This window comes from Ranitomeya imitator, chromosome 4 (assembly GCF_032444005.1).
Source record: "Ranitomeya imitator isolate aRanImi1 chromosome 4, aRanImi1.pri, whole genome shotgun sequence".
Taxonomy (NCBI): domain Eukaryota; kingdom Metazoa; phylum Chordata; class Amphibia; order Anura; family Dendrobatidae; genus Ranitomeya; species Ranitomeya imitator.
In genome coordinates, this window is record NC_091285.1 from 651,019,295 (window position 1) to 651,163,473 (window position 144,179).

At 45.9% G+C, this 144,179-nt stretch overlaps 1 protein-coding gene across 2 annotated transcripts; it reads right to left on the bottom strand.

Annotated features, from left to right (window-relative positions):
- Positions 1 to 5,730: 5,730 nt before the first annotated feature.
- On the bottom strand, positions 5,731 to 64,554 carry PPP2R2A (protein phosphatase 2 regulatory subunit Balpha). Of its 2 annotated transcripts, none has more exons than XM_069767018.1 (10): positions 64,212 to 64,554; positions 46,771 to 46,845; positions 42,665 to 42,756; positions 37,125 to 37,287; positions 36,314 to 36,426; positions 34,383 to 34,560; positions 33,586 to 33,750; positions 10,876 to 11,045; positions 6,953 to 7,044; positions 5,731 to 6,875 (listed from the first exon to the last, which is right to left on the bottom strand). In XM_069767018.1, exons 1-10 carry the CDS (start codon positions 64,216 to 64,218, stop codon positions 6,596 to 6,598), a joined length of 1,335 nt encoding a protein of 444 aa, XP_069623119.1. In that variant the 5' UTR covers positions 64,219 to 64,554; the 3' UTR covers positions 5,731 to 6,595. The 2 variants fall into 2 exon arrangements, with proteins under 2 accessions (XP_069623119.1, XP_069623118.1); XM_069767017.1 differs by lacking the exon at positions 64,212 to 64,554 and adding an exon at positions 48,486 to 48,626.
- Positions 64,555 to 144,179: the final 79,625 nt, after the last annotated feature.

The following is a 144,179-nucleotide window of genomic DNA, read 5'->3' on the forward strand; positions in this document are numbered from 1 at the left end:
AATTTCTCCTGTTACCCTTGGGAAAATACAAAACTGGGGGCTAAAAAATAATTTTTGTGGGAAAAAAAAGATTTTGTATTTTCACGGCTCTGCGTTATAAACTGTAGTGAAATATTTGGGGGCTCAAAGTTCTCAAAACACTTCTAGATAAGTTCCTTGGGGGGTCTAGTTTCCAATATGGGGTCACTTGTGGGGGGTTTCTACTGTTTAGGTACATTAGGGGCTCTGCAAACGCAATGTGACGCCTGCAGACCAATCCATCTAAGTCTGCATTCCAAATGGCGCTACTTCCCTCCCGAGTTCTGCCATGCGCCCAAACAGTGGTTCCCCCCCCACATATCGGGTATCAGCGTACTCAGGACAAATTGTACAACAATATTTAGGGTCCAATTTCTCCTGTTACCCTTGGAAAAATATAAAACTGGGGGCTAAAAAATAATTTTTGTGGGAAAAAATTTTTGTTTTATTTTTACGGCTCTGCATTATAAACTTCTGTGAAGCACTTGTTGGGTCAAAGTGCTCACCACACATCTAGATAAGTTCCTTAGGGGGTCTACTTTCCAAAATGGTGTCACTTGTGGGGGGTTTCAATGTTTAGGCACATCAGTGGCTCTCCAAACGCAACATGGCGTCCCATCTCAATTCCTGTCAATTTTGCATTGAAGTCAAATGGCGCTCCTTCCCTTCCGAGCTCTGTCATGCACCCAAACAGTGGTTTACCCCCACATATGGGGTATCGGCGTACTCAGGACAAATTGTACAACTTTTGGGGTCTATTTTCTCCTGTTACCCTTGGTAAAATAAAACAAATTGGAGCTGAAGTAAATTTTTTGTGAAAAAAAGTTAAATGTTCATTTTTATTTAAACATTCCAAAAATTCCTGTGAAACACCTGAAGGGTTAATAAACTTCTTGAATGTGGTTTTGAGCACCTTGAGGGGGGCAGTTTTTAGAATGGTGTCACACTTGGGTATTTTCTATCATATAGACCCCTAAAAATGACTTCAAATGAGATGTGGTCCCTAAAAAAATGGTGTTGGAAAAATGAGAAATTGCTGGTCAACTTTTAACCCTTATAACTCCCTAACAAAAAAAAATTTGGTTCCAAAATTGTGCTGATGTAAAGTAGACATGTGGGAAATGTTGAATACATGCCAGAACCGATACCATAACATGACCATATTAATGGGAAATACTCCTGAAAGAGCAATATAGTAATCATACGAAAAAAACAAGGAGCCAAGAAAATCCCAAGTATAATTACCGTATATACTCGAGTATAAGCCGAGATTTTCAGCCCAAATTTTTGGGCTGAAAGTGCCCCTCTCGGCTTATACTCGAGTCAAGGTGGGTGGCAGGGTCGGCGGGTGAGGGGGAGAGGGCGCTGAGGCATACTTACCTGCTTCCTGGCGCTCCCCCTGCCGTCCCACGGTCTTCGGTGCTGCAGCTCTTCCCCTCTTCAGCGGTCACGTGGGACCGCTCATTAGAGAAATGAATAGGCGGCTCCACCTCCCATAGGGGTGGAGCCGCGTATTCATTTCTCTAATCAGCGGTAACGGTGACCGCTGATAGAGGAAGAGGCTGCGGCACCGAAGACAGCTGTGACAGGCAGAGGGAACCGGACGCCAGGACCAGGTAAGTATGTCATATTTACCTGTCCGCGTTCCAGCCACCAGGCGCCGCTCTGTCTTCGCGTCTCTCCGCTCTGACTGTTCAGGTCAGAGGGCGCGATGATGCATATAGTGTGCGCGGCGCCCTCTGCCTGATCAGTCAGTGTGCAGAGACGCCGGGACCGGACGCTGGGAGCTGCAAGCAAGAGAGGTGAGTATGTGTTTTTTTTTTTATTGCAGCAGCAGCAGCGGCGGCGGCAGCACAGATTTATGTGGAGCTCTATGGGGAAATATGAACGGTGCAGAGCACTATATGGGGCAGAGCTATGGGACAATATGCACAGTGCAGAGCACAGTATGGGGCACAGATATGGGGCAATATGAACAGTGCAGAGCACTATATGGGGCACAGCTATGGGACAATATGAACAGTGCAGAGCACTATATGGCACAGATTCATGTGGAGCTCTATGGGGCAGTATGAACGGTGCAGAGCACTATATGGCACAGCTATGGGACAATATGAACAGTGCAGAGCACTATATGGCACAGCTATGGGGCAATAATGAACAGTGCAGAGCACTATATGGGGCAGAGCTATGGGACAATATGAACGGTGCAGAGCACAGTATGGGGCACAGATATGGGGCAATATTAACAGTGCAGAGCACTATATGGCACAGCTATGGGGCAATAATGAACAGTGCAGAGCACTATATGGCACAGCTATGGGGCAAGAATGATCTATTTTTATTTTTGAAATTCACCGGTAATTGCTGCATTTCCACCCTAGGCTTATACTCGAGTCAATAAGTTTTCCCAGTTTTTTGTGGCAAAATTAGGGGGGTCGGCTTATACTCGATTATATACGGTACCTATACAAATATGTAACATATACCATGAGAAATCTTCATAAAAAATTACAAAATTTTATTGAAACATTAACACAGAAACATATACAAAAAATAAACATATAATAAATTAGGACAGGTGAGTAATGCGACAATGCATACAGGCAGTGCCAAAACTGTCTATAATTGAAAGGGTTCCCAAATATATAGCCACAATAATACATGTGCCTAGACCACAGTATCATAATTATAAGTAACCCAATGAGACCCATATACATCAGTGGGTGAGCCGCAGATATATAACACCAGACTCCATATGTGGAATATATACAAGACCCATAATGAAGATAGGGTATATGCAAAGTCACCGGAGGAGAGAGGCTGCCCCCTGAGGAAGCAGCGAAACGCGTGTTGGGGTATCGGAGCAGTGCGCCATTTCTGTCATAATGGGTGAGACCTTACTTTCTCCAGCCTCTCTCCTCCGGTGACTTTTTGCATATACCCTATCTTCATTATGGGTCTTGTATATATTCCACATATGGAGTCTGGTGTTATATATCTGCGGCTCACCCACTGATGTATATGGGTCTCATTGGGTTACTTATAATTATGATACTGTGGTCTAGGCACATGTATTATTGTGGCTATGTATTTGGGAACCCTTTCAATTATAGACAGTTTTGGCACTGCCTGTATGCATTGTCGCATTACTCACCTGTCCTAATTTATTATATGTTTATTTTTTGTATATGTTTCTGTGTTAACGTTTCAATAAAATTTTGTAATTTTTTTATGAAGATTTCTCATGGTATATGTTACATATTTGTATAGGTAATTATACTTGGGATTTTCTTGGCTCCTTGTTTTTTTCGTATGATTACTATGTGGGAAATGTTACTTAGTAAGTATTTTGTGTCACATAGCTCTGTGATTTAATTGCATAAAAATTCAAAGTTGGAAAATTGCCAAATTTCCCTTTTTTTTCACAAATAAACGCAGGTAATATCAAAGAAATTTTACCACTATCATGAAGTACAATATGTTACGAGAAAATTGTCAGAATCACTGGGATCCGTTGAAGCGTTCCAGAGTTATAACCTCATAAAGGGACAGTGGCTAGACTTGTAAAAATTGGCCCGGTCATTAACGTGCAAACCACCCTTGGGTGTAAAGGGGTTAAACTGTGCCTCAAAAGTAGTATTCCCCCATATATGAGGCAAATTGTATGGTGCAATTTCTCCTGTTACCCTTATGAAAATGCTAAATTTAGGGATAAAAAACCTTTTGGTGGGGAAAATGTGATTTAATTTTTTTATTTTCATGGCTCAACGTTATAAACTTCTGAGAAGCACCTGAGGGTTTAAAACGTTCACCATACATCTAGATAAGGTCCCTGAGGGGTCGGGTTTCCAAAATGATGTCACTTGTGAGGGATTTTTACTGTTTCGGCACATCAGGGGCTCTCCATACGTGACAAGATCGATAATTGTTCAATCAAATTTTGTATTCAAAAGTCAAACGGCGCTCCTTCCTTTCCGAGCTCTGCCGTGCGCCCAAACAGTGGGTTTTCCCCCCACATATGGGGTAATGACATGCACAACAAATTTTGGGGTCCATTTTTCCCCGTTACCCTTGTGGAAATAAATTTAAAAAAAATTGGGCTCTAAACTATTTTTTTGTGAAAAAAAAAGTTCAATGTTCATTTTTTTTTTCCCACATTCCAAAAATTCCTTGAAGCACCTGAGGGGTTAATAAAGTTCTTGAATGTGGTTTTGAGCACCTTGAGGGGTGTTTTGTCACTTTTGTGTATTTTAAATCATATAAACCCCTCAAAGTCACTTCAAAATGTGAGGTGGTCCGTAAAATAATGTTTTTGTAGGAAAAATTAGAAATCGCTAGTCAACTTTTAACCTTTATAATTTCGTAACAAAAAAAAGAAAAAGAAAATTTTGTTTGAAAAACTGTGCTGATGTAAAGTAGACATGTGGGAAATGTTATTTATTAAAGGGAACTTGTCACCCCGTTTTTTCGATATGAGATAAAAATATGGTTTAATAGGGCCTGAGCTCTGCTTTACATCAGTACCTTTCATATCCCCCGATTGCCCACCTTTGATACCTTAGTAATCTCTCAGTTTTCGTATGTCAATCACCCCGCTCCGGTCCGATGGGCGGGGCAAAATCGCCTATTCTCCCCATCTCCTGCCTTGCTCTACGAATCTTCTTTCTTGCATTGGTGTTGTTTTCTGCTCCTGCGCATTCACGTGGCCTCTCGCGCGTGCGCATTATGTTTTGCCCAACAGTGGGCAAAGCACACAACTCATTATTGCGAATGCGCCAGCATTTTCCGTGACGTTCTGTGCCCCGGAAGTCTTTCTATGCAAAGTGTGTCAAAAGCCGGCGCATGCGCAATAATGATTTCATGCTTTGCCCACAGTTGGTCAAAGCATACTGCGCAGGCGCTAGATGCAAATTCATTGCGCACGCGCAGAAACTGAACGGGATCTGTGCTGTTCACAGATCGCGTTACGTCAAACACGCCGATTAGTCCACGCCCATCGGAACAGACCGGGGTGATTGACATACGAAAACTGAGAGATCACTAAGGTATTTTCTCAGCAAAGGTGGGGAATTAGGGGGATATGAAAGGTACTGATGGCGAGTTTTTGCTGTAGCCTGGTGAATTGAATGTCGTCATGAGGACATCAGGTCACTATGGCAACCATCGGACCCTCACGAAGTTGTGGGGTCGCCAATCAGAAGGCAGAGAGCCCCTTCCCTATCCCTGACTTCTAAATGCAAAGATCGATCACAGTATACATCTAGTATCAATCATGTGCGCACAAAATTGCCAGGACGTATCTATAGTCCAAGGCTGGGAACTCCTTCCCCCTTCCATGATGGATGGATACATCGAAGTTCATTAAAGGGTTAAGGACAAGGAGTCTTGGAAGGGATTATATGGCCTCCACATAGCCCTGATCTCAATATCATCCTGTCTATCTGAGATTACATGAAAGATTTGCACAAGTGACATCCATGGAAGATCTGTGGTTAGTTCTCCAAGATGCTTGGAACAATCTCCTGCTAAATTCCATCAAAGACTTTGTGCAAGTGACCAGTGGGACTAGAAGAACTGAGCAGTATTGAAGGTAACGCGGCTATAAAAATATATATTAAAGGGGTGTTCCCAGTCATCACTTATGAGTCTAGGTGATGACTGGGATCACCCCTTTAAGTCATAGGGTATATATAATAATTACGACACACATCCTTTTCATTAACTTTTATTCAGTAGTTTTTTTATCCTTAGTTTTTTTGGCTTTTTTTAATTATTATTTTTTTTTTTTTCATTTAAGTCCTTTTGTTTTATTTCCCCCTTTCTCAAATCGACAGACAAGGCAAGAAGTGATTACAGTCAGGTCGTCATTAAAAATGAGTGACCAAGACAACTTCTCGGTCATAACCTTGTCCCCCTCCCCCCCCATCATGCCTCCACCCCTGCCGCACTCAGCCAGATTTCCCTGCGTGCTTTCCCAGCCGTTGGATTTATGCCAGCGCAGGGCGCGACGAGCAGGAAATGGGACCATTCAGTACGGAAGAATGAGCTTTCTAGGATTGCAAGAAAGATATAAAAAAGAATGGGGGTGGGGGGTGAGTGGGTGGATATTAAAAAATAAAAAAGGGACGCAAAAAAATATGGAGTGAACGAGGGAAAAAAAAAAACAGATTAAAGCCACCCTGACCAGTCTTGATCCTACGGAGAGGACCGTACAGAGCGCAGCCTGGGACTGCCATTGACATCTCAAAATAAAAAATAAAAAATTATAGACAAAATGAAAATCTACACATCAGGCAAGATGGTTAAAAAGAAAAAAAATAATAATACAGTAGTTGCCCACAGGGCGAGAAGACAGCAGGAGTAGGGATCGCCCTGAGCAGCCATAAAAAAAAAAAAAAATAAAAAAAAGAATCGATGGCACCTTAAACACTGGAAAAGTCAGACGGGGTGGGACTGGCAAGAGTTCCCGCACAGTCAGAAGTTTTCTTCAGTTTTGGAACGGGGTACGAATTCTAGTCTCGACTATTGGAACTAATTGGGACTAAAAGGACTGTCCTGTATGGAAAGGCCAGTACTAATTGACCCTGTCCTGGAATATATACAGGTTATTGGTGGTGGCCACAGCAATGATGTTCTCTTTCGGGTGCCAGGCCGTGTGCAGGATCTTCTTGTTGAAGTCCAGACTGTCCACCGTGATCTCGTCTTTCTTCCGTTTGCCGCTGGCACACACTTTCCGTGGTTTCAGCACCATGCGTGGCTTGCTGTTCTCCCGTGAGGCCTCAAGGGTGATGTCACGTTTGGTGTTGCGGTCAAACATTCGGAAAAAGTTATTGTAGGAGCCAGTCATGACGACGCTAAAAGGGAAGAGCGGCACGGGTTAATGTCACGGTCTGTGTGACGGACAGAATTACCGACTCGACTCGTTACTTACTTGTCAGGTCCGTTCCAACAGCACTCAAACTTGTCGAAGATACAGTCGTTCTCATATAAGGAGCAGAGCTTACTCCTGAGGTATTCATGTACCTGTGCAAGGGAAGCAGAATGGGGCATAGATCAGGCACTATGAACCAGGCAGGCGGTGTCGTGTCGGACCCCCACCAACATCATGTGTCTTATCCGGACTTATTAAGCCTCTGTAAACCACCAGCATGTTTTTATGCAGATGGAGCTTAGTTCTTCAAACAGGCACAAGTTAAAATCATCCATTTTGCTAATCGGTAGTAAAGGGACGTATTAATTTCACAGAAGATGAGTATCTGCAGCATGAGACAGTAGAGATCATCATATAAGTCTCTGTGGCTAATGGGACACATGCCCATGGGAAAGTACAGATAATCATACAAGTCCCTGTGCCCAACAAGACAAACGTCCATGGGACAGTAGAGATCGTCATATAAGTCCTTGTGGTCAATGAGACACGTGCCTATGACATTGTAGAGAAAGTCATACAAGTCCTTGTGGTCAATGGGACACATGTCCATGGGAAAGTACAGATAATCATACAAGTCCCTGTGCCCAACAGGACAAACGTCCATGGGACAGTAGAGATCGTCATATTTTAATCCTTGTGGTAAATGGGACACTTGCCTATCGCATTGTAGAGAAAGTCATACAAGTCCTTGTGGTCAATGGGACACATGTCCATGGGAAAGTACAGATAATCATACAAGTCCCTGTGCCCAACAGGACAAACGTCCATGGGACAGTAGAGATCGTCATATTTTAATCCTTGTGGTAAATGGGACACTTGCCTATGGCATTGTACAGAAAGTCATACAAGTCCTTGTGCCTAATGGGACAGTAGAGATCGTCATAGAAGACCCTGAACCTAATGGGACACATGCTCATGGGACAGTAGAGATAGTCATATTTTAATCCTTGTGGTAAATGGGACACTTGCCTATGGCATTGTATAGAAAGTCATACAAGTCCTTGTGCCTAATGGGACAGTAGAGATCGTCATAGAAGACCCTGAACCTAATGGGACACATGCTCATGGGACAGTAGAGATAGTCATATTTTAATCCTTGTGGTAAATGGGACACTTGCCTATGGCATTGTATAGAAAGTCATACAAGTCCTTGTGCCTAATGGGACAGTAGAGATCGTCATAGAAGACCCTGAACCTAATGGGACACATGCTCATGGGACAGTAGAGATAGTCATATTTTAATCCTTGTGGTAAATGGGACACTTGCCTATGGCATTGTATAGAAAGTCATACAAGTCCTTGTGCCTAATGGGACAGTAGAGATCGTCATAGAAGACCCTGAACCTAATGGGACACATGCTCATGGGACAGTAGAGATAGTCATATTTTAATCCTTGTGGTAAATGGGACACTTGCCTATGGCATTGTATAGAAAGTCATACAAGTCCTTGTGCCTAATGGGACAGTAGAGATCGTCATAGAAGACCCTGAACCTAATGGGACACATGCTCATGGGACAGTAGAGATAGTCATATTTTAATCCTTGTGGTAAATGGGACACTTGCCTATGGCATTGTATAGAAAGTCATACAAGTCCTTGTGCCTAATGAGACAGTAGAGATCATCATATAAGTCCCTGTGCCTAATGGGACACATGCTCATGGGACAGTAGAGATAGTCATAGAAGTCACTGTACCTAATGGGACACATGCTCATGGGACAGTTAAATAGGAAGTCCATTAACCTATCAGTATTCTCTTGGAGTGGGGAAGGAACGTCCAATTGGATGCAGATACCGGTAATATCCTTGCTTGGATCTGATGCACAATCCCAGAGCTGGACTGACTTAGCACTGATCTCAAGTTCTGCCTGGTCAGTAATGGCCTCAAACAGCAGCAGGTCGCAGGTTAAGGCACTGCTACCGATAACTGGGCATTACTAAAAGTATTACGTGTTCCTCCACTTGTAAGTATTGGGACTGTGAAAAATAATACAGCGAGGTTCACACGGGGCTTGTGCAAGTTGCCTGCATTATAAATGTGGAGTGTCTCCAGACATATACTTTAACATCCCCACAGACCCCCAGATGTGGAGCATGTGAATTCTACTGGCCTCCTGTCTCGCTGCTGTGTGCCCGCAAACCCTTAATTTGTCTAGGGGGAGCGCAGTAGACTGCAGTCCCCATGAGGTATACATACAATGGGTCCCTATGGTCTCCCTAATATTGCTGATGGAGCCTCCAGCACAATGGAGCCTGAAGAAGGACAGCTGCAGTTTTGCAATGTAAGAGGTTCTGAAACAAAATCCACAACCACATTTCTGCAGTGAATCTGTTCCCTGTGGAAAATCCCTTCAGAATTACTCTTCAGAAGAAAAAAAAAAACTCAAAAACCATTTCTGCTACAGGTTTTCACCTCATCTAGTGGACACTGACTTGTCATTCCATGTTGTTATCATTGCACTCCTGATGAAGCCGGGACTAAGGGGTGAAACGCACAGCGATCGCTGGCCCATGTACATGCAGGAGCAGTATCATCACTAGAGTTTTATCTATATGTGTCTTCACCAGGAGTTAGAAGACTATCACTCTGATACCAAGTTCTTTATACTCCCTAGATCTGCTCACACCGCTTTCTGGCTGGGAAGCTATATTAATAATTATATATTTTGGCATTTATTTCATTATATAAGGTGAATCATTATCTTGGGAATGTGCTTCCCTTCTGATATATTCATTTTGGCATCCTGTAATTGGTACTTATCCAGTCTATGCCGCACGTTGCACTTTATTTTGCCTGTGCGTTTACTGCATGTGTGGGACTGTCCCTTCCAATATAAGTGCCCCATAGACCATCATCTATTCTGTTCCCTGCACCATGTATTATACCCTAAATCAGTGTTCCCCAAGACCGGTCCTCAAGAGCCACCAACAGGTCATGTTTTCAGGATTTCCTTAGTATTGCACAGGTGATGGAATTTTGCCTGTGCAGGTGATGCAATTGTCACCTGTGCAATACTAAGGACATCCTGAAAACATGACCTCTTGGTGGCTCTTGAGGACCGGACTTGGGGAACACTGCCCTAAATCACAGCCTTTACCACCTCTACCCCCCTTCAATTTTTTGACTTGTAGACATATGATTTATTGTTTCATCTAACGGTAGGGCTTACTAGGGGAGCTCAGGGCCAGCAGACACACGAGCAGGGGGGCGCCATCTCTCCTTGTATTTCGGATGCCAACCTCCGCAAGTAGGAAGGTATTCAGCAGGCTCTAGTTTAGGAGATCGTGCACCGAGCCTTGCAATGAGCCTTTTGTATGAATGTTTCCTGCACTGTGCTAAGCAAACATGCATCTAAATTTACTCAAGAGTTTTTACACTGCCATTACTATCATGTAATGACCGCTGTTCCTTAGCTGGCTAATGTCTCAGCTTTAGGGTCAATGTCATTGTGCAGCCTTTTGGCCTGTCCACATTCCCCATATACATTTTTTCCTCGACATAGGAGGTGTTGCTTAAGAGGGGCATCTACGTCAAATCGGTCCGTTTGATCATCACTGGAGACTGTCGAAATGTGAGTGGTAGCGCCATCATCTGCGTGTATAATTTATATATATATCATCTATCTATCTATCGATATATATAGATATATATATATATATATATATATACACATACATACACACACTTAGCACCAGTCAGCGCTATATCCTTCTGACACTCAGTCCCTGCCTTCTGCCCCCCTTTTCTACTGCTTTGCACATATGCACTTTTTTTCACCCTCATGGGGATTTTATTAGGTATTTTTTCATTGAAAGTTAAATTTACAGGGTTTTTCTTGGTGAACCAAGTTGACACCCTATTTTCATCTGCTTTGTTAGCCTTTCATTTTAGGAAGAAATGTCTCCTCCGATTCCCAGTCACCTGATATGTTTCCACAGGACGGTTCTCCATGTTCAGGTCCCAGATTTTGACAGACAAGTAGTCCCTGGTCATCATGTATCGCCCATTGTGGCTGAACTTCACATCCGAAATGGAAGAGATGATCTCGGAGAAGAAGGACCGATTGCTGGGATCTTCTGGCTCCTCAAACACTGGAAATAAAGGAAGGTAGGTTTAACCCCGTAACCACTAGATTGGCAGCAGCCATCTTGCTCCTCCTAGGACGTCCACCCTGTCGCTGGTTAAGTAACTGCAGGCTCAAGTCCCTTGATTAAGGGCGTAGTGTAACGCCAGAATCGCGTAAGGTTTTAGCCTCATGGTGGATCCTGTTCTTAAATTAATTTGATTTAATGGATACTCTCAAAATGATCTATGACTAATTAGCGAGGAGAGACCGTGTAAGCTAAAACATTTATGTAGTCTAAAACTGGATAAATCATACAAACCAAAGTGATAAAGTTCAAGTGCTAAAAGGTTACTAGTGCTCAATAATAAATGGTGTGATCTCATCACTGTTGTTCTAATTCTCTGCAGGTCGCAGGGGCCCAGAAGAGGACTGTATAAAAAGGGGGTTGTTTCCAATATTCCCTGTCGTGCCCCTGCCCTTACAAGGACAGTCCCCAACTAAAGCTATTAAGATGTACCCACCGGATCATGTCAAACCTCCCTACGCGTTTCCTCCCCCTTTTGGAGGATTCATCAGGGGAGTAATAATATGTGTGGGGAACCAAGCGTTCCTGCATTGGCAGGTAACTGGCATGTCAGGTCCAGCTAGTTTAACCCCTTCCTGACATACGCAGTACTAGTACAGCGCTGCTATTTCCGGTCACCGCGCTGCATCGCCCTCACCGGGTGAGGATGGCTGCTATTTCTCATAGCAGACCATCCTGGCACGTAACCACGTGGGGCTGATCCGCCCCCCTTCCCACCCCCCATCCCTGTTCCAGTACCCCTCCTCCCTCCAATTGATTTTTTTGCGCTTTTTTGTCCTGTGCGCGGCGTCCCGCGCAGAGCATTCGTGCTCTTCCTGTGTCCGCGGCGCTTTGATCAGTATCGCTGCTGATCAGAGACTGCGCCACGGGAATTTCTTTTTTTTTAGCTAGTTAGTGTAGCGGACTTCGCAGTCCAAGCAACATCCAAGTTTTTTTTAGAAAAAAAAAAATATTAGTAGTTAGTACAGCGTAGTTTTAGACATAACGTAGCGCAGCCGGCATCACATCTTTAGTGACGACCAATCTTGTTTTAGAAAAAAAAAAAAAAGTACAGAGTAGTTTTATAGGCAGGGAGGTAGCTTTTTTTTTTCTTGCATCAAAAATGCATTAGGGGAGCGTACGTCACATTGTTGGCGACATCCGTTTTTCTTTTGTAATAAAGAATTTGCGTCGGATAAATTTATAGGGAGGGCATTAGTGTAGTGAACGTCTATTTTTTTTATATACAAACTTTTTTTTTTTTAAAATATGATTTTTCTTTACATTTTTTCTTCTACATTTTACCTCTCTACTTCTTTTTTCTCTGTTTTGTTATAATAAAGAGTACCCTATACACAAGCCCCACATATTACGTGTAAAAGCACCACTTACATACACATCCCCGGGGTTTGGGAATAAAAAAAATGGCCCATTCGTCAACAAGGCGCTATTCACCAGAGGAGGCTTACGCCATCCTTGCATCCGACATGGATTCAGCCAGTGAGGAAGATCCCACATTCCTCATTATCCTCCTCCTCATCTGGTGAGGAAGGACCCCCAACAAGGCACCCTAGGACCCAGGCAACTCCTGCAGCAATCGATCCTGTATGGATTGCACCCCCCCCCCGAAAATTTTCAGCCCGTTATTCCAGATTTCAGCAGCAGCTCAGGAATCCAGTTTGACACCGGTGGCCTCACTGAAATTGACTTCTTCAAATTCTTTTTCAGTGATGAAATAATAAACATTAAGGTGGCCCAGCCGATCCTGTATGCCCAGCAATTTTTCACCCAAAATCCCATGACATCATATGCCAGATGGACCCCTGTAAAGCAGAGATGATGACATTTTGAGGAATTGTGCTGCATATGGGCATAATAAAAAAACAGAGATTCGTCAGTACTGGAATGCTGACATTCTCTACAGTACACTGGAATTCTGCATGGCCGTGAAAAGGACACGATTTGAAGGGATCCAAAGATTTTTGTATTATAGTGATAATGCGCAGTGTCCTCCCCGACACGATCCTAACTTTGATCGCTTATATAAAATTTGGTCAGTTGTTGAACACTTCAGCAGAAAATTTGCTGAGGCGTACATACGCCAGAGGGACATCGCTATTGATGAATCTCTCGTTCACTTCAAAGGGAGGCTAAAATTCTGACAACACCTGCCCAGTAAGAGGTCCAGGTACGGAATAAAGCTGTACAAACTGTGCGAGAGTACCTCAGGGTACACCCACAGATTTAGGGTCTACGAGGGGAAGGACACCCAGATTAACCCCCCTGAATGCCCCCCGTCCTGGGGGTGAGTGGGAAAATTGTGTGGGAATTGCTGCACTCACTGCTGGATAAGGGTTATCACCTCTACATTGATAACTTTTACACCAGCGTCCCACTCGTCAAGGCCCTTTCTGCCAGAGGTACAGCTGCATGTGACACCGTGCGAAAAAAAAAAAAATCAGCGAGGCCTCCCTAAGCCGCTAATTGGGCAAATGCTGAGAAAAGGGGAAAGCAGAGCGCAATGCAGCGACAACATGCTGGTGGTCAAGTATAAGGACAAAAGGGATGTCCTTATCCTGACTACCACACCGTGACAACAGCACCCTTGTCACTGTTCGTGGGACCACAACACAAGTCCCAAAGCCAGATTGTATCTTGGATTACAATCGGTACATGGGGGGTGTAAATCTCTCAGATCAGGTCCTCCAACCATACAGTGCCATGCGAAAAGCCAAAGTATGGTGCAAAAAATTGGCCGTGCACATTGTACAGATGGCACTGTACAATGCTTTTGTGCTGTTCCGATCTGCAGGCAATACGGGGACCTTCCTTCAGTTTCAGGAGGAAGTCATCAAGGCCCTAATGTTTGGCACTCGGGGAGGTGAGGGCCCCAATACTTCTGAATCTGACAGTGCCTGTATTGACCCAGGTCAACACTTCCCAGGACAGGTTCCCCAAGCAGCGAGGACAGGACGATCACAAAAACGGTGCAGAGTATGCTCCAAGAGGGGAATCCGAAAGGACACAACTTACCATTGTGAAACCTGCCCTGAGAAACCTGGCCTTTGCATTAAGGATTGCTTCAAAGCGTAACACACATCCACAAATTAATACAATTAGTTTATACCCTTTTGACACAACACATCTATAATCTGATGTACCCCGCACATCTTACACATACCGCCACATTATAAAACCAAAAGCATTATAGCTATTACTATAAAACTATGCCTGTAGATACATTCCTTCAGAGGTCTAGTTTCCAAAATGGGGTCAATTTCCACTGTTTAGGCACATCAGGAGCTCTGCAAACGCAACATGATGTCTGCAGACCATTCCATCAAAGTCTGCAATCCAAAAAGTCACTCCTTCCATTCTGAGCCCTGCCGTGCGCACAAACAGTGGTTTTCCCGCACATATGGGTATCGGCGTACTAAGGAGAAAATGTGCAACAACTTTAGTGGTCTATTTTCTCCCGTTACCTTTGTGAAAATAAAAAAAATTGGGGCTAAATGATCATTTTTGTGGAAAAAAAAAATGTGATTTTTTTTTCACGGCTCTACGTTATAAACTTCTGTGAAGCACCTGGGGCTGCAAAGTTTGTTAAAGGGTCTAGTTTCCAAAATGGGGTAACTTGTGGGGGTTTTCCAATGTTTAGACACATCAGGAGCTCTTCAAACGCGACATGGCGTCCACTCTCAATTCCAGCTAATTTTTCATTCAAAAAGTCAAAAGGTGCTCCTTCCCTTCCGAGCCCTGCTGTGCGTCCAAACAGTGGTTTTCCCCCACATATGGGATATGGGCATATTCAAAAGAAATTGCTCAACAATTTTAGTGGACCATTTTCTCCTTTTACACTTGTGAAAATAAAAATAGGGATTTTTGTGTACTCACCGTAAAATCTTTTTCTCCGAGCCATTCATTGGGGGACACAGACCGTGGGTGTATGCTGCTGCCAATAGGAGGCTGACACTAAGTGATACAAAAAAAGTTAGCTCCTCCCCTGCAGTAAACACCCTCCTGCTGGCTCTCAGCTAACCAGTTCGGTGCAAAAGCAGTAGGAGATCAATAACAATATATGAGCGTATAGCATGTCATATTCTAAAAAACAAGCATAAGCTAATAACAGGGTGGGAGCTGTGTCCCCCAATGAATGGCTCGGAGAAAAGGATTTTACGGTGAGTACACAAAAATCCCTATTTCTCCTTCGCCTCATTGGGGGACACAGACCGTGGGACGTCCCAAAGCAGTCCCTGGGTGGGGACAACAATACATCAGGCCCTGTGTAACCGCTACTTACAAGTGCGCCACCGCGGCCTGCAGAGTCCGCCTGCCCAGACTCACATCTGTGGAAGTGTGGGAATTATAGTGCTTCAAGAATGCATGCAGACTGGACGAATCCGCAAGCTTGCAGGCGTGCCTTGCTGACGCCTGGTGCCTAGAACCCTTGATAGACAGGGAGATAGGCTGACATCTAGCACGGAAGGACTCCTGGATGGTGAAAAGAATTCACCATGTTATCATGGTCGATGAAACAGCTAAACCCTTCCTGAAAATGTCAGGAAGCCTTTCTCTACCATCAGGAAGCCCAAATAAAACGTCCAACCTTCAGAAGGACGCCGTCCTCAAGACGTACCTACTCAGAGCACTCACTTCGTCCAGAATATGGGGGATCTTATTCCATTTTGTGGACTGGAGCCAAAAGAGATGAGGGAAGAACTATGCCCTCATAACAGTGGTAATACAGTACCACCTTGGTAACAAGGGATGGAGATGGCCTGAGGACAACCTTGCCTCGAAGGTAATAAGGGAAAAAAGTCTGAAAGAGCAGAGAAGCTAGCTCCGAAGACTCGTCAGAGTGAGAATATCGCAGAGGAGAACAGGACGACTTTCCCTGATAGTAAAGTCTGCCCGAATGAAAAAGGAGCCTACTGTAAGGCTCCTAGGAATAATAAGGTCCCAATGATCTAACGGTATGCGATAGGGAAGAACTACGTGTGAAAACTCCCTGTGTGAAAGTCCCTACTTGCAGTTGTGCTGCGATAAGGCGAGAAGATACTAGCTCCGCAAACAAAAAACGGACGTGGTCAGTACGGATCTCTGAGGATCACTGGGGCCCCTTTCTGCTTCCGAAAGGCTTTCGGAAGCAGTGGAAGGGGAGTTCTGGAAACTGGTACCACGGCAGAACCAGAGCATGGAGAGCGATGGCTCTTGGATCTCGAGGCCGAACCACGAACTCGAGTACATTGGCCTTCAGTCTGGATGTCATCCCACCTACAACTGGAGAGCTCCAGTAAGGACAGATCTGATGGAAGACATCAGGGTGAAGTTCCCACTGACTTGAGGCGGAACCCTGACGGCTGAATTTGTTTGCCGTTCAGAGTTCTACTTCTGGGATATATACTGCCGAGATCACCGAATAATAGACTTCGGCACATCAGAGAAAGTGTGGTACCTGGGTCATGGCGCCTGACCGTGGGTACCTGCTAGATGACTGACGTAAGGCACCGCCGTGGCATTATCCAATTGAATTCGGATAGGGAGACCCGCCAGAAGGCAGTGGACCTGCTGTAAGACTACCATTCGGATCTCCAGAACAATGATGGGGAGAAGAAGACTGGCATTGGTAGTTACTAATAACCATTGAACCGGGAGAAAGGCCCTGGATGAAGAAGGAGCTCAGAGACTATTGTCTGAAAGTCTGTTTGACTTGCTGAAAACGAGCGGAGCGAAGGAAACCGCTTCCATTGTCGTTACCATTTTTCCTCAGAACTCTCTTAGCAAATCGAATGAAATGAGGGGTTGAGCAATCAAGTCCTCAGAACTCTCCTTGCGCGAGCTCCCTGTTGAAGGGCCATGACCTTGTCTCGAGGAAGAATTACCATCCTTCTAGAAGTGTGCAGGATCATCCTCAAAAAGGATATCTGTTGAGCTGGAAATGAGGAGAACTTGTCTAAGTGTAGCTGCCAGCCCAGGAGAGAAGGTATCGCAAGAGATCTAGACGACTCAGCGTAGTCCTGGAAGGGCGGCTAGACAGACCAAACAGGGCAGGACGAGCACGCCTCGAGTGCAAGAGAAACATGACATCCGCCATGACCCGAGCGAACACTCTGGGTGCGGAAGCAAGGCCGAAGGACAAGGTTGTGACTTGAAAATGCTGTTGACGAATGGAAAGGCGAAGGAATTTTTGCAGAGGGCAAGCAACCCGAATGTCGATGGATGCCGGAAACTGCACCTTTTTCTGTTGAAGTAATGGCTGAGCGGAGGAACTCCATCCAAAGAAGGAGGACCATGTCAAAGGTTGTTAGAAGTTTGAGGTCCAGGGTCGATCTTACTCTTCGTTCCCCTGTTTGGAACCAAGATCCCTTAGATCTAGACTGTGCTGGACAATCCTTATACAATCCTTTGTCAGTCTCCCGCTCAAAGGATTTGATTGGCCAGTTGTTGCTGGTGTGAATCAAGGTAGTTAAGGTCTCCCAGCCAGGAGACCATTGCTCTAGCAATCCATGCGGCCGCTAGGGAGGATAGAGCGCTGGACCCGAAGCCGCAAGACGGAACGAACCAGATTTGCTATCTGACAGTCCGTGGTATTTTTAATTGATGACCCATCAGGTAGGGATACTGGTAGGTATACCACAGGAGATTCTACCCGGTTAATCTGCCCCATGGCAGAATGTGCGGCTGCATCCAGCAGGTCATAGTCTCTTGCCATCTCCTCTTTTAACGGTGCAGAGATAAAAATTAGGAACCCTCGATCCATCAACCTCTTAACAGGGAAGTGGAGAGGAATTGTCCGCCTTCTTGCATCATCCACTAAATAGAGGTGATGCAGAGGGGGGAGCTCGTACGCCAAAAAGGGTGCCTCTATATGTTCCACAGAGTACAGGTCTCCAGGTGGACAGGACAGGTTGTCTGGCGTTAGGCCTGGATGCAGAAGAGGAAACATGGAGACGACACTCCGTGTGCTCGTCTGTTGATGGTGTGGGAAGATCGGTGCCCTTTAAAGGACCCGTCGCCCTTAAAAACATGGCATCCCACGTAGAGGCTTCTGTCCAGTGAATCGCTTATCCGAATTGAATGGCAAATGCTCTCGAGGGAGTTTAGTCTCTGAAGCTCTGGCAAGCTCAGGCAATATCCAATCCATGTTCAGAGCCTTGTTGTCATCAAATCATTGGTGAGGGAGCAGGAAACGAAAAACTTCCGTTTTCTAGATGCCTGTATGTTTCTAGACGCCTGCACGTTTCTAGAATACTTGCGGCCCCTGCTAGCCGACGGCTCCCATGTAGGATAGGGACCATGTATATTGGTCCTGCGAGCACTCCAAACACAGAGGGTACACAGAGGGATTCAATCTCTTGGTCAGAGAACCATGGATTGGTCAGTGAAGAAGTCCACTGAGGGGAACTAGAGGATAAAGCTGGGGTCGGCGGCGGAGGGCTCCTCGGACTGATCAAGCGCCTTTAAGACCAGGGAATACTGGTCATGCACCTTTAAGACCAGGAAATACTGGTCATACGCCTTTAAGAACAGAATACTGGTCATGCGCCTTTAAGACCAGGGAAAACTGGTCATGCGCCTTTAAGATCGGGGAATACTGGCCATGTGCCTTTAAGACCGGGGAATACTGGTCATGCGCCTTTAAGACCAGAGAATACTGGTCATGCACCTTTAAGACCAGGGAATACTGGTCATGCGCCTTTAAGACCAGGGAATACTGGTCATGCGCCTTTAAGACCAGAGAATACTGGTCATGCACCTTTAAGACTGGGAATACTGGCCATATGCCTTTAAAGAAGTTGTCCACTACTATAAATTTTTTTTTTTTTTACATAAATCTTGCTATTATGTGCCACTGAAAACATCTACTGTGTTTATTTTAGCAATATTAGCTGTTATCATGCTGTAGCAGCACATCTTCAGTGCTGGATTCAGCTCTCATGAGGTTAATCGACAACTTCCTTATTGTGCCCTAATACTATAAGTTCCATGATGCTTTGCACTGCCACTAAGCCCGAACCTAGCACACCCACTCCAAAAACACACCCAAACCCCTCCCTCCTCTCTCTTCAAAAAGATTTGTGGTGTCATTTCTGTCCAACTCCTCTTTTACATTTGTCCAACCCACACTCCATTACACACAGATAGATAGATAGATATTGGATAGATAGATATTAGATAGATAGATAAATAGATAGATAGATATTAGATAGATAGATAGATAGATAGGTAGATAGGTAGATAGATATTAGATAGATAGATAGATATTAGATAGATAGATAGATAGATATTAGATAGATAGATAGATAGATAGATAGATAGATAGATAGATGATAGATAGGTAGATAGATAGATAGATAGGTAGATAGATATTAGATAGATAGATATTAGATAGATAGATGATAGATAGATAGATAGATAGATAGATAGATAGATAGATAGGTAGATAGATATTAGGTAGATAGATATTAGATAGATAGATATTAGATAGATAGATAGATAGATATTAGATAGATAGATATTAGATAGATAGATAGATAGATAGATAGATAGATAGATAGATAGGTAGATAGATAGATAGATATTAGATAGATAGATATTAGATAGATAGATAGATAGATATTAGATAGATAGATAGATAGATATTAGATAGATAGATAGATATTAGATAGATAGATAGATAGGTAGATAGGTAGATAGATATTAGATAGATAGATAGATATTAGATAGATAGATAGATAGATAGATAGATATTAGATAGATAGATAGATAGATGATAGATAGGTAGATAGATAGATAGATAGATAGGTAGATAGATATTAGATAGATAGATATTAGATAGATAGATGATAGATAGATAGATAGATAATAGATAGATAGATATTAGATAGATAGATGATAGATAGATAGATAGGTAGATAGATATTAGATAGATAGATAGATAGATATGGGATAGATAGATAGAATTAGATAGATAGATAGAATTAGATAGATATGGGATAGATAGATACATACAGATATATCTATTTCCATAGATATGTCCATATCCATGTTTCTAAACCCCTTCACCCTTGGAGCTTTTTTCGTTTATCGCTCTCCTTCTTTCCAGAGCCATAATGTTTCCGTCAATATGGCCATGTGGGGCTTATCTTTTGTGGGACAAGTTCTACTTTTGAACGATATCATTGGTTTTACCATGTCGTGTAACAGAAAATGTGAAAAAAATTCAAAGTATGATGAAATTGCAAAAAAAGTGCAATCCCACACTTGTTTTTTGCTTGGCTTTTTTGCTAGGTTCACTAAATGCTAAGACTGTGTGCACACGTTGCGGATTTGATTGCAGATCTGCAGCGTTTTTTGCCGCACAGAATTGCACCAAATCCGCAGTGTAGTGCACAACAACCAACGTAAGTCTATGGGAGCCGCAGACTTGTTGTGCACATGCTGCGGAAAAGGCCGCACCGAAACGCAGCTTTTTTTTTTCTCCGCAGCATGTCACTTCTTTTGTGCCGAACTGCAGCGTTTCTGCACCCTTAGGCCAGGATCGCACACAGCGAGATACGGCCGAGTCTCGCAGGTTAAAACCAAGCTCTGGCACCGGCACTCTGGAGCGCAGCGTGCGGCCGCACAGCAATACATGGAGCCGCACGCTCCGCCTCGGAGTACCGGTGCCAGAGCTTGTATTTAACCTGCGAGACTCGGCCGTATCTCGCTGTAGTGTGACTCCGGCCTTAGACTTTCATTGAGATGTAACAAATATCTGCAGTTTTGCTGTGGATGTGGGCCCGAGAAACGCTGCAGTTCAGGAGGAGGGAAGTGTGTGGGCGGTGACCAGGGCCGAACTGGCCATCGGGCACTTCTGGCAAATGCTAGAAGGGCCGGTGCCAGTAGTGGGCCGCTGCACTCTTTCCCCCTCCTTCCACCAGTGCCGCCGCCGAATTCAACTATACCGGCGTCTATGACGCCGGTATAGTTCAATGCAATGATGGAGGAGAGAGCGTCCGCTGACGCTCCCTCTCCCATCATTCCCCGCTCTGCCTCTAACACTGCGGGTGCGAGATGACGTCATTTCATCGCACACCTGCTGTGTCCCGGGCAGACTGCAGCCGCCGAGACAGGAGCAGCGCGGGCAAGAGGAAAGGTGAGGAGAGTGTGGAGCCATTATCGGGGGGATGAGATGTGGGTTGTGCTGTATATACCACTGTGTGGGTTGTGCTGTATATACCACTGTGTGGGCTGTGCTGTGTATATACCACTGTGTGGGCTGTGCTGTGTATATACCACTGTGTGGGCTGTGCTGTGTATATACCACTGTGTGGGTTGTGCTGTGTATGTACCACTGTGTGGGCTGTGCTGTGTATATACCACTGTGTGGGCTGTGCTGTGTATATACCACTGTGTGGGCTGTGCTGTGTATGTACCACTGTGTGGGCTGTGCTGTGTATATACCACTGTGTGGGCTGTGCTGTGTATATACCACTGTGTGGGCTGTGCTGTGTATATACCACTGTGTGGGCTGTGCTGTGTATATACCACTGTGTGGGCTGTGCTGTGTATATACCACTGTGTGGGCTGTGCTGTGTATATACCACTGTGTGGGCTGTGCTGTGTATGTACCACTGTGTGGGCTGTGCTGTGTATATACCACTGTGTGGGCTGTGTATATACCACTGTGTGGGCTGTGTATATACCACTGTGTGGGCTGTGCTGTGTATATACCACTGTGTGGGCTGTGCTGTGTATATACCACTGTGTGGGCTGTGCTGTGTATGTACCACTGTGTGGGCTGTGCTGTGTATATACCACTGTGTGGGCTGTGTATATACCACTGTGTGGGTTGTGCTGTGTATGTACCACTGTGTGGGCTGTGCTGTGTATATACCACTGTGTGGGCTGTGCTGTGTATATACCACTGTGTGGGCTGTGCTGTGTATACTACTCCGCGGGCTGTGCTGTATATACTACTACGCGTGTTGTGCTGTATATACTACGACCCGGGCTGTGCTGTATACTACTACGCGGGCTGTGCTATATACTATGCAAGTTGTGCTATATTATATGCGGGCTTTGATATATACTATGGGAGGTATATTATATTCTATGGGGGAGGCCGTGTTATATACTATGTGGCTGTGTTATATACTATTGCGGGAGTATATTCTATTCTATGGGGGAGGCTGTCTTATATACTATGGGGGGTATATTATATTCTATGGGGGAGGCTGTCTGATATACTATGGGGGGCTGCATTATATTCTATGGGGGCTACATTATACTCTGGGGTGGCTGCATTATACTCAGCAAATTCAGATGTAAGGCTACTGTCACACTTGCGTCGGTACGGGGCCGTCGCAAACCTTCGGCCAGACGTACCGACGGACGTTATGCTAACTTTAGCACAACGTGGGCAGCGGATGCAGTTTTACAACGCATCCGCTGCCCATTGTGATGAGCGTGGAGGAGGGGGTGGAGTTCCAGCCACGCATGCACGGTCGGAAATGGCAGACACGTCGCACAAAAAAAGTTACATTGAACTTTTTTTTGTGCGTTGTGTCCGCCAAAACACGACGGATACGTTGCTAATACAAGTCTATGGGTACAAAACGCATCCTGCGAGCACATTTGCAGGATCCGTTTTTTTTCGCCGAATCTTTTTTTTTCTGCCGTATCCGTTTTTTACCACCTGATCGTTTTTTTCCGCCAGATCCGTTTTTTTTTTTTCATAGAGTTGTATTAGCGCCGGAGTGCGTCTGATGGCCACACGTTTCATCAGTTTTTTGCTAGATCAGTCGCTGTGCATTTTTTCAACATACCGAAAAACCGTTCCTCTGTATGTGTTTTCCGTCCGGTGGAAACAGCTTTTTTGACGGATCCTGCAAAAACGGATTAAACGTGTGGCCACCAGGCGCAATCCAGCGCGAATACAACTCTATGAGGAAAAAACAGATCTGGCGGGAAAAAAAAACATCCGGTGGAATAAAATGGATCCGGCGGAAAAAAACGGATCCGGTTGAAAAAAAAACGGATCTGGCGGAAAAAACGATCCGGTGCAAATAAACGGATCCTGAAAATGTGCTCGCAGGATTCGTTTTACCCATATACTTGTATTAGCGACGGATCGTGACGGATGGCCAGACATCGCCTCCGTCGTGCTACGGATCCGTCGTGTTTTGGCGGACCGTCGGCACAAAAAAACGTTCAATTGAAATTTTTTTTGGCCGGCTCGCCTGCCATTTTCTACCACGCATTTGCGGCAGAAACTCCGCCCCCTCCTCCCCGCACTTCAGAATGGGCAGCGGATGCGTTGAAAAACTGCATCCGCTGTCCACGTCGTGCACAAATTTCACAACGTGCGTCGGTACGTCGGCCCGACGCATAGCGATGGACCCGTACCGACGCAAGAGTGAAAGAGGCCTTAATGAGCGATGAATTTAAAAAGAAAAAAAAGCGGAAAAAAAACGGCGTGGGCTCCCGCGCAATTTTCTGCGCCAGAGGGGGAAAGCTGACGGCCGGGGCCAATATCTGTAGCCTGCTATGAATATCAGCCCGCAGCTGTCTGCGTAGCCTTTACTGGCTATTAAAAGAGAGGGACCCCCCCCAAAAAAAATGACGTGGGGTCCCCCTATATTTTATAGCCAGAAAGGCTACGCAGACAGCTGCAGGCTGATATTCATAGCCTAGAGAGGGGCCATGGATATTGCCCCCCCCCCCCCCGGCTACAAATACCAGTCCGCAGCCGCCCCAGAAATGGCGCATCTGTAAGATGCGCCAATTCCGGCACTTAGCCCCGCTCTTCCCACTCCCGAGTAGCGGTGGGATATGGGGTAATAAGGGGTTAATGTCACCTTGCTATTGTAAGGTGACATTAAGCCGGGTTAATAACGGAGAGGCGTCAATAAGACGCCTATCCATTATTAATCCAATAGTAAGAAAGGGTTAATAAAACACACACATTTGGAAAAAAGTATTTTAATATTCTTCATTTAACCCCTTCATGACCGGGGGATTTTTCGTTTTTCCGTGTTCGTTTTTCGCTCCCCTCCTTTCCAGAGCCATAACTTTTTTATTTTTCTGTCAATTTGGCCATGTGAGGGCTTATTTTTTGCGGGACTAGTTGTACTTTTGAACGACATCATTGGTTTTAGCATGTCGTGTACTAGAAAACGGGAAAAAAATTCCAAGTGCGGTGAAATTGCAAAAAAAAGTGCAATCCCACATTGGTTTTTTGTTTGGCTTTTTTGCTAGGTTCACTAAATGCTAAAACTGACCTGCCATTATGATTCTCCAGGTCATTACGAGTTCATAGACACCTAACATGACTAGGTTATTTTTTATCTAAGTGGTGAAAAAAAATTGCAAACTTTGCTAAAAAAAAAAAAAAAAAAAAAAAAAAAAATTGCGCCATTTTCCGATACTCGTAGCGTCTCCATTTTTCATCATCTGGGGTCGGTTGAGGGCTTATTTTTTGCGTGCCGTGATGACGTTTTTAATGATAGCATTTCGGTGCAGATACGTTCTTTTGATCGCCCATTATTGCATTTTAATGCAATGTCGCGGCGACCAAAAAAACGTAATTCTGGCGTTTCGAATTTTTTTCCCGCTACGCTGTTTAGCGATCAGGTTAATACTTTTTTTTAATTGATAGATCGGGCGATTCTGAGCGCGGCGATACCAAATATGCGTAGATTTGATATTTTTTTTATTGATTTATTTTGATTGGGGCGAAAGGGGGGTGATTTAAACTTTTATGTTTTTTTTATTTTTTTCACATTTTTTTAAACTTTTTTTTTTAACTTTTGCCATGCTTCAATAGCCTCCATGAGAGGCTAGAAGCAGGCATAGCACGATCGGCTCTGCTACATAGCAGCGATCTGCTGATCGCTGCTATGTAGCAGAATTGCACGTGTGCTGTGAGCGCCGACCACAGGGTGGCGCTCACAGCGACGGGCAATCAGTAACCATAGAGGTCTCAAGGACCTCTATGGTTACCATTCACAAGCATCGCCGACCCCCGATCATGTGACGGGGGTCGGCGATGACGTCATTTCCGGCCGCCCGGCCGGAAGCGGTAGTTAAATGCCGCTGTCTGCGTTTGACAGCGGCATTTAACTAGTTAATAGGTGCGGGCAGATCGCGATTCTGCCCGCGCCTATTACGGGCACATGTCAGCTGTTCAAAACAGCTGACATGTCCCGACTTTGGTGCGGGCTCACCGCGGAGCCCTGCATCAAAGCAGGGGAGCCGGCATCGGACGGTATAGTACGTCCGATGCCGGTAAGGGGTTAACCATACTTACCATACTTCAGCGCCTGCAAAAAAAAGTAAAATAATAAACCGTATACTACCTGTCCGCCTTAGTCCAATTAATAACGAGTGTCCCATGACGATCTCCCCTATAGAACAGTGACATCGGGTCATGACACTGCTCTATAGGACCCTCAGTGACACACTGACAGGAGACAATGGCTCCTGCAGTGCATCACTGAGGTTACTCTAGTTCACTGGTCTCACTTTATGGCAATTGCTGCATGGGAAAATGTCTCACCCAGCAATGCCAATAGTGAGACTAGGGACTATTTTCTCACAGGGGCGTAGGAATACCTTGTGAGGAATACATGATGGAAGGATACCTTCCATCATTGTGTTCCTGGAGTCCCTGGAGAGTGGTCGCATCAACTGATGCTCCTGCTCTCCACGGGAGATCGTCGTGGGACACTCGTTTTAATTGGATTTCTGCGGACAGGGAGTAAATTGTTTGTTTATTATTTTAATATTTTTTACAGGTGACAATGGCTTCGGGGAACAAAGTGACAAGTGATGGTGAGTATGTACTCTATGTTATATGTACTGTATGTCTGTAGTATATATGTACTGTATGTCGCATGTCGTCGCATGGTGCATGTCGTCGCATGGTGCATGTCGTCACATGGTGCATGTCGCATGTCATCGCATGGTGCATGTCGTCGCATGGTGCATGTCTTATGGTGTCGCATGCAGCATGTCGCCGCATGGTGCATGTCACATGGTGCATGTCGTCGCATGGTGCATGTTGCATGTCGTCGCATGGTGCATGTCACATGGTGCATGTCGTCGCATGGTTCATGTCGTCGCATGTAGCATGGTGCATGCAGCATGTCGCCGCGTGGTGCATGTCGTCGCATGGTGCATGCATGTCGTCGCATGGTGCGTGCATGTCGTCGCATGGTGCGTGCATGTCGTCGCATGGTGCATGCAGCATGTCGCCGCGTGGTGCATGTTACATGGTGCATGTCGTCGCATGGTGTGTGTTGCATGTCGTCGCATGGTGCATGTCACATGGTGCATGTCGTCGCATGGTTCATGTCGTCGCATGTAGCATGGTGCATGCAGCATGTCGCCGCGTGGTGCATGTCGTCGCATGGTGCATGCATGTCGTCGCATGGTGCGTGCATGTCGTCGCATGGTGCGTGCATGTCGTCGCATGGTGCATGCAGCATGTCGCCGCGTGGTGCATGTTACATGGTGCATGTCGTCGCATGGTGTGTGTTGTATGTATGTATGTATGTATGTACTGTGTATGTTTTTTTTTTTTTTTACATTCAACACATTAGCCGGATGATGGGACTACTACTGTCCCATCATTGGCTAATGTGTCACTTACTGTCAGTGTAGCAGGCAGAGCCCGATGGGACTTGTAGTCCCATCGGACGATGCCTGCACACACACACACACACATTCCGGCGGGCAGACCCCTGCACACGCCGGCGGGCAGGCACCCGCACACGCCGGCGGGCAGAGCCCCGCACACGCCGGCGGGCAGAGCCCCGCACACGCCGGCGGGCAGACACCGGCGCCGGTCCACAAAAACACCGGCGCCGGCGGGCAGATCCCCGGCGACCGCAGGCAGCACAGCCCCGCCCGCACATCATGATCCCAGCAGCAGTAAGCACACACAGCCCCGCCCGCCCGCCCCCAGCACAGCCCTGCACGCAGCCCCCAGCCCCGCCCACAGCCCAGTCACTCTTGCTGAGTGACTGCTGACTGTGGGGGCTGGTCACGCCTGCTGCTGACGTCACGTCAATTTCTAGAGTCTGTAAATTGACGTGACGTCGGCGGAAATGAGCGGCTGCTGTAGTCTGGGGGTCACGTGACCCGAACTCAGCAGGCAGAATAGCGCCGCTCACAGGCAAAAACGGAAATGCAAGGTAATTGCCCAATTCATTAGGGGCCCCGGGGCGATACATTGGGGGGTTAATTGAAAGTAGTGGACAACCCCTTTAAGACCAGGGAATACTGATGTAGAGTCGATGTGCCCCTTTAATGCAAAAATACTGTCACCCCAGTGTGAGCTGGCCGGGTGGACCAAGATGGCCACCGGGAGCTGCAGAGTTGATAAAATCTCGCAGAGAGCGAGAAGCGCCAATTTGGGGGGCGGAGCCACAGACACGATGATGTAAAGGCCTAAGCCGGGGCCTAAATTTCTGTAGCTGGCGGACGTCGCCAGTGGGTCGTTCCAGGCAAGACTTCCAGGATGCGGCCTACAAATCGGCCGAAGCCGGGGACTAAATTTTTGCAGCCATCCAGAGCGTTACCTCAGAGAGGTGGGCCACAGGGAAGTGGCTGAGGCTGCCTGTCAGCATGTGGATATCCCACTGAAGATGGATCCACTCACCATCGGTGCGCGTCCCGGCATGGAGCCGCCGCGGATGTGGGTTTCAGCGCTGTTCTGTGCAGCGTGGACGGTGCAGGGATAAGCCTCAATCCATCATCCGTTTGTTAGGGAGGTGGAGAGGAACCGTCCGCCTCCTTGTGCCATCCGCTTTCACAGTGGTGGGACAGTGGCTGCTCGGACGCCATAGAGAGGGGCCTCTGTACAGCCACGGAGTTCAGTCCGGGTGGACAGGGCCAGTTGTCCGGCATTAGGCCTGGCTCCAGGAGAGGGTACATGGAGGCGACACTCCATGTGGTCGCCTGCTGCTGGTGTGGGGAGATCGGGACCATGAAGGAACCGTCGCCCCTGAAGTGAGCTCAGGCATGGCTTCCCACGTCGCAGGAGAGGGTACGGGGAGGTGACACTCGCCGTGCTCGCCTGTTGATGGTTCGGGGGAGATCAGAACCTTGAAAGGAACCGTCGCCCCTGAAGTGAGCTCAGGCATGGCTTCCCACGTCGCAGGAGAGGGTACGGGGAGGTGACACTCGCCGTGCTCGCCTGTTGATGGTTCGGGGGAGATCGGAACCTTGAAAGGAACCGTCGCCCCCTTCACTCCGTTAATTAAAAAATAAAAATTTACAGAAAAGTAAACAATAAAATAAAAACGTTGGGGTCTGAAACAGACCCATGTGCCTCCTACAGACACTAAGCAAGAACTGGTTAGCTGAGAGCCAGCAGGAGGGTGTATACTGCAGGGGAGGAGCCGAGAGCCAGCAGGAGGGTGTATACTGCAGGGGAGGAGCTGAGAGCCAGCAGGAGGGTGTATACTGCAGGGGAGGAGCCGAGAGCCAGCAGGAGGGTATATACTGCAGGGGAGGAGCTGAGAGCCAGCAGGAGGGTGTATACTGCAGGGGAGGAGCTGAGAGCCAGCAGGAGGGTGTATACTGCAGGGGAGGAGCTGAGAGCCAGCAGGAGGGTGTATACTGCAGGGGAGGAGCTGAGAGCCAGCAGGAGGGTGTATACTGCAGGGGAGGAGCTGAGAGCCAGCAGGAGGGTGTATACTGCAGGGGAGGAGCCGAGAGCCAGCAGGAGGGTGTATACTGCAGGGGAGGAGCCGAGAGCCAGCAGGAGGGTGTATACTGCAGGGGAGGAGCCGAGAGCCAGCAGGAGGGTGTATACTGCAGGGGAGGAGCCGAGAGCCAGCAGGAGGGAGTATACTGCAGGGGAGGAGCTGAGAGCCAGCAGGAGGGTGTATACTGCAGGGGAGGAGCTGAGAGCCAGCAGGAGGGTGTATACTGCAGGGGAGGAGCTGAGAGCCAGCAGGAGGGTGTATACTGCAGGGGAGGAGCTGAGAGCCAGCAGGAGGGTGTATACTGCAGGGGAGGAGCCGAGAGCCAGCAGGAGGGTGTATACTGCAGGAGAGGAGCCGAGAGCCAGCAGGAGGGTGTATACTGCAGGGGAGGAGCCGAGAGCCAGCAGGAGGGTGTATACTGCAGGGGAGGAGCCGAGAGCCAGCAGGAGGGTGTATACTGCAGGGGAGGAGCCGAGAGCCAGCAGGAGGGTGTATACTGCAGGGGAGGAGCCGAGAGCCAGCAGGAGGGAGTATACTGCAGGGGAGGAGCCGAGAGCCAGCAGGAGGGTGTATACTGCAGGGGAGGAGCTGAGAGCCAGCAGGAGGGTGTACACTGCAGGGGAGGAGCTGAGAGCCAGCAGGAGGGTGTATACTGCAGGGGAGGAGCTGAGAGCCAGCAGGAGGGTATATACTGCAGGGGAGGAGCTGAGAGCCGGCAGGAGGGTGTACACTGCAGGGGAGGAGCTGAGAGCCAGCAGGAGGGTGTATACTGCAGGGGAGGAGCCGAGAGCCAGCAGGAGGGTGTATACTGCAGGGGAGGAGCTGAGAGCCGGCAGGAGGGTGTACACTGCAGGGGAGGAGCTGAGAGCCAGCAGGAGGGTGTATACTGCAGGGGAGGAGCCGAGAGCCAGCAGGAGGGTGTATACTGCAGGGGAGGAGCCGAGAGCCAGCAGGAGGATGTATACTGCAGGGGAGGAGCCGAGAGCCAGCAGGAGGGTGTATACTGCAGGGGAGGAGCCGAGAGCCAGCAGGAGGGTGTATACTGCAGGGGAGGAGCCGAGAGCCAGCAGGAGGGTGTACACTGCAGGGGAGGAGCCGAGAGCCAGCAGGAGGGTGTATACTGCAGGGGAGGAGCTGAGAGCCGGCAGGAGGGTGTACACTGCAGGGGAGGAGCCGAGAGCCGGCAGGAGGGTGTACACTGCAGGGGAGGAGCCGAGAGCCAGCAGGAGGGTGTATACTGCAGGGGAGGAGCTGAGAGCCAGCAGGAGGTGTATACTGCAGGGGAGGAGCTGAGAGCCAGCAGGAGGGTGTATACTGCAGGGGAGGAGACGAGAGCCAGCAGGAGGTGTATACTGCAGGGGAGGAGCTGAGAGCCAGCAGGAGGTGTATACTGCAGGGGAGGAGCTGAGAGCCAGCAGGAGGTGTATACTGCAGGGGAGGAGCTGAGAGCCAGCAGGAGGTGTATACTGCAGGGGAGGAGCTGAGAGCCAGCAGGAGGGTGTATACTGCAGGGGAGGAGACGAGAGCCAGCAGGAGGTGTATACTGCAGGGGAGGAGCTGAGAGCCAGCAGGAGGTGTATACTGCAGGGGAGGAGCTGAGAGCCAGCAGGAGGTGTATACTGCAGGGGAGGAGCTGAGAGCCAGCAGGAGGTGTATACTGCAGGGGAGGAGCTGAGAGCCAGCAGGAGGGTGTATACTGCAGGGGAGGAGACGAGAGCCAGCAGGAGGTGTATACTGCAGGGGAGGAGCTGAGAGCCAGCAGGAGGTGTATACTGCAGGGGAGGAGCTGAGAGCCAGCAGGAGGTGTATACTGCAGGGGAGGAGCTGAGAGCCAGCAGGAGGGTGTATACTACAGGGGAGGAGCCGAGAGCCGGCAGGAGGCTGTATACTGCAGGGGAGGAGCTAACTTTTTTTGTATTACTTAGTGTCAGCCTCCTATTGGCAGCAGCATACACCCACGGTCTGTGTCCCCCAATGAGGCGAAGGAGAAATATCGTTGCTAAAAGATCATTTTTGTGGAAAAAATGTGATTTTTTTTTTTCAGGGCTCTACATTATAAGCTTCTGTGAAGCACTTGGGGGTTCAAAGTGCTCACCACACAGCAACATAAGTTCATTAACCCCTTACCGGCATCGGACGTACTATACCGTCCGATACCGGCTCCCCTGCTTTGATGCAGGGCTCCGCGGTGAGCCCGCACCAAAGCCGGGACATGTCAGATGTTTTGAACAGCTGACATGTGCCCGTAATAGGCGCGGGCAGAATCGCGATCTGCCCGCACCTATTAACTAGTTAAATGCCGCTGTCAAACGCAGACAGCGGCATTTAACTACCGCTTCCGGCCGGGCGGCCGGAAATGACGTCATCGTCGACCCCCGTCACATGATCGGGGGTCGGCGATGCTTGTGAATGGTAACCATAGAGGTCCTTGAGACCTCTATGGTTACTGATTGCCCGTCGCTGTGAGCGCCACCCTGTGGTCGGCGCTCACAGCACACGTGCAATTCTGCTACATAGCAGCGATCAGCAGATCGCTGCTATGTAGCAGAGCCGATCGTGCTATGCCAGCTTCTAGCCTCTCATGGAGGCTATTGAAGCATGGCAAAAGTTAAAAAAAAAAGTTTAAAAAAATGTGAAAAAAATAAAAAAAACATAAAAGTTTAAATCACCCCCCTTTCGCCCCAATCAAAATAAATCAAAAAAAATATCAAATCTACGCATATTTGGTATCGCCGCGCTCAGAATCGCCCGATCTATCAATTAAAAAAAAGTATTAACCTGATCGCTAAACAGCGTAGCGGGAAAAAAATTTGAAACGCCAGAATTACGTTTTTTTGGTCGCCGCGACATTGCATTAAAATGCAATAACGGGCGATCAAAAGAACGTATCTGCACCGAAATGCTATCATTAAAAACGTCATCACGGCACGCAAAAAATAAGCCCTCAACCGACCCCAGATGATGAAAAATGGAGACGCTACGAGTATCGGAAAATGGCGCAATTTTTTTTTTTTTTTAGCAAAGTTTGGAATTTTTTTTCACCACTTAGATAAAAAATAACCTAGTCATGTTTGGTGTCTATGAACTCGTAATGACCTGGAGAATCATAATGGCAGGTCAGTTTTAGCATTTAGTGAACCTAGCAAAAAAGTCAAACAAAAAACCAGTGTGAGATTGCACTTTTTTTGCAATTTCACCGCACTTGGAATTTTTTTCCCGTTTTCTAGTACACGACATGCTAAAACCAATGATGTCGTTCAAAAGTACAACTCGTCCCGCAAAAAATAAGCCCTCACATGGCCAAATTGAAAGAAAAATAAAAAAGTTATGGCTCTGGAAAGGAGGGGAGCGAAAAACGAACACGGAAAAACGAAAAATCCCCCGGTCATGAAGGGGTTAAAGGGTCTAGTTTCCAAAATGGGGTCACACGTGGGGGGTTTCCATTGTTTAGGCACATCAGGGGCTATTCAAATGCAACATGGCGTCCGCTCTCAATTCCAGTCAATTTTGCATTCAAAATGTTAAAAAGCGCTCCTACCCTTCCGAGCCCTGTTGTGAGTCCAGTGGTTTTCGCCCGCCCACATATGGGGTACCTGCGTACTCAGGAGAAATTGCTCAACAGCTTTAGTGGATCATTTTCTCCTTTTACCCTTGTGAAAATAAACTAATTGTTGCCAAATGATCATTTTTGTGACTAAAAAGTTAAATGTTAATTTTTTCCTTCCACATTGCTTCAACTCCTGTGAAGCACCTGAAGGGTTAATAAACTTCTTGAATGTGGTTTTGAGTACCTTGAGGGGTGCAGTTTTTGGAATGGTGTCACTTTTGGGTATTCATATAGACCCCTCAAAGTGACTTCAAGTGTGAGGTGGTCCCTAAAAAAAAAAAAACCGGTTTCGTAAATTTTATTGAAAAAATGAAAAATCGCAGGTCAACTTTTTACCCTTATAACTTCCTGACAAAAAAAATATTTTGGTTCCAAAAATGCGCTGATGTATAGTACACATGTGGAAAATGCTACTAATTTGTGTCACATAACTCTCTGGTTTAACAGAATAAAAATTCAAAATTTGAAAATTGCGAAATTTTCACCAAATTTTCATTTTTTCCCCACAAATAAACGCAAGTTATATCGAAGAAATTTTACCACTAACATGAAGCCCAATATGTCATGAGGAAAAAAAAAATCTCAGAATCACTAGGATCCGTTGAAGCGTTTCAGAGTTATAACCTCATGAAGTGACAGTGGTCAGAATTGAAAAAAATGGCCAGGTCAGGAAGTTGAAAACAGGCTTCGGGGTGAAGTTAGAACCTGTCCTTTTGAAGCCTGGTACATGAGCACTGGTAACCTTTTAGCACTTGCACTTTATCACTTTGGTTTGTATGATTTATCTAGTTTTAGACTACATATTAAAAAGTTATGTTTTAGCTTAGGCTACGTTCACATTTGCGGTGCGTCGGGCGCAACCGCGGCGACGCATGCGCCCCTATATTTAACATTGGGGGCGCATGGACATGCGTTGTGTTGCGTTTTGTGACGCATGCGTTTTTTGGGCGCAAACGTCAGGGCGCAGGGGACGCTGCTTGTTGCATTTTTTTGTGCTATAAAAATGAATGCATGCGTCACAAAACGCAGCGTCTTGCATGCGTTGCGTCGCCGACGCAGCACACAACAACGCAAATGTGAACGTAGCCTTACACAGTCTCTCCTCGCTAATTGGTTATGAATTAATTTCTAATAAAAAGGATTACATTTATGGATGGAAGTGCCGGAAAATCATTTATTCTTCGGTTCAACTTACACTTGGAGTGGCGGTCGCACAGCGCCGACTCGCGCATGTCACACAGACGGATGGTGCCTTTGCTGCTGCTGTACACAAAAGTGTTGCAGTGATGCGGGTGGAACTCTGCTGCCGTGATCACTTCTGTCAGCTCTTCCATGTTGGCAGGTTTAATATCTACGATATCTGAAGCAGGGAGTGAAGGTAACTTGCTTCACAGAAAACCCGACATGCACAAAGTGAAGCTCCCGGAGCCATAGATGTCACCACCAATATGTGAGGAGAGATATAACCTCAAGCCAAAGCTAGAGACCACCGCACAAGTTCGAGGAATACACGGGCTGCCGGTCAGAAATACAGACGCACGGGATCCCCTCAAAAGCTGCCCATACACCACAGACAATGGGGAGCCGAATCACAGTGCCCCTTTACACGTCATCCTAGGGTCTCAATGTGGAGGGAGAAGAACGGAAATTCTGGTGGCAGCTCATCTCTCACAGGAGCAAAATGAACATCCCGGCTCTTCCCTCCCAGACATTTACTGTCAGGGAATAGTTGGGAGTCCCAATGAAATTGGTGCTTTGGTGGGGTCAAATAGTTTTAATCCAACGCACATAGTCAGAGGAAAAGCTAGAAGTCTGGAGCGGCATCTGGTACCAAGGGAGCAGAACACTCGCCAACGAGCCATGTGTACGGGCACCGAGAGCCAGAACCCACAACAACATAGGAGGACAGGCCTGAAAGATGGACATTTCGTTCTACCAGTAACAACCCCTCCAATTCTCCTTCCCATTTGTTTATTTTTTTAAAAAGGATACTGAAGCTCCTGTCTGTGATCTCCAAGTGCCAAAGATTGACTCGCAGGTCGTCTGCCGAGAGGTACGTCTCATAGTCGCTGTTCACAGAGATGGAATTGATGTGATACGTGTGGGCGTTGGCGAATATCCTACGAGGACTAGCTTCAACCATCAGGTCCATGGGGCGGAATACTGGCACCTGGGGGGGGGGGGGGGGAGGAACAAATCACAAAACGTAAGACTCAAAACATGGCCTCATAGGAGCCGCGCCCAAGAGATGTACAATACAGACAAAGTTTGGACACACCTTCTCATTTAAAGATTTTTCTGCATTTTCATGACTATGAAAATTGTACATTCACACTGAAGGCATCAAAACTATGAATTAACACATGTGGAATTATATACTTAACAAAAAAGTGTGAAACAACTGAAATTATGTCTTATATTCTAGGTTCTTCAAAGTAGCCACCTTTTGCTTTGATGACTGCTTTGCACACTCTTGGCATTCTCTTGATGAGCTTCAAGAGGTACTGTAGTCACCGGGAATGGTCTTCCAACATTCTTGAAGGAGTTCCCAGAGATGCTTAGCACTTGTTGGCCCTTTTGCCTTCACTCTGCGGTCCAGCTCACCCCAAACCATCTCGATTGGGTTCAGGTCTGGTGACTGTGGAGGCCAGGTCATCTGGCGTAGCACCCCATCACTCTCCTTCTTGGTCAAATAGCCCTTACACAGCCTGGAGGTGTGTTTGGGGTCATTGTCCTGTTGAAAAATAAATGATGGCCCAACTAAACGCAAATCGGATGGAATAGCATGCCGCTGCAAGATGCTGTGGTAGCCATGCTGGTTCAGTATGCCTTCAATTTTGAATAAATCCCCAACAGTGTCACCAGCAAAGCACCATCACACCTCCTCCTCCATGCTTCACGGTGGGAACCAGGCATGTAGAGACCATCCGTTCACCTTTTCTGCGTCGCACAAAGACACGGTGGTTGGAACCAAAGATCTAAAATTTGGACTCATCAGACCAAAGTACAGATTTCCACTGGTCTAATGTCCATTCCTCGTGTTCTTTAGCCCAAACAAGTCTCTTCTGCTTGTTGCCTGTCCTTAGTAGTGGTTTAACAGGTATTTTACCATGAAGGCCTGCTGCACAAAGTCTCCTCTTAACAGTTGTTGTAGAGGTGTGTCTGCTGCTAGAACTCTGTGTGGCATTGACCTGGTCTCTAATCTGAGCTGCTGTTAACCTGTGATTTCTGAGGCTGGTGACTCGGATAAACTTATCCTCAGAAGCAGAGGTGACTTTTGGTCTTCCTTTCCTGGGGAGGTCCTCATGTGAGCCAGTTTCCTTGTAGCGCTTGATGGTTTTTGCCACTGCACTTTGGGACAGTTTCAAAGTTTGCCCAATTTTTCGGACCGACTGACCTTCATTTCTTAAAGTAATAATGGACACTCGTTTTTCTTTACTTCGCTGCTTTTTTCTTGCCATAATAGAAATTCTAACAGTCTATTCAATAGGACTATCAGCTGTGTATCCACCAGACTTCTGCTCAACACGACTGATGGTCCCAACCCCATTTATAAGGCAAGAAATCCCACTTATTAAACTGACAGGGCACACCTGTGAAGTGAAAACCATTTCCGGTGACTACCGCTTGAAGCTCATCAAGAGAATGCCAAGAGTGTGCAAAGCAGTCATCAAAGCAAAAGGTGGCTACTTTGAAGCACCTAGAATATAAGACATAATTTCAGTTGTTCCACACTTTTTTGTTAAGTATATAATTCCATATGTGTTAATTCATAGTTTTGATGCCTTCAGTGTGAATGTACAATTTTCATAGTCATGAAAATACAGAAAAATCTTTAAATGAGAAGGTGTGTCCAAACTTTTGGTCTGTACTGTACATGTGACACCCGGAAGAAAACCGACCCAGAGGCGGGAAGCCTTTACCCTGAGAGTGGTCACAGTGGTCGGATCCCTGTACCTCCCATTCTCTTCTTTCAGGTTGTAACCTTCTGGTCTCTTGTCACGTTCACTGATTTTCCACAGTTTGATAGTTTTATCTGTGGGTGGAGGGGAAAAAAAAGGAGTGTAAAGGATATAAAGAGTAGATTCATCGCTTGCATTTTTTAAGCCATTTTAATTTTTTGAGTTGTATCTGACCGTGCATTTTTGTGCCAAATTTTTCAAGATGGCTCACGTGATTCATAAATTTTGTGCAAAAAAAAAAAAAAAATCAAAAACGCCCTTTACATTTGTTACTTTTTACTGCAAACAGCTGCGTATTGTGCTTAAAATGCCACAAAATTTGAGCAAAAAAAATTTCAGCCAGAAATAAAAATGACTCCGGGGTGGGAAGAAGTCAAAGTAATTTGCTAAAAACACTAGCAACTTTTTTTATTTTTTTTTTTAAGTCACAATTGATGAATTGACCGAAAACATCTGAAAACCCCAAACCCAACACACAGTGCCAAACAATAAGGGGGAAAAAAAAAAAAAAAACACAAAACATGCAAAATAAGACTTTAAAAATGGTGCAAATTAAAAGAGTAATAAGACATTAAAAAAAAAAAAAAAAAATAAAAACAGGAGGCAAAAATCACCAAAAACTAGATTAAAAAAAGGACACAAATAGAATAATGAATCAGGTCCTAGATGTGTTGCGGCTTTACAGAAAAAAAATGCTTAAAAGGGGTTGTCCTCCGTATCACATACATCCGGCGGAAGTATGGAAATTGCCAATATTCGCACGCTTATTCACCGTTTGTAGACAACAGGAACTGTGCGGCATTCTTCTGTGGGAGCCATCGGATCTTGTTGATCTTCTCTTCGATTTCTAAACTCTTCAAGTAGTCGAATTCAGGCTCATGGCTCTGGAAAGTGCTATAGACACTGTATTCCCCTCTGTGGTAAGGGCTTTTACTCTGCAGAGAACAGCACATGGGAACAGTGGGATTACACGTCTGCACTGTCTGCACGCACCACCAGATGGCAGCAGGGGACGGTGTCACGGTATGGCGGTACGCATTCAGACGCGCACAGCTCAGCAGTGCAGTAAAGACGTCGGCCGATCAGGTTACTCCATTCTCCGCAGTCCTCCAGGAAGAGCCAAACACTGGACCTTTCTGCAGCGCCTTGTCACCACCTGCAAATGAGCAGGGAAAGGACCGGCCAAGGGTCTGCTGAGCAGAACCCAATATCTGCATGTAGCTCCAAGACAAGTCCAGCAACATCTTTACATGAGCAATCCACCTCCTCCCTTACTGAGCAATCAGGGTTTTAATGGATATGCAAATGAGGCTGAAGGGCTATAGTAGATCTGAAGCCTCCGTCACTCCAGCTCTATTCCCACGGTCCAGCATCACCTCCTCTTGCTTGACTGACAGCCTCTGTGCTGTGTGACTTCAGGCAACGGAGACGTCAGTAAAGCAGGAAGAAGCGGCGCTGGGTGGGGAATAGAGCTGGAGTGACAAGAGGCTTCAGATCTACCATAGCTCTTCAGACTCATTTACATATCAATTCAAACACCAATTTCTCAGTAACAGAGAAAGGGACTGACCATGTAAAGGTATTGTGGGACTGGTCTTTGAAAGAGCGACACAAGCATATAGATTTGGTAGTGGGGGCAGGTGGGTGAAATCCTGCTTACAGATTCCCTTTACGTTCACATCAGGAGAACCGTGGCTGGTCCTTACATTGCGATTAGCACTTGGAGCGTGAATGTTGGGACATGAGATGATGGATTTAGGCAACACTGACAGACCGAGGAGGATGCCATAATTATGGCCTGCCAGAAGAAATCACAAATTCCCGATGATGTGGGGAGTGTTGGTGGTCAGGCAGAGTTAACGCCCCTCAAACTCTTTAGCTGGTGTGGACACCATCGCTGAGAAGGCAACTACGGACCTCATGGCGTGGTCACTATGGTAGAGAAAGCAACTACGGACCTCATGGCATGGCCACTATCGTTGAGAAGGCAACTACGGACCTCATGGCATGGTCATTATGGTAGAGAAGGCAACTACGGACCTCATGGCATGGTCACTATGGTAGAGAAGGCAACTACGGACCTCATGGCGTGGTCACTCTGGTAGAGAAGGCAACTACGGACCTCATTGCGTTGCCACTATCGTTGAGAAGGCAACTATCTTATTCCTTCACCATGTTTACCTATGCCCTTACAGTGTTTGCTCCACTAATCCTCTCTCTCCTTCGCTATCACAAACCCCTGCACTCTCTAACCTAATAATCATCTCCCCTTCACGCTTACCTCCCCACCTGTCCTCCTCTGCTGACCTGCTCCTCAACCTCAAATCTGTCCTAAGAAAACATAAAACAAGTCGGCTACTTTCTTTCTCCCACCTGCTCTCCCTTTCTCTGCTTCTCTTCACTGCTGGAGACATATCTACCGACCCGGGACCCCCACAGCTCACAACTCCCACTACTACCCTCTCCTATCGCTCCCTATCTAATATGAACTACCGCAATCTTTCCAACATAAAACTCGTGCCCCTGACGCCCACCCCCCTGCTCCCTCTCTCTGGAGCACTCTGGAATGCCCGCTCAATCTGCAATAAGCTTCACGTGATTCACGACCTTTTTCTCTCTCGCAATCTTGCCTTCCTTGGCCTCACAGAAATATGGCTAACACCCTCTGACACCGCCTCCCCTGCTGCGCTGTGTTACGGAGGCCTCCATTTCAACCACACCCCTCGACCCGGCAACAAACATGGTGGAGGAGTGGGTCTTCTCGTTTCTCCTAACTGCACCTTTTACCCAATCCCACCTCTACCCTCCCCTCTTCTGAAGTCCATTCTGTTTGCATCTACTCTCCCTCCAACCTCCAAGTGGCCATCATATACCGACCTGCAGGCCCGGCCACTGCCGTTATTGACCAATTCTCTACCTGGCTTCTTCACTTTCTCTCTGCTGACATTCCCACCATCATCATGGGTGACTTCAACATCCCCATCGATACTTTTCAGTCAACAGCCTCCAAACTTCTGTCCCTTACCTCATCCTTTGGACTTACTCAGTGGTGCTCCGCAGCCACCCACATAGACGGACATACATTAGACCTGGTCTTCACCTGTCTCTGCTCTCTAACTTCACCACCTCCCCTCTCCCTCTATCCGACCACCATCTGCTCACCTTCTCATCTCTGTCCTCCCCACCGGTTATCCATGTCCAGCAAAATGGGCACCCCCACAGAAACCTTGCACACCTAGACACCCACACACTCTTTGACTCCATCCTACCCCTGGCATCCATATCCTTACTCCACGACACAGACAGTACCACTGCTTTCTACAATGCCACTCTCGCATCAGCTATTGACACAGTTGCCCCTCTCGTCTATGGCAGAGTGCGACGTATCAATAGACAACCCTGGCACAATAACACCACTAAAAAGCTCCGGCAAGTGTCCAGGGTTGCGGAGCGGCGTTGGAAGAAAACACACCTGCAAGACGACTTCATTGCATTCAAACAGGCAACACTCGCTTTTAAATCTGCTCTCACCTCTGCTAAACAGGCCTACTTTACAACCCTCGTATCTTCCCTATCCTACAACCCCAAACAGTTATTCAAAGCCTTTAACTCCCTCCTCCACCCCCACTGCCCCCTCCAACCTCCCTCATCTCTGCTGAGGACTTTGCCACACACTTTAAAAATAAGATCGACCAGACAAGGCAAGTCTTCATTGTTCAACCACCACAACCCCTTTGTATACCAGACCAATGCCCAAACCCCATAACCTCCCTATCCAACATCACTGAAGGGGTGCTTAATTGTCTCCTCTCCAAATCGCACCTCACCACCTGTGCGCTCGACCCCATCCCACCTCCTCCCCAACCTCACTACCACACTTATCCCATCCCTAACCCACCTCTTCAACCTATCACTATCTTCTGGCACCTTCCCTTCTGCTTTCAAACATGCCACAATCACGCCTATCCTTAAAAAGCCAACCCTCGATCCAACTGCTATGTCCAGCTATCGCCCAATATCACTGCTTGTATTTCCTTCCAAACTCCTGGAGCAGCAGGTCCACTCTGAACTTTCCTCCCACTTCTCATCTAACTTTCTCTTTGACCATCTACAATCTGGTTTCCGCCCCCATCACTCAACTGAGACAGCCCTGACCAAAATCACCAACGACCTACTTACCGCGAAAGCTAATGGACAATACTCTGTACTCCTCCTTCTAGACCTGTCCTCTGCTTTCAACACAGTTGACCACTGCCTCTTACTACAGATCCTCTCCTCCTTTGGCATCAAAGACCTTGCCCTATCCTGGATTTCCTCGGACCTTTCCAACTGCACATTCAGCGTCTCCCACTTCCACACTACCTGCTCATCCCACCCTCTCTCTGTTGGAGTCCCCCAAGGCTCTGTTCTAGGACCCCTACTCTTCTCAATATATACACTTGGCTTGGGACAACTCATAAAGTCCCATGGGTTCCAGTACCAACTCTATGCTGATGACACTCAGATCTACCTCTCTGGCCCAGACGTCACCGCTCTGCTGTCCAGAATCCCAGAGTGCCTATCAGCCATATCCTCCTTCTTCTCCTCTCGCTTCCTCAAACTCAATGTGGACAAATCTGAACTCATCATCTTTCCTCCATCCCATAGATCTTCCTTACCTGACCTATCTATCGCAATCAATGACATCATGCTTTCCCCTGTCAGGAAGTCCGCTGCCTCGGAGTAACCCTTGACTCTGCCCTGTCCTTCAAACCGCACATCCAAGCTCTTTCCAGCTCCTGTCGCCTCCAGCTCAAAAATATCTCCAGAATCCGTCCTTTCCTCAATCGTCAATCTACTAAAATGCTTGTGAATGCCCTCATCATCTCCCGCCTTGACTACTGCAACATCCTTTTCTGCGGCCTCCCTGCTAACACCCTTGCATCTCTCCAGTCCATTCTTAACTCTGCTGCCCGACTAATTCATCTCTCTCCTCCCTACTCCTCTGCTTCCCCCCTCTGCAAATCTCTTCACTGGCTTCCATTCCCTCAGTGTATCCAGTTCAAATTACTAATACGGACCTACAAAGCCATCCACAACCTGTCTCCTCCATATATCTCTGAACTAATCTCCCGATATCTTCCCTCACGTGATCTCTGGTCCTCCCAAGACCTCCTTCTCTCCTCCACACTTATTCGCTCCTCACCCAACCGCCTCCAAGACTTCTCCCGAACATCCCCCATCCTCTGGAATTCTTTGCCCCAACACGTCCGACTATCAACCACATTCGGATCCTTCAGACGGAACCTGAAAACCCATCTCTTCCGGAAAGCCTACAGCTTGCACTGACCCCGCTGCCTCCTCACCACTACCGGAGCTACCGCCTCACCAACACCGGAGCTCCTGCAACCCTCAACCTATTGTCTCCTTCCCCACCATCCTGTAGAATGTAAGCCCGCAAGGGCAGGGTCCTCACCCCTCTGTATCAGTCTGTAATTGTTCGTTTGCTTACTGTACGTGATATCTGTAAGGCTACTTCCACACTAGCATCGTTCTCGGCCCGTCGCAGTGCGTCGGGCCGACGTACCGACGCTAGCAGTGAATGCGCCGCACAACGGGGGCAGCGGATGTATTTTGCCAGCGCATCCGCTGCTCCATTGTGAGGTGCGGGGACGTGGGGGCGGAGTTCCGGCTGCGCATGCACGGTCGGAAAAGGCGGACCGTCGGAAGCAAAAAACGTTACATGTAACATTTTTTGCTGCCGGCAGTCTGCCACAACACGGCGCAACCGTCGCACGACGGTTGCGACGTGTGTCAATGATTCGCTAATGTTAGTCTATGGGGAAAAAACGCATCCTGCAGACAACTTTGCAGGATGCGTTTTTTCCCCTAAACGACGCATTGCGACGTATTGAAAACGACGCTAGTGTGAAAGTAGCCTAACTTGTATGTAACCCCTTCTCATGTACAGCACCATGGAATCAATGGTGCTATATAAATAAATAATAATAACTATGGACCTCATTGCAGCCTTCTGCTTCTGTTTGCATCCGTTGTATAATGGATCCAAAAGCATTGGTGTGAAGAGAGCCTACACCCCGGAAAAGCAATCCTGGAAAGAGCAAGCGGATGCCTTTTTCAAATCCCAAAAGAACGCAGCATGTTCTATTAAGACGTGAAAACACAGCGCTGTCGGGAAGGTTTAACAACGATAACTGGAGAAACCATTTGATGAAAAGTGTTAATATTACTGCAAAATGCTGTGTGTGTGGATGAAGCCTATGGCTGGAAAAAGCAGCTGAGCCGAGAGTGCGAGCGTCCGATAATACTGACCTCCTGCTGGAAGATGACCACGCGTCCTCCTTTATCTCCAGTGGCTAATAATTCTCCAGAATGATTGAATTCTACCGTAGATATGATATCGGCTGTAAGGACAGAAGGAGACGCAGGTTATGGACATTCTCAGTGTACAAGATACAGGAGAGAGTGGAGGGAACTCAAGTCTGAGGAACGATGGAGGATCTTACTGGCCATGTGCTCCGTGGTAGCCATCTTACCAATCATGTCACCAGTAGAGTCCCATATACCTGGGACTCCTGAAAGTCCTTCAGGACGGCCATCACTAGGGCCAGCCTCATCATTGCCCATATTTGCAGTGATGTTGTCCTAGATACGTGCTGAAGGACCACTGGTCTTGTACCACTCTGCCCACCATGAGTCAGGATATTTACACCCACAGATGTATACCTAAAGGTCAGGAGAGTTCAGTAGTGAGGTCACTTCTCGTGGTGTCCTTACCGGCCATGTGTCCTCCCAGCATTGCTCTCTAGCGAGTACAGAGAACGCTTGTGAATCTTGTCTCAGGCATGAGTGACAAGGAGAACTACATATTCCAGCAACAGCAGTTGTACAATTCTGATTGGGGAACAGCCCCTTTACCCTTTCACCCGGTGATATGTCAGAAGCAGTAGTTCAGGAGTGACATGAAAGGACCCCCAGGGTGGTGGCCTATTCTGTGTGCCTGCAGATTGCGGAGTTGACAGGGTGCAATAAGCTCGCTGTAAGGATCCCACGCCATCCCAACACGTGCCTGAGCTAGAAATGTGTGCAATCCTTACAGTGTGAACACTGTCATGACAATCTGCTGTCACAACGTGGCTGGAAAACTCCCTGCGTCATGTGTCTAATCACTGTGGGGGTCTGCTAAAGTGAACGGGGTCCAGTGTTGTGTCACCAAAGCAGCAGTCGCTCCAATCATTGTCTTTGGGATGGCTCCATTCAAAATGTGGGACAAAGAACCCCTGTTTTTATGGGCAGAGGACCCCCGTACTCAGACACTTCTCCCCTATCCTGGAAGTAACAGTGGCAGAACACCTTTAATCCCGCACCCGCGTGGCATCAGGTCAGTAGTGGCAGACACTCATGGGCAATGATAGTTAATGCCTTTGGTCCTTCTATACAGTCCTTCTATGCACACGTCACCAGTGCAGGTTGTGCCTGCTGACAAAGTACAATCATAGCAGCAATGTGTTCTCTAGGTCGTGCATATCACATTAACCACCCACTGAAGACCCCCAAGTACATGTATAAAAATGAATATAGCACAGGTTTGACCACCCGGTGAAATATCGCTCACCACGGCAGCTGGGAAATTAAATCTGACAACTGACTTTTGCTCCCTGCAATTGGCAGTCGGCACTTGTATCCAGCGAGGTACGGAACAGGGTTCACATATACAGGGGGACAAAATGCTGGAACAGCTCCACTCATAGGTCATGTCTGGTATTACAGCATGGGGCCATGAATAAGACTAGACTTCACTGTAGTAGGGCAACGCACGTCTGAATCTACTAGTTGGATATGGTGTGAATGGAGACGTCCGCCATGTGTGCAGCCATACTGTGTATGGCTACGATAGTGGTTTACATTCATGTTCCCACCATGGTCGGCAGCACGTGGCCTGTGCACAGGAGGGAATACAAATGATAATCATGCTAAGAAGATGCCACCAAACAGAGGGGTCCTGCAGGATGATGGGAAGAAGCCATCATTTGTTCAGTGAAAGAATCCAGATGACAATGTTAGATTGCAGAGGTGTTACACGGTCTAACACCAGGACCCCCACCTCCAGGGACCGCCCTGACCACATATCTAAGGCCTCAGACCCAGAGCAGCTGCAAAAATACCCCCCCAGGCGTCCTGCATTGCACACCCCCGGACTAAGCCGCAGCTGCCGAGTTCGGACATGACTGGGAGAACTGGTCTAGGAGTTTACATCTGGGTGGAGAAAGCAAAGTGATCCTGCAAAGCGCCAAAGTAATCACCTACTAAGACGGAAAAACCCACAAGTCAGGTGAGCAGCGCGCACAAACCCTTTATTGTCAGGCCGTACATGGGAACTGGCTACAAGAGAATTTCCACTTCCCGGGAGCTGCTAAAAACCACCGTAGCATGGCGGCACCATCACCGCACCTACACCTGCCCCTCCCGACAGCCGGACCCAGTAATGTATGCCCCATGAAGGGTCCCCCTCAGAGCCATTATAGCGGCACAGTCTGCAGGAAACATACAGCTGGCCACCTCCACCTCCTCCGTCAGTCCCACAGTCAGTCAAGGGAAGCCGCAGTGCACATGGCAGACAGGGGACCCCAGGGCTGGTTATCATTGGTGGTGTCAGTGGCTGTGCCCCCAACAAACTAGCAGCTCTTCCCAAATAGTCCTTTGGTTGAAAAAGACGAAGGGGAGCAGAGCCCGACACTGGCGATAGCATGGTCACACCACCCGCTACTTTTATCCCCTGGCTGGCAGTGCACATGGCAGCGGAGGGGCTTCCGATACGGGCGACAGCGTGACCAGTACTTCATGTATCCAACATGGCGACTACTCATCTTGTATCTTATATATCTCGTCACATATCCATGTGGACTCACGATTTACTCTCTCCTCCTTATCAAATCCGCAGAGAGCAGTATATCAATATAATAGTGGGACCTCTAGATACAACATACCACAAATTCAACATGGCCAAGACCATCCTAACACCTTGAGAAAGGGGGCACAGGGCATTTCCCAATCTCTACAGACCCAGTAATGTCAGCCCACAGGTTCCATCATACGATCACAGGAAGAGGACTCTATAGGAAAGCTCCAGCGTCTGACGAGAGATCAGCCGGCGTTACCTGTAGTCATGGACCCCTCTGATTGTACCACACTACAGTAATTCGCCGCCCTTAGGCCAGGTCCCATCAGGCATATGACGGGTGCATCGGTGTGCCATGTTACAGGAGCAAGCCATGGCCCGAACACAGGTCCAATCAAGCATATAACGGGTGCATCTGGGTGCCCATGTTACAGGAGCAAGCACTGGCCAGAACACAGGTCCTAGGACCCAAAAGGAGGGCTCCACAGAGCACTATCAAGCTTCAGTTCCTAAATCCACAGTCAGGCCAGGACTTGTATCCATCATTGCTCCTCTGAGGGGCATTTACAGGCTGCTGTGGATAGTCAGGTTACCCAGCACTTTCTATATGCCCCATTACAGTGTGTGATATAATATAGCGGGGGGCTAAGCTCACAACTCCTCGTAAGGCCAAGCACACACGGTCCAGATCACAATTCTGGGCCTGGCCAGTGGGTCTCCTGACCTGAACTATCTACTCCATGACATTATATGAGGCAGGTGTCTCATATGTCTCATCACCAGTCCAAGTGGATGTCACAAGTCTTGAAATCCTTCAGTATGTGTCCCAGGAGATCAGCCGCGTCTCCTCTCATTGTCCTGTATTTGGCTATTACCAGGATGGGGTGGGTGGCCTCAGTCTGGTGAGGTTTAGAAATACCCCTTATTAAGTAAAGTGGTCACAGAGGTCCCTAATGTTCCTCTAAAGGAGAAGACTTTCCAGCAAGTCAGGTCCAAACTTCAGAGTTCTGGTTCCAATAAGCCTCTGCGGTGCTCCGAACTGTAAAGAGTGAGATGTCGCGCTCCGCACTAACCCGGCGCTGACGCACCACCATTAGTGCGGTCACTGCTTAGTAAAGGACGTGCGGCACTATGTCAGTGCGGAGAGCGGGATCTCGTAAGGACGGCCACAGGGGGATCCTGCAATCCACAGCTCCGAACTTTGGGCACGAGGTTTGCTAGGAAGTTTGTTTTAAAGGAGAACGTTAGGGACCTTTTTCATAAATGATATTTAGAAAAAAAATCACTAAACTGAGGCTGCCCCACAATCATGTCCAAATTGATAAACATATGGTATACAGGCATTACAGACCCTAAAACCTGAAAGAGAGGTACATGGATCACTGGGTCAACCTCCATAGTGCCCTTAATATCGGTGTCCGTGGGAATAACCATAGCACAGTCAAGTGTCATAAACAGGACTATATAAATGATCACTTTAGTCAGTGACCAATGAAGATGAAGTATAAGATGCCGTTACCTTCTGAGACGTCCTCTTCCACCGCTCCCTTCACCTGAGAAAAACACCATTGAATATCATTGCCTCCGCCAGCTCCTGGAGGAAAGAAGGAAACAGGCAATTAGGATAGTCGTAGATATCCAACTACAGTCTCCTGGCTGTGGACATCTGTTCACACACAAAGCAGAATTAGCTCTACTTCCTTCTGGTATATTGGATATGAAGTTAAGGAGCCCAGTGCGTTCCCACCGGTGGGTCCACATTGGGGCAACCACAAAAATCCCACCTCCCATATTCAGCCGAACATGTCCTGACCAAAGTATTAACCCACCATCATTAACATAGGTCTCTACAGCAGAGCATCAGGCACAGAGGACAAGGGATATTTTTCAGACAACGGACCTCAGTCCCTGAATCTCTATTGTGTGGTGGCCATTCAGCGGCAGATGTCTCATGGTCTGGTCAAGGTGGTGAGTGGGGGAGAACCAAGACCTTGTCCACCTAACTCCACCCTCCTTAAAAAAAAAAAAAAAAGGAGATGCTCTTCTGGCCAACCTGATTAACCATCTCAGGGTGGTAGTTGTCTATTTTTCTTGTCTATGAAGGCTACGTTATCCATCCCCGATCTAGGGCCAGAAGACAACTTTGAATGTGTGACACCAAAACCAGAAAGTAACATTGCAAATGTGACCACATGACTGTACAGCTTAATGAGACCACGGTTTCTCGGGCGCCACGATCACAATCGGCGGATACATACGTCCTCACAACTATGGGCAGAAGTTATTGCCCCAAAGTGGAAGTTAGCAGTGCCGGACCAACCCCTTAAAAATCCAAATCTGCTGGAGATTAGGTCTCAGATCATAAAGGACTTTCCCAGCAGTCCCATATGACTAGGACATGTTATGCATAAGCGATGCACAGGGTTACCAAGCTCCTTCTGACAGCCGGTATCATGCGAGGAACAAATTCTAATTCATAGGAAGGCACCTGCCTGCTCAGAAGGAAGAAGTGCTGGACGACCCCTTTAAACCGTAAGCAACTTGCAACCAAATCTCACCCTAATAAAATGAAGTAATGGCCACACCACGGCCCTGCAACACGGCCCTGCAGCAAACCATGCCAAAAAAGCCAGTATAAAAGCTAGCGGCTCGTCAGATCTCCTACCGGTCTATGGAACCTTACAGCAGGGCCAAACTACAATAAGTAGCCAAAGGTAGGAGACCACCGCTCAACGGCAACCACCAAGGGCAGCATAATACCCCCAGAGAAGCCAGGAACACCCAGCATACACAATTATATGGAGAGATAATGGATTTATATAGCTTGGATGCATGTGCCCAGGGAAGGATGGCATCAAAGCAGCAACCAGGACAGGCTGGCATCAAAGCGGCAACCAGGACAGGCTGGCATCAAAGCGGCAACCAGGACAGGCTGGCTTGAAGCAAATGTAACAATAATGCTTAAAAGTGACTATAAAGGAGCGATATAAAGATTAAATGCAACAGTAAAATCTGAACAGACGGCATAAACCTGCGCCAACACAAGGCTATAAACCACATAGATTAAGAGCATGTGATGGGCACACCTCAATTTTAATAAACCTCGTTTAGGCCATTACATGAGCTCCGTGCAATCAGCGGTAACGTCTCATGAATGCCATTACGAAAGAGCAGCAGGGAAGTAGTCGGAATATGATGGGCAGGGGGTCCTTACGCGCCCACCAGATACACTACCCAGAAACACGGCTCGCGGGGAAAACTTCAGGAACATGGATTGCGTCTGGGAACACAGCTGCCATTCACAGGAATCCCGGACCTCCCTCGCCATAAACAGTTCCTAGTTCCGCCGACACAGGAAGGAGCCGTGTCTCAATCTCCCCAACCCCTCGGGGGGTGCATGCAGGCGCTGAACACTGCCATGTAATAACATGCCTGCCACATCTAGTGCCCAGGAGGAGCAATGGAAGAAATATGTTGTGCAGCTAAGGAAGGGTTAATTGACACCCCCCCCCCATCCCCCCTCCATGACTGATGTGCTTTGTCAGGATGCTGCTGGGGGTGGGGGGAGAGGGGGGGGGGGCAACAAACACAATGTATGTGCAAATAAAGGCAGGCCCTCCCTGCAGGAAGATGATGGAGGGCTGGCAGCAGCAGGCATCCGGTCCTGAGGAGGTTGTGCGCATGGTGGCAGCGATATGGAGGGGAAAGTCCTGCTCCTGGAGAATGAGCTGCTGCTTCAGGCCCTGTTCAGACATCACTGAATCACGTACGTGTTCTGTCCATGGTTTTTACAGATCGAACACGTGCCCATTATAGTCTATGGGCCTGTTCACATGTCCATGTTTTTTGGGGACATTGTGTCTGTCATTCATCAGTCATGCATGAAAGTCACCCATACAAATTTATGGGTCTGTGAAAATCACGGACAAAACACAGATGGCATCGGTGCACCATGTGTGTACTGTCCGTGATCAACAAAGGAGAAGCTTTATTTATCCACACGTGAAAATCATGAATGGTAAAAACAGGTCCCTGGACCATTCCTTTTTTTGCATACATGAAAAATCAAGGACTTCTGAATGAGGCCTTACAGAGAGTTGTGCGAGATCAGTCAGAAAATCTAGGCCAGGACAAATGTTCTATAAGATAGAAAGGTTGATGGGTAGAGGACACATCATCGACCCAGTATCACCCTCCGACACCAGCAGTGAGGGGTCAGCGATGCACTTTAATAAATAGGCACCGAAGAACGATGTAAAATCATAAATAGTCACTAGATCCATCATGGCGGGTTATAAGTCTAGCAGAAACGCCTCCACCGACCCACAGTCTAGTGTAATCCATTGGCCAGACAATCCAGGGTCTGGCAGAAACGCCTCCGCTGGGCCATCAGTCCACAGTCTGGCAGAAACGCCTCCACCGGGCCGTCAGTCCACAGTCTGGCAGAAACGCCTCCACCGGGCCGTCAGTCCACAGTCTGGCAGAAACGCCTCCACCGGGCCGTCAGTCCACAGTCTGGCAGAAACGCCTCCACCGGGCCGTCAGTCCACAGTCTGGCAGAAACGCCTCCACCGGGCCGTCAGTCCACAGTCTGGCAGAAACGCCTCCACCGGGCCGTCAGTCCACAGTCTGGCAGAAACGCCTCCACCGGGCCGTCAGTCCACAGTCTGGCAGAAACGCCTCCACCGGGCCGTCAGTCCACAGTCTGGCAGAAACGCCTCCACCGGGCCGTCAGTCCATAGTCTAGAACACACAAGTCAAATGATGGCATTGTTTGCATGATATTTTTTATCTGCATCAATGATTTTTATCCTTTGTTATTAGATAAATTAGGTCATTGGGCAGTATGCTTTTTATTGCTCTTACATAACATATTATTCCAACATTTTATTCTAAGATCTATGAATTAAAATTGTATATGGGACAATCCCTTTAAGTTTGTTGCCATATGAAAAAGTTCATGGTTATATATATTTTTGAATAAATATCAAGGTTGGCCCTAGACTTTGTCCAAGCTTTTAATTTTGGCCCTCTGTGTACAGTATTTGACATCACTGGAGAAAAAACACCTCCGCTTTCCCATCAGCCCACACCGTCTAGGAGGAAAGCCTCCGCCTTCCCGTCAGCCCACACCGTCTAGGAGAAAAGCCTCCGCCTTCCCGTCAGCCCGCACAGTCTAGGAGTAAAGCCTCCGCCTTCCCGTCAGCCCGCACAGTCTAGGAGAAAAGCCTCCGCCTTCCCGTCAGACCGCACAGTCTAGGAGTAAAGCCTCCGCCTTCCCGTCAGCCCGCACAGTCTAGGAGTAAAGCCTCCGCCTTCCCGTCAGTCCACACAATCTAGGAGTAAAGCCTCCGCCTTCCCGTCAGCCTGCAGAGTCTAGGAGAAAAGCCTCCGCCTTCCCGTCAGACCGCACAGTCTAGGAGTAAAGCCTCCGCCTTCCCGTCAGCCCGCACAGTCTAGGAGAAAAGCCTCCGCCTTCCCGTCAGCCCGCACAGTCTAGGAGAAAAGCCTCCGCCTTCCCGTCAGCCCACACCGTCTAGGAGGAAAGCCTCCGCCTTCCCGTCAGCCCACACCGTCTAGGAGTAAAGCCTGCGCCTTCCCGTCAGTCCACACAGTCTAGGAGTAAAGCCTCCGCCTTCCCGTCAGCCCGCACAGTCTAGGAGTAAAGCCTCCGCCTTCCCGTCAGCCCGCACAGTCTAGGAGTAAAGCCTCCGCCTTCCCGTCAGCCTGCACAGTCTAGGAGAAAAGCCTCCACCTTCCCGTCAGCCTGCACAGTCTAGGAGAAAAGCCTCCACCAGCGAATGAGTCCACAATCTAGCAGAAACGCCTCCACCAGCCCATGAGTCCACAGTCTAGCAGAAACGCCTCCAACCAGCCCATGAGTCCACAATCTACACAATCTAGCAGAAACGCCTCCAACCAGCCCATGAGTCCACAATCTACACAATCTAGCAGAAACGCCTCCAACCAGCCCATTAGTCCACAATCTACACAATCTAGCAGAAACGCCTCCACCAGCCCATGAGTCCACAATCTAGCAAAAACGCCTCCACCAGCCCATGAATCCACAGTCTAGAAGAAACGCCTCCAACCAGCCCATGAGTCCACAATCTACACAATCTAGCAGAAACGCCTCCAACCAGCCCATGAGTCCACAATCTACACAATCTAGCAGAAACGCCTCCACCAGCCCATGAGTCCACAATCTAGCAAAAACGCCTCCACCAGCCCATGAATCCACAGTCTAGAAGAAACGCCTTCACTGGCCCACCAGTCCACAGTCTAGCAGGAAAGCCTCTGCCGGCCTCTCAGTCCGCACTCCTTAAATTTTAATTTGGTGACCAACATATATCATTTGGCTACTAAAACACATTCATGAGTCAGATGCACACTATTGCTATTTTGTCCCTGGCCAGACTGTCTAATGTCTGCTTTTGTCCTGTGGAGACCAGGATGTAGCAGAGCCCTTCATGGGGACAGTATGCCCTATGTTACTGTATTGATCAATGGAAAGGACTTTTAGTTTGTCTATGACTTGGAGCCGTACAGAGGTCATATGGTCTTATAAACCACGGACCGGTCAGCGCTGTGCCAAGCCCAGGAGCCATGCGGATAAACCACACATACAAGAGGGATGTCCTATAAACCATCTGGAACAACAACTCATGAGAAACATGAAAGATGCAAACATTTCTTCTTACAGCAAAGCTTCTCTCTACTGAGCAACTACTGGGGTACATACTGCTGGGACTTGTGGTTTTAAGCCTGCTGAAGACCCACATGTGGTTTAATTGTGGCATTCTTAAAGGGGATGTTTAACCCCTCAATGACCACCAATACGTCTTTTAACTGACCTGAGATATAAGAGAATAGCCTCCCCATACAGATGACAATCCAGCATCTGTTGGTTGTACACTATAGCTGACAACTTGCTGTATCAGCCACGATCAGTATTTGCACCGTCCAAATCTGTTTAACCCCTTAGATGCTGCTGTCAATAGTGACTACATCATTATAAATGGTCAACAGAGTGTGGGGGCTTCTTCTTTATCCCAATTGGTGCCCTTATATCATGATTTTGTTGTCCTGATGTTTGCGATGGCAATTCATGACCAAATCGCGGCCTTAGAGTCTGACGGCTGTAGTAATCTGTTTAGAAGTTAGCAACATTTAGGTGGTAAAAATACACATTTTCATTTCTGTCATGCCACTTTGCATTAATTCCTGTAAAGCACCTGAAGGGTTAATAAACTACCTGACAGCAGTTTTCAATATGTTTAGGGGTGCTGTTTTTAAAATGGTATCACGTTTGGGGGTTTCCCAATATATGGGACCCCTAAAGTTACTTCAAACATGGATAAGTCACTAAAAAAATAAATGTGGTAAATTTCTTTGAAAAAATGAAAAATTGCTGCTACATTTTTAAACCTCCTACAATGCTAACAAAATAAAATAACATTTTACAAATGGTGCTGATGTAAAGCAGACATGTGGGAAATGTTATTTATTAATGGTTTGCTGTTGTATGACTATCTGGATTAAAGGGATAATCATTCAAATTTAGAAAATTGCTAATTTTTTAACATTTTCCTCAAATTTTTTATATTTTTTATAAATAAACACAAAAATGTTGAACTAAATTTACCATTATCATAAAGTATAATGTGTCACGAAAAAACAATCTCAAAATCACTGGGATTTGTTGAAGCGTTGCAGAGTTATTACCACATAAAGTGACACTGGTCAGATTTCAAAAATTTGGCTCGGTCACTAAGGGGTTAAGATTTTCAAAGAAGGAAGAGCAGCTCAGCTTCACTGAAGTGAATGAGGCCGAGCTGCAACACCACACACAACCTGAGGACAGAAGTGGCGCTGTCTGTGGAGGAGAGTAACCTAGTAAATCCCTACTGGTCGCAGTTTACATCATGCAGCAGTTAATTAAGCCAGTGATTGGCTGCAATTGTCAAATAGATGTATGTGGGAAGAGGAGGATGAAATGTTTTTCTTTCTTAAATCCAGTTTCCTTCTCTTAGGGTATGTGCCCCCGATCAGGAATAGCAGCGTTGGGTGCAGAGCTCTTGTGCTGCGTTGTACAGTACAATGGATGGGATTTCTATTTGACACGGCGTAAACTCACCCGCAGTGCAGATTTATGAGCCGCAGCATGTCAATTTCTGTAGTCTCCGCAAGAGACATGTCCACAATAGTAATGTATTGGATGCGGTAAATCCTCATTGTTCAGTGGACACACACGGATTAAGCTAGATGCGGTGAAAATACGCTGCGGTAAACGCGCTGCTACTTCATGATCGTGGGAACGAAGACTAACACTTTTTTAAGCCCTGAACATGCTCTGTAAAGGGCTACTAACACATAAAGGATACCTGGCTACTTTCTACCACCAACAGTGCCACTCCCGTCCTCAGGCTGTGCGAGGTATTTCAGCTGCACGCAGTCACTTCTATGAAGCTGAGCTGCAGTCCCAGAAGAGGCCTATAGGCCAGCAGTGCACAGTTCATAATAGAAAGCAGCCATGTTTTTCTCATGTAAGCTTCGCGCTCAGACGCCGGCAGTAAGTACAGAGAACTTAACGGAAAAAAGCACAGTACAGAAGACAACGGCACAACTACAATAATCCAATCCCGAGCCTTTCAGGGGGAGAGAAAAGAAACAATGGTCCTGACACCAAAGAATAGTGCTGCCTCCGTATACTAGGAGCACCTTATAGAAGGCAAAAAAGCCAGAAGAAATATGGAGAATAATTCTATACATACAGGACATGTACTGTATACACACACCCAATACAGTACAGACCTAGGAGGTATACCGTAGCCAGCCCCATACAGTACAGACCTAGCAGGTATACCGTAGACAGCCCCATACAGTACAGATCTAGGAGGTATACCGTAGACAGCCTCATACAGTACAGATCTAGGAGGTATACCGTAGCCAGCCCCATACAGTACAGATCTAGGAGATATACCGTAGACAGCCCCATACAGTACAGACCTAGGAGGTATACCGTAGCCAGCCCCATACAGTACAGACCTAGGAGGTACACCGTAGCCAGCCCCATACAGTACAGACCTAGGAGGTATACCGTAGATAGCCCCATACAGTACAGATCTAGGAGGTATACCGTAGCCAGCCCCATACAGTATAGACCTAGGAGGTATACCGTAGACAGCCCCATACAGTACAGACCTAGGAGGTATACCGTAGACAGCCCCATACAGTACAGACCTAGGAGGTATACCGCAGACAGCCCCATACAGTACAGATCTAGGAGGTACACCGTAGACAGCCCCATACAGTACAGACCTAGGAGGTATACCGTAGACAGCCCCATACAGTACAGACCTAGGAGGTATACCGTAGACAGCCCCATACAGTACAGACCTAGGAGGTATACCGTAGACATCTCCATACAGTATAGACCTAGGAGGTATACCGTAGCCAGCCCCATACAGTACAGATCTAGGAGGTATACCGCAGACAGCCCCATACAGTACAGATCTAGGAGGTACACCGTAGCCAGCCCCATACAGTACAGACCTAGGAGGTACACCGTAGCCAGCCCCATACAGTACAGACCTAGGAGGTACACCGTAGCCAGCCCCATACAGTACAGAACTAGGAGGTATACCGTAGCCAGCCCCATACAGTACAGATCTAGGAGGTATACCGTAGCCAGCCCCATACAGTACAGACCTAGGAGGTACACCGTAGCCAGCCCCATACAGTACAGACCTAGGAGGTATACCGTAGATAGCCCCATACAGTACAGATCTAGGAGGTATACCGTAGCCAGCCCCATACAGTACAGACCTAGGAGGTACACCGTAGCCAGCCCCATACAGTACAGACCTAGGAGGTACACCGTAGCCAGCCCCATACAGTACAGACCTAGGAGGTATACCGTAGACAGCCCCATACAGTACAGACCTAGGAGGTATACCGTAGACAGCCCCATACAGTACAGACCTAGGAGGTATACCGTAGCCAGCCCCATACAGTACAGACCTAGGAGGTACACCGTAGCCAGCCCCATACAGTACAGACCTAGGAGGTATACCGTAGCCAGCCCCATACAGTACAGACCTAGGAGGTACACCGTAGCCAGCCCCATACAGTACAGACCTAGGAGGTACACCGTAGCCAGCCCCATACAGTACAGACCTAGGAGGTACACCGTAGCCAGCCCCATACAGTACAGACCTAGGAGGTACACCGTAGCCAGCCCCATACAGTACAGACCTAGGAGGTATACCGTAGACAGCCCCATACAGTACAGACCTAGGAGGTATACCGTAGACAGCCCCATACAGTACAGACCTAGGAGGTATACCGTAGCCAGCCCCATACAGTACAGAACTAGGAGATATACCGTAGACAGCCCCATACAGTACAGAACTAGGAGATATACCGTAGACAGCCCCATACAGTACATAACTAGGAGGTATACCGTAGACAGCCCCATACAGTAAGACCTAGGAGGTATACCGTAGACAGCCCCATACAGTACAGACCTAGGAGGTATACCGTAGACAGCCCCATACAGTACAGACCTAGGAGGTATACCGTAGACAGCCCCATACAGTATAGACCTAGGAGGTATACCATAGACAGCCCCATACAGTATAGACCTAGGAGGTATACCGTAGACAGCCCCATACAGTACAGAACTAGGAGGTATACCGTAGACAGCCCCATACAGTACAGAACTAGGAGGTATACCGTAGACAGCCCCATACAGTACAGACCTAGGAGGTATACCGTAGACAGCCCCATACAGTACAGACCTAGGAGGTATACCATAGACATCTCCATACAGTATAGACCTAGGAGGTATACCGTAGCCAGCCCCATACAGTACAGACCTAGGAGGTATACCGTAGACAGCCCCATACAGTACAGACCTAGGAGGTATACCATAGACATCTCCATACAGTATAGACCTAGGAGGTATACCGTAGACAGCCCCATACAGTACAGACCTAGGAGGTATACCGTAGACAGCCCCATACAGTACAGAACTAGGAGGTATACCGTAGACAGCCCCATACAGTAAGACCTAGGAGGTATACCGTAGACAGCCCCATACAGTACAGACCTAGGAGGTATACCGTAGGGCAGCACGGTGGCGCAGTGGATAGCACAGCAGCCTTGCAGCGCTGGAGTCCTGGGTTCAAGCCCCACTAAGGACATCTGCAAAGAGTTTGTATGTTCTCTCCGTGTTTGCGTGGGTTTCCTCCGGGCACTCCGGTTTCCTCCCACATTCCAAAAACATACTGATAGGGAATTTAGATTGTGAGCCCCAACGGGGACAGCGACGATAATGTGTGCAACCTGTAAAGCGCTGCGGAATATGTTAGCGCTATATAAAAAATAAAGATTATTATTATTATTAAAGATTATACCGTAGACAGCCCATACAGTACAGAACTAGGAGGTATACCGTAGACATCTCCATACAGTACAGACACAGGATGTCTACTGTATACACAGTACACCCACACAGTAGTTACAGGACATTATATATATATATATATATATATATATATATATATATATATATATATATATATATATATACACACACACGACACGTATGTATACACACTTATATAGTACAGGTACAATAAGTATACATACACAGCCATATAGGACTGCTCCAGGACCTGGATGCACACACCTAAATAAGAAATACGTATACTGTGTGCATATACATAGAACCATATAGAGACATATAATATATTTAAAGGGAACCTGACAGGGGATATATGCTGTCCTAACCGTGGGCAGGCGGATCCCGCCACCACTAATGACTGACCAGTCTCTCCCCACAGGGAGTGGGCCATCAGAAGCCACCAGGGATTCGCCTGTCCGACTAGTCTCCTGTGAGCCATGTCCTTTTTATCTGGGTGTATAGACATACTGTACATATTTGGGTACGTAGTGACAATACATGTGTAATAGGTTGGATTTTTACACACCTAACATGTAACCCAATACATGTGCAGTTTATCTGTCCTGTATGACTGGATGTGTGCACACTACACATGCAAATACTGGAAAGGTGCGCATGGATTTGCAGTACCCAGCCTATTGGCCACATCGGCCCTCTGTAACTGTGGATAGGACCCCTGAGGACCGACTCCTACCTGCCATCATCAGGCTCTTCATTAACTGGCCTTGTGCTGTCATCATAGCAGTGTGACATCATGCCAGGCCAGCTAATCAGAAGGAGCGCCCCAGATGCTGGGAGGATCGCAGGGTACAGACATGGCCGCCGTGATTTGCAGATATATATATTATCTGTGCTGCGTCTACAGATGTGCGAGTGTGTGTGTACACTGCACTGACATGCATGAATGCTAAATATACTTGTATGAACATGAATATATACACATACGAGCGCATTGTGAATGTATACGTGTGCAGTATATATGTATATATATATATATGTGTATGTATATGTGTATATGTGCACGCGCGTGTGTATATGTGTGTGTATATATATATATATATATATATATATATATATATCATCTGTATCATCTGTATATATACTTATTTACATATGATGGATACTGCACATACAGATGTATATAAAGCACAGTGTACACATACAGCCCCTCCATACACTGGAGCAGGACATCTGTATACATAGGACACATGATGGGTGCAGCACATACAGATATGACTGTGTGTATACAATAAGTTGTGCACCCAGAGGATACATGTACACACATCCACAGCCTCTCTCTCTGCGCACAGCAGCCCCTCTCTCTCTCTGCGCACAGCAGCCTCTCTCTCTGCACACAGGACAGCAGCCCCTCTCTCTGCACACAGGACAGCAGCCCCTCTCTCTGCACACAGGACAGCAGCCCCTCTCTCTGCACACAGGACAGCAGCCCCTCTCTCTCTCCACACAGCAGCCCCTCTCTCTGCACACAGCAGCCCCTCTCTCTGCACACAGGACAGCAGCCCCTCTCTCTCTCTGCACAGGACAGCAGCCCCTCTCTCTCTCTGCACACAGGACAGCAGCCCCTCTCTCTCTCTGCACAGGACAGCAGCCCCTCTCTCTCTCTCTCTCTACACACAGGACAGCAGCCCCTCTCTCTCTCTGCACACAGGACAGCAGCCCCTCTCTCTCCACACAGCAGCCCCTCTCTCTGCACACAGGACAGCAGCCCCTCTCTCTCTCTCTGCACACAGGACAGCAGCCCCTCTCTCTCTCTCTGCACACAGGACAGCAGCCCCTCTCTCTCTCTCTGCACACAGGACAGCAGCCCCTCTCTCTCTCTCTGCACACAGGACAGCAGCCCCTCTCTCTCTCCACACAGCAGCCCCTCTCTCTGCACACAGGACAGCAGCCCCTCTCTCTCTCCACACAGCAGCCCCTCTCTCTCTCTGCACACAGGACAGCAGCCCCTCTCGCTCTCTGCACACAGGACAGCAGCCCCTCTCTCTCTCTGCACACAGGACAGCAGCCCCTCTCTCTCTCTGCACACAGGACAGCAGCCCCTCTCTCTCTGCACACAGGACAGCAGCCCCTCTCTCTCTGCACACAGGACGGCAGCCCCTCTCTCTCTCTCTCTGCACACAGGACGGCAGCCCCTCTCTCTCTCTCTCTCTGCACACAGGACGGCAGCCCCTCTCTCTCTCTCTCTGCACACAGGACGGCAGCCCCTCTCTCTCTCTCTGCACACAGGACAGCAGCCCCTCTCTCTCTCTCTGCACACAGGACAGCAGCCCCTCTCTCTCTCTCTGCACACAGGACAGCAGCCCCTCTCTCTCTCTGCACACAGGACAGCAGCCCCTCTCTCTCTGTCTCTGCACACAGGACAGCAGCCCCTCTCTCTCTCTGCACACAGGACAGCAGCCCCTCTCTCTCTCTCTCTGCACACAGGACAGCAGCCCCTCTCTCTCCACACAGCAGCCCCTCTCTCTGCACACAGGACAGCAGCCCCTCTCTCTCTCTCTGCACACAGGACAGCAGCCCCTCTCTCTCTCTCTGCACACAGGACAGCAGCCCCTCTCTCTCTCTCTGCACACAGGACAGCAGCCCCTCTCTCTCTCTGCACACAGCAGCCCCTCTCTCTGCACACAGGACAGCAGCCTCTCTCTCTCTCTGCACACAGGACAGCAGCCCCTCTCTCTCTCTGCACACAGCAGCCCCTCTCTCTGCACACAGGACAGCAGCCCCTCTCTCTCTGCACACAGGACAGCAGCCTCTCTCTCTGCACACAGGACAGCAGCCCCTCTCTCTCTGCACACAGGACAGCAGCCCCTCTCTCTCTGCACACAGGACAGCAGCCCCTCTCTCTCTGCACACAGGACAGCAGCCCCTCTCTCTCTGCACACAGGACAGCAGCCCCTCTCTCTCTCTGCACACAGGACAGCAGCCCCTCTCTCTCTCTGCACACAGGACAGCAGCCCCTCTCTCTCTGCACACAGGACAGCAGCCCCTCTCTCTGCACACAGGACAGCAGCCCCTCTCTCTCTGCACACAGGACAGCAGCCCCTCTCTCTCTGCACACAGGACAGCAGCCCCTCTCTCTCTGCACACAGGACAGCAGCCCCTCTCTCTGCACACAGGACAGCAGCCCCTCTCTCTGCACACAGGACAGCAGCCCCTCTCTCTGCACACAGGACAGCAGCCCCTCTCTCTGCACACAGGACAGCAGCCCCTCTCTCTGCACACAGGACAGCAGCCCCTCTCTCTCTCCACACAGCAGCCCCTCTCTCTGCACACAGGACAGCAGCCCCTCTCTCTCTCTGCACAGGACAGCAGCCCCTCTCTCTCTCTGCACACAGGACAGCAGCCCCTCTCTCTCTCTGCACACAGGACAGCAGCCCCTCTCTCTCTCTGCACACAGGACAGCAGCCCCTCTCTCTGCACACAGGACAGCAGCCCCTCTCTCTCTCTCTCCAGACAGCAGCCCCTCTCTCTCTCTCTGCACACAGGACAGCAGCCCCTCTCTCTCTCTCTGCACACAGGACAGCAGCCCCTCTCTCTCTCTCTGCACACAGGACAGCAGCCCCCCTCTCTCTCTCTCTGCACACAGGACAGCAGCCCCTCTCTCTCTCTCTGCACACAGGACAGCAGCCCCTCTCTCTCTCTCTGCACACAGGACAGCAGCCCCTCTCTCTCTCTGCACACAGGACAGCAGCCCCTCTCTCTCTCCACACAGCAGCCCCTCTCTCTGCACACAGGACAGCAGCCCCTCTCTCTCTCCACACAGCAGCCCCTCTCTCTCTCTGCACACAGGACAGCAGCCCCTCTCTCTCTGCACACAGGACAGCAGCCCCTCTCTCTCTCTGCACACAGGACAGCAGCCCCTCTCTCTCTCTGCACACAGGACAGCAGCCCCTCTCTCTCTCTGCACACAGGACAGCAGCCTCTCTCTCTGCACACAGGACGGCAGCCCCTCTCTCTCTCTCTGCACACAGGACGGCAGCCCCTCTCTCTCTCTCTGCACACAGGACGGCAGCCCCTCTCTCTCTCTCTGCACACAGGACAGCAGCCCCTCTCTCTCTCTCTGCACACAGGACAGCAGCCCCTCTCTCTCTCTCTCTGCACACAGGACAGCAGCCCCTCTCTCTCTCTGCACACAGGACAGCAGCCCCTCTCTCTCTCTCTCTGCACACAGGACAGCAGCCCCTCTCTCTCTCTCTGCACACAGGACAGCAGCCCCTCTCTCTCTCTCTGCACACAGGACAGCAGCCCCTCTCTCTGCACACGGGACAGCAGCCCCTCTCTCTGCACACAGGACAGCAGCCCCTCTCTCTCTCTGCACACAGGACAGCAGCCCCTCTCTCTCTCTCTGCACACAGGACAGCAGCCCCTCTCTCTCTCTCTGCACACAGGACAGCAGCCCCTCTCTCTCTCTGCACACAGGACAGCAGCCCCTCTCTCTCTCTCTGCACACAGGACAGCAGCCCCTCTCTCTCTCCACACAGCAGCCTCTCTCTCTGCACACAGGACAGCAGCCCCTCTCTCTCTGCACACAGGACAGCAGCCCCTCTCTCTCTCTCTGCACACAGGACAGCAGCCCCTCTCTCTCTCTCTCTGCACACAGGACAGCAGCCCCTCTCTCTCTCTCTGCACACAGGACAGCAGCCCCTCTCTCTCTCTCTGCACACAGGACAGCAGCCCCTCTCTCTCTCTCTGCATACAGGACAGCAGCCCCTCTCTCTCTCTCTGCACACAGGACAGCAGCCTCTCTCTCTCTCTCTGCACACAGGACAGCAGCCTCTCTCTCTCTCTCTCTCTCTCTGCACACAGGACAGCAGCCTCTCTCTCTCTCTGCACACAGGACAGCAGCCCCTCTCTCTCTCTCTCTCTGCACACAGGACAGCAGCCCCTCTCTCTCTCTCTCTCTGCACACAGGACAGCAGCCTCTCTCTCTCTCTCTGCACACAGGACAGCAGCCTCTCTCTCTCTCTCTGCACACAGGACAGCAGCCTCTCTCTCTCTCTCTGCACACAGGACAGCAGCCTCTCTCTCTCTCTCTCTGCACACAGGACAGCAGCCCCTCTCTCTCTCCACACAGCAGCCCCTCTCTCTGCACACAGGACAGCAGCCCCTCTCTCTCTCTCTCTGCACACAGGACAGCAGCCTCTCTCTCTCTCTCTGCACACAGGACAGCAGCCCCTCTCTCTCTCTCTCTCTCTGCACACAGGACAGCAGCCCCTCTCTCTCTCTGCACACAGGACAGCAGCCCCTCTCTCTCTCTCTCTGCACACAGGACAGCAGCCCCTCTCTCTCTCTCTGCACACAGGACAGCAGCCCCTCTCTCTCTCTCTGCACACAGGACAGCAGCCCCTCTCTCTCTCTGCACACAGGACAGCAGCCCCTCTCTCTCTCTCTGCACACAGGACAGCAGCCCCTCTCTCTCTCTCTGCACACAGGACAGCAGCCCCTCTCTCTCTCTCTCTGCACACAGGACAGCAGCCCCTATCTCTCTCTCTCTGCACACAGGACAGCAGCCCCTCTCTCTCTCTCTGCACACAGGACAGCAGCCCCTCTCTCTCTCCACACAGCAGCCTCTCTCTCTGCACACAGGACAGCAGCCCCTCTCTCTCTCTCTGCACACAGGACAGCAGCCCCTCTCTCTCTGCACACAGGACAGCAGCCCCTCTCTCTCTCTCTCTCTCTCTGCACACAGGACAGCAGCCCCTCTCTCTCTCTCTCTCTGCACACAGGACAGCAGCCCCTCTCTCTCTCTCTGCACACAGGACAGCAGCCCCTCTCTCTCTTTCTCTCTGCACACAGGACAGCAGCCCCTCTCTCTCTCTGCACACAGGACAGCAGCCTCTCTCTCTCTCTCTGCACACAGGACAGCAGCCCCTCTCTCTCTCTCTGCACACAGGACAGCAGCCCCTCTCTCTCTCTGCACACAGGACAGCAGCCCCTCTCTCTCTCTCTGCACACAGGACAGCAGCCCCTCTCTCTCTCTCTGCACACAGGACAGCAGCCCCTCTCTCTCTCTCTGCACACAGGACAGCAGCCCCTCTCTCTCTCTCTGCACACAGGACAGCAGCCCCTCTCTCTCTCTGCACACAGGACAGCAGCCTCTCTCTCTCTCTGCACACAGGACAGCAGCCCCTCTCTCTCTCTCTGCACACAGGACAGCAGCCCCTCTCTCTCTCTGCACACAGGACAGCAGCCCCTCTCTCTGCACACAGGACAGCAGCCCCTCTCTCTCTCTCTCTCTCTCTGCACACAGGACAGCAGCCCCTCTCTCTCTCTCTGCACACAGGACAGCAGCCCCTCTCTCTCTCTGCACACAGGACAGCAGCCTCTCTCTCTCTCTGCACACAGGACAGCAGCCCCTCTCTCTCTGCACACAGGACAGCAGCCCCTCTCTCTCTCTGCACACAGGACAGCAGCCCCTCTCTCTCTCTGCACACAGGACAGCAGCCCCTCTCTCTCTCTCTGCACACAGGACAGCAGCCCCTCTCTCTCTCTCTGCACACAGGACAGCAGCCCCTCTCTCTCTGCACACAGGACAGCAGCCCCTCTCTCTCTCTGCACACAGGACAGCAGCCCCTCTCTCTCTCTCTGCACACAGGACAGCAGCCCCTCTCTCTCTGCACACAGGACAGCAGCCCCTCTCTCTCTCTCTGCACACAGGACAGCAGCCCCCCTCTCTCTCTCTGCACACAGGACAGCAGCCCCTCTCTCTCTCTGCACACAGGACAGCAGCCCCTCTCTCTCTCTCTGCACACAGGACAGCAGCCCCCCTCTCTCTCTCTGCACACAGGACAGCAGCCCCTCTCTCTCTCTGCACACAGGACAGCAGCCCCTCTCTCTCTCTCTGCACACAGGACAGCAGCCCCTCTCTCTCTCTCTCTCTGCACACAGGACAGCAGCCCCTCTCTCTCTGCACACAGGACAGCAGCCCCTCTCTCTCTCTGCACACAGGACAGCAGCCCCTCTCTCTCTCTCTGCACACAGGACAGCAGCCCCTCTCTCTCTGCACACAGGACAGCAGCCCCTCTCTCTCTGCACACAGGACAGCAGCCCCTCTCTCTCTCTCTGCACACAGGACAGCAGCCCCTCTCTCTCTCTGCACACAGGACAGCAGCCCCTCTCTCTCTGCACACAGGACAGCAGCCCCTCTCTCTCTGCACACAGGACAGCAGCCCCTCTCTCTCTCTCTGCACACAGGACAGCAGCCCCTCTCTCTCTCTGCACACAGGACAGCAGCCCCTCTCTCTCTCTGCACACAGGACAGCAGCCCCTCTCTCTGCACACAGGACAGCAGCCCCTCTCTCTCTCTGCACACAGGACAGCAGCCCCTCTCTCTCTCTCCACAGTAGCCCTTCTGTCAGCTGCACACATCCCTCCGCCGGTCACACATCCCCGGCTCCCTCTCTCTCGCCCTCCCGGCACACATTACCACAGGATGCCCCCGCCATTATCCCCAGCCTGTGCTTCTTTCTCACCCGCCATGCTGCCCCCTGGCCACTGCTGGTCCCGGGCTCCAGATGGAGGCGGATACCGGGGAGGCCGCTGCCCGGGGCAGGAGGACCGGACTCTGAGGTCGCGGCTTCAAGATGGAGGCCGCAAGCACGGTGACGTCACTGGGCAAGGACCGGAGGCGGGGCTGCGCGGGACGGGGAGGTGTCGTGTATGACGGCAGGATGCTACGTCAGGGGGGAGAAGTGGGGGGAGATTCTTCCGGGCTGTGAGGACTGGAGGTCGGGACTCGGGTGCACGACTACCTGACTGCCAGGGACCATTGTAATCGTCACTAGTGGTCACAGTTGTACTACCGGGCATTCAGCCGTTAAACTGCAAGTGTTGCCCTTAGCTACCAATCACAGCGCAGCTTTCATTTCACAAACTGCTTTTGGAAAATTAAAGCTGTGTTGTGATTGGTCCTTGTGGGCAAGAAAAACAGTTATACAAGATGGCTGCCTGTGCTGCCCATACAGGAAAGTTGTGCTGCGATTGGTTGGCAACAAAAGCAGCTCCTCTAGTAAAGCTGTCTGAATGGCCCATATCAACCAATAGCAGCTCAGCTTTCATTTATCAGACTTTTCGTGGAAACTGAAAGCTGTGCTGTGATTGGTCACTATGGGCAGCAAAGGCTGTTTTCCGCCATTACAGGCCCTTACTATTGTGGTTACAAACTGTACGCTTCCTCCAGCAGCCAACTTTCCATTTTTACTTGTTTTGTTTTGTTTTTTTCATTTTTGTTTCATTTTTTTTTTTTTTTCCATTTTCATTATTTCCCTTCTTCCAGGAGTCATAATGTTTTTATTTTTCTATTTCAGCTTTAACTCAAGCAATAAAATTTGGATAAACCACCAAAGTTCAAGAAATCAAGAAAAAAAAACCAAAAAACCTTGTACCCTACCAGATAATTGATAAAACTACATTTTTATTGTACATTTTTTCCCAAAAAAATGTTGACACACAATCACCATACAGACAACCGTGCTTGACTAAAACTGTCCCTCACACTGTTAATACTCTACATCTTCCCTGCCTATGTAGCGAAGGTTGGCACCCTAAAATTGATTCGAGATAGGCGCCCCCGCTCGACGGCGGCTGTCCCTCCTGCTCCTGTACAGTCGCTATGAATGGTGTGATACAGTTATACTCCAATCTGGCACGACAGGAAAGATGAAAAGGACAGTGATTGCCTTGCAACATAATCATCTATAGCAATCAATAGACAGTGTGAGGCAGAGTGAATGACAAAGTGCAATAAAAAGTGCATAATACACAGAGTACCTCTCTATAACTGTTCCCTGCCCTTTATAACAGCCTACCTAACTGGGGTTTGGCACCCTACTGTACAGCAGAAACGGCGCCCCCACTCCTCGGCGGCTCACCCTACCGGTGACCCTATAACTAAACTACCGACTCTTAGATGTATAGCCTGGTGGGTCTAAACCAATTAACGACCACAGTCATTGATTATAGGTAGGCTAGATTTGCTTTAATCAAAGATTGATGCAGTATAAATAACAAACTGCACAACCATACTGTGATATAGAAAAATGCCAGTTATAACAATGGGGTACTCATCGTTTACGATGTTTTGAGGACAAATGCCTCAAAGGCATGCCTGAGCGGCTGTTAACCTGCGATTTCTGAGGCTGGTGACTCGGATAAACTTATCCTCAGAAGCAGAGATGACTCTTGGTCTTCCTTTCCTGGGGCGGTCCTCATGTGAGCCAGTTTCTTTGCAGCGCTTGATGGTTTTTGCCACTGCACTTGGGGACACTTTCAAAGTTTGCCCAATTTTTCGGACCGACTGACCTTCATTTCTTAAAGTAATGATGGCCGCTCATTTTTCTTTACTTAGCTGCTTTTTTCTTGCCATAATACAAATTCTAACAGTCTATTCAGTAGGACTATCAGCTGTGTATCCACCAGACTTCTGCTCAACACAACTGATGGTCCCAACCCCATTTATAAGGCAAAAAATCCCACTTATTAAACCTGACAGGACACACCTGTGAAGTGAAAACCATTCCCCGTGACTACCTCTTGAAGCTCATCAAGAGAATGCCAAGAGTGTGCAAAGCAGTCATCAAAGCAAAAGGTGGCTACTTTGAAGAACCTAGAATATAAGACATAATTTCAGTTGTTTCACACTTTTCTGTTAAGTATATAATTCCACATGTGTTAATTCATAGTTTTGATGCTTTCAGTGTGAATGTACAATTTTCATAGTCAGGAAAATACAGAAAAATATTTAAATGAGAAGGTGTGTCCAAACTTTTGGTCTGTACTGGTATGTCACATAAAAAAGTTTGTTTTTTTTGTTAGGAAGTTATAAGGTTTAAACGTTGACCAGCGATTTCTCATCTTTCCAACAAAATTTACAAAAACAATTTTCTTTAGGGACCACCTCACATTTGAAGTAACGTTGGGGGGTCAATATAACAGAAAATACCCAAAAGTAACACCATTCTAAGAACTGTGTACCCCTCAAGGTGTGGAAAACCACATTCAAGAAGTTTATTAACCCTTCAGGTGCTTTACGAGAACTAAAGCAAGGTGGAAGGAAAAAATGAACATTTTACTTTTTTACAAAAAATTTACTTTGGAGCCAAACTTTTTTATTTTCATAAGGGTATCAGGAGAAAATGGACCACAAAATTTGTAGTGCAATTTCTCCTGAGTACGCTGATACCCCATATGTGGGGGTAAACTACTGTTTGGGTGCATGGCAGAGCTCAGAAGGGAGGGAGCACCGTTTGACTTTTTGAACGCAAAATTGGCTGCAATCAATGGTGGGCGCCATGTCGCGTTTGGAGACCCCCTGATGTACCTAAACAGTGAAAACCCCCCTATTCTAACTCCAACCCTAAACCTAACACACCCCTAACCCTAATCCCAACCATAACTCTAACCACAACCCTAACTCCAACACAACCCTAAACCTAGCTCTAACATAGCCGTGTCCCTAACGCTAATGGAAAAATGGAAATAAATACATATTTTTTATTTTATTATTTTTACCTAAGGGGGTGATAAAGGGGGGTTTGATTTACCATTTTTTTATTTTGATCACTGTCATAGGGTCTATCACAGTGAACAAAATAAACCAATAGGAGAAATATTTTGTTGCCGGGTGCCGGACGGGAGATCTCGGTGGACGCACTGTGCATGCACCCACCATTTTCTTCCTGGAAGAAGATGCCAAGGGCCGGGGGACAGAGACGGAGGGACCAGGGGACACCGGAGGTACCGGGTGGGCTCGGGGGACCCCATTTCTCTCTCTTCTCATGTGCTAGATCATATCAGAGGAGAGAGAAATAAATGCGAAATTGGACTTGTTTTTTTTGCGATTGCCGTTATTCCGTGAATAATAGTGATCGCAACACTGGGGACGGTAAAAACCGACCCAAATCATGTTCTCCGGGGTCTCAGCAACCCCCGGTAGCCGAGACCCCAGAGATTTTCCAATGCTGGGGGGAGCTATAACCTTATTTCTCAGCGCCGAAAGGAATAAGTGCCCTTAACTGCTGCCGTTAAAAGGCGTATCGGCGGTCCTTAACGGGCTAGAGGCATGTGTGTTTTTATTATTTTGGTGCTTTTATTGTAATTCATTATTTCTGATTTTTGGAAATGTAGAAACGTTTGCACAATTCTCCTCCCGTTCCCGGCTGGAGTCCAAGATCTGTGTTTTTGTTTTCAAATTTTACTTTTGGTTGTCCAAGACTAATGTGCAACATTTAAATGCGTATTGAAAGGATCTCATGACTTTTCACTCCAGAAAGAGCCAGGGGCGCAATAATCGCAGAGCTAATAACCTTCACTAGGCTCGTGGGCGAGTGGGACCCATCGATGCCATAGTAAGTGGGCCCAGGGTGGGGTCATTATAACAGGAAGAGGCGTAGGATGGGATATTATAACAGGAAGGGGCCTGGGATGAGGGTCATTATACCAGGAAAGGGTCATTATAATAGAATGGGGCTTATTATACCAGGAGGGGGCCCAGTATGAAGAACATTTTAACAGGAAGGGACCTAGGATGACGGACATTACAACAGGATGGGAGCCACGATGAGGGAGATTATTACAGGAAACAGTCAAGACGGGATATTATAGCAGGAAGAGGCGCAGGACAGGGAATATTATACCAGGAAGGAGCCAAGGATGAGGGATATTATTATAAGAAGGGGCCTAGTATAACAGACATTATTGCAGGATGGGAGCTATGATAAGGGATATTATTACTGGAAACAGCCAAGATAGGGAATATTATAACAGGAAGGAGCCCAGGATGATGGTCATTATACCAGGAAAGGGTCATTATACTTATTATTACAGGATGGGATCTACGATGAGGGAGATTATTGCAGGAAACAGCCAAGATAAGGAATATTATAACAGGAAGGAGCCCAGGATGATGGTCATTATACCAGGAAAGGGTCATTATACTTATTATTACAGGATGGGATCTACGATGAGGGAGATTATTACAGGAAACAGCCAAGATAGGGGATATTATAACAGGAAGAGGCGCAGGACAGGGGATATTATAACAGGAAGGAGCCCAGGATGAGGGATATAATTATAAGAAGGGGCCTAGGATGACAGACATTATTACAGAATGGGAGCCACGATGAGGGAGATTATTACAGGAAACAGCCAAGATAGGGGATATTATAACAAGAAGAGGCGCAGGACAGGGGATATTATAACAGGAAGGAGCCCAGGATGAGGGATATTATAATAGGAAGGGGCCTATGATGACATACATTACAGGATGTGAGCCATGATGAAGGAAATTATTACAGGAAACAATCAGTACGATGAAAATTATAACAGGAAGGGTCCCAGGATGAGGGATATTATAACAGGAAGGGGCCTAGGATGACAGACATTATTACAGGATGGGGCCACAATGAGGGAGATTTATACAAGAAACAGTCAGAATGAGGGATATTATAATAGCAAGGGGCCTAGGATGACAGACATTATTACAGGATGGGGAAACAATGAGGGAGATTTATACAAGAAACAGCCAGAACAAGGGATATTATAACAGGAAGGAGCCTAGGATGACAGACATTACAGGATGGGGCCACAATGAGGGAGATTATTACAGGAAACAAACAGGACGGGATATTATTATATGGGGGCGAACACACATGTCATTATAGGATCTAGAAAGATACAAGGGCCCATACATCAGACCAAAAAAAATAGGGTTCATCGAGACTGGCGTTTTGGACATCAGTCTTTATACAGGGTGCTCTGGAGCAAGATGCCACTTTAATGAATTTGGTGCAATCTTGAGCCACTACAAGATATGTGTTGTACTTCGTGGACTTTTGTACATTTCCACCATAATTTAGGCCAGTCTCACACGTCCAGATAATTCCGGTACCGGAAAAATCGGTACCGGAATTATCCGTGTTCGTGTGTCCATGTGCTTACGTTGAACATCAGTGTGGCACACGTGCGGCAGCCGTGTGCCGACTGAGGACCACACGGACCGTGCAGGAGACAGCGCTAGAGTTAAGCGCTGTCCCCTGCATGCGGTGCTGAAGCCGGTATTCATCCCTTCCCAGCAGCGTTCGTGGAAAGAAGGAATGAATAATCTTTTTTTTTTATTTATTTTTGTTTTTAAAATAAAGTTGCCGGTAATCTGCCCCCTCCCACCCCCTGTGCGCCCCCCCACTGGCATTAAAATACTTACCCAGCTCCCTCGGCGCTTACATCCTCTCAGCGTTGCTGCTTGTCCTGTATGAGCGGTCACGTGGTGCCGCTTATTACAGAAATGAATATGTAGCTCCACCCCTATGGGAGGTGGAGCAGCATATTCATCACTGTAATGTGCAGCACCACGTGACCGCTCATACAGGACAAGCAGCGACGCTGAGAGGATGTAAGCGCCGAGGGAGCTGGGTAAGTATTTTAATGCCAGCGGGGGGCGCACAGGGGGTGGGAGGGGGCAGATTACCGGCAACTTTATTTTAAAAACAAAAATAAATAAAAAAAAAGATTATTTATTCCTTCTTTCCAGCAAACGCTGCTGGAGAGAAGAAATGAATGGGGCTTCAGCACCACACGCTGGGGGACAGCGCTTACAGTAGCGCTGTCTCCTGCATGGCACACGGACAACATCCGTGTGCGGTACGTGTTTTACACGGACCCATTAACTTTAATGGGTCCGTGTAATCCGTGCGCTCCCACGAACACTGACATGTCTCCGTGTTTTGCACACGGACACACAGTCCGTGAAAACACGCTGACGTGCAGAGACACATTGATTTTAAAGTGTCTACGTGAGTCAGTGTCTCCGATACGTGAGGAAACTGTCACCTCACGTACCGGAGCCACTGACGTGTGAAACCGGCCTTACACTGCTTGCTGGGTGTAAATTAGGGTGACTTTGTTAGCCGCATTCGGCCACATCCTCTTCTCGCTAAGGTGGACTCAAAAAATTTGTTAGAGCTGGTGTCACAGCAAGAGACGCAACAGCTTTGATTTGCGCCAAAATTTTCCAACATTTCAAACTTTAATTAATGAACTCCTTTAAATTTGTGTCACATGGAGAAACATTGTGCTCCCATTTTGATGAATTTGGCAAACAATCCTCCTGATAAGACAATAGAAAAGTGCAAATAATGAATCCAGGGGTCTCTAGTCTTTTCATTATGGTTGGCATATACAGGTGCTTCTCACAAAATTAGAATATCTAGGGGCAGCATGGTGGCTCAGTGATTAGCATTGCAGCGCTCAGGTCCTGGGATCACATCCCACCAAGGGCAACATCTGCAAGGAGTTTGTATGTTCTCCCCGTGTTTGCGTGGGTTTCCTCCAGGTTCTCCGGTTTCCTCCCACATTCCATAGACATACTGATAGGGAATCTAGATTGTGAGCCCCAATGTGGACAGTGTCAATAATGTATGTAAAGCTCCGTAGAATTAATGGCGCTATATTAAGTGAGTAAAATAAAATAAATAAATATCAAAAAGTTAATTTATTTTAGTTCTTCAATGCAAAAAGTGAAACTCATGTATTATATAGAGTCAATTACACACAGAGTGATCTATTTCCAGTGTTTATTTCTGTTAATGTTGATGTCGTTTGAAGGAATGGTATCTGGAAGGAAGCTTGACTAGAGGCAGGTAGCTCAATAATCACGCAAGGAAATGAGAGCAAGGCCAGGTTTAAATAGGGCGTGCAATCAGGATGAGCCAATCAGGAACTCAGGGTGGTAACCAACAGGAAACTCAGGGTGGAGACATCAGCAGCAGCATAGGTACAAGTATTTGGGTTAGCACGGAACTGTCCAGCGGGCTGAATAGCTCAGAAGGAAGAGCTGGCGCCTGTTGCACTGGAGCTGCTAGGTTTGAATCCTGACAACCCTCTCCCTAACACCGCCAGTTGAATTTTAGTAAGCACACGGGTGGACAGATTAATTCCCTCCAGGCTGCCTTCTCGTCGGCCCCTTGTTTCTCGAGGTTGTCTAATCTTAATCTTATTGATTTGACGAGCCCCATCGACTTTCATCTCATAAGTGTTTCTATGGTGGGATTGCTGGTCATCATTAGTGATGAGCGAGTATACTCGTTGCTCGGGTTTTCCAGAGCACGCTCGGGTGGTCTCCGAGTATTTATGACTAGGGTTGAGCGACTTTTGTTTTTATAGGATCGGGTCGGATTTCACGAAACCCGACTTTTTCAAAAGTCGGGTCGAGTGAAATCGGCCGATCCTATAGAAAAGTCGGGGTCGGGGTCGGCCGAAACACGAAACCCAATGCAGTGCATTGGGTTTCTAATGGTTCCCAGGGTCTGAAGGAGAGGAAACTCTCCTTCAGGCCCTGCGATCCATATTAATGTGTAAAATAAAGAATAAAAATAAAAAATATTGCTATACTCACCCTCGGACGCGCCCTGGTTGTAACCGGGAGCCTTCCTTCCTAAGAATCAGCGCTTGTAGGACCTTTCGATGACGTCGCGGCTTGTGATTGGTCGCGTGAGCGGTCACTTGGGCGTCACGCGACCAATCAGAAGCCATGACGTCATCGAAAGGTCCTTCAAGCGCTGATTCTTAGGAAGGAAGGCTGCGGGTTACAACCAGGGCGCGTCCGAGGGTGAGTATATACATATTAGGAATATACTCACCCTCGGACACGCCCTGGTTGTAACCCGCAGCCTTCCTTCCTAAGAATCAGCGCTTGAAGGACCTTTCGATGACGTCACGGCTTCTGATTGGTCACGTGAGCGGTCACATGGGAGTCACGCGACCAATCAGAAGCCGTGACGTCATCGAAAGGTCCTGCAAGCGCTGATTCTTAGGAAGGAAGGCTCCCGGTTACAACCAGGGCGCGTCAGAGGGTGAGTATAGCAATATTTTTTATTTTTATTCTTTATTTTACACTTAAATCTGAATTCCGATACCAATTCCCGATATCTTAAACATATCGGGAATCGGTATCGGAATTCCGATTCCAGATTCAGAAGATCGCCGACTTCATGGCCGACCCCACACAGAGGTCGGGTTTCATGAAACCCGACTTTGCCAAAAGTCGGCGACTTCTGAAAATAGCCGACTCGTTTCGCTCAACCCTATTTATGACTGCTCGGAGATTTAGTTTTCCTTGCCTCAGCTGCATGATTTGCAGCTACTAGCTTGATTTCATGTGGGGATTCCCTAGCAACCAGGCAACCCCCACATGTAATCAAGCTGTCTAGCAGCCGTAAATCATCCAGCTGCGGCAAGGAAAACTAAATCTCCGAGTGGTCATAAATACTCGGAGACCACCTGAGCGTGTTGGAGAAAACCCGAGCAAGGAGTATACTCGCTCATTACTAGTCATCATACGAGGTGCCAGATTTCATTGAGGCTGATCTAGATCGGGAGGTGGATCCCCCTCTGTACTAGGACCGTGAGTGATCATGTGGGTTCCTCCATTTGTCAACTCTGTTAGTTTTTTGGTCTTAACTGCCTGTCTTTCAGTAGCCCAACGATGGACCTCCAAATCAACATCATCGTTGAGCTTCTTCAGAGAAGCCCCCGGCATTTCGTTTTTAGAACGATTTCTAAAGTATCAATTTCGCTCTCCATCTCCACTAATGACCGGTGATTCGTGTCCTAAGTAATTAATTCCATGTACCCTTTGGAGCAGTAATTAGAAAGGTCTTCCCATTTAGTTTTGAATGTCTCATCCTCTATGGGAAAAGACAGGAATACCTGGACTCGTAATTCCCTCGGGATTAACCTTTTCTGGAGATATTTATCCAGGAACGCGTGGTTCCACCAGATTCGGGTTCTCTTTCTTAATAGATCTTGAAACTTATCAACTGTCTTCTGTAGGTGCGCACTATTCCCCTCTATGTAAATGTCACTGTTGTCTTTAAAGGGACTCTGTCACCTGAATTTGGAGGGAACAATCTTCAGCCATAGGGGCGGGGTTTTCGGGTGTTTGATTCACCCTTTCCTTACCCGCTGGCTGCATGCTGGCTGCAATATTGGATTGAAGTTCATTCTCTGTCCTCCATAGTACACGCCTGCGCAAGGCAAGATTGCCTTGTGCAGGCATGTACTACGGAGGACAGAGAATGAACTTCAATCCAATATTGCAGCCTGCATGCAGCCAGCGGGTAAGGAAAGGGTGAATCAAAAACCCCAAAACCCCGCCTCCATGGCTGAAGATTGTTCCCTCCAAATTCAGGTGACAGTGTCCCTTTAAAAACCTAATTTAGCTGTGATAGCCATGTGCCGTCATGGGCTCTAAAGTCCATTGTAGTTCTGGGATAAACTGTGAAAAACAGAAATACATATTAATAAAACAAAACCCAGTGCCATATTAATCTATGAGACTAGGCACCAGTCTAGTGCCAAACAGTGACATATAAAAGAAACACTCCAACACATAGTATATATACCCTTGGAAAACCTCCAGATATATGAGTTGATGTTTGTCAAATAAAATGGAGAAAGTGTCTTATAAAAACTGACAGGTTTGGGAGTTGATTTGAGTCCATCTTCAAATCAAGAAGGTCCATCTAGCTCATGTAAAAGTATACCAGCTCAAAGCAGTACCCCACCTCTACCTCACTGACCAGGCTTGGACTGGCCCACGGGAGAACAGGAGAATCCTCCGGTGGGCCTCTCTGAAGAAGTGCAGAAAAAAGTATCAGCTTAACATTACATAGAAACAAAAGTAAATCTGTTTACTAGGGCCAGGGTCACGTAGCTAAACAGTGGGCCCCAAGTTTCTGGGCCTTTGCCGATCCAGTCTGACACTGCACATATAATGTATACACTACTCACTTGTTCAGCTTTGCTGTGACTGGCGGAGGGATAAGATTCAGGAAAGTGCTGCCTCTGGAATGGGCACTCCAGGCCATCGAGTGGGTGCTGGATATAGGCTTCTGTCCTCATCTGCTTCCGGCTCAGACTGCCGCTGCCCTGAGAGTTTATGCTGAGCCTGCAGCTGTCCTGATCGCCTGGGAAAACCAACAAGGAGTTAATGCTATTATTGCACTGGCACCTATATTTTATTGTTTTATATATATTTATATTGTCTAGTTTTTGTTTTTTTCACCTGTCTTTCATTTGTGCCTAATTCTTCGTTTAATTTGCACCTTTTTTTTAAAGTCTGATTTAGTTCACCTTTTTTATTCGTTGATGTCGATGGAGCGGGGTTCTCTAAATGCTTTTGTCACATACATCATTTGTGACTTTTTAAAAACTTTGGTGCAAATATACTCTAGTCACCCGTGTAGTGGTTTTATATAAAAATATATATATATATATATATATATATATATATATATATATATATATATATATATATATGTATTTTTAAATAAAGATTGCACCAGAGATATTTGTGTGCAACTTTTGCGCCATCTTACCAAAAGTGAGACTTTTTGTGCTAAATAATACCAAAACAGGTCAGAGACAAAAATAAAGACTATTTTTTTACTTTGTGTCAAATTCATGAACCGTTTGCACCATTTTGAAAAATATAACATAATAGACAGCAAAAACCATAAAAGTGTATAACCCTTGCAATATCCCCCCCCCCCCCCCCCCCGCGCAAATGATGAATTGGGGACAAGAAGTTGCTATAGTGGTAAAAATACTTTTTAATTCCCCTCTTTATTACTGTTTATAATTCCATTGCATACAAATAGGAAGAACTTTTGCAAATAGTCTTGATTATGATTGCAAATATTTTGCGTATACAGCTCCCATGCAAACCTATGTGTGCCCTTTGCCGCAGGGTAAATTGACATTCTGTTTTTAAAGGGAACCTGTCACTTGATTCATGCTACCTAAACCATGTCCAGCATGAATTAGTTCATGTTTGCAGCCAGGTATGTTTTGCTCTGAAACTGGCGTCTCACAGAAAATATAGTTAGAAGATCCGGTTTCTGCCAGCGTTGCTACATGTGATTGACAGATCTATTTCATATGTTTACTTAGCGAGAGACCTGTCGATCACCTGAAAGATGCGGGGAGAAGAAGTTGGGGTTGGAGTCATTAGTCTCGTCTCCGGCCAGATCTGATCTTTTAACTAGGCTTGGACTGGCATGTCGGGGAACAGGAGAATCCCCTGGTGGGCCTCCCACATGAGCAAATAAATGCAACATCTCATCATTCATTTAACAAATTACTCAGCTTAATATATAGAAGTTTAAGCAAGTTTTATGAAGAATGAGGGTCGACTAATATTGCATACAGCTGAACAGTGGGCCCCCAGTATCTTTGTTACTGGAGGACCCTTGGCACTCCAGTCCGACACTGTCACTGACATCTGAGTAGAAGTGGAGGTCTCAGCCCATTACTGATCCAGCCACGTACCCATCCATCTGGTCTGTCAAGAGACATTGTCATCTCATCAGTCCATAAAACCTTTGAACAATCTGTCTTCAGATATTTATTGGCCCAGGTTCACCTCCTGTGTCTTGTTCAGTGGTGTTTGGTTTTCAGCCTCCCTTACCTTGGCCATGTCTCTGAGAACCTTGTCCTTCTGTGTCTTGTCTTGGTTGGGTTTCTGCCTTCCTTGCCTCTGCGATGTTACTGAGCACTGAACACCTTGTACTTCTGTGTTGTGAATTCTGTGGCAGAGCTCCCTCCTGTGGTCACAAGTGGTGCTTCTGCTGATTCTCTCTGTGAGCTTCCGTTGGTGGAGGGAAGTGGTACTGCGGCTTCTGAGTTTCCTCCCTCAGGTGATGTGGTGAGGTCGTTAGGTGCTGCTCTACTTAACTCCACCTAGTGCTTTGATCCTGGCTTCCTGTCAATGTTCCAGTATTGGACTTGTTTTCCTCCTGGTTCGTTCCTGTGGCCTGCTGCTCTGCATAGCTAAGTTTTCCTTTGCTATTTTGTTTGTTTTTTTTCTGTCCAGCTTATCTATTTGTTTGCTGGAAGCTCTGGGACGGAGAGGGTGTACCTCCGTGCCGTTAGTTCGGTACGGAGGGTCTTTTTGCCCCCTTTGCGTGGTTTTTAGGGTTTTGTGTTGACCGCAAAGTTACCTTTCCTATCCTCGCTCTGTTCAGAAAGTCGGGCCCCACTTTGCTAAATCTATTTCATCTCTACGTTTGTCTTTTCATCTTAACTCACAGTCATTATATGTGGGGGGCTGCCTTTTCCTTTGGGGTATTTCTCTGAGGCAAGGTAGGCTTATTTTCTATCTTCAGGCTAGCTAGTTTCTCAGGCTGTGCCGAGTTGCATAGGGAGCGTTAGGCGCAATCCACGGCTGCCTCTAGTGTTTGTTGGAGAGGATCAGGGATTGCGGTCAACAGAGTTCCCACGTCTCAGAGCTCGTTCTATGTTTTTGGGTTATTGTCAGATCACTGTATGTGCTCTGACCTCTATGTCCACTGTGGTACTGAATTGCCTAGTCATAACAGTACAGGAAGCCAAAAGTACTAATGATTCTCAATAGAGGGAAAAAAGAAGTTCTGAGACCATTTTTTTTTCTCTGCACTGTGTTTTGCCTTTTTTTTCCCCTAGACATTTGGGTGGTTCAGGACACAGGTGTAGCAATGGACATTAGCAGTCTGTCTTCATGTGTGGATCAGCTCTCGGCAAGAGTACAAAAGATTCAAGACACTATTGATCAGAAATCTATGTTAGAACCAAGAATTCCTATTCCTGATTTGTTTTTTGGAGATAGAACTAAGTTTCTGAGTTTCAAAAATAATTGTAAACTATTTCTGGCCTTGAAACCTCGCTCCTCTGGTGATCCAGTTCAACAGGTTTTGATCATTATTTCTTTTTTGCGTGGTGACCCTCAGGACTGGGCATTTTCTCTTGCGCCAGGAGATCCTGCATTAAGTAATATCGATGCGTTTTTCCTGGCGCTCGGATTGCTGTACGACGAACCTAATTCAGTGGATCAGGCAGAAAAAAATTTGCTGGCTCTTTGTCAGGGTCAGGATGAGATAGAGTTATATTGTCAGAAATTTAGAAAGTGGTCCGTGCTCACTCTATGGAATGAATCTGCGCTGGCAGCTATGTTCAGAAAGGGTCTCTCTGAAGCCCCTAAGGATGTCATGGTGGGATTTCCTATGCCTGCTGGTTTGAATGAGTCTATGTCTTTGGCCATTCAGATTGGTCGACACTTGCGTGAGCGTAAATCTGTGCACCATTTGGCGGTATTACCTGAGCTTAAACCTGAGCCTATGCAGTGCGATAGGACTTTGACCAGAGTTGAACGGCAAGAACACAGACGTCTGACTGGGCTGTGTTTCTATTGTGGTGATTCCACTCATGCTATCTCTGATTGTCCTAAGCGCACTAAGCGGTTCGCTAGGTCTGCCACCATTGGTACGGTACAGTCAAAGTTTCTTCTGTCCGTTACCTTGATCTGCTCTTTGTCATCGTATTCTGTCATGGCATTTGTGGATTCAGGCGCTGCCCTGAATTTGATGGACTTGGAGTATGCTAAGCGTTGTGGGTTTTTCTTGGAGCCCTTGCAGTGTCCTATTCCATTGAGAGGAATTGATGCTACGCCTTTGGCCAAGAATAAGCCTCAGTACTGGACCCAGCTGACCATGTGCATGGCTCCTGCACATCAGGAGGTTATTCGCTTTCTGGTGTTGCATAATCTGCATGATGTGGTCGTGTTGGGGTTGCCATGGCTACAAGTCCATAATCCAGTATTAGATTGGAAATCCATGTCGGTGTCCAGCTGGGGTTGTCAGGGGGTACATGGTGATGTTCCATTTCTGTCAATTTCGTCATCCACCCCTTCTGAGGTTCCAGAGTTCTTGTCTGATTACCGGGATGTATTTGATGAGCCCAAGTCCGATTCCCTACCTCCGCATAGGGATTGTGATTGTGCTATCAATTTGATTCCTGGTAGTAAGTTCCCAAAAGGCCGATTTTTTAATTTATCTGTGCCTGAGCACGCCGCTATGCGCAGTTATGTGAAGGAATCCCTGGAGAAGGGGCATATTCGCCCGTCATCGTCGCCATTAGGAGCAGGGTTCTTTTTTGTAGCCAAGAAGGATGGTTCGCTGAGACCTTGTATAGATTACCGCCTTCTAAATAAGATCACGGTTAAATTTCAGTACCCCTTGCCGTTGTTATCTGATTTGTTTGCTCGGATTAAGGGGGCTAGTTGGTTCACTAAGATAGATCTTCGTGGTGCGTATAATCTTGTGCGAATTAAGCGAGGCGATGAATGGAAAACTGCATTTAATACGCCCGAGGGTCATTTTGAGTATCTTGTAATGCCATTCGGACTTGCCAATGCTCCATCAGTGTTTCAGTCCTTTATGCATGACATCTTCCGAGAGTACCTGGATAAATTCCTGATTGTGTACTTGGATGACATTTTGATCTTCTCGGATGATTGGGAGTCTCATGTGAAGCAGGTCAGAACGGTTTTTCAGGTCCTGCGTGCTAATTCTTTGTTTGTGAAGGGATCAAAGTGTCTCTTTGGTGTGCAGAAGGTTTCATTTTTGGGGTTCATCTTTTCCCCTTCTACTATCGAGATGGATCCTGTTAAGGTCCAAGCCATCCATGATTGGACTCAGCCGACATCTCTGAAAAGTCTGCAAAAGTTCCTGGGCTTTGCTAATTTTTATCGTCGCTTCATCTGCAATTTTTCTAGTATTGCTAAACCATTGACCGATTTGATCAAGAAGGGTGCTGATGTGGTCAATTGGTCTTCTGCTGCTGTGGAAGCTTTTCAAGAGCTGAAGCATCGTTTTTCTTCTGCCCCTGTGTTGTGTCAACCAGATGTTTCGCTTCCGTTCCAGGTCGAGGTTGATGCTTCTGAGATTGGAGCAGGGGCTGTTTTGTCGCAGAGAGGTTCTGATTGCTCAGTGATGAAACCATGCGCCTTCTTTTCCAGGAAGTTTTCGCCTGCTGAGCGAAATTATGATGTGGGCAACCGAGAGTTGCTGGCCATGAAGTGGGCATTCGAGGAGTGGCGTCATTGGCTTGAAGGAGCTAAGCATCGCGTGGTGGTATTGACTGATCATAAGAACTTGACTTATCTCGAGTCTGCCAAGCGGTTGAATCCTAGACAGGCTCGTTGGTCGCTGTTTTTTGCCCGTTTTGACTTTGTGATTTCGTACCTTCCGGGCTCTAAAAATGTGAAGGTGGATGCTCTGTCTAGGAGTTTTGTGCCCGACTCTCCGGGTTTGTCTGAGCCGGCGGGTATCCTCAAGGAAGGAGTAATTGTGTCTGCCATCTCCCCTGATTTGCGGCGAGTGCTGCAAAAATTTCAGGCTAATAAACCTGATCGTTGTCCAGCGGAGAAACTGTTTGTCCCTGATAGGTGGACGAATAAAGTTATCTCTGAGGTTCATTGTTCGGTGTTGGCTGGTCATCCTGGAATCTTTGGTACCAGAGAGTTAGTGGCTAGATCCTTTTGGTGGCCATCTCTGTCGCGGGATGTGCGTACTTTTGTGCAGTCCTGTGGGATTTGTGCTCGGGCTAAGCCCTGCTGTTCTCGTGCCAGTGGGTTGCTTTTGCCCTTGCCGGTCCCGAAGAGGCATTGGACACATATCTCTATAGATTTTATTTCAGATCTTCCCGTTTCTCAAAAGATGTCAGTCATTTGGGTGATCTGTGATCGCTTTTCTAAGATGGTCCATCTGGTACCCTTGTCTAAATTGCCTTCCTCCTCTGATTTGGTGCCATTGTTCTTCCAGCATGTGGTTCGTTTACATGGCATTCCAGAGAATATAGTTTCTGACAGAGGTTCCCAGTTTGTTTCGAGATTTTGGCGAGCTTTTTGTGGTAGGATGGGCATTGACTTGTCTTTTTCCTCGGCTTTCCATCCTCAGACTAATGGCCAGACCGAACGAACCAATCAGACCTTGGAAACATATCTGAGATGTTTTGTTTCTGCTGATCAGGATGACTGGGTGTCCTTTTTGCCTTTGGCTGAGTTCGCCCTTAATAATCGGGCCAGCTCGGCTACCTTGGTTTCGGCATTTTTCTGCAACTCTGGGTTCCATCCTCGTTTCTCGTCAGGACAGGTTGAGTCTTCGGACTGTCCTGGTGTGGATACTGTGGTGGACAGGTTGCAGCAGATTTGGACTCATGTAGTGGACAATTTGACCTTGTCCCAGGAGAAGGCTCAACGTTTTGCTAATCGCAGACGCTGTGTGGGTCCCCGACTTCGTGTTGGGGATCTGGTTTGGTTATCTTCTCGTCATATTCCTATGAAGGTTTCCTCTCCTAAGTTTAAACCTCGTTTCATTGGTCCGTATAGGATTTCTGAGGTTCTTAATCCTGTGTCTTTTCGTCTGACCCTTCCAGATTCTTTTTCCATACATAACGTATTCCATAGGTCATTGTTGCGGAGATACGTGGCACCTATGGTTCCATCTGTTGACCCTCCTGCCCCGGTTTTGGTGGAAGGGGAGTTGGAGTATATTGTGGAGAAGATTTTGGATTCTCGTGTTTCAAGACGGAAACTCCAGTATCTGGTTAAGTGGAAGGGTTATGTTCAGGAAGATAATTCCTGGGTCTTTGCCTCTGATGTCCATGCTCCCGATCTTGTTCGTGCCTTTCATGTGCCTCATCCTGGTCGGCCTGGGGGCTCTGGTGAGGGTTCGGTGACCCCTCCTCAAGGGGGGGTACTGTTGTGAATTCTGTGGCAGAGCTCCCTCCTGTGGTCACAAGTGGTGCTTCTGCTGATTCTCTCTGTGAGCTTCCGTTGGTGGAGGGAAGTGGTACTGCGGCTTCTGAGTTTCCTCCCTCAGGTGATGTGGTGAGGTCGTTAGGTGCTGCTCTACTTAACTCCACCTAGTGCTTTGATCCTGGCTTCCTGTCAATGTTCCAGTATTGGACTTGTTTTCCTCCTGGTTCGTTCCTGTGGCCTGCTGCTCTGCATAGCTAAGTTTTCCTTTGCTATTTTGTTTGTTTTTTTTCTGTCCAGCTTATCTATTTGTTTACTGGAAGCTGAGGGTGTACCTCCGTGCCGTTAGTTCGGTACGGAGGGTCTTTTTGCCCCCTTTGCGTGGTTTTTAGGGTTTTATGTAGACCGCAGTTACCTTTCCTATCCTCGCTCTGTTCAGAAAGTCAGACCTCACTTTGCTAAATCTATTTCATCTCTACGTTTGTCTTTTCATCTTAACTCACAGTCATTATATGTGGGGGGCTGCCTTTTCCTTTGGGGTATTTCTCTGAGGCAAGGTAGGCTTATTTTCTATCTTCAGGCTAGCTAGTTTCTCAGGCTGTGCCGAGTTGCATAGGGAGCGTTAGGCGCAATCCACGGCTGCCTCTAGTGTTTGTTGGAGAGGATCAGGGATTGCGGTCAACAGAGTTCCCACGTCTCAGAGCTCGTTCTATGTTTTTGGGTTATTGTCAGATCATTGTATGTGTTCTGACCTCTATGTCCACTGTGGTACTGAATTGCCTAGTCATAACACTTCTGTGTCTTGTTCAGGGGTGGCTGGGTTTCACCCTTCCCTGCCTTGGCCATTTCTCTGAGCATTGAACACCTTGTACTTCTGTGTCTTATTCAGTGGTGGTTGGGTTTCACACTTTCCTACCTTGGCCATGTCTCTGAGCACTGAACACCTTGTCTTCTGTGTCTTGCTCAGTGGTGGTTGGGTTTCACCCTTTCTTACCTTGGCCATGTCTCTGAGAACCTTGTACTTCTGTGTCTTGGTTGGGTTTCTGCCTTCCTTACCTCTGCGATGTCTCTGAGCACTGAACGCCTTGTTCTTCTGTGTCTTGTTCAGGGGTGGTTGGGTTTCACACTTCCCTACGTTGGCCATGTCTCTGAGCATTGAACACCTTGTGCTTTTGTGTCTTATTCAGTGGTGGTTGGGTTTCACACTTCCCTACCTTGGCCTTGTCCCTGAGCACTAAACACCTTGTACTTCTGTGTCTTGTTCAGGGGTGCTTGGGTTTCACACTTCCCTACCTTGGCCATGTCTCTGAGCATTGAACACCTTGTAGTTCTGTGTCTTGTTCAATGACGGTTGGGTTTCACCCTTCCCTAACTTGGCCATATCTACGAGCATTGAACACCTTATACTTCTGTGTCTTGGTCAGTGGTGGTTGGGTTTCACCCTTTCTTACCTTGGCCATGTCTCTGAGCACTGAATGCCTTGTACTTCTGTGTCTTGCTCAGTGGTGGTTGGGTTTCATCCTTTCCCTACTTTGGCCGTGTCTCTGAGCACTGATCACCTTGTACTTCTGTGTCTTGTTCAGTGGTGGTTGGGTTTCACCCTTTCTTACCTTGGCCGTGTCTCTGAGCACCTTGTTGTACTTCTATGTCTTGTTCATTTGTGGTTGGGTTTCAGCCTTCCTAATCCATACCAAATCAGTAACTGAGGCACCAGGTAGCGCTGGTGTGTACTACTAGACAACCTATATGTATCTATAGATATTATTACATGGAGCAAAACTTGTCTGCCAAGAACAAGCCCCAAAAAGCTGCAGCAAAACCCAACCCGAATGTGCATGGGCTTTGCCATTTTTTTTATGTGTTAGGGTAGGTGTGTACCTTTTGCCGAGGCTCCTAAAAGACTAGAGGCACCCCTGGGGGAATCTAGCAGAATTATGAATGCAACTCTGTGGGTAATGGTGAAAGCAAGGTGTAATGGAGCGATTTTATAAACAGGGTAACAGATTTACAATGCCAGTTCACATATTTGACATGCAATATATAAGAGGAAGTACTTGACATTCAGAGATATGATCACTTAGTTCAGAGGTAGGCTAACAAGGATATATTTAGTATGCATTCATAGTGCACACATTACAGGGTAGAGGACACAGGTAACTTTGTAAACTAAATTACGGTAATACAAATTGGAAGAAATGTATTTTTTTTTAGTGCCACCATTGGCCAAGTTTTAAGTAAGGTATTGCAGGTCAGCCTCATTCACACACAACTGATGTAGTCTTGTTTTTTCTTAAAGCAGTCAAATGCTGGCTTACCAGAGATAGCACTATTATAATGCATTCAATATAGCGATAAACTGATTACAGTGGGTCCTGCGGCTAGCAAACAGCTGACCTTGCCAGAGAAAGCCAGTGGTTTACTGCTAATAGCGGCAGACAATGTTGACCAGGAGTTGAGGGCCCGGTGCCAAACACCCCTCCACCTGGCATCTCTATTTCAATGGTATCTGCATTGCCAGGATGCAGATACAGTTGAATATAATGGTCGAACATGGAGCCACCGGCTCACTGCTCCAGGATTCAGCCTGTGCATCTTAATCTCAGTGTTTTGGAAAGGGGGAGGCTACAGGGGGCATCATTACTGGCTGTGCTTGTCACCATTCTATGCGAGAGGGAGAGGATGGGCAGTTGTTTCAATCATACTATGAGAGGGGCCATCATAGTTTGTGGGGTTAGGTATATCAGGGGCTCTGAAAACGCGACAGGGCATCCGCTCTCTAGTCCAGCCAATTTTGCGTTCCAAAAGTCAATTGGCGATCCTTCTCTTCGGAGCCCTAATGTGCGCTCAAACAGTAGTTTTCCACCACATATAGGGTATCGTGTACTCAAGAGAATTTGCACAACAAATTGTATGGTCCATTTTCTCCTGCTGTGAAAATGAAATATTTGGGGCTCAAGCAACATTTTTGTGGGGAAAAGGTATTTTTTCATTTTCACGGCTCAACGATATAAAATTCTGTCAAGCACCTGTGGGATCAAGGTGCTCACCAAACCTCTACTTAAGGTCATTGAGGGGTGCAGTTCCAAAATGGGGTCAATGTTTCCACTATTTTGGCACATCAGGTGCTCTCCAAACGTAACATGGCGTCCGTCACCTACTTCAGCCAATTTTGCATTTCAAAAGTCAAATGACGATCCTTCCTTTTCGAGCCCTTCTGTGCACTCAAACAGTAGTTTTCCCTCACTTATGGAGTATCGGCATGCTCAGGAGAAATTACACACACATTTTGGGGTCCATTCTCTCTTGTTACACTTGTGAAAATAAAAAAAGAATTGAGGCTAAAGTAAAATTTTTGTGAAAAAAAATAAAATGTTAATTTTTTTCCTTCCACATTGCATTAATTCCTGTGATCAACCTGAAGGGTTAATACACTTTTTGAACGTAGTTTTGAGGACTTTGAGGAGTGAAGTTTTTACAATGGTGTCACTTTCTGTTATATAGACAGCTCAAAGTCACTTCAAATTTGAGATGGTCCCTAGAAAATTGGTTTTGTAAATTTTGTTGGAAAAATTAGAAATTGCTGGTCAACTTCTAACTCTTATAACTTCCTAACAAAAAAATATGATTCAAAAATTGTGCTGATGTAAAGTAGACAAGTGGGAAATGTTATTTATTAACTATTTTGTGTGACATAACTCTCTTGTTTAACCCCTTTCTGGCATTGGACGTACTATTCCGTCCATGTGACCTGGGACTTAACACCCATGGACGGAATAGTATGTCCAATGCTATCACAGCCGGGTGTCAGCTGATTCTCACAGCTGACACCTGGCACTAAGTGCCAGGAGCGGTCACGGACCGCTCCTGGCACTTTAACCCACAGAACTCTGCGATCAAACAAGATTGCAGTGTTCCGGTGGCATAGAGAAGCATCGCGCAGGGAGGGGGCTCCCTGCATGCTTCCCTCAGTCCCTCCGAACAACGATTGCGTTGTTCTGAGGTTCTCCGTGCCTTCAGATCCCTGGATCCAAGATGAGCGCGGGGTCCTTACAGGTCCTGCAGGGAGGTGGCTTCTCAGTGCCTGCTGAGAGCAGGCCCTGAGGAGCCTCCTTCACTGCCTGTCAGATCGCTGATCTGACAGAGTGCACTGCAAAGTGTCAGATCAGCGATCTGACTTTATACAGTGATGTCCCACCCTGGGACAATGTAAAAAAAAAATATTATACTGTGTAAAAATATATAATTTTTAAAATCCTAAATAAAAAATATATATATATATATATATATATATTCCAATAAATACATTTCTTTATTCTTTATGTAAATAAAAAAACAATAAAAGTACACATATTTAGTATCACCAAATCAGTAACGACCGGACCTATAAAACTGTCCCGCTAGTTAACCCCTTCAATGAACACCGTAAGGAAAAAAACGAGGCAAAAAAATAATGCTTTATCATCATACCGCTGAACAAAAAGTGGAATAACACGCGATCAAAAAGACAGATATAAATAAACATAGTACTGCTGAAAACGACATCTTGTCCTGCAAAAAAACAAACCACCATACAGCATCATCAGTGAAAAAGTAAAAAAGTTATAGCCCTCAGAAAAAAGCAATGCAAAAATAATTATTTTTTATATAAAATAGTTTTTATTGAATAAAAGCGCCAAAACATAAAAAAATGATATAAATGAGGTGTCACTGTAATCGTACTGACCCGAAGAAGAAAAAAATGCTTTATCAGTTTTACCAAACGCAGAACCGTATAAACACCCCCAAAAGAAATTTATGAATTGCTGTTTTTTGTTCATTCTGCCTCTCAAAAATCATAATAAAAAGCGATACAAAAATGTCATGTGCCCGAAAATGGTACCAATAAAAACTTCAACTCGTCCCGCAAAAAACAAGCCCTCACATGACTCTGTGGGCCAAAATATGGAAAAATTATAGCTCTCAAAATGTGGTGATGCAAAAACTATTTTTTGCAATAAAAAGCGTCTTTTAGCGTGTGACAGCTGCCAATCATAAAAATCCGCTAAAACCCCGCTATAAATAGTAAATCAAACCCCTTTTATCACCCCCTTAGATAGGGAAAAATAGTAAGATAAAAAAAATGAATTCATTTCCATTTTCCCATTAGGGTTAGGGTTAGGGTTGGAGCTAAAGTTAGGGTTAGGCCGGAGTCAAACTACGGTGAGATACGGCTGAGTCTCGCAGGTTAAAAACAAGCTCTGGCATCGGCACTCCGAAGCGGAGCGTGCGGCTCCATGTAGTGCTATGAGGCCGCACGCTCCGCTCTGGAGTGCCGGTGCCAGAGCTTGGTTTTAACCCCTTTACCCCCAAGGGTGGTTTGCACGTTAATGACCGGGCCAATTTTTACAATTCTGACCACTGTCCCTTTATGAGGTTATAACTCCGAAACGCTTCAACGGATCCTGGTGATTCTGACATTGTTTTCTCGTGACATATTGTACTTCATGATAGTGATAAAATTTCTTTGATAATACCTGCGTTTATTTGTGAAAAAAATGGAAATTTGGCGAAAATTTTGAAATTTTGTATTTTCCCGAGGGTAACAGGAGAAATTGGACCCCAAAAGTTGTTGTGCAATTTGTCCTGAGTACGCTGATACCCCATATGTGGGGGGGGGGACCACCATTTGGGCGCATGAGAGAGCTCGGAAGGGAAGGAGCGCCATTTGGAATGCAGACTTAGATGGAATGGTCTGCAGGCGTCACATTGCGTTTGCAGAGCCCCTAATGTACCTAAACATTAGAAACCCCCCACAAGTGACACCATTTTGGAAAGTAGACCCCCTGAGGAACTCATCTAGATGTGTTGTGAGAGCTTTGAACCCCCAAGTATTTCACTACAGTTTATAACGCAGAGCCGTGCAAATAAAAAATATATTTTTTTCCACAAAAATTATATTTTAGCCCCCACTTTTGTATTTTTCCAAGGGTAACAGGAGAAATTGGACCCCAAATGTTGTTGTCCAATTTGTCCTGAGTACGCTGATACCCGACATGTGGGGGGGAACCACCGTTTGGGCGCATAGGAGGGCTCGGAAGGGAAGGAGCATCATTTGGAATGCAGACTTAGATGGATTGGTCTGCAGGCGTCACATTGCGTTTGCAGAGCCCCTAATGTACCTAAACAGTAGAAACCCCCCACAAGTGACCCCATATTGGAAACTAGACCCCTCAAGGAACTTATCTAGATGTGTTGTGAGAACTTTGAACCCCCAAGTGTTTCACTACAGTTTATAACGCAGAGCCGTGAAAATAAAAAATCTTTTTTTTCCCACAAAAATTATTTTTTTAGCCCCCAGTTTTGTATTTTCCCAAGGGTAACAGGAGAAATTGGACCCCAAAATTTGTTGTCCAATTTGTCCTGAGTACGCTGATACCCGATATGTTGGGGTAAACCCCTGTTTGGGCCACGGGAGAGCTCGGGAGGGAAGGAGCACTGTTTTACTTTTTCAATGCAGAATTGGCTGGAATTGAGATCGGACGCCATGTCGCATTTGGAGAGCCCCTGATGTGCCTAAACAGTGGAAACCCCCCAATTATAACTGAAACCCTAATGCAAACACACCCCTAACCCTAATCCCAATGGTAACCCTAACCACACCTCTAACCCAGACACACCCCTAACCCTAATCTCAACCCTATTCCCAACCGTAAATGTAATCCAAACCCTAACTATAGCCCCAACCCTAACCCTAACTTTAGACCCAACCCTAACTGTAGCCTTAACCCTAGCCCTAACCCTAGCCCTAACCCTAGCCCTAACTCTAGCCCTAACCCTAGCCCTAACCCTAGCCCTAACCCTAACCCTAGTATTAACCCTAACCCTAGCCCTAACCCTAGCCTTTACCCTAACCCTAGCCCTAACCCTAACCCTAGCCCTAACCCTAGCCCTAGCCCTAACCCTAGCACTAACCCTAATGGGAAAATGGAAATCATTTTTTTAATTTTTTCCCTAACTAAGGGCGTGATAAAGGGGGGTTTGATTCACTTTTATAGCGAGTTTTTTAGCGGATTTTTATGAATGGCAGCTGTCACACACTGAAATACGCTTTTTATTGCAAAAAATATTTTTTGCGTTACCACATTTTGAGTGCTATAATTTTTCCATATTTTGGTCCACAGAGTCATGTGAGGTCTTGTTTTTTGCGGGACGAGTTGACGTTTTTATTGGTAACATTTTCGGTCACGTGACATTTTTTGATCATTTTTTATTCCGATTTTTGTGAGGCAGAATGACCGAAAACCAGCTATTCATGAATTTCTTTTGGGGGAGGCGTTTATACCGTTCCGCGTTTGGTAAAATTGATAAAGTGGGGATAGACAGCTGAAGATAAGTATGTAGTGTTTGTTTTTTTAACGTTTAAGCTGGTAACCAGGGTAAACATCGGGTTACTAAGCGCGGCCCTGCGCTTAGTAACCCGATGTTTACCCTGGTTACCAGTGAAGACATCGCTGGATCGGCGTCACACACGCCGATCCAGTGATGTCAGCGGGAGATCCAGCGACGAAATAAAGTTCTGGACTTTCCTCAGCGACCAACGATCTCCCAGCAGGGGCCTGATCGTTGGTCGCTGTCACACATAACGATTTCCTTAACAATATCGTTGCTACATCACAAAAAGCAACGATATCGTTAACGATATCGTTATGTGTGAAGGTACCTTAACTTTTTTACTTTGTCCCGGGGGGGGACATCACAGATCACTGATCTGACAGTTTGCACCGCACTCTGTCAGATCAGTGATCTGACTTAGAGCACTGCAGGCTTCACAGTGCCCCCTCCCTGCGCAACGCTTCCCTGTATCGCCGGCACATCGCGATCATGTTTGATCGCGGTGTGCCGGGGGTTAATGTGCCGGGGGCGGTCCGTGACCACTCCTGGCACATTGTGCCGGATGTCAGCTGCGTTAGGCAGCTGACACCCGGCTGCGATCGGCCGCGCTCCCTCCGTGAGCGCGGCCGATCGCTATGACGTACTATCCCGTCGAGGGTCAGATAGGCCCAGGGCACCTCGACAGGATAGTACGTCTAAGGTCAGAGAGGGGTTAACCTGAGAGACTCGGCCGTATCTCACTGTGTGTGATCCCGGCCTTAGGGTTAGGGCAAAAGTTAGGGTTGGGGCTAAAGTTAGGGTTAGGGTTTGGATTAGTGTTAGGGTTGGGATTACGTTTATGGTTGGGATTAGGGTTGGGGGGGTGTCAGGGTTAGGGGTGTGGTTAGGGTTGGGATTAGGGTTAGGGGTGTGATGGGGTTAGGGGTGTGTTGGGCTTAGGGTTGTGGTTAGGGTTGGGATTAGGGTTAGGGGTGTGTTCGGGTTAGGGGTGTGGTCAGGGTTATGGTTAGGGTTGGGATTAGGGTTAGGGGTGTGTTGGGGTTAGGGGTGTGATTAGGGTTATGGTTAGGGTTGGGATTAGGGTTAGGGGTGTATTCGGGTTAGGGGTGTGATTAGGGTTATGGTTAGGGTTGGGATTAGGGTTAGGGGTGTGTTGGGGTTAGGTTTGGAGTTAGAATTGGGGGGTTTCCACTGTTTAGGCACATCAGGGGCTCTCCCCAAACGTGACATTGCGTCCGATCTCAATTCCAGCTAATTCTGCTCCTTCCCTTCCGAGCTCTGCCATGCGCCCAAACAGTGGTTTACCCCCACCTATGGGGTATCAGCATACTCAGGACAAATTGCACAACAACTATTGGGGTCCAATTTCTCTTGTTACCCTTCGGAAATTAAAAAATTGGGGTGAAAAGTTCATTTTTGTGAAAAAAAATATAATTTTTTAATTTTACGGCTCTACATTATAAACGTCTGTGAAGCACTTGGGAGTTCCAAGTGCTCACCACACATCTAGGTAAGTTGCTTAGGGTGTCTACTTTCCAAAATGGTGTCACTTGGGGATTTCCACGGTTTATGCACATTAGGGGCTCTCCAAATGTGACATGGCATCCTATCTCAAGTCCAGCCAATTTTGCATTGAAAAGTGAAACAACGCTCCCTCCTTTCCGATCTCTGCCATGCACCCAAACAGTGGTTCCCCCCCACAAAAAATGGGGTATCGGCATACTCAGGACAAATTGCACACTAACTTTTGGGGTCCAATTTCTCATGTTACCCTTGGGAAAATAAAAAAAATTGGATATGAAGTATTTTTTGTTTTTGTGAAAAAAGATCAATGTTTAGAATGTTTTTTTTTTAACATTCTAAAAATTCCTGTGAAGCACCTGAAGGGTTAATAAACTTCTTGAATGTGATTTTGAGCACCATGAGGGGTGCAGTTTTTAGAATGGTGTCATTTTGGGATATTTTCTATCATATAGACCCCTGAAAGTGGCTTCAAATGTGATGTGTTCCCTAAAAAAAAAGAAATGGTGTTGTAAACATGAGAAATCGCTGGTCAAATTTTAACCGTTATAACTCCCTAACAAAATAAAATTTTGGTTTCAAAATTGTGCTGATGTAAAGTAGACATGTGGGAAATGTTACTTATTAAGTATTTTGTGTGACATATCTCTGTGATTTAAGGGCATGAAAATTCAAAGTTGGAAAATTGCGACATTTTTAAAATTTTTGCCAAACTTCCGTTTTCTTCACAAATTAACGGAAGTCATATCAAAGAAATTATACCACTATCATGAAGTACAATATGTCACGAGAAAACAATGTCAGAATCATCGGGATCCATGGAAGCGTCCCAGAGTTATTACCTCATAAAGGGACAGCGGTCAGAATTGTAAAAATTGGCCTGGTCATTAACAAGCAAACCACCCTTGGGGTTAAAAGGGTTAAGGGCATAAATAGCTTGAAAATTGCAAAATTTTCAAACTTTATTGCCAAATTTCCGATATCTTTATAAATAAATCAAGTCATATCAAACAGATTTTACCATATCATGAAGTACAATATGTCATTAAAAACATTAATCAAAATCGGTGGAATCTATTGAAGCGTTCCAGAGTTATTATCTCACTAGATGGTGGCCCAATTCTAATGCATCGGGTATTCTAGAATATGCATGTCCACATAGTATATTGCCCAGCCACGTAGTATATTGCCCAGCCGCGTAGTATAATGCCCAGCCACGTAGTATATTGCACAGCCCACGTAGTATATTACCCAGCCACGTAGTATATTGCCCAGCCACGTAGTATATTACCCAGCCACGTAGTATATTACCCAGCCACGTAGTATATTACCCAGCCACATAGTATATTGCACAGCCCACGTAGTATATTACCCAGCAACGTAGTATATTGCCCAGCCACGTAGTATATTACCCAGCCACGTAGTATATTGCCCAGCCACGTAGTATATTGCCCAGCCGCGTAGTATATTGCCCAGCCACGTAGTATATTGCCCAGCCACGTACTATATTGCCCAGCCACGTAGTATACTGCCCAGTCACGTAGTATATTGCCCAGCCACGTACTATATTGCCCAGCCACGTAGTATATTGCCCAGTCACGTAGTATATTGCCCAGTGACGTAGTGTATTGCCCCGTGATGTAGTATATTGCCCAGCCACGTATGTCACAGGTTAAAAAAATAAAAATAAACATATACTCACCCTCGGATCCGAGGGCCCCTTGTAGTTCTGTCGCCTGTGCGCGGTGCATGCGGCAGCTTCCGGTCCCAGGGTGTGATGACGTCGCGGTCACATGACCGTGACGTCATGGCAGGTCCTTGTCGCATACCATCCTTGCCACCGGAACCTGCCAATTGCATGGAGCGGTCACCGGAGCGTTGCAAGGAGCGGGAAAGGTGAGTATATAATGATTTTTTATTTTTTTATTATTTCTAACATTAGATCTTTTTACTATTGACGCTGCATAGGCAGCGTCAATAGTAAAAACTTGGTCACACAGGGTTAATAGCGGCGGTAAAGGAGTGAGTTACCTGCGGCATAACGAGGTCAGTTACCGATGGCATTAACCCTGTGTGAGCGGTGACTGCGGAGAGTATGGAGCGGGCGCCGGGCACTGCCTGCAGGGGAGTAGGGAGGGACTAATTGGACTGTGGCGGTCGCTGATTGGTCACGGCAGCCATGACAGGCAGCTGGCGAGACCAATCAGCGACTTGGATTCCATGACACACAGAATAAACACAGTGATGTCACAGTACAAGGATAATAAACACAGTGATGTCACAGAACAAGGATAATAAACACAGTGATGTTACAGTACAGAGATACTAAACACAGTGATGTCACTGTACAGAGATAATAAACACAGTGATGTCACAGTACAGGGATAATAAACACAGTGATGTCACAGTACAGGGATAATACACACAGTGATGTCACAGTACAGAGATAATAAACACAGTGATGTCACAGTACAGAGATAATAAACACAGTGATGTCACAGCACAGAGATAATAAATACAGTGATGTCACAGTACAGGGATAATAAACACAGAGATGTCACAGTACAGGGATAATAAACACAGTGATGTCAAAGTACAGAGATAATAAACACAGTGATGTCACAGTACAGGGATAATAAACACAGTCATGTCACAGTACAGAGATAATAAACACAGTGATGTCACAGTATAGAGATAATAAACACAGTGATGTCACAGTACAGGGATAATAAACACAGTGATGTCACAGTACAGAGATAATAAACACAGTGATGTCACAGTACAGAGATAATACACACAGTGATTGTCACGATTCACACTGTGACCGTCATCCCTACGTCACGGATCGGGGTGACTTTAGGCCAACAGACGGCTATCACATGTGCAGGGGGCCTTATCTTAGTTATCCCTCCACTCCACAATGTGATGAAAAAAACACACACAAGGCTATTGACCTCTTAGTTTACAGCAGGGGCTTATTCTAGGTATCCCACTGCTCTTTAATATACCACAAACTGCAGGGATTTATGTATATCCCGCCTACAGTTCCACTTAAAACTTGCAGCTCTCTGGCGCCCCCCCTTACTGTCAGGTCAGATTAGGTACTGCACCTAGGGTAATTAGTCACCAGAAAGGCTGCCTGCTATGTACTGGCTATTGGGCACGCTGCAGCGACGCGATAAACTACTCCCACTCAGGCAGGAACAATAATTATCAACGCCGCAGTCGCTACAACGACACCCAAAGGCCTGCACAAATGTATGCTGCCACCAGCTTCGATTAAAGGGGTCCGAAGCTAACCCAAAACAGTAGCATAATTCCCTTCAGGAGACAGGGTACGTTTTAAAACAGGAAGAACGACTCTAGTATTAAATATTATACTCCGTCAAAGGTTTCAGGCAGTGTTTATAAAATAAGTCATATAAAGATGGTACAATGTGAGACAATTGAAAATATGTACAAGGTAATTATAAAAAAAACAGGGATTACATGAGAAATTACACTTACATGTGTTCAGATCATTTCAGGCAACTAGGCTAGGTCCATATGTCCCAATGCATTAGGACTGGCCGTCAGGGCTTCCCAGGTAAAAACTCAGACTCACTCTGAAGGCTGGGCAAATTGGAGTCACTTAAATAACCACAGCCTGTGAGATCATTAAAAGGGGTTGGTTTACCCAGTCCGTCCTACCTTTTCAGTCTTACTAGATTTAACACAAGTTTGTCTAATGCCTGTATCTCCGCTACAGAACATGTCATAATCATAACAAACCCAGCATTCATCTCGTATTAACATTGGCATTCTAATGAGATCAAATATGTCCTATTTGGGATGCATAATTACAGAGAAATCCCTACTTTTTTACCTGATGGATTTAGAAGCTCATGTTTACAGCGGGTGACAGATCCGCCGATGGACGTTAAGAATATGTATTTTCCTTTTTCTAGCCTACATCGTTGGCCCAATATCTTACAATAATGGAACAAAGGACTTCCATGGATTTTGGAGCCATTTTTACCAGTTCCAGCTAGTGCAGTCGGGAGGGGGCGAGTGACTTTCGTCGAGCCTGGAATTTATGGCCCGGGCAATAAAACCCTCTTCTACCATACATTCCAACACAAAGAGACAAAGAGAGCCAGAGAGAGAAGGGGGGTTAGCATCCAGCGTGGGCTGAAGGACAAAGCTACAACATCATTTTATATTTCATACAATATCGTGACACCTCCCCCTTTTGGTGCGCGCTACAGAGGTAGAACCCCTCGGTATGCCTCCATGTGCACCTCAGTAGGTTCACCCTGGCGGGACAGTCCATCTGCATTTCCATGCTCCCTGCCCGTTTTGTGTTCAATGGTGAAGTCAAACTGCTGAAGGGCAAGTCTCCAGCGTAGCAACCTGCCGTTGGTTCCACACATGGCGTTTAGCCAGCACAGAGGGTTGTGGTCGATCACCACGGTGCAGGTGCGACCATACAAGTAGGGCTGCAAGCGCTGCAGGGCCCAGACTATGGCCAGGCACTCCTTCTCGATGGTGGAGTAGGCCACTTCACTCGGCAAAAGTTTCCGGCTCAGGTATAACACGGGGTGCTCTTGGTCCTCCGACTCAACCTGGCTGAGCACAGCACCAAGGCCAAACTCGCTGGCATCAGTCTGCACCAAGAACGGTAGACTGCTGTCGACTGCTTTCAACACTGGGGCATTGCACAGTGCTGTTTTCAATGCCTGGAAGACCCCATCACAGCCATCGGTCCAGTTGACGATGTGGGGTAGCTTCTTCCTGGTGAGGTCCGTCAAGGGTTTTGCCAGGCTACTATAGTGCTGTACGAAGCGCCTATAGTACCCTGCAGTGCCCATGAAGGACTTCACCTGTTTCTTGGTCCCGGGAGTGGGCCAGTTCACTATCGCGCCCACTTTCTCACGCTCTGGCTTTAGGGTGCCTCCGCCTACCCGGTGCCCCAGGTAGTGAACCTCCCTCATGCCCATCTGGCACTTTCCCGGCTTGATAGTCAGTCCAGCTAGGTGAATTCGCGTGAGCACCTCCTCGAGCTGCTGCAGGTGTTCATCCCAAGAGGGACTGAAGATGGCAATGTCATCCAAGTACGCCACTGTGTACTCCTCCAGTCCCTGAAGCAGGAGGTTGACCATCCGCTGGAAAGTGGCAGGGACATTCTTCATGCCGAAGGGCATGACCGTGGACTCGTACAGTCCAAAGGGTGTGATAAAGGCGGACTTCTCCTGCGCCTCGGGGCTCAGGGGAATCTGCCAGTATCCTCGACTCAGATCCATTATTGTCAGGTATTTTGCGCCAGCTAACCTCTCAAGCAGCTCCTCGATGCGCGGCATTGGGTGCGCGTCAGAGGCTGTGATGGTGTTGAGCCCCGTGTAGTCCACGCAGAACCGGGTGGACCGGTCTTTCTTTGGCACGAGAACTACAGGTGAGGCCCACGCACTCTTTGACCGTCGAATCACCCCCAGCTGTAACATCTCATCGATCTCCTGGCGCATAATCTGCTGCACCTGGTCAGAGATTCGATAGGGTGTTCGCCGTAGTGGGGCGTGATTCCCGGTGTCCACCTCATGGACTGCTAACTCAGTCCTCCCAGGTTGGTTGGAGTGGCGCCCTTGGGTCTCAACCAGCATGCGTAGGTTGAGGGTACCATTGAAGCGTTCACACAAGCCATTGGTCTGTGGGTGATACGCACTCGATACCAGGTGCTTCACCTGCATTCTTTTACAGAGAGCCTCCATTAGACGAGACATAAATTGGGTCCCTTGATTAGTAAGCATTTCCCTGAGAAATCCTACACATGAAAAGATGGCCAACAGGGCACCTTATCTGCCCTAGTTGACGACAGAGCTACTGCCTCTGGGTACCGGGTAGCGTAGTCAACCACAGTAAGGATGTATTGCTTTCCAGAGCTGCTGGAGACTGCCAGCGGGCCCACAATGTCCACCGCGATCCTCTGGAAAGGCTCCTCTATCACTGGTAAATGGATCAGGGGAGCCTTAAGAGCAGGCCCCGCCTTCCCCACTCTTTGACAGGTGATACAGGAGCGGCAGTAGTGTGACACATCTGTCCCCATCTTAGGCCAATAGGAGTGTTGAGACAGCCGGGCCTTAGTTTTGCTGATCCCCAAGTGTCCAGCTAGCGGGATCTCATGGGCAATCCGTAACAACTCACCCCGGAATTGCTGTGGGATGACCAGCTGTCTTTCCCTCAACCACTCCTTTTGTGATTCTCCGGGTACTGTCTCCCGGTACAACCTTCCTCGTTCCCAGAACACCCTCTCCTTATCAGTCACAGAGATGGATGTCTCGGCGAGTTATCTCAAGCTCTCTAGGCTCGCATGTGCGCGCAGAGCAGCCTGAAACTCCTGGCTAGGGGAAGCCAGGAGGGATGTCAGGGTCCCTTCCCCACGGGAACCCTCTTGGACCTGCTCCGGGTCCACCTCTGGTTCAGTCACACTGATGACTGAGGAGGGTCCGGAAGGCAGACAGTTATCTGCGTTCCGGGCACTCTGACTGCGGGTGACAGCAGCTACGTAGGCTGTCTCCCTGGGGGTTTCTACAAACCCATCAGCCGGCGCTGCTGTGGGCTCTACCTCCCCATCCACCCCCAACACTTCAGGGGCAGTGCTACTTATGGGCCAGTTACCTTCCTCGGTGGCACTGGTCAATTTCATGGCGTCACCTCTCTCACGGTTCCCATGCATCTCCCCATTTCCTGTAGCACCGACACTTGCCCCTGCTAGGGGTTCCTCAGCCGTCTCACTCCGCAGAGCGACGTGGCTGAGCACGCCTGTACCTATGGACACATTAACCTTTGCAGAAAAATGGTTATCAGGTTCAGTTGGCACAGGTACAACATTTTCACCATCAATCCTAGGGAAAAAATGGTTATCAGATGCATCATTACAAGATAAAGCATGGTCAGGTAACACATGCGATTTCCCATCATCATCATCATCAGGGTTAAGGTTACCCTCATTAGTAGATTGACTGAACCAGAGGTGGACTGTTGTGGATTCTGTTTTTGGGCTCCCTCTGGTGGTTGCAGATGGTACTGGGTGACTTGTGTTCTCTGCGGTCTCTGGTGTCCACCTGTTCTATCAGGATATGGGAGTTTCCTATTTAACCTGGCTTTCTTGTCATTTCCTCGCCGGCGATCAATGTAATCAGTGTGTATTGTTACCTCTGCTTTCCGCTTCAGTAATCTTCAGGACAAGCTAAGTTTTTGATTTTCCTGTTCCACGTTTTGCTTTATTTTTGTTTTAGTCCAGCTTGCAGTTATGTGATTCCTTGTTGCTGGTTGCTCTAGTGGGCTGATATTACTCCTCATGTTCCATGAGTTGGCACATGAGTTCAGGTAATTTCAGGATGGTTTTTTGTAGGGTTTTTCGCTGACCGCGCAGTTCACTTTTGTATCCTCTGCTATCTAGTTTTAGCGGGCCTCATTTTGCTGAATCTGTTTTCATTACTACGTATGTGCTTTCCTCTCATTTCACCGTCATTACATGTGGGGGGCTGCTATTTCTGTGGGGTGTTTCTCTGGAGGCAAGAGAGGTCTTTGTTTCTTCTAATAGGGGAAGCTAGTCCTTCGGCTGGCGCGAGACGTCTAGAATCATCGTAGGCACGTTCCCCGGCTACTGCTAGTGTTGTGAATTAGGTTCAGGATCGCGGTCAGCTCAGTTTCCATCACCCTAGAGCTTGTTCTGTTTTTTTGTGTGCTTGTCCTTTTGTGATCCCCTGCCATTGGGATCATGACAGTATCGCCGGCCCGAAAAGTGGTAATCATATTGGCTGAAGTAGGAGGAAAAGTAGTCTGAGGAAGTTTTTTTTTTTTTTTTCCTTCCCTCAGAGTTTGCTGCGTCTTACCTCCTCTTAATCCTTGAATGGCTCTGACCTCAGCTGTTTATCATGGACGTCCAGAGTTTGGCTTCCAGCCTGAATAATCTTGCTGCTAAGGTTCAAAATATACAAGATTTTGTTGTACATGCTCCTATGTCTGAACCTAGAATTCCTATCCCAGAGTTTTTTTCTGGAGATAGATCTAGTTTTCTGAATTTTAGGAACAATTGCAAGTTGTTTTTTTCTTTGAAATCTCGCTCCTCTGGAGACCCTGCTCAGCAAGTCAAGATTGTAATATCTTTCCTGCGGGGTGACCCTCAGAATTGGGCATTTGCATTGGCACCAGGGGATCCTGCGTTGCTCAATGTGGATGCGTTTTTTCTGGCATTGGGTTTGCTCTATGAGGAACCTAACCTAGAGATTCAGGCTGAAAAAGCTTTATTGGCTCTCTCTCAGGGGCAAGATGAAGCAGAATTATATTGTCAGAAATTTCGGAAATGGTCGGTGCTTACTCAGTGGAATGAGTGCGGCCTGGCTGCAAGATTCAGAGATGGCCTTTCTGAGGCCATTAAAGATGTTATGGTGGGGTTCCCTGCGCCTACAGGTCTGAATGAGTCTATGACTATGGCTATTCAGATTGATCGGCGTTTACGGGAGCGCAAACCTGTGCACCATTTGGCGGTGTCTTCTGAACAGGCACCTGAGACAATGCAATGTGATAGAATTCAGTCCAGAAGTGAACGGCAAAACTATAGGCGGAAAAATGGGTTGTGTTTTTATTGTGGTGATTCAGCTCATGTTATATCAGCATGCTCTAAACGCACAAAAAAGGTTGATAAGTCTGTTGCCATTAGTACTTTACAGTCTAAGTTCATTCTGTCTGTGACTCTGATTTGTTCATTATCAGCCATTTCCGTCGATGCCTATGTGGATTCAGGCGCTGCCCTGAGTCTTATAGATTGGTCATTTGCCAACCGCTGTGGGTTTAGTCTGGAGCCTCTGGAAGTCCCTATTCCTTTGAAAGGAATTGACTCTACACCTTTGGCTATGAATAAACCTCAGTACTGGACACACGTGACCATGCGTATGACTCCCATTCATCAGGAGGTGATTCGCTTCCTGGTACTGTATAATTTACATGATGTCTTAGTGCTTGGTCTGCCATGGTTACAAACTCATAACCCAGTCTTGGACTGGAAAACGATGTCTGTGTTAAGCTGGGGATGTCAGGGGGTTCATGATGATGCACCTCCGATTTCTATCGCTTCATCTACTCCTTCTGAGGTTCCTGTATTTTTGTCTGATTATCGGGATGTTTTTGAGGAGCCTAAGCTCAATTCGCTTCCTCCTCACAGGGATTGCGATTGTGCTATAGATTTGATTCCTGGCAGTAAATTTCCTAAAGGTCGTTTGTTCAATCTGTCAGTGCCAGAGCATACTGCTATGCGGGATTATGTTAAGGAGTCCTTGGAAAAGGGACATATCCGTCCATCTTCGTCTCCTTTGGGAGCAGGTTTTTTTTTTCGTGGCCAAAAAAGATGGTTCCTTGAGGCCTTGTATAGATTACCGTCTTTTGAATAAGATTACGGTCAAATATCAGTATCCTTTGCCATTGTTGACTGATTTGTTCGCTCGCATTAAGGGGGCTAAATGGTTCACTGAGATTGATCTTCGGGGTGCGTATAATCTTGTGCGGATTAAGCAGGGTGATGAGTGGAAAACCACATTTAATACGCCTGAGGGCCATTTTGAGTATTTGGTGATGCCTTTTGGACTTTCTAATGCTCCTTCTGTCTTCCAGTCCTTGATGCACGATATTTTCCGTGAATATCTGGATAAATTTATGATTGTGTATTTGGATTATGTTTTGTTTTTTTCTGATGACTGGGAGTCCCATGTTCAGCAGGTCAGGAAGGTGTTTCAGGTCCTGCGGGCCAATTCTTTGTTTGTAAAAGGTTCAAAGTGTCTCTTTGGAGTCCAGAAGATTTCTTTTTTGGGGTATATTTTTTCCCCTTCTACTATTGAGATGGATCCCGTCAAGGTTCAAGCTATTTGTGACTGGATGCAGCCTACATCTCTTAAGAGTCTACAGAAGTTCTTGGGCTTTGCTAATTTTTATCGTCGTTTCATAACTAATTTTTCTAGTGTTGTTAAGCCTTTGACGGATCTGACTAAGAAGGGTGCTGATGTTGCTGATTGGTCTCCTGCGGCTGTGGAGGCCTTTCAGGAACTTAAGCGCCGGTTTTCTTCTGCTCCTGTGTTGCGTCAGCCAGATGTTTCGCTTCCTTTTCAGGTTGAGGTTGATGCTTCTGAGATTGGAGCGGGGGCGGTTCTGTCACAGAGAAGCTCCGATTGCTCGGTGATGAAGCCATGTGCGTTCTTTTCTAGAAAGTTTTCGCCCACTGAGCGGAATTATGATGTTGGTAATCGGGAGCTTTTGGCCATGAAGTGGGCATTTGAGGAGTGGCGTCATTGGCTTGAGGGTGCTAGACATCGTGTGGTGGTCTTGACTGATCACAAAAATCTGATTTACCTTGAGTCTGCCAAGCGTCTGAATCCTAGACAGGCTCGTTGGTCACTGTTTTTCTCCCGTTTCGATTTTGTGGTTTCATACCTGCCAGGTTCAAAGAATGTGAAGGCGGATGCTCTTTCTAGGAGTTTTGTGCCTGATTCCCCTGGAAATTCTGAGCCCACTGGTATCCTTAGGGATGGGGTGATTTTGTCGGCTGTCTTCCCAGACTTGCGACGTGCTTTGCAGGAGTTTCAGGCGGATAAACCTGATCGTTGTCCGCCTGAAAGACTGTTTGTTCCGGATAATTGGACCAGTAGAGTCATCTCCGAGGTCCATTCTTCTGCGTTGGCAGGTCATCCTGGAATATTTGGTACTAGAGACTTGGTGGCCAGGTCTTTTTGGTGGCCTTCCTTGTCGAGGGATGTGCGTTCTTTTGTGCAGTCTTGTGAAGTTTGCGCTCGGGCTAAGCCTTGCTGTTCTCGGGCCAGTGGATTGTTGTCACCTTTGCCTATCCCGAAGAGGCCTTGGACGCACATTTCCATGGACTTTATTTTGGATCTCCCTGTCTCTCAAAAAATGTCCGTCATCTGGGTTGTGTGTGACCGCTTTTCTAAGATGGTTCATCTGGTACCCTTGCCTAAGTTACCTTCCTCCTCTGAATTGGTCCCTCTGTTTTTTCAGAATGTGGTTCGTTTGCATGGGATTCCGGACATTGTTTCTGACAGGGGATCCCAGTTTATGTCTAGATTTTTGCGGACGTTCTGTGCTAAGATGGGCATTGATTTGTCCTTTTCGTCTGCATTCCATCCTCAGACGAATGGCCAGACAGAACGAACTAATCAGACCTTGGAAACTTATTTAAGGTGTTTTGTTTCTGCTGATCAAGATGACTGGGTTACCTTTTTGCCGCTTGCCGAATTTGCCCTTAATAATCGGGCTAGTTCTGCTACCTTGGTTTCTCCTTTCTTTTGTAATTCGGGGTTTCATCCTCGTTTTTCCTCTGGTCAGGTGGAGCCTTCTGATTGTCCTGGAGTGGACATGGTGGTGGATAGGTTGCATCAGATTTGGAGTCATGTGGTGGACAATTTGAAGTTGTCCCAGGAGAGGGCTCAGCAGTTTGCTAATCGCCGTCGCCGCGTGGGTCCTCGACTTCGTGTTGGGAACTTGGTGTGGTTGTCTTCTCGTTTTGTTCCTATGAAGGTCTCTTCTCCTAAGTTCAAGCCTCGGTTCATCGGTCCCTATAGGATCTTGGAAATTCTTAACCCTGTGTCGTTTCATTTGGATCTCCCGGCATCGTTTGCTATTCATAATGTGTTCCATCGGTCGTTGTTGCGGAAGTATGAGGTACCTGTTGTTCCTTCGCTTGAGCCTCCTGCTCCGGTGCTGGTGGAGGGAGAATTGGAGTATGTTGTGGAGAAGATCTTGGATTCTCGTGTTTCCAGACGGAAACTTCAGTATTTGGTCAAGTGGAAGGGTTATGGTCAGGAGGATAATTCTTGGGTGGTTGCCTCTGATGTTCATGCTGCTGATTTGGTCCGTGCATTTCATAGGGCTCATCCTGGTCGCCCTGGTGGTTCTTGTGAGGGTTCGGTGACCCCTCCTCAAGGGGGGGGTACTGTTGTGGATTCTGTTTTTGGGCTCCCTCTGGTGGTTACAGATGGTACTGGGTGACTTGTGTTCTCTGCGGTCTCTGGTGTCCACCTGTTCTATCAGGATATGGAAGTTTCCTATTTAACCTGGCTTTCTTGTCATTTCCTCGCCGGCGATCAATGTAATCAGTGTGTATTGTTACCTCTGCTTTCCGCTTCAGTAATCTTCAGGACAAGCTAAGTTTTTGATTTTCCTGTTCCACGTTTTGCTTTATTTTTGTTTTAGTCCAGCTTGCAGTTATGTGATTCCTTGTTGCTGGTTGCTCTAGTGGGCTGATATTACTCCTCATGTTCCATGAGTTGGCACATGAGTTCAGGTAATTTCAGGATGGTTTTTTGTAGGGTTTTTCGCTGACCGCGCAGTTCACTTTTGTATCCTCTGCTATCTAGTTTTAGCGGGCCTCATTTTGCTGAATCTGTTTTCATTACTACGTATGTGCTTTCCTCTCATTTCACCGTCATTACATGTGGGGGGCTGCTATTTCTGTGGGGTGTTTCTCTGGAGGCAAGAGAGGTCTTTGTTTCTTCTAATAGGGGAAGCTAGTCCTTCGGCTGGCGCGAGACGTCTAGAATCATCGTAGGCACGTTCCCCGGCTACTGCTAATGTTGTGAATTAGGTTCAGGATCGCGGTCAGCTCAGTTTCCATCACCCTAGAGCTTGTTCTGTTTTTTTGTGTGCTTGTCCTTTTGTGATCCCCTGCCATTGGGATCATGACAGTGGACCCAGAGCAGGTCCAAGAGGGTTCCCGTGGGGAAGGGACCCTGACGTCACTTCTGGCTTCCCCTAGCCAGGAGTTTCAGGCCGCTCTGTGCACAGATGCGAGCCTAGAGAGTTTGAGATAACTCGCCGAGACGCCCACCTCCGTGACTGATAAGGAGAGGGTGTTCTGGGAACGAGGATGGTTGTTCCGGGAGACAGTACCCGGAGAATTACAAAAGGAGTGGTTGAGGGAAAGACAGCTGGTCATCCCACAGCAATTCCGGGGTGAGTTGTTACGGATTGCCCATGAGATCCCGCTAGCTGGACACTTGGGGATCAGCAAAACTAAGGCCCGCTCCTGTATCACCTGTCAAAGAGTGGGGAAGGTGGGGCCTGCTCTTAAGGCTCCCCTGATCCCTTTGCCGGTGATAAAGGAGCCTTTCCAGAGAATCGCGGTGGACATTGTGGGCCCGCTGGCCGCCTCCAGCAGCTCTGGAAAGCAATACATCCTTACTGTGGTAGACTATGCTACCCGGTACCCAGAGGCAGTAGCTCTGTCGTCAACTAGGGCAGATAAGGTGGCGGATGCCCTGTTGGCCATCTTTTCACGTGTAGGATTTCCCAGGGAAATGCTTACTGATCAAGGGACCCAATTTATGTCTCGTCTAATGGAGGCTCTCTGTAAGAGAATGCAGGTGAAGCACCTGGTATCGAGGGCGTATCACCCACAGGCCAATGGCTTGTGTGAACGCTTCAATTGTACGCTCAAACAGATGCTATGCATGCTGGTTGAGACCCAAGGGCGCGACAGGGAGCGGTACCTCCCACACCTAATATTTGCTTACCAAGAGGTTCCGCAGACCTCGACGGGGTTCTCCCCCTTCAAGCTCCTGTATGGCAGGAGAGTCCGGGGACCCCTTGGGTTGGTAAGAGAATCCTGGGAAGAGGAGCCGAACCCTTCTGAAGTGTCCATAGTGGAGTATGTCATGCGCTTCCATGACAAGATGCAGACCTTGACGCAGTTGGTGCATGACAACATGACGCAGGCTCAGGCTGACCAGAAGCACTGGTACGACCAGAATGTCTGGGAGCGGACCTACCACGTGGGTCAAAAGGTGTGGGTGCTGGTCCCCGTACCAAAGGATAAGCTTCAAGCAGCCTGGGAGGGCCCGTACGTCGTCCACCAACAGCTCAACCCGGTCACCTACGTGGTCACGCTTGACCACGCTCAGGGTAGGCGAAAGGCCTTTCACGTCAACATGATTAAGGCTCATCACGAACGTGAACCTTTCGTCCTACCGGTCTGCAGCTTACCCGAAGACGGGGAGGAAGACACCCTACTGGACATGCTGGCCAAGCCAAGGCCGGTGGGTCCATCAAGGACGTGGAGGTAAGCGCCTCATTAACTGAACCCCAGCGGTTGCAGTTGCAAACCACACTGGAACCCTTCCGGGTCGTGTTCTCCAACCGACTTGGGAGGACTGAGTTAGCAGTTCACTAGGTGGACACCGGGAATCATGCCCCACTACGGCGAACACCCTATCGAATCTCTGACCAGGTGCAGCAGACTATGCACCAGGAGATCGATGAGATGTTACAGCTTGGGGTGATTTGACGGTCAAAGAGCACGTGGGCCTCACCTGTAGTTCTCGTGCCAAAGAAAGACTGGACCACCCGGTTCTGCGTGGACTACACGGGGCTCAACGCCATCACAACCTTTGACGCGCACCCAATACCGCGCATCGAGGAGCTGCTTGAGAGGTTAGCTGGCGCAAAATACCTGACAATAATGGATCTGAGTCAAGGATACTGGCAGATTCCCCTGAGCCCCGAGGCGCAGGAGAAGTCCGCCTTTATCACACCCTTTGGACTGTACGAGTCCACGGTCATGCCCTTCGGCATGAAGAATGCCCCAGCCACTTTCCAGCGGATGGTCAACCTCCTGCTTCAGGGACTGGAGGAGTATGCAGTGGCGTACTTGGATGACATTGCCATCTTCAGTCCCTCTTGGGATGAACACCTGCAGCATCTCGAGGAGGTGCTCAGGCGAATTCACAGAGCAGGACTGACTATCAAGCCGGGAAAGTGCCAGATGGGCATGAGTGAGGTCCACTACCTGGGGCACTGGGTAGGCAGAGGCACCCTAAAGCCAGAGCCTGAGAAAGTGGGCGCGATAGTGAACTGGCCCACTCCCAGGACCAAGAAACAGGTGATGTCCTTCCTGGGCACTGCAGGGTACTATAGGTGCTTCGTACAGCACTATAGTAGCCTGGCAAAACCCTTGACGGACCTCACCAGGAAGAAGCTACCCCACATCGTCAACTGGACCGATGGCTGTGAGGGGGCCTTCCAGGCGTTGAAAACAGCACTGTACAACGCCCCTGTGTTGAAAGCAGTCGACAGCAGTCGACCGTTCTTGGTGCAGACCGACGCCAGCAAGTTTGGCCTTGGTGCTGTGCTCAGCCAGGTTGACCAAGAGCACCCCGTGTTAAACATGAGCCGGAAACTTTTGCCGAGGGAAGTGGCCTACTCCACCATCGAGAAGGAGTGCCTGGCCATAGTCTGGGCCCTGCAGCGCTTGCAGCCCTACTTGTACAGTCGCACCTTCACCGTGGTGACCGACCACAACCCTCTGCGCTGGCCAAACGCCATGTGTGCAACCAACGGCAGGTTGCTACGCTGGAGCCTTGCGCTTCAGCAGTTTGACTTCACCATTGAACACAAAATGGGCAGGGAGCATGGAAATGCAGATGGACTGTCCTGCCAGGGTGAACCTACTGAGGTGCGCTTGGAGGCAAACCGAGGGGTTCAACCTCCGTAGCGCACACCAAAAGGGGGAGGTGTCACGATATTGTATGAAATATAAAACGTACCCTGTCTCCTGAAGGGAATTACGCTACTGTTTTGGGTTAGCTTCGGACCCGTTTAATTGAAGCTGGTGGCAGCATACATCTGTGCAGGCCTTTGGGTGTCGTTGTAGCGACTGTGGCGTTGATAATTATTGTTCCTGCCTGAGTGGGAGTAGTTTAATGCATCGCTGCAGCATGTCCAATAGCCAGTACACAGCAGGCAGCCTTTCTGGCGACTAATTACCCCAGATGCAGTACCTAATCTGATCTGAGAGATAGGGGGGTGCCAGAGAGCTGCAAGTTTTAAGTGGAACTGTAAGCGGGATATACATAAATCCCTGCAGTTCATGGTATATTGAAGAGCAGTGGGATACCTAAAATAAGCCCCTGCTGTAAACTAAGAGGTCAATAGCCTTGCGTGTTTTTTCATCACATTGTGGAGTGGAGGGATAACTAAGATAAGCCCCCCTGCACATGTGATAGCCGTCTGTTGGCCTAAAGTCACCCCGATCCGTGACGTAGGGGTGACAGTCACGGTGTGAATCGTGACAAACACAGTGATGTCACAGTACAGAGATAATAAACACAGTGATGTCACAGCACAGAGATAATAAATACAGTTAAGTCACAGTACAGGGATAATAAACACAGAGATATCACAGTACAGGGATAATAAACAGTGATGTCACAGTACCGGGATAATAAACACAGCGATGTCACAGTACAGAGATCATAAACACATCGATGTCACAGTACAGGGATAATAAACACAGTGATGTCACAGTACAGAGATAATAAATACAGTGATGTCACAGTGCAGGGATAATAAACACAGTGATGTCACAGTACAGGGATAATAAACACAGTGATGTCACAATGCAGAGATCATAAGCACGGTGATGTCACAGTACAGAGATAATAAACACGGTGATGTCACAGTACAGGGATAATAAACACAGTGATGTCACAGTACAGAGATAATAAACACAGTGATGTCACAATACAGAGATCATAAACACGGTGATGTCACAGTACAGAGATAATAAACTCGGTGATGTCACAGTACAGAGATAATAAACTCGGTGATGTCACAGTACAGGGATAATAAACACAGTGATGTCACAATACAGGGATAATAAACACAGTGATGTCACAGTACAGAGATAATAAACACAGTGATGTCACAGTACAGAGATAATAAACACAGCGATGTCACAGTACAGGGATAATAAACACAGCGATGTCACAGTAAAGGGATAATAAACACAGTGATGTCACAGTACCGGGATAATAAACACAGTGATGTCACAGTACAGGGATAATAAACACAGCGATGTCACAGTAAAGGGATAATAAACACAGTGATGTCACACTACCGGGATAATAAACACAGTGATGTCACAGTACAGGGATAATAAACACAGTGATGTCACAGTGCAGGGATAATAAACACAGTGATGTCACAGTACAGGGATAATAAACACAGTGATGTCACAATACAGAGATCATAAGCACGGTGATGTCACAGTACAGAGATAATAAACACGGTGATGTCACAGTACAGGGATAATAAACACAGTGATGTCACAGTACAGAGATAATAAACTCGGTGATGTCACAGTACAGAGATAATAAACACAGTGATGTCACAATACAGGGATAATAAACACAGTGATGTCACAGTACAGAGATAATAAACACAGTGATGTCACAGTACAGAGATAATAAACACAGTGATGTCACAGTACAGGATAATAAACACAGTGATGTCACAGTACAGAGATAATAAACTCGGTGATGTCACAGTACAGAGATAATAAACACAGTGATGTCACAATACAGGGATAATAAACACAGTGATGTCACAGTACAGGGATAATAAACACAGTGATGTCACAATACAGGGATAATAAACAGTGATGTCACAGTACAGAGATAATAAACACAGTGATGTCACAGTACAGAGATCATAAACACATCGATGTCACAGTACAGGGATAATAAACACAGTGATGTCACAGTACAGAGATAATAAACACAGTGATGTCACAGTGCAGGGATAATAAGCACAGTGATGTCACAGTACAGAGATCATAAGCACGGTGATGTCACAGTACAGAGATAATAAACATGGTGATGTCACAGTACAGGGATAATAAACACAGTGATGTCACAGTACAGGGATAATAAACACAGTGATGTCACAGTACAGAGATAATAAACACAGTGATGTCACAATACAGAGATCATAAGCACGGTGATGTCACAGTACAGAGATAATAAACATGGTGATGTCACAGTACAGGGATAATAAACACAGTGATGTCACAGTACAGAGATAATAAACACAGTGATGTCACAGTACAGGATAATAAACACAGTGATGTCACAGTACAGAGATAATAAACACAGTGATGTCACAGTACAGAGATCATAAACACATCGATATCACAGTACAGGGATAATAAACACAGTGATGTCACAGTACAGGGATAATAAACACAGTGATGTCACAATACAGGGATAATAAACAGTGATGTCACAGTACAGAGATAATAAACACAGTGATGTCACAGTACAGAGATCATAAACACATCGATGTCACAGTACAGGGATAATAAACACAGTGATGTCACAGTACAGAGATAATAAACACAGTGATGTCACAGTGCAGGGATAATAAACACAGTGATGTCACAGTACAGAGATCATAAGCACGGTGATGTCACAGTACAGAGATAATAAACATGGTGATGTCACAGTACAGGGATAATAAACACAGTGATGTCACAGTACAGAGATAATAAACACAGTGATGTCACAGTACAGGGATAATAAACACAGTGATGTCACAATACAGAGATCATAAGCACGGTGATGTCACAGTACAGAGATAATAAACATGGTGATGTCACAGTACAGGGATAATAAACACAGTGATGTCACAGTACAGGGATAATAAACACAGTGATGTCACAGTACAGAGATAATAAACACAGTGATGTCACAGTACAGGATAATAAACACAGTGATGTCACAGTACAGAGATAATAAACACAGTGATGTCACAGTAAAGGGATAATAAACACAGTGATGTCACACTACCGGGATAATAAACACAGCGATGTCACAGTACAGAGATAATACACACAGCGATGTCACAGTACAGAGATAATAAACACAGTGATGTCACAGTACAGAGATAATAAACACAGCGATGTCACAGTACAGAGATAATAAACACAGTGATGTCACAATACAGGGATAATACACACAGTGATGTCACAGTACAGAGATAATAAACACAGTACAGAGATAATGCACATAGTGATGTAACATTACAGAGATAATACACACAGTGATGTCACAGTACAGGGATAATACACACAGTGATGTCACAGTACAGAGATAATAAACACAGTGATGTCACACTACCGGGATAATAAACACAGCGATGTCACAGTACAGAGATAATACACACAGCGATGTCACAGTACAGAGATAATAAACACAGCGATGTCACAGTACAGAGATAATAAACACATACAGAGATAATACACATAGTGATGTAACATTACAGAGATAATACACACAGTGATGTCACAGTACAGGGATAATACACACAGTGATGTCACAGTACAGAGATAATAAACACAGTGATGTCACAGTACAGAGATAATAAACACAGTGATGTCACAGTACAGGGATAATAAACACAGTGATGTCACAGTACAGGGATAATAAATACAGTGATGTCACAGTACAGAGATAATAAACACAGTACAGAGATAATACACACAGTGATGTCACAGTACAGAGATAATAAACACAGTGATGTCACAGTACAGGGATAATAAACACAGTACAGAGATAATACACACAGTGATGTCACAGTACAGGGATAATACACACAGTGATGTCACAGTACAGAGATAATACACACAGTGATGTCACAGTACAGAGATAATAAACACAGCGATGTCACAGTACAGAGATAATAAACACAGCGATGTCACAGTACAGGGATAATAAACACAGTGATGTCACAGTACAGGGATAATAAACACAGTGATGTCACAGTACAGGGATAATACACACAGTGATGTCACAGTACAGAGATAATAAACACAGTGATGTCACAGTACAGGGATAATAAATACAGTGATGTCACAGTACAGAGATAATAAACACAGTGATGTCACAGTACAGGGATAATAAACACAGTGATGTCACAGTACATGACATAGGGTATACGTGAGTTCCGTGACCTGGAAAAAATTACCCCAACCCCCTTAAACAGATCTCTTAACAATCTAAAGAATAAACTTCTAACGTACTCAAAACAGCAGACGGAGACATATGTTGGATTTAATTGGCCACAGCAGCCATTTTATTAAATAAAAGATAACAGAACTTTTATGACAACCCAGAATAGGAGGGGCGGTCCTCGAAGCCCCAAAGTTATAAAAAACTCAGTATCCCAAAAACTCCACAATGTTCAGCCCAGGATGAGTCTTACCCCCAGCCGCAAAGCACCAGCTCAGGGATAGATAACAACCAATCCTGGTCCACCGAACCCACCCCCATGCCAGGGGTCCATAAATCCACCTCACGCGGAATAACCGTACCGCGCCTTGTTAAATTCTCTCATGGGGTGTCCAGGACCTCTCAAGATCCCCACCCCATTGAACCACGATTTACCATTTCCACCGACTTCGAGGACCTCCACCCCCGCCAACTGCCGTGACAATACCCTGACAGCATTCACATAACAAAATAAATACATTTAGACGCCTCTTAAAACAATACTCCAAAAGCCCACATATGCCGACTTCACCCCCCCCATTACCCTAACCAAAAAAGGGAGGGTGGGCGGGAGATTCCTCACTTGTCACGCAGGCACCTAAAATGGATGCCTGCGTGAGGAGTGTGCCCCTTTTTATGTGCCCCCTCCCCACAGTCCCCTAGTTCCACCCCTTATTTTCAAAAAATGCCCCTAAAGCCACCCCTCAAGTTCCCAGTTAACCCCTTACCACCGTATCCCTTCTAACTGCTCCAGCTCCCCAGGTCCCACGTAACCCCGTCATGGCGGCCTCCCTTTACGTGCCGTGGGCCCCCAGTACGGCCTTTCTTGACATAGGGTATACGTGAGTTCCGTGACCTGGAAAAAATTACCCCAACCCCCTTAAACAGATCTCTTAACAATCTAAAGAATAAACTTCTAACGTACTCAAAACAGCAGACGGAGACATATGTTGGATTTAATTGGCCACAGCAGCCATTTTATTAAATAAAAGATAACAGGACTTTTATGACAACCCAGAATAGGAGGGGCGGTCCTCGAAGCCCCAAAGTTATAAAAAACTCAGTATCCCAAAAACTCCACAATGTTCAGCCCAGGATGAGTCTTACCCCCAGCCGTAAAGCACCAGCTCAGGGATAGATAACAACCAATCCTGGTCCACCGAACCCACCCCCATGCCAGGGGTCCATAAATCCACCTCACGCGGAATAACCGTACCGCGCCTTGTTAAATTCTCTCATGGGGTGTCCAGGACCTCTCAAGATCCCCACCCCATTGAACCACGATTTACCATTTCCACCGACTTCGAGGACCTCCACCCCCGCCACGAACACGAATGGCCTGACACCTTAGCCATTCATGTCCCTCCACACCTTCAAGCTTAATTCAATGCCACTACGGATAGCCAAACACCACATATCATTACCCACCGCGTTCAGGTGCACGCCATCAGCTCTCCAGTAAGCTCCTTGACCCGATTCCAAGTCCACATGTCTCACGGCCAACGCGCCATTCCTCACCATAAACCGAGATATGGCCCTGTTTATTTTAATCCGGGCCCTGTTCACCCCCTCGTGTGATCTAGCACCTCTCCATCTTTTACGGGGAATGATGTCGGACCACACCAACAACACTTTTGGAAACATGACCCAGAACCTCAGGATATCGAATTTGATATCCTTAATCAGCTCCCTACAAGACCGTTTAGCCAAATCATTCCCCCCTAAATGTATCACCACGATCTCCGGCACTCTATCCAGTCTAACAAAACGATGAAATTCAGGTAACCATTCCTTCCACACCATCCCCCTTTTACCGATCCATCGTAAAGTCACTGTCTCTCGAGAAAGACCCAACTGACGACCGTCCGGACGAACCGCAGCACGCAACGTAGCCCATACAACATACGAACGCCCCAGGATCCAGACGAGCATCGGATCAGGCCCTGCAACACAGAAAGAAAGGCAACAAACAATTAACTTAACACAGCTTCTAACTCACAATAGGTTTGGGCGAACATACGACTGGAATCTTGAAGATTCCCACCTCCCAATTCTCCGAACCACATCCTCACCAAGGCCCCACCTAGCGGCCTCAGTCGCTGCCCCGATCCTGAAGGAGTGACCACTATATTGTGTTGCAGGTAAGCCCGCTGCCGCCAAACATTTCCTAAAAACAGAAATAAACTGAAAACGGGACAAGAAAGACCCATTTTCGTGCACCAAGAATGGCTCGTCTAACACCCCGCCCTTTGCCATGTACTTCTTCACGGATGCCACCGGGCACACCGGGGATCCTTCAACATTGAACAACACCACTTTGCACCCTTTCCCATACACGTCCGTTTTGGAAGCCTTAATAAACACTACCACCTTATTCCCTTCGACATCCACGTTTTCTCTTAACAAAATACCTTTTTTACTAACGGACGGGCTAACCAACTCACCTAACCGAAATGCCCCAAAGAAGGCCAAAGAAAAGGCTGCACGGAACAGAACCACTTCCCATTCGGAAAAACACACCTCTTGCAACTTCCGCTCAATGGCTGAGAGCACCTCATAAGATACGGGTCGGCGACCGTCCGAAGCCTTCCAGCCTTTCTTCCAACCCCAAACAACTTGCCGAACCAAGAAGGATTTCGTTATATCCTTACCCCCCTCCATTTAAGGTTGAAGGCTAGCCCCGCCAGAAACTTATTCAAACGTGTCACAGACCAACCTGCCTCCCAATGATGACCTAAGAACAACAACAAACCATACTCCTCCTCCATATCCTGGTCCATACTTGACATCCAGGATTCCCACAAGCTCCAAGCCTGATTATAATGAGACCAAGATGAATCCGCGAGCGATTTGGTAAATAACTCTGTTACGGCCCTCGCGGCAGGTTCCACAACTCCACTGGACAATCCCGGCCCGCGCTCTCCGCCTGTGGTGCCAAATCCCGGAAAAGCTGCCACTGAAATTGAGAAAGAGCAACAACTATTGGATCAGGCGCTGACAAGCTAACTTCAGATACAATCCATAAGTTAAACTTAAGACCCAGGAAAACCAAGTGCTGCAAGACCTTCACTACTGCAGGCGTAGCCGCTGACAACGAGTTTACCGCCGTCACCGTTCCAACATGCTCACAATGAAAAGAAATCTTCAAATTCCTCAATTTGTCACCCCACAGGGCCAACGCAACTACCCTGGGGAACAAATGCAACAGTAGCCGGTTGTTTGTTAACCCCTCCTCCTTCCATTCTTCCGGCCAAGCCGCTGCTGACCAGCTACCATGAAAGAAAAGACCAAAGCCACTCATTTCAACGACATGCACCAAAATGCCCAAGGAGGTAGCATCTGCCACCGGCTGAATCCACAGAGATCTGCCATTGTACTCGTCCAGAAAATCCGCCCACATCTTCAAATCGTCCCGAAACTCTTTCTTTATCCTGATGAAATGCAAAGGGGACTTTACCCCTACTGTTGCCAAGGATAGGCGGCGGCAGAACGCTCGACCCATCGGCATGATCCTACATGCAAAGTTCAGTTTCCCTAACAACGATTGCAAACTGCGCAAATTTATCTTCTTCAAACCAATCGTATTAACCACATCTTGGCGCAACGCGGTAACCTTGTCTGCAGGTAGCCTACATTCCATTGCTACCGTGTCGATTTCAATGCCTAGGAAGCTCAACACTGTCACCGGACCAACTGTTTTATCCTCCGCCAAAGGCACCCCGAAGTTTTTTGTCACACTCTCCATTGTATGCAACAAAATCGAACAATCTGCTGATTCCGCTGGCCCTATAAACAGAAAGTCATCCAGATAGTGCGAACATGAGCGTATCCCAGACACATCTTTCACCACCCATTCTAGGAACGTGCTGAAGGCCTCAAAGTAAGCACATGAAATCGAGCAACCCATGGGAAGACAACGATCAACAAAGAAGCCGCCATCCCAAAAACAACCCAATAAATGCAAACTGTCAGGATGAACTGGCAACAAACGAAAGGCCGCTTCGATGTCGGTCTTAGCCAGCTTAGCCCCCTTTCCACATGCTCTAACCCACTCCATCGCTGAATCGAATGATAAGTACGACACCGAACTCAACTCGGGATCAATACCATCATTAACCGAAGATCCCTTCGGAAATGACAGGTGATGGATTAACCTAAATTTATTAGGTTCTTTCTTAGGGACCACGCCAAGAGGTGACACCCTCAGATTTGCAATCGGAGGGGCGACAAACGGGCCTGCCATTCTTCCCAGAGCAACTTCCTTATTCAACTTCTCCGACACGACCTCCGGGAATTGTAACGCCGATTTCAAATTTTTTCTTTTTAAACTAACATCCTGCTCAACATAAGGGATTTTGAAACCCTCCTTAAAACCGTCGCGCAATAAAACTGCAGCTGACCTATCAGGGTATCTACTTAGAAAGGCCTCCATCACGACCCACTGCACAGGAGTCACCCCTTTTGTCAGCTGAATCTCCAACTTTTTGCCTGTTACCCCTGAAACATTTTGAAGCGCTATGCACCCCCCCGCAGGTTGAACACTCGTGCCTATATTTACACTTGCTCCCGAATCTGCATATGCCATCATTGAAGGCGAAACACAGTCCCTTCTGCAAAGCCGCCGAGTGTCCTGACTGCCCTGAACTCCCGGCGCCCCCGTGAAAAGGCTGGGTAGTCTGACCTAAACGAGACGGGACCATAACTCTCATCCACAACGCTATGTCCTTGTGATCCCACCTGATACTTGGCCTAAAAGCCTTACGCTGACGAAACTGTTCGTCATAGCGTAACCAACCCTGTCCCCCATAGGTCCTGTAAGCCTCCCCTATGGCATCTATGTAACAAAATAATGCCGAGCAATTTTCCGGGGCCTTCTCCCCGATTACGCTAGCCATAATAGCGAAAGCTTGCAGCCAATTTGAAAATGATCTGGGAATCAGCCTATATCTCCGTTTCTCCTCATCTTCTTTTTTAGAGTCCTCCCTTCTAGGTCTATCCAAATTAAATCTCTCTAGGGGTAAAAGAGAAAATATTTCTATGTACTCCCCTTTCCAGATTTTTTCCCTAACCTCTTGTTTTAAATGTGCCCCTAACGGGCCCTCGAAGCAGACATAGACCTCCCCCCTAGCCGCATCGTCTAGTTGCGGTACATCCTCCTTTTCCTTATCCTGCAAAGCTCCCTCACCTGGTGCATCAATTCCTGACCCAGGCCCTGGTGCTGTTCCGTCCTTCTCCCTTGATGAGCTCCCCGTGTCTGCCGCAGGACCCGCACTGCTGGATGTACCCGTAACTTCAGACAACTGTCTAGACCCCTCAAACGACCCCGTATTTCCCAACCAAGCAGCTGACGGCAAAGACCCCCTGCTAAGACCGGACCCCCACAAGCCCGCTAGCTCCCCTAAACCTCTAAGGATTAAACCCATACCCCCGCTAGCAACTCCCGAAGTAATGTCACTATTCCTAGCTTCAGGGGAAACTATGCCTGGCAAATTAAAGATAGGGAAAATGTTCTCACCTAGCTGCCTGGGTGCTGTGAGCCCAGCAGCCGAAGATCCAGCTCCCAGCCGAAGGTGTCCTGCATCCCGACCGGCTTGATCCGCGATGTTGCCTGCCGAACTCCTGGCGGCCGTATCCGTGTCCTGGCGACTCGGTGATGCCGTCGACTGCCCTGGTGCTGCGGAAAGGGAAAAGGCCGAGCCAGCATCCTGCCGCCCGATGGAAGATGTGCGGCTCCTTGCCACGGATACGTCCCCGGCACTGCGTACCGAAGCGACGGAATGTCGCCTGCCGGAATCCGGAAAATTTCCGCCACCACCAGCAGAGGACGCAGATCCAGGAAAGTTCCGGCCATCACCAGCAGAGGGCGCAGATCCAGGAAAATCCCGGCCATCACCAGCAGAGGGCGCAGCTGCAGGAAAATCCCGGCCAACACCAGCAGAGGGCGCAGAACTTGCAATATCCAGGCCACCACCAGCAGAGGGCGCTGCTGCGTTGAAGACTCCAGAGCTGTGCACTGCAGAAGGCCGCACGCTGATGCCAGGGCCAGCCGACTGCCGCCCGCATAATCCTCGGCGCTGAGGGGCCACCGCACCTGACCCCCGTCTCCTCGGCTGTCGCTGCCTCCCACGCTGAGCGGCGCCAGCGGGCATGCTGGCGGCCGCCGTACTGGCTCCTGCTCCTGCCGCCCCACGTCGCCCGGACACTGAAGGAGGGGAGGAAGGATCCACCCCCCGTTGTAGGCCCCGCCGCACTGGAGGATTCCTCCCGGCGCCGCGCTGTGAGGTGGAGGGAACAGTGCTGCTTACCGGAGGGTCCGCAGAGGGGCTCCTATTTCGGCGCCGGGCCCTGGGGATGATGTCCGGGCTTAGGCGCGCCGGAGGCCTAGTCCTCCGCGGCCGGCGCCCGTCCTGCGGTGCCTGCGATGGTGCTCCCGATGTCCCCTGGAGAAGGCTGTTAACGGATGCATTCAGCCAATCTGTCCCCTGGGAGCTGGCTGCCGTCCGGAGACGCTGGAGGATCGCTTCAACGTCCATTCTGGTAAGTGTGACAGAGATTCCTCACTTGTCACGCAGGCACCTAAAATGGATGCCTGCGTGAGGAGCGTGCCCCTTTTTATGTGCCCCCTCCCCACAGTCCCCTAGTTCCACCCCTTATTTTCAAAAAATGCCCCTAAAGCCACCCCTCAAGTTCCCAGTTAACCCCTTACCACCGTATCCCTTCTAACTGCTCCAGCTCCCCAGGTCCCACGTAACCCCGTCATGGCGGCCTCCCTTTACGTGCCGTGGGCCCCCAGTACGGCCTTTCTGGGATAATACACACAGTGATGTCACAGTACAGAGATAATACACACAGTGATGTCACAGTACAGAGATAATACACACAGTGATGTCACAGTACAGGGATAATAAACACAGTGATGTCACAGTACAGGGATAATAAATACAGTGATGTCACAGTACAGAGATAATAAACACATTACAGAGATAATACAGTGATGTCACAGTACAGGGATAATAAATACAGTGATGTCACAGTACAGAGATAAACACAGTACAGAGATAATAAACACAGTGATGTCACAGTACAGGGATAATAAACACAGTGATGTCACAGTACAGAGATAATAAACACAGTGATGTCACAGTACAGGGATAATAAACACAGTGATGTCACAGTACAGGGATAATAAACACAGTGATGTCACAGTACAGAGATAATAAACACAGTGATGTCACAGTACAGGATAATAAACACAGTGATGTCACAGTAAAGGGATAATAAACACAGTGATGTCACAGTACAGGGATAATAAACACAGTGATGTCACAGTACAGGGATAATAAACACAGTGATGTCACAGTACAGAGATAATAAACACAGTGATGTCACATTACAGGGATAATAAACACAGTAATGTCACAGTAAAGGGATAATAAACACAGTGATGTCACAGCACAGAGATAATAAACACAGTGATGTCACAGTACAGGGATAATAAACACAGTGATGTCACATTACAGGGATAATAAACACAGTGATGTCACAGTACAGGATAATAAACACAGTGATGTCACATTACAGGGATAATAAACACAGTGATGTCACAGTACAGCGATAATACACACAGTGATGTCACAGTACAGAGATAATAAACAGTGATGTCACAGTACAGGGATAATAAACACAGTGATGTCACAGTACAGGGATAATACACACAGTGATGTCACAGTACAGGGATAATAAACACAGTGATGTCACAGTACAGAGATAATAAACACAGTGATGTCACAGTACAGGGATAATAAACACAGTGATGTCACAGTACAGGGATAATACACACAGTGATGTCACAGTACAGGGATAATAAACACAGTGATGTCACAGTACAGGGATAATAAACACAGTGATGTCACAGTACAGGGATAATAAACACAGTGATGTCACAGTACAGAGATAATAAACACAGTGATGTCACAGTACAGGGATAATAAACACAGTGATGTCACAGTACAGAGATAATAAACACAGTGATGTCACAGTACAGGGATAATAAACACAGTGATGTCACAGTACAGGGATAATAAACACAGTGATGTCCAAACCGCTGCACGGCCAGCTCTACCCTCACCTACTGTATCCTCACCCATCCCTTGTAGATTGTGAGCCCTCGCGGGCAGGGTCCTCTCTCCTCCTGTACCAGTTGTGACTTGTATTTTTCAAGATTATTGTACTTGTTTTATTATGTATACCCCTCCTCACATGTAAAGCGCCATGGAATAAATGGCGCTATAATAATAAATAATAATAATAATAATAATGTCACAGTACAGGGATAATAAACACAGTGATGTCACAGTACAGGGATAATAAACACAGTGATGTCACAGTACAGGGATAATAAACACAGTGATGTTACAGTACAGAGATAATACACACAGTGATGTCACAGTACAGAGATAATAAACACAGTGATGTCACAGTACAGGGATAATACACACAGTGATGTCACAGTACAGAGATAATAAACACAGTGATGTCACAGTACAGGGATAATAAACACAGTGATGTCACAGTACAGGGATAATAAACACAGTGATGTCACAGTACAGGGATAATAAACACAGTGATGTCACAGTACAGAGATAATAAACACAGTGATGTCACAGTACAGGGATAATAAACACAGTGATGTTACAGTACAGAGATAATACACACAGTGATGTCACAGTACAGAGATAATAAACACAGTGATGTCACAGTACAGAGATAATAAACACAGTGATGTCACAGTACAGGGATAATAAACACAGTAATGTCACAGTACAGGGATAATATACACAGTGATGTCACAGTACAGAGATAATAAACACAGTGATGTCACAGTACAGGATAATAAACACAGTGATGTCACATTACAGGGATAATAAACACAGTGATGTCACAGTACAGAGATAATAAACACAGTGATATCACAGTACAGGGATAATAAACACAGTGATGTCACAGTACAGGGATAATAAACACAGTGATATCACAGTACAGGGATAATAAACACAGTGATGTCACAGTACAGGGATAATAAACACAGTGATGTCACAGTACAGGGATAATAAACACAGTGATGTCACAGTACAGGGATAATAAACACAGTGATGTCACAGTACAGAGATAATAAACACAGTGATGTCACAGTACAGAGATAATAAACACAGTGATGTCACAGTACAGGGATAATAAACACAGTGATGTCACAGTACAGAGATAATACACACAGTGATGTCACAGTACAGAGATAATAAACACAGTGATGTCACAGTACAGAGATAATAAACACAGTGATATCACAGTACAGGGATAATAAACACAGTGATGTCACAGTACAGAGATAATAAACACAGTGATGTCACAGTACAGAGATAATAAACACAGTGATGTCACAGTACAGGGATAATAAACACAGTGATGTCACAGTACAGAGATAATACACACAGTGATGTCACAGTACAGAGATAATAAACACAGTGATGTCACAGTACAGGGATAATAAACACAGTGATGTCACAGTACAGAGATAATACACACAGTGATGTCACAGTACAGAGATAATAAACACAGTGATGTCACAGTACAGAGATAATAAACACAGTGATGTCACAGTACAGAGATAATAAACACAGTGATGTCACAGTACAGGGATAATAAACACAGTGATGTCACAGTACAGAGATAATACACACAGTGATGTCACAGTACAGAGATAATAAACACAGTGATGTCACAGTACAGAGATAATAAACAGTGATGTCACAGTACAGGGATAATAAACACAGTGATGTCACAGTACAGGGATAATACACACAGTGATGTCACAGTACAGGGATAATAAACACAGTGATGTCACAGTACAGAGATAATAAACACAGTGATGTCACAGTACAGGGATAATAAACACAGTGATGTTACAGTACAGAGATAATACACACAGTGATGTCACAGTACAGAGATAATAAACACAGTGATGTCACAGTACAGAGATAATAAACACAGTGATGTCACAGTACAGGGATAATAAACACAGTGATGTCACAGTACAGAGATAATAAACACAGTGATGTCACAGCACAGAGATAATAAACACAGTGATGTCACAGCACAGAGATAATAAACACAGTGATGTCACAGTACAGAAATAATAAACACAGTGATGTCACAGTACAGGGATAATAAACACAGTGATGTCACAGTACAGAGATAATAAACACAGTGATGTCACAGCACAGAGATAATAAACACAGTGATGTCACAGCACAGAGATAATAAACACAGTGATGTCACAGCACAGAGATAATAAACACAGTGATGTCACAGTACAGAGATAATAAACACAGTGATGTCACAGTACAGAGATAATAAACACAGTGATGTCACAGTACAGGGATAATAAACACAGTGATGTCACAGTACAGGGATAATATACACAGTGATGTCACAGTACAGAGATAATAAACACAGTGATGTCACAGTATAGGGATAATAAACACAGTGATGTCACAGTACAGGGATAATAAACACAGTGATGTCACAGTACAGAGATAATAAACACAGTAATGTCACAGTACAGGGATAATAAACACAGTGATGTCACAGTACAGAGATAATAAACACAGTGATGTCACAGTACAGAGATAATATACACAGTGATGTCACAGTACAGAGATAATAAACACAGTGATGTCACAGCACAGAGATAATAAACACAGTGATGTCACAGTACAGAGATAATAAACACAGTGATGTCACATTACAGGGATAATAAACACAGTAATGTCACAGTAAAGGGATAATAAACACAGTGATGTCACAGTACAGAGATAATATACACAGTGATGTCACAGCACAGAGATAATAAACACAGTGATGTCACAGTACAGGGATAATAAACACAGTGATGTCACATTACAGGGATAATAAACACAGTGATGTCACAGTACAGGATAATAAACACAGTGATGTCACATTACAGGGATAATAAACACAGTAATGTCACAGTACAGGGATAATAAACACAGTGATATCACAGTACAGGGATAATAAACACAGTGATGTCACAGTACAGGGATAATAAACACAGTGATGTCACAGTACAGAGATAATAAACACAGTGATGTCACAGTACAGGGATAATAAACACAGTGATGTCACAGTACAGAGATAATACACACAGTGATGTCACAGTACAGAGATAATAAACAGTGATGTCACAGTACAGGGATAATAAACACAGTGATGTCACAGTACAGGGATAATACACACAGTGATGTCACAGTACAGGGATAATAAACACAGTGATGTCACAGTACAGAGATAATAAACACAGTGATGTCACAGTACAGGGATAATAAACACAGTGATGTCACAGTACAGGGATAATACACACAGTGATGTCACAGTACAGGGATAATAAACACAGTGATGTCACAGTACAGGGATAATAAACACAGTGATGTCACAGTACAGGGATAATAAACACAGTGATGTCACAGTACAGAGATAATAAACACAGTGATGTCACAGTACAGGGATAATAAACACAGTGATGTTACAGTACAGAGATAATAAACACAGTGATGTCACAGTACAGGGATAATAAATACAGTGATGTCACAGTACAGAGATAATAAACACAGTGATGTCACAGTACAGGGATAATAAACACAGTGATGTCACAGTACAGGGATAATAAACACAGTGATGTCACAGTACAGGGATAATAAACACAGTGATGTCACAGTACAGGGATAATAAACACAGTGATGTCACAGTACAGGGATAATAAACACAGTGATGTTACAGTACAGAGATAATACACACAGTGATGTCACAGTACAGAGATAATAAACACAGTGATGTCACAGTACAGAGATAATAAACACAGTGATGTCACAGTACAGGGATAATAAACACAGTGATGTCACAGTACAGGGATAATAAACACAGTGATATCACAGTACAGGGATAATAAACACAGTGATGTCACAGTACAGAGATAATAAACACAGTGATGTCACAGTACAGGGATAATAAACACAGTGATGTTACAGTACAGAGATAATACACACAGTGATGTCACAGTACAGAGATAACAAAACACAGTGATGTCACAGTACAGAGATAATAAACACAGTGATGTCACAGTACAGGGATAATAAACACAGTGATGTCACAGTACAGAGATAATAAACACAGTGATGTCACAGTACAGGGATAATACACACAGTGATGTCACAGTACAGGGATAATAAACACAGTGATGTCACAGTACAGAGATAATAAACACAGTGATGTCACAGTACAGAGATAATAAACACAGTGATGTCACAGTACAGGGATAATAAACACAGTAATGTCACAGTACAGGGATAATATACACAGTGATGTCACAGTACAGAGATAATAAACACAGTGATGTCACAGTACGGGATAATAAACACAGTGATGTCATATTACAGGGATAATAAACACAGTGATGTCACAGTACAGAGATAATAAACACAGTGATATCACAGTACAGGGATAATAAACACAGTGATGTCACAGTACAGGGATAATAAACACAGTGATATCACAGTACAGGGATAATAAACACAGTGATGTCACAGTACAGGGATAATAAACACAGTGATGTCACAGTACAGGGATAATAAACACAGTGATGTCACAGTACAGGGATAATAAACACAGTGATGTCACAGTACAGAGATAATAAACACAGTGATGTCACAGTACAGAGATAATAAACACAGTGATGTCACAGTACAGGGATAATAAACACAGTGATGTCACAGTACAGAGATAATACACACAGTGATGTCACAGTACAGAGATAATAAACACAGTGATGTCACAGTACAGAGATAATAAACACAGTGATGTCACAGTACAGGGATAATAAACACAGTGATGTCACAGTACAGGGATAATACACACAGTGATGTCACAGTACAGGGATAATAAACACAGTGATGTCACAGTACAGAGATAATAAACACAGTGATGTCACAGTACAGGGATAATAAACACAGTGATGTCACAGTACAGGGATAATACACACAGTGATGTCACAGTACAGGGATAATAAACACAGTGATGTCACAGTACAGAGATAATAAACACAGTGATGTCACAGTACAGGGATAATAAACACAGTGATGTTACAGTACAGAGATAATAAACACAGTGATGTCACAGTACAGGGATAATAAACACAGTGATGTTACAGTACAGAGATAATACACACAGTGATGTCACAGTACAGAGATAATAAACACAGTGATGTCACAGTACAGAGATAATAAACACAGTGATGTCACAGTACAGGGATAATAAACACAGTGATGTCACAGTACAGAGATAATAAACACAGTGATGTCACAGCACAGAGATAATAAACACAGTGATGTCACAGCACAGAGATAATAAACACAGTGATGTCACAGCACAGAGATAATAAACACAGTGATGTCACAGTACAGAGATAATAAACACAGTGATGTCACAGTACAGGGATAATAAACACAGTGATGTCACAGTACAGAGATAATAAACACAGTGATGTCACAGCACAGAGATAATAAACACAGTGATGTCACAGCACAGAGATAATAAACACAGTGATGTCACAGTACAGAGATAATAAACACAGTGATGTCACAGTACAGGGATAATAAACACAGTGATGTCACAGTACAGAGATAATAAACACAGTGATGTCACAGTACAGAGATAGTAAACACAGTGATGTCACAGCACAGAGATAATAAACACAGTGATGTCACAGCACAGAGATAATAAACACAGTGATGTCACAGTACAGAGATAATAAACACAGTGATGTCACAGTACAGAGATAATAAACACAGTGATGTCACAGTACAGGGATAATAAACACAGTGATGTCACAGTACAGGGATAATAAACACAGTGATGTCACAGTACAGAGATAATAAACACAGTGATGTCACAGCACAGAGATAATAAACACAGTGATGTCACAGCACAGAGATAATAAACACAGTGATGTCACAGCACAGAGATAATAAACACAGTGATGTCACAGTACAGAGATAATAAACACAGTGATGTCACAGTACAGGGATAATAAACACAGTGATGTCACAGTACAGAGATAATAAACACAGTGATGTCACAGCACAGAGATAATAAACACAGTGATGTCACAGCACAGAGATAATAAACACAGTGATGTCACAGTACAGAGATAATAAACACAGTGATGTCACAGTACAGGGATAATAAACACAGTGATGTCACAGTACAGAGATAATAAACACAGTGATGTCACAGCACAGAGATAATAAACACAGTGATGTCACAGCACAGAGATAATAAACACAGTGATGTCACAGTACAGAGATAATAAACACAGTGATGTCACAGTACAGGGATAATAAACACAGTGATGTCACAGTACAGAGATAATAAACACAGTGATGTCACAGTACAGAGATAATAAACACAGTGATGTCACAGTACAGGGATAATAAACACAGTGATGTCACAGTACAGAGATAATAAACACAGTGATGTCACAGTACAGGGATAATAAACACAGTGATGTCACAGTACAGGGATAATAAACACAGTGATGTTACAGTACAGAGATAATAAACACAGTGATGTCACAGTACAGGGATAATAAATACAGTGATGTCACAGTACAGAGATAATAAACACAGTGATGTCACAGTACAGGGATAATAAACACAGTGATGTCACAGTACAGGGATAATAAACACAGTGATGTCACAGTACAGAGATAATAAACACAGTGATGTCACAGTACAGGGATAATAAACACAGTGATGTTACAGTACAGAGATAATACACACAGTGATGTCACAGTACAGAGATAATAAACACAGTGATGTCACAGTACAGAGATAATAAACACAGTGATGTCACAGTACAGAGATAATAAACACAGTGATGTCACAGTACAGGGATAATACACACAGTGATGTCACAGTACAGGGATAATAAACACAGTAATGTCACAGTACAGGGATAATAAACACAGTGATGTCACAGTACAGGGATAATAAACACAGTGATGTCACAGTACAGAGATAATAAACACAGTGATGTCACAGTACAGAGATAATAAACACAGTGATGTCACAGTACAGGGATAATAAACACAGTAATGTCACAGTACAGGGATAATATACACAGTGATGTCACAGTACAGAGATAATAAACACAGTGATGTCACAGTACAGAGATAATAAACACAGTGATGTCACAGTACAGGGATAATAAACACAGTGATGTCACAGTACAGGGATAATAAACACAGTGATGTCACAGTACAGGGATAATAAACACAGTGATGTCACAGTACAGGGATAATAAACACAGTGATGTCACAGTACAGAGATAATAAACACAGTGATGTCACAGTACAGAGATAATAAACACAGTGATGTCACAGTACAGGGATAATAAACACAGTGATGTCACAGTACAGAGATAATACACACAGTGATGTCACAGTACAGAGATAATAAACACAGTGATGTCACAGTACAGAGATAATAAACACAGTGATGTCACAGTACAGGGATAATAAACACAGTGATGTCACAGTACAGGGATAATAAACACAGTGATGTCACAGTACAGGGATAATAAACACAGTGATGTCACAGTACAGGGATAATACACACAGTGATGTCACAGTACAGGGATAATAAACACAGTGATGTCACAGTACAGAGATAATAAACACAGTGATGTCACAGTACAGGGATAATAAACACAGTGATGTCACAGTACAGGGATAATACACACAGTGATGTCACAGTACAGGGATAATAAACACAGTGATGTCACAGTACAGGGATAATAAACACAGTGATGTCACAGTACAGAGATAATAAACACAGTGATGTCACAGTACAGGGATAATAAACACAGTGATGTCACAGTACAGAGATAATAAACACAGTGATGTCACAGCACAGAGATAATAAACACAGTGATGTCACAGTACAGAGATAATAAACACAGTGATGTCACAGCACAGAGATAATAAACACAGTGATGTCACAGCACAGAGATAATAAACACAGTGATGTCACAGTACAGGGATAATAAACACAGTGATGTCACAGTACAGAGATAATAAACACAGTGATGTCACAGTACAGGGATAATAAACACAGTGATGTCACAGCACAGAGATAATAAACACAGTGATGTCACAGCACAGAGATAATAAACACAGTGATGTCACAGTACAGAGATAATAAACACAGTGATGTCACAGTACAGAGATGATAAACACAGTGATGTCACAGTACAGGGATAATAAACACAGTGATGTCACAGTACAGGGATAATATACACAGTGATGTCACAGTACAGAGTTAATAAACACTGATGTCACAGTACAGGGATAATAAACACAGTGATGTCACAGTACAGGGATAATAAACACAGTGATGTCACAGTACAGAGATAATAAACACAGTAATGTCACAGTACAGGGATAATAAACACAGTGATGTCACAGTACAGAGATAATAAACACAGTGATGTCACAGTACAGAGATAATATACACAGTGATGTCACAGTACAGAGATAATAAACACAGTGATGTCACAGCACAGAGATAATAAACACAGTGATGTCACAGTACAGAGATAATAAACACAGTGATGTCACATTACAGGGATAATAAACACAGTAATGTCACAGTAAAGGGATAATAAACACAGTGATGTCACAGTACAGAGATAATAAACACAGTGATGTCACAGCACAGAGATAATATACACAGTGATGTCACAGCACAGAGATAATAAACACAGTGATGTCACAGTACAGGGATAATAAACACAGTGATGTCACATTACAGGGATAATAAACACAGTGATGTCACAGTACAGGATAATAAACACAGTGATGTCACATTACAGGGATAATAAACACAGTAATGTCACAGTACAGGGATAATAAACACAGTGATATCACAGTACAGGGATAATAAACACAGTGATGTCACAGTACAGGGATAATAAACACAGTGATGTCACAGTACAGAGATAATAAAAACAGTGATGTCACAGTACAGGGATAATAAACACAGTGATGTCACAGTACAGAGATAATACACACAGTGATGTCACAGTACAGAGATAATAAACAGTGATGTCACAGTACAGGGATAATAAACACAGTGATGTCACAGTACAGGGATAATACACACAGTGATGTCACAGTACAGGGATAATAAACACAGTGATGTCACAGTACAGAGATAATAAACACAGTGATGTCACAGTACAGGGATAATAAACACAGTGATGTCACAGTACAGGGATAATACACACAGTGATGTCACAGTACAGGGATAATAAACACAGTGATGTCACAGTACAGGGATAATAAACACAGTGATGTCACAGTACAGGGATAATAAACACAGTGATGTCACAGTACAGAGATAATAAACACAGTGATGTCACAGTACAGGGATAATAAACACAGTGATGTTACAGTACAGAGATAATAAACACAGTGATGTCACAGTACAGGGATAATAAATACAGTGATGTCACAGTACAGAGATAATAAACACAGTGATGTCACAGTACAGGGATAATAAACACAGTGATGTCACAGTACAGGGATAATAAACACAGTGATGTCACAGTACAGGGATAATAAACACAGTGATGTCACAGTACAGGGATAATAAACACAGTGATGTCACAGTACAGGGATAATAAACACAGTGATGTTACAGTACAGAGATAATACACACAGTGATGTCACAGTACAGAGATAATAAACACAGTGATGTCACAGTACAGAGATAATACACACAGTGATGTCACAGTACAGGGATAATAAACACAGTGATGTCACAGTACAGGGATAATAAACACAGTGATGTCACAGTACAGGGATAATAAACACAGTGATGTCACAGTACAGAGATAATACACACAGTGATGTCACAGTACAGAGATAATAAACAGTGATGTCACAGTACAGGGATAATAAACACAGTGATGTCACAGTACAGGGATAATACACACAGTGATGTCACAGTACAGGGATAATACACACAGTGATGTCACAGTACAGAGATAATAAACACAGTGATGTCACAGTACAGAGATAATATACACAGTGATGTCACAGTACAGAGATAATAAACACAGTGATGTCACAGTACAGGGATAATACACACAGTGATGTCACAGTACAGGGATAATACACACAGTGATGTCACAGTACAGAGATAATAAACACAGTGATGTCACAGTACAGGGATAATAAACACAGTGATGTCACAGTACAGAGATAATACACACAGTGATGTCACAGTACAGAGATAATAAACAGTGATGTCACAGTACAGGGATAATAAACACAGTGATGTCACAGTACAGGGATAATACACACAGTGATGTCACAGTACAGGGATAATACACACAGTGATGTCACAGTACAGAGATAATAAACACAGTGATGTCACAGTACAGAGATAATATACACAGTGATGTCACAGTACAGGGATAATAAACACAGTGATGTCACAGTACAGGGATAATAAACACAGTGATGTCACAGTACAGAGATAATACACACAGTGATGTCACAGTACAGGGATAATAAACACAGTGATGTCACAGTACAGAGATAATAAACACAGTGATGTCACAGTACAGGGATAATAAACACAGTGATGTTACAGTACAGAGATAATACACACAGTGATGTCACAGTACAGAGATAATAAACACAGTGATGTCACAGTACAGAGATAATATACACAGTGATGTCACAGTACAGAGATAATAAACACAGTGATGTCACAGCACAGAGATAATAAACACAGTGATGTCACAGTACAGAGATAATAAACACAGTGATGTCACATTACAGGGATAATAAACACAGTAATGTCACAGTAAAGGGATAATAAACACAGTGATGTCACAGTACAGAGATAATAAACACAGTGATGTCACAGCACAGAGATAATATACACAGTGATGTCACAGCACAGAGATAATAAACACAGTGATGTCACAGTACAGGGATAATAAACACAGTGATGTCACATTACAGGGATAATAAACACAGTAATGTCACAGTACAGGGATAATAAACACAGTGATATCACAGTACAGGGATAATAAACACAGTGATGTCACAGTACAGGGATAATAAACACAGTGATGTCACAGTACAGAGATAATAAACACAGTGATGTCACAGTACAGGGATAATAAACACAGTGATGTCACAGTACAGAGATAATACACACAGTGATGTCACAGTACAGAGATAATAAACAGTGATGTCACAGTACAGGGATAATAAACACAGTGATGTCACAGTACAGGGATAATACACACAGTGATGTCACAGTACAGGGATAATAAACACAGTGATGTCACAGTACAGAGATAATAAACACAGTGATGTCACAGTACAGGGATAATAAACACAGTGATGTCACAGTACAGGGATAATACACACAGTGATGTCACAGTACAGGGATAATAAACACAGTGATGTCACAGTACAGGGATAATAAACACAGTGATGTCACAGTACAGGGATAATAAACACAGTGATGTCACAGTACAGAGATAATAAACACAGAGATGTCACAGTACAGGGATAATAAACACAGTGATGTCACAGTACAGGGATAATAAACACAGTGATGTCACAGTACAGGGATAATAAACACAGTGATGTCACAGTACAGAGATAATAAACACAGTGATGTCACAGTACAGGGATAATAAACACAGTGATGTCACAGTACAGGGATAATAAACACAGTGATGTCACAGTACAGAGATAATAAACACAGTGATGTCACAGTACAGGGATAATATACACAGTGATGTCACAGTACAGGGATAATAAACACAGTGATGTTACAGTACAGAGATAATAAACACAGTGATGTCACAGTACAGGGATAATAAATACAGTGATGTCACAGTACAGAGATAATAAACACAGTGATGTCACAGTACAGGGATAATAAACACAGTGATGTCACAGTACAGGGATAATAAACACAGTGATGTCACAGTACAGGGATAATAAACACAGTGATGTCACAGTACAGGGATAATAAACACAGTGATGTCACAGTACAGGGATAATAAACACAGTGATGTTACAGTACAGAGATAATACACACAGTGATGTCACAGTACAGAGATAATAAACACAGTGATGTCACAGTACAGAGATAATAAACACAGTGATGTCACAGTACAGGGATAATAAACACAGTGATGTCACAGTACAGGGATAATAAACACAGTGATGTCACAGTACAGGGATAATAAACACAGTGATGTCACAGTACAGAGATAATAAACACAGTGATGTCACAGTACAGGGATAATAAACACAGTGATGTTACAGTACAGAGATAATACATACAGTGATGTCACAGTACAGAGATAATAAACACAGTGATGTCACAGTACAGAGATAATAAACACAGTGATGTCACAGTACAGGGATAATAAACACAGTGATGTCACAGTACAGAGATAATAAACACAGTGATGTCACAGTACAGGGATAATACACACAGTGATGTCACAGTACAGGGATAATAAACACAGTAATGTCACAGTACAGGGATAATAAACACAGTGATGTCACAGTACAGGGATAATAAACACAGTGATGTCACAGTACAGAGATAATAAACACAGTGATGTCACAGTACAGAGATAATAAACACAGTGATGTCACAGTACAGGGATAATAAACACAGTGATGTCACAGTACAGGGATAATATACACAGTGATGTCACAGTACAGAGATAATAAACACAGTGATGTCACAGTACAGGATAATAAACACAGTGATGTCACATTACAGGGATAATAAACACAGTGATGTCACAGTACAGAGATAATAAACACAGTGATATCACAGTACAGGGATAATAAACACAGTGATGTCACAGTACAGGGATAATAAACACAGTGATATCACAGTACAGGGATAATAAACACAGTGATGTCACAGTACAGGGATAATAAACACAGTGATGTCACAGTACAGGGATAATAAACACAGTGATGTCACAGTACAGGGATAATAAACACAGTGATGTCACAGTACAGAGATAATAAACACAGTGATGTCACAGTACAGAGATAATAAACACAGTGATGTCACAGTACAGGGATAATAAACACAGTGATGTCACAGTACAGAGATAATACACACAGTGATGTCACAGTACAGAGATAATAAACACAGTGATGTCACAGTACAGAGATAATAAACACAGTGATGTCACAGTACAGAGATAATAAACACAGTGATGTCACAGTACAGGGATAATAAACACAGTGATGTCACAGTACAGGGATAATAAACACAGTGATGTCACAGTACAGGGATAATAAACACAGTGATGTCACAGTACAGAGATAATAAACACAGTGATGTCACAGTACAGGGATAATAAACACAGTGATGTCACAGTACAGAGATAATACACACAGTGATGTCACAGTACAGAGATAATAAACACAGTGATGTCACAGTACAGAGATAATAAACAGTGATGTCACAGTACAGGGATAATAAACACAGTGATGTCACAGTACAGGGATAATACACACAGTGATGTCACAGTACAGGGATAATAAACACAGTGATGTCACAGTACAGAGATAATAAACACAGTGATGTCACAGTACAGGGATAATAAACACAGTGATGTCACAGTACAGGGATAATACACACAGTGATGTCACAGTACAGGGATAATAAACACAGTGATGTCACAGTACAGGGATAATAAACACAGTGATGTCACAGTACAGGGATAATAAACACAGTGATGTCACAGTACAGAGATAATAAACACAGTGATGTCACAGTACAGGGATAATAAACACAGTGATGTTACAGTACAGAGATAATACACACAGTGATGTCACAGTACAGAGATAATAAACACAGTGATGTCACAGTACAGAGATAATAAACACAGTGATGTCACAGTACAGGGATAATAAACACAGTGATGTCACAGTACAGAGATAATAAACACAGTGATGTCACAGCACAGAGATAATAAACACAGTGATGTCACAGCACAGAGATAATAAACACAGTGATGTCACAGTACAGAGATAATAAACACAGTGATGTCACAGTACAGGGATAATAAACACAGTGATGTCACAGTACAGAGATAATAAACACAGTGATGTCACAGTACAGAGATAATAAACACAGTGATGTCACAGCACAGAGATAATAAACACAGTGATGTCACAGCACAGAGATAATAAACACAGTGATGTCACAGTACAGAGATAATAAACACAGTGATGTCACAGTACAGAGATAATAAACACAGTGATGTCACAGTACAGGGATAATAAACACAGTGATGTCACAGTACAGGGATAATAAACACAGTGATGTCACAGTACAGAGATAATAAACACAGTGATGTCACAGTACAGAGATAATAAACACAGTGATGTCACAGCACAGAGATAATAAACACAGTGATGTCACAGCACAGAGATAATAAACACAGTGATGTCACAGCACAGAGATAATAAACACAGTGTTGTCACAGTACAGAGATAATAAACACAGTGATGTCACAGTACAGGGATAATAAACACAGTGATGTCACAGTACAGAGATAATAAACACAGTGATGTCACAGCACAGAGATAATAAACACAGTGATGTCACAGCACAGAGATAATAAACACAGTGATGTCACAGTACAGAGATAATAAACACAGTGATGTCACAGTACAGGGATAATAAACACAGTGATGTCACAGTACAGAGATAATAAACACAGTGATGTCACAGCACAGAGATAATAAACACAGTGATGTCACAGCACAGAGATAATAAACACAGTGATGTCACAGTACAGAGATAATAAACACAGTGATGTCACAGTACAGGGATAATAAACACAGTGATGTCACAGTACAGAGATAATAAACACAGTGATGTCACAGTACAGAGATAATAAACACAGTGATGTCACAGTACAGGGATAATAAACACAGTGATGTCACAGTACAGAGATAATAAACACAGTGATGTCACAGTACAGGGATAATAAACACAGTGATGTCACAGTACAGGGATAATAAACACAGTGATGTCACAGTACAGGGATAATAAACACAGTGATGTCACAGTACAGGGATAATAAACACAGTGATGTCACAGTACAGAGATAATAAACACAGTGATGTCACAGTACAGGGATAATAAACACAGTGATGTCACAGTACAGAGATAATAAACACAGTGATGTCACAGTACAGAGATAATAAACACAGTGATGTCACAGTACAGAGATAATAAACAGTGATGTCACAGTACAGGGATAATAAACACAGTGATGTCACAGTACAGAGATAATAAACACAGTGATGTCACAGTACAGGGATAATAAACACAGTGATGTCACAGTACAGAGATAATAAACACAGTGATGTCACAGTACAGAGATAATAAACACAGTGATGTCACAGTACAGGGATAATAAACACAGTGATGTCACAGTACAGAGATAATAAACACAGTGATGTCACAGTACAGAGATAATAAACACAGTGATGTCACAGTACAGGGATAATAAACACAGTGATGTCACAGTACAGAGATAATAAACACAGTGATGTCACAGTACAGGGATAATAAACACAGTGATGTCACAGTACAGGGATAATAAACACAGTGATGTCACAGTACAGGGATAATAAACACAGTGATGTCACAGTACAGAGATAATAAACACAGTGATGTCACAGTACAGAGATAATAAACACAGTGATGTCACAGTACAGGGATAATAAACACAGTGATGTCACAGTACAGGGATAATAAACACAGTGATGTCACAGTGCAGGGATAATAAACACAGTGATGTCACAGTACAGCGATAATAAACACAGTGATGTCACAGTACAGGGATAATAAACACAGTGATGTCACAGTACAGAGATAATAAACACAGTGATGTCACAGTACAGGGATAATAAACACAGTGATGTCACAGTACAGAGATAATAAACACAGTGATGTCACAGTACAGAGATAATAAACACAGTGATGTCACAGTACAGGGATAATAAACACAGTGATGTCACAGTACAGAGATAATAAACACAGTGATGTCACAGTACAGGGATAATAAACACAGTGATGTCACAGTACAGGGATAATAAACACAGTGATGTCACAGTACAGGGATAATAAACACAGTGATGTCACAGTACAGAGATAATAAACACAGTGATGTCACAGTACAGAGATAATAAACACAGTGATGTCACAGTACAGAGATAATAAACACAGTGATGTCACAGTACAGAGATAATAAACACAGTGATGTCACAGTACATGGATAATAAACACAGTGATGTCACAGTACAGGGATAATAAACACAGTGATGTCACAGTACAGAGATAATAAACACAGTGATGTCACAGTACATGGATAATAAACACAGTGATGTCACAGTACAGAGATAATAAACACAGTGATGTCACAGTACAGGGATAATAAACACAGTGATGTCACAGTACAGAGATAATATACACAGTGATGTCACAGTACATGGATAATAAACACAGTGATGTCACAGTACAGAGATAATAAACACAGTGATGTCACAGTACAGAGATAATAAACACAGTGATGTCACAGTACAGAGATAATAAACACAGTGATGTCACAGTACATGGATAATAAACACAGTGATGTCACAGTACAGGGATAATAAACACAGTGATGTCACAGTACAGGGATAATAAACACAGTGATGTCACAGTACAGAGATAATAAACACAGTGATGTCACAGTACATGGATAATAAACACAGTGATGTCACAGTACAGGGATAATAAACACAGTGATGTCACAGTACAGGGATAATAAACACAGTGATGTCACAGTACAGAGATAATAAACACAGTGATGTCACAGTACAGGGATAATAAACACAGTGATGTCACAGTACAGGGATAATAAACACAGTGATGTCACAGTACAGAGATAATAAACACAGTGATGTCACAGTACAGGGATAATAAACACAGTGATGTCACAGTACAGGGATAATAAACACAGTGATGTCACAGTACAGGGATAATAAACACAGTGATGTCACAGTACAGGGATAATACACACAGTGATGTCACAGTACAGGAGTATAGGAGCCACTATAGAAGGTGTATAAATCTCCCTGTGCTGAAATCTCTTGCTCTATTTTAGATGCCTCAGTCTGCTTTAAAAAAAATGATAATGGAGACTTGGGCTCCTTCACTGTGATTGATGTTGGTGCCAGTGTGTGAAGTGCAGATGTGAGCTCAGGATAGCAGGGCAGGGCGATCCATGAATGGGGCATTTGTGGCTGACCCCTATGGAGCTTCTGCCACAGGTCCAGTTTGGGATCTTTTAGAGCAGAGGTCCCCAACCTTTTTTGCACCAGGGACCGGCTTTAAGCAAGACCAGTTTTCCATGGCCCGGTGGGGTGGGGGTGGGGCTCTGGTCATATGGGGGTGGGGTTATGGAGGGGTGGAGCTTAGTGCATACTTATCATGTAATTATGACATTTATAATGAGAATGTGATTCACACATTCACATTCTCACACACACATTCACACACACACATTCACACACACATTCTCACACACACACATTCTCACACATTCACACACACACACACACACACACACACACACACACACATTCTCACACACACATTCACACACACACTCTCACACACACACACATTCACACACACACACACACACACATTCACACACACATTCACACACACATTCTCACACACACACATTCTCACACACACACATTCTCACACACACACATTCTCACACACACACATTCTCACACACACATTCACACACACACTCTCACACACACACATTCTCACACACACACACACACATTCACACACACACATTCTCACACACACACATTCACACACACACATTCTCACACACACACATTCTCGCACACACATTCTCACACACACATTCACACACCCCTCTCACCTCTCCTCGCACTCTACCACAGCATCTCATTGCCTTCCTCTGACACAGCCGGCCGCTGAATGATGACGTCATCCAGCGGCGCGTCTGTGTGAGAGGAAGCAGGAAGACAGATCGCTGGGCAGCGGAGCTGCGGGGATTTCTCCCTGCCCGTCGCAGCCACCCTGCAGGGGCTCCCCTCCACCTCTGCACACGTTGGGAGCCGGTGCTCTGCAGCTTCTCTGTGCCGGCTGTCAGCTTGACAGTCAGCACAGAGAACAGCTGACTCCCTGACCGGGGGCGGCAGAATGCAGCCGCCGAGGGAGACACTGCGGACCGCCGAATGAGGCGGCCCGACTGCGCCCCTCCCTGCCGGCTGCCCCCCCCCTTAGATACGCCACTGGGCGTGTCAGTGAGGAGAGCCTGCCGCCCCACCCCATCAGGAACACACCATGCTGCGCAGGAGGGCTGCGTCACTAAGACCCGCCTGACGCCCCGCCCCGTCCTGCATAATGTTCTCTGCCGGGAGCTGCGAGCTGTCACAGAGCGTGCTCTGACCAGGCCCAGGGCCGCGAAGCTAGCTGTCAGCGGCGCCGCGGACCGGCTGAAAAACCTCAACGGCCCGGTCCTGGTCCGCGGACCGGTGGTTGGGGACCTCTGTTTTAGAGCATCTGCAGCTGGCACTCTGGGAGACATTGTGGCAGATGCTGATGAGCATTAAATCAGTGTTGTGTCTGATGCCCAGAATTATAGATCCACATGAGAAAAAGTAAATTTAAAGCCTAGATATCATTGATTTATTATTTTTATATTTCTACCAATAAATTAAAATGTACTATAACCTTATCAACTTTTTGCTCGTCAGGCTGAAGGCCCAGGCTGCCCCCTGCTGGCCAGCACTTGCTGTAACGTGCTGGACCACTGCACGCTCAAAAATCCTGGGAAATTCTTATATTCACTCACCTCCTATTGAAGTGAATGGGTCCTCAGTACCTGGGAACGGCCACAACACAGGGCATATGAGCCTATTAAAATAACTTTATGGCCACTCTTAAAGGATTCTGCTGTGGCCCTAAATCTTAGGGCACATGTGTGTGTGTAGGGTTGAAAGTTAACTTTGGCGGTAAACTACTATCCTCATTAAGAACATGACAATACCGGAGAACACACGTTGGCCTTAATGGATCGGGGCTAACAGGTTTATTTAATGAGGAAACGGAAGAGCGGAGAGCAAACACCCTGATATTTACTGACTGCAGACTGCACCGCTCAGAGAGAAGATCACCTGCTGCTGTCCAGGACGTGAAGGGTTATATGTCCTCAGAAAATGACTGATTGTTCAGATCCAGCTATTATGTTCAATTTAGGCCCCTTTCAGACGTCAGTGTGTCTGGTACGTGTGGTGACAGCTTTCACACGTACCGGAGACACGTAAACATGTAGAGCCATTCAAATGAATGAGTCAGTGTGTTTCCACGGACCGTGTGTCCAGGTTGAAAACTATTTAGCCCCCAGACATGGATTACGGCATGGGACAGAATGACGGACAGGTATGCTATATTGTTTTTTTCTTATTTTATTTTTATTACAGGAGAGCGAGGGCTTCGCTGGGATTAGGCGTTGCAGTAAGTATGGTTTAATTTAGAATATTAAAGGAGTCTGTGTAATTTTTTTCAAATAAAGGATTTTATTCTGGCTGTGTCTTTATTTACCACGTAACTATAGGATTAGTAATGGATAGGTGTCTTATAACATAGTAACATAGTAACATAGTTAGTAAGGCCGAAAAAAGACATTTGTCCATCCAGTTCAGCCTATATTCCATCATAATAAATCCCCAGATCTACGTCCTTCTACAGAACCTAATTGTATGATACAATATTGTTCTGCTCCAGGAAGACATCCAGGCCTCTCTTGAACCCCATAGACGCCTCTCCATTACTAAGCCGTGGGCTTGATGTCACCTGACATTACAGAGGCGACATCAACCCCACAAATATGAACCCCATTTGCCACCGCCACAGGGCAAGTGGCAATAGCCGGGCAAATTGCCAGAATAGGTGCATCTTAATAGATGTGCCTTTTCTGGGCAGATATTTTTAGGCTATGGGGGTCTATATCAATGGCCCCTGACCAGCCTGAGAATACCATCTCCCAGCTGTGAGCTTTAGCAAGGCTGGTTGTCAAAAATTATTTAAATAATTTTAAAAAACAGCGTGGGGACCCCTCTATTCTTGATAACCAGCCTTGCTGAAGCCGACAGCTGAGGGTTGCAGCACCCAGCTGTGAGTTTTACCTGGTTGGTTCAAGAAAATAGAAGGGAACCCACATTGGGTTTTTCATTCATTTACTTCGTTAGATCACAGGTGGCGACTGAGGAAAATCCAGATCATCCACTCCTGCTCCTATTGTATCCTCACCCATCCCTTGTAGATTCTGAGCCCTCGCGGGCAGGGTCCTCTCTCCTCCTGTGCCAGTTATGACTTGTATTATTTAAGATTACTGTGCTTGTTTTTATTATGTATACCCCTCCGCACATGGAATAAATGGTGCTATAATAATAAATAATAATAATATAGAGGTGTTATCAGTCATTGTACAGGAGGAGGAGGTGAGCTGTGACATCACCTATTGTGAATGGTGGATCCTGTGTTATCTACTGTATATAGAGGTGTTATCAGCCATTGTACATGAGGGGGAGGTGAGCTGTGACATCACCTATTGTGAATGGTGGATCCTGTGTTATCTACTGTATATAGAGGTGTTATCAGTCATTGTACAGGAGGAGGAGGTGAGCTGTGACATCACCTATTGTGAATGGTGGATCCTGTATTATCTACTGTATCTAGAGGTGTTATCAGTCATTGTACAGGAGGAGGAGGAGAGCTGTGACATCACCTATTGTGAATGGTGGATCCTGTGTTATCTACTGTATATAGAGGTATCAGTAATTGTACAGGAGGAGGAGGTGAGCTGTGACATCACCTATTGTGAATGGTGGATCCTGTGTTATCTACTGTATATAGAGGTGTTATCAGTCATTGTACAGGAGGATGAGGTGAGCTGTAACATCACCTATTGTGAATGGTGGATCCTGTGTTATCTACTGTATATAGAGGTGTTATCGGTCATTGTACAGGAGGAGGAGGTGGGCTGTGGCATCACCTATTGTGAATGGTGGATCCTGTGTTATCTACTGTATATAGAGGTATCAGTAATTGTACAGGAGGAGGAGGTGAGCTGTGACATCACCTATTGTGAATGGTGGATCCTGTGTTATCTACTGTATATAGAGGTGTTATCAGTCATTGTACAGGAGGATGAGGTGAGCTGTAACATCACCTATTGTGAATGGTGGATCCTGTGTTATCTACTGTATATAGAGGTGTTATCGGTCATTGTACAGGAGGAGGAGGTGGGCTGTGGCATCACCTATTGTGAATGGTGGATCCTGTGTTATCTACTGTATATAGAGGTATTATCAGTCATTGTACAGGAGGAGGAGGTGAGCTGTAACATCACCTATTGTGAATGGTGGATCCTGTGTTATCTACTGTATATAGAGGTGTTATCAGTCATTGTACAGGAGGAGGACGTGAGCTGTAACATCACCTATTGTGAATGGTGGATCCTGTGTTATCTACTGTATATAGAGGTGTTATCAGTCATTGTGGAGGAGGAGATGAGCTGTGATATCATCCATTGTGAATGGTGAATTCTCTGTTATCAGCTGTATAATAGCTGCAGTTCTGGAATTGGTTGCCCCTCTCACACATACCAAAGATTGCAAAATCAACAAACAGCCCTGGCGCACCAGCCTGACCAAAGAACTGAGATAGGATACCAGGGTTGCTGACTGGAGATGGAAAAGATCACACCTTAGAGATGGAAAAGACAGCTCACCTCCTCCTCCTGTACAGTGACTGATAACAGTGCGGTTTTTGATGAGGGTTTTGTAGAGTATTTTTTGTGTGCAGACTTTTCACTTCAGTATCAAGTTTGGTTCGGATTCTACAAGGAATCTGCATCAAGGAAGTTAGGCTAGTTTCACATTTGCGTTTAAAAACGTAGCGTTTAAAACGCATCCGCAGGTGGTGAAAAAAACGCATGTAAACGCGTACAACCGCTGCATTTTTTAGATGCATGCGTTGTCGCATGCGGTTAAAAAAACGCCGCATTTGTACGCGTTTACATGCGTTTTTTCCTGCATTTGCGCTTTTGGTACGCATGATGAGACATTTCACAAGAGAAAAGCAAAGCTCAGAAAAAGATCACGGGCCCCTGACCCTTAGTTTTATATAAGAAATGACATCATCACTTCCTCTGCCGCAAAATAGTGCTTTTATTCACTTTAAAACTTATAAAAACTTTTTACACTCTTGGGAACTGTAAGGTGAACACTCCCTTACAAGTGGAGTCATCTGAGTAGATGGCCCTATATTCCGGCCCTGCCATTGACTATAGTTAGTTTCATGTAATGTGTACATTCTCCAGATTTCCTAAACTGAAAAGAAATATTTAAAAAAAAACCTGTTTTTGAAATAATTCATTGTTTATCCTCTAGATGGAGCCATGATCCCTATGAATCTCCGTAGGTTGGCGTTTGTGGCGTGTATTTTAATCCTATCTCCATCATTCTCCACCAGTTTTTTTTTCCTTTAGAGAACCAATGCACGTAAAAAAATAAATAAAAAAAGTAACTTTATTACACAATTCTGCTGGCTTCAGAGCTGAACTCTCAAAGTTTTTGGTGTAAACTGAATGTTTTTGCAGACCTTGCAGGATAGGAAATGCAGGAAGTGTAAAATGTATATTTTTCCACTGCACTATAGGAGCTCAGGTGTTAGGGGCAACAACTTGCTGACGGTTTCCAATAGAAATCAGCAGAATTGTGAATACAGCTCTGGGCTAAAATGCACTGTAATTTAGAAGACCTAAAATACTATTTAACCCCTTTCTGCATTAGGACACGTATTAATGTCTTGGGAAGTGTGGGAGCAGAACTCCCTCCTCTGGCTGCAGCTGATTGGCAGGTGTGCCGTGTGTCGCACCTCCACTAATCAGGCATTGATGACCTAACCTAAGGATAGACAATCAATGTTAGGCTATGTTCACACTTTGCGGATTCCACTGCGGATTTTTCCGCAGCAGAATTCCAAAATCCGCAGTGAAAACCCGTTGCGGTTTTTACTGCCGATTTATCGCGGTTTTTACTGCGGTTTCTTCTGTGGATTTTCATCTGCAGTTTCCTATTGGAGCAGGTGAAAATCCGCAGAAAAGAAGTGACATGCTGCAGAATGTAATCCGCTGCTTTTCCGCGCGTTTTTTTCCGCAGCATGTGCACAGCGTTTTTTGTTTCCCATAGGTTTACATTGTACTGTAAACTCATGGGAAACTGCTGCAGATCTGCAGCGGTCAAATCCGCTGCGGATCCGCAGCAAAATCCGCAAAGTGTGAACATAGCCTTAAAGTCCTGAACAATCCCTTTAAAACACAAAGAAAATACGAAAATTCAAAACCCGCCATTTTCCCTATTAATAAAGGAAAAACAAAACTGTACATATTTGGTATCTCAGCGTCTGTGGAAGATCAGTCTATCAAATTATAACATAAATTATCCCTTACAGTAAATTTCTTAAAGAGAAAAAAATTAAAATGTCAAAATCGAGTTTTTTTTCTTTACCAGTCTCAGAAATGGCAACATAAGGAAAAATAATACTGCCATACACAGCCCAAATAATGCCACAATAATACTGCCGTACACAGCCCAAATAATGCCACAATAATACTGCTGTACACAGCCCAAGTAATGCCACCATAATACTATCATACACAGCCCAAGAAATACTACAATAATACTGCCGTATACAGCCCAAATATTACTACAATAATAACGTAATATAATACCACAATAGCATTGTCATTTGAAGCCTAAATGCCATTTGCAACCCAAATAATAGTGCAGTAATATTGCCATGTATAGCCCAAATAATACCACAATAATACTGCAATATACATCTTAAATAATGCCACAATAATACTATTATATCCAGCCCAAATATTACTACAATAATAATGCCATATACAGCTCCAATAATACCACAATAGTACTCTCATTTGAAGCCTAAATAATGACACAGTAATACTGATACCACATTAATGCTGCCATATAGTGGTCAAATAATACCACAATAACACTCCCATATACAGCTTAAATAATACTGTCATATACAGCCCAAATAATGCAACAATAATACTGTCATACACTGCCCAAGTAATACTACAATAATACTGCCATATACAGACCAAATATTACTGCAATAATGCTGCCATATACAGATCAAATATTACTACATCAATACTGCCATATACAGCCCAAATATTTTTACAATAATACTGCCATACACAGCCCAAGTAATGCCACAATAATACTGCCATACACAGCCCAAGTAATACCACAATAATACTGCCATATACAGACCAAATATTACTACAATAATACTGCCATATACAGCCCAAATATTACTACATTAATACTGCCATATACAGCCCAAATATTACTACAATAATACTGCCATACACAGCCAAAGTAATGCCACAATAATACTGTCATACACAGCCCAAAGTAATGCCACAATAATACTGTCATACACAGCCCAAGTAATGCCACAATAATACTGCCAAACACAGCCCAAGTAATACTACAATAATACTGCCATATACAGACCAAATATTACGACAATAATACTGCCATATACAGCCCAAATATTACTACAATAATACTGCCATACACAGCCAAAGTAATGCCACAATAATACTGCCATACACAGCCCAAGTAATACTGCAATAATACTGTCTTATACAGACCAAATATTACTACATTAATACTGCCATATACAGACCAAGTATTACTACATTAATACTGCCATATACAGACCAAGTATTACTACATTAATACTGCCATATACAGACCAAGTATTACTACATTAATGCTGCCATATACAGACCAAATATTACCACAATAATACTGCCATATACAGACCAAATATTAACACAATAGTACTGGCATGTACAGCCTAAATAATGCCACAATAACACTGCTATATACAGCCCAAATATTACTACAATAATACTGCATTATACAGCTTAAATAATGCCACAATAATATTGTTATATCCAGCCTAAGACTACAATAATACTGCAATATACAGTCCAAATATTAACACAATAGTACTGGCATGTACAGCCTAAATAATTCCACAATAATACTGCCATACACAGCCAAAATAATAGTACAGTAATAAAGTCATATACAGCTCCAATATTACCACAATAGTACTGTCATTTGAAGCCTAAATGCCATGTACAGCCCAAATAATAGTACACTAATATTGCCATGTATAGCCCAAATAATACCACAATAATACTGCAATATACATCTTAAATAATGCCACAATAATACTACTATATCCAGCCCAAATATTACTACAATAATAATGTCATATACAGCTCCAATAATACCACAATAGTACTGTCATTTGAAGCCTAAATAATTACACAGTAAGGCTGCCATCACACTAGCAGTATTTGTTCAGTATTTTACATCGGTATTTGTAAGCCAAAACCAGGAGTGGAACAATTATAGGAAAACTATAATGGAAACATGTCACCACTTCTGCATTTATCACCCACTCCTGGTTTTGGCTTACAAACACTGATGTAAAATACTGACCAAATACTGATAGTGTGACGGCAGCCTTATACTGATGCCATATTAATGCTGCCATATAGTGCTCAAATAATACCACAATAACACTCCCGTATACAGCTAAATAATACAGCCATATACAGCTAAATAATACAGCCATAAACAGCCCAAATTATGCCACAATAATAGCGCCATATATTATGTAACAGAAGAGAAAATTACACTAAAAGTACAGATGGGAAGGAAGCTTCAGACTAGTTCCCTGTAACAAACT

Coding starts and splice junctions, on each gene's coding strand:
- PPP2R2A (XM_069767017.1), bottom strand. CDS start 48,579: ATGGCGAGGGAGGTCCGGGATTCCTGTGAATGGCAGCTGTGTTCCCAG. Junction 34,561..36,313: donor CCACTGTGACCACTCTCAGG/GTAAAGGCTTCC, acceptor CCCCCCCCCCAG/GTGCCAGTATTCCGCCCCAT. Junction 6,876..6,952: donor TGTTGGAACGGACCTGACAA/GTAAGTAACGAG, acceptor CTTCCCTTTTAG/CGTCGTCATGACTGGCTCCT.